The 144179-nt window shown below is 34.4% G+C and overlaps 1 protein-coding gene and 1 long non-coding RNA gene across 4 annotated transcripts; both read left to right on the forward strand.

The window, feature by feature from the left end:
* The first annotated feature begins 7805 nt into the window (after window positions 1–7805).
* fus (epithelial splicing regulatory protein fusilli) lies at window positions 7806–106756 on the forward strand. 3 transcript variants are annotated; one of them, XM_088237157.1, is made up of 14 exons: window positions 7806–7948; window positions 9144–9226; window positions 12847–12992; window positions 29824–29913; window positions 30862–30916; window positions 60430–60540; window positions 64358–64490; window positions 66850–66987; window positions 69344–69559; window positions 72064–72297; window positions 72918–73034; window positions 74028–74115; window positions 104955–105127; window positions 106150–106756. In XM_088237157.1, the coding sequence occupies exons 3-14, from the start codon at window positions 12917–12919 to the stop codon at window positions 106345–106347; spliced, it is 1629 nt and encodes a 542-aa protein (XP_088093283.1). In that variant the 5' UTR covers window positions 7806–7948; window positions 9144–9226; window positions 12847–12916; the 3' UTR covers window positions 106348–106756. The 3 variants fall into 3 exon arrangements, with proteins under 3 accessions (XP_088093283.1, XP_088093285.1, XP_088093284.1); XM_088237159.1 differs by lacking the exons at window positions 7806–7948; window positions 9144–9226; window positions 12847–12992; window positions 29824–29913; window positions 30862–30916 and adding an exon at window positions 42653–43015 and having other exon boundaries at window positions 104955–105172; XM_088237158.1 differs by lacking the exons at window positions 7806–7948; window positions 9144–9226; window positions 12847–12992; window positions 29824–29913; window positions 30862–30916 and adding an exon at window positions 42653–43015.
* Window positions 84647–86386, forward strand: LOC148274409 (uncharacterized). The gene is made up of 2 exons (XR_015824303.1): window positions 84647–85938; window positions 86238–86386. It is a non-coding gene; the product is annotated as an uncharacterized LOC148274409 (long non-coding RNA).
* Window positions 106757–144179: the final 37423 nt, after the last annotated feature.

Genomic DNA, 144179 nt, shown 5'->3' on the forward strand with positions numbered 1-144179 from the left:
ACCAGCAGCAAAAAAGTACTAATAAGAGTCACTAAATGTCAATAAAATGCACTTTTTTAGACAGCCGGTAAACCACGTGAAAACACGGGACCGGGACACAACGCATGGTTATAATTACGTGTTTACACGGCTCTGGGATACAAAGTGTTAAGTGTATAATAGTGTATAATAGTGATAAATAATGTTCGAATAAGTATAGATGTTAATATTGTGTTGTAAATATATATTAGACTATGATAATCATATAACTAAATAAAATAAATAAAAAAAATGCTAGAACCCTAATTAAAAATAATAATTATAATTTAATCTAAGTGTACCTACCTAATATTTTTTTTTGTACACTTTAATATCGTAAGTATTTTCTCTTACTCGTAAGAAGGGAGGACTGATAGCTCCGTATTACTCCGCATGGATCCGCCGGCGAAAGAATTTTTAAGTCCGAGTAAACAAAAAACTTTATTTTTTTATTATTTCATTATTATTGTAAAAAAATATTTATTTATTATATATATACGGCCTAAGCCAATAACAACAGTTACATGAAGAAACATAAATGCAAGAAACTGAACAAAAAGAACATAAAACTATTTAGCAAAGACAAACAAGGGCAAAACAATAATAGTATACAATATATTTAAAAAAACGAAAGATCAAAAACTTTGAGCTAAACCATGCCAATCCAACTTCATCCCACACTGTTTAGTCGCGAAGAGATCTACGAAAAGCCGGAAGATCTATCCCAAAAAACTCCAAGTCGTGTGATGAATTGACTAATCTACACATTCTGGACGTTGGGGCATAAAAACCAAAGTTGCTCTTAGAAGATTTTATAAATTGCAGATTTTGAGTTCTGGTGACACGGTTGGGAACATGAAAAGAAATTGATTGCAACAGAGATGGGACATCACTTAAAGCATTAAGTATTTTGAAAATGCATATAAGGTCCATCTCAGTTCTACGTCTCTCCAATGAAGACAGATTAAGAGATTGCTATTTATTATTTACGTGTGGAAAGATGCGGAGTGGCTATTTCAATGTACGCCTTTTTTCTTCCTTTTTGACATTGTATTCAGTAATGTATAGAAAACTATAATTGGCCTATAATTTTGGTTTATTTGTAAATATTTTTTTTTTGTTATGGCTGTTGTTTTCTTTTAATAAATAAAATAAATTAAAAAATTAAAAAGGAAAGTAGAACGACACAATGGTAAATAGTTGACCTGGTGGGAGTAGAAGCGGGAGAGAGGTGTTTATAATTGAATTAGATTCAGTGATCGTTTGTATGTTATGTATATAAACATGTATGGTTTTCTTACTTTTATCATACAACAGTATTTTAGGGTTAGATGTCAATGAAAGAAGTTTTCAACCAATTTGTATATGAGTGTATTAGAAGCTTACTTAAAAATTTCCTTTGAAGAAAAGATAAAAAATTGAGAAATTTGCGAAAAACTTCTGAAAAAAGAATTATGAGATTTTGAATTATTTTTCACCAACTCAATGGAGAACGCTTAGTTTGTAATTTCAAGTAATATAATTGAAATGTTTTCGCAAGATTTAGAAACGGTTTTCAATAACGCTATTATTGAGGTAGGTAGGTTTTCATGTAGTTTATTTTGGCATCAATTACTTACACAATTTTCCGTTTTTAGTCATTGAGGTATAAAACTTGAGTAAACATAAGCGTTAAAAATATGTTCCCTCAACCTGCGGCCTATTGGACTATGTTTGATGGAACGGATTTTAGTCTGTTGCGAGCGTTCGCCAGCTATTTTTCTCCTCGAAATTACTAAAATGCCTACGTGTACGCTAAGATACTGCCCAAATCGATCTGGAATGGCGATGGTATAACCTGTCACTGGCAAGTAATGTTCTTATCTAAATCAATACTTGTTTGAAATAGCTATTTTAATGTCAAAAAATGTCTTATTAATATGTTACAATTCGTGAGTTATCTCCTGTCTCCGTCCTGCTTAGTTAGTCGGGCGTAAAGCGAAACGACAAACAAAGGTGACGCGTATGCAAAAGGCAGCGACTTACTGAATAGAACTTACAGTTGACCGATGTAAACAGTCCGTGCTTTTTACTGAACTATTTGTTTTGTCAACATATTACAACACAGATGAAGAACATTTTAGAGAAGTAAATGTAGAAGTCTTGGCATCTACAAGGCTTATGACCTATCATTGGCTGGTTTAAGTGGCCACTTTACACACTGTGTAACATTCACCATTCTGCCCATATTTAAACATGTATATCCCTTCAAATCTTTCATCTGTTGATGTTTGTGAAGTTAAAAATCTGAAACCTTTATTTATGCGGGTGAGATTCGTGTAATTGAATTATTTTACCAAATACTAGGCAACGCCTGAAAATTTTATTTTGTCAATTTCCATACTTCTTCATGGACCAGATGGATTTATCGACAATATTTTTAGTTTGTCTATATTTTTGTAGACAAGGACTGGATTTGTTTTGCTTGTCGATGTCGACGTGATGGTACTTCCTATCTCCGCTGGTCAATGCCTGTCCTTCGGGGACAACTTTTTAGCTCGGGTTTGTACGGAGTGTTATCTCTATACAGGGTGTTCTTTAAACCCTGTCACATCCGAAACCACGATGATCAGCATGAGCAAGAAGACATATTGGCACATTTAAATTAATTTTTAGAACGACTAAAATCTTAAAAACTATAATATTTCTAAAAAACAAATGGTTGCTTCCTGGGAGTCTGGTACACCGCCAACCGCGCGACCGTGCTCCCCTCACTACTCCCTTGCAGAAAAAGCAACTATTTGTTTTTTTAAATATTTTATTTGAAAAAAAATTCGTTCTAATGATTTTTTTTAATATGCTAATATGTTCTCTTGCCCATACTTATCATCGTGGTTTCGGATGTGACAGGGTTCAAAGAACACCCTGTATATTATATCCCAATGTTTCTAGTAGAGATTTGTTCCCAATACCCTCAAGTAACGTAACACATTATTTTCTGATCATGTTTCTATCAGTTTTTGTATAGTAATACTCAATGTTGCCATTAAGCCTGCCTGCTGGCGAAATCATTGCACTTCGCTCTCAGACGAGAGCAGCGTCAATAACGAACCTTTAGTCTAACATCTAATGTCGAGTAGACCTTTGGAATCTGTTGACATGACATAAAAACCAACTTGTCTCGAGACGTACTTTTTACAGCCTGTGACCTTCATGTCGCTTATTATTGTGCCAGTGTAGTTTTTATGGATAGTGAACTTAAACCTCAGCTAGCATCTAGTAACACACGACTACTTAGATGCGGGCAAAATGGTTGCAGAGTGGCTGCCATTTTGAAAATCGTACTACTTGTTACATTATGGCAACAACATCAAGCTTGATTTGTCAATTTAAACATGAACATGTTACAACAGAGATGAAGAACATTCAAGATAAGGTAATATATAAGTCTTGGCATCTACAGGGCTTATGACCTGTCGTTAGGTGGATTAAGTGACCACTTACACTATATTTTTTTTGCACCACAACAGGCCAGGAGGCCTAATTACAGTGGTGAATTACATCACAGAGCACCCAGGCTTGAGAAAAATCACATTTTAATTTTGTTGTGTTCTCACCGGGAATCGAACCCGGAACCTTCCGTGCGTGAATCAAGCGTCATGACCACTACACCACGGAGGCCGACTTTACACACTGCGTAACATTCACCATTCTGCCCATATTTAAACATATATATTCCTTCATTTCTTTCATCTGTTGATGTTTGTGAAGTTAAAGAGCTGAAACCTTTATTTATGCGGGTGAGATTCATCTAATTTGATTATTTCACCTACATACTAGGCAACGCCTGAAAATCTTATTTTTTTAATTTCTATACTTCTTCATGGATCAGGTGAATTTATCAACAATATTTAATTAAAAATGTTATTTAAACATGATTGAATAGTTATTTTTGTACAAAGAGCTTTGCTCCAGAATATCTAGGGGAACTCTGCATTCCAGATGAACTAGCTGACAGACGTCTTACGCTTAGATCGGCAACATCTACGTCGATAGGAAAAGTTATTATACCTCTACGCAAACAGCGCACTAAATTCGGCGAACGCGCATTTGCGGTTGCAGGGCTCTCCCCGCAAGGGTGTGAAACTGTGAGAGTGAAGTGATGTTTCGGAAAAAACTTAAAACCCACTTGTTCTCTATTTGAATAAACCCTTAGCATGTGGTTACAAAGTACATTGTTTTTTTTAATTACAAATTAAAAAACTTGAAATTAAATTTATTTATTTATATAATCACTCGATTGAAATCCAATTACCGTCCTTCGGTTTACGCTTTTTACGTTACGAAATTTTAATATTCGTGTTAAAAAAACAACAACAACAACAAATCATCACGCCATTTCTCGCTTCCGCTACATTTATACATCTTCTCATGCACGCACGCCGTCGATTTTTCCTAATTTTGACATGTCCATCTTCAAGTATTCGATGGACTTGATCGTGCCATGTCTTTCTCGGTCTTCCTCGTTTTCTGCAACCATCAACATTCGCATCGTAGATCCTTTTAGCCGTTCTTTCGCTGATCATCCGACCGAGTTTCTCCAGGGTATGCTTGGCTACAACAGTTTAGAGACTAGAAGGAATGTGTATTTGACTACACATTTTTATCGATTGTTGCGCGGTATGATCGATAATTCTGAAATTATGATGAGCATTGGTTTGTATGTTCCTGATAATTACCTAAAGCTCGGGTTTCTTAGGACAGCGGTGCCCGTATTTTAACGGCCGTAGTGAACATTAATGGGGTTGACGGCTGTCGTAACGGTGACTAGAGAGTGGTTTCCTATAAAAATGGTGCTGATAACACCGTTAAAAAATAAAACCACTCTCTAGTCACCACTACGACGGCTGTCCACCGCATCACCGTTCACTACGGCCGTTAAGATACGGGCACCGCTGTCCTAGGAAACCCTAGCTTAAGACAGCGTCAGCATAGATTGTTTCATATTCCGATATTCAGGACCAACCTGCCTATGGTTATGCCTGTTGGAAGGGCTACCGCTATGCTGAACAACATTGCTCTGGATATTGATCTGTTCCATGTATCCGAAGGGGTTTTCCGGAGCAGGATTCTTCGACTACTTTGACATGAGTCTCTTTCGTGTATTTTTTTTTCTTTTTTATAATATGTACGTATTGAATATATTTTTGTAATGTATATGTTATATTTAAAATAAATAAATTGAATTGAATTGAATTGAATCATTCGCTCTACATGTCCAAACCAACTCAGCACCCTTTCTTGATTCTGTGGATAATGCATGTCTCGGCCTTACACAGTTCACGGATCTCGACATTTATGCACCTATCATACACCGTTTTATCATACATTCGCCTGAGAGATCGCATTTCGACAGCATTTAACCCACTTTCACCATAATTTTTCTAATTCCGTACTTCGCTCTCATACATTAGAGTTGGCACTAGAACTCCATTGTGAACTGCTTGTTTAGCCTCCTGCGATAAATTTCTGCATTTATGTCTGTTAAAAAACACACATAAATAGCCTAGCTAAGCATCTAATAAGACACCAGCCACAGGAACACAACTCGACTCTAAAGTCGCAGAGTGCTGCCATCTGCACTCTGGTTGCAGAGTGGCTGCCATTTTGAAAATCTTACTAAATGTTACATTATGGCAACATCATTAAGCTTAATTTGTCTATTTAAATATGATTAAATAGTGCAACGTCCTTCTGTGAGGAGTGTAAAAAATGACCAGATTTTCTTTTAAAATAAAATAATGTCAATACTCAATGTATTTCAAAGATTTACAAAAGGATAATAATTTAATTATACAGAAAATTGTGCCTTTATTGGTTGCCAGTTACGCTCTGTGCATTGTTGTGAGACAACGCAAAAAGTGAGCTGAACAAATAAATGCGGATCAAACTCCCCACAAAATATACGCCATTTACCAGTGTCGCTCAACCAGTAAAGATGAGAATCTCTTCAAAATGAGGACAATTATTATGTCCGACCTTCTCACCAGATGTGTGAAGATTCAATGTTATATTAAGATCTCGGAGAAAACATGTGGAGTTAATAAATTAATTATTTTTGTCATGTTGCTGTTGTACAAATGGAAACTGTAACGCGAGATGGATACGATATTTAAAACTAGACAGGAGTGGACTAAAGGAAATTTTGTTTATTTGATTATTAATTATTTTCTTCTTATTATGTATAGCTCTTTTAATATATAAGATTTCCAAGCTGTCTAATTTTAATATTTTATTTAACTTGAAGTACTTTTAATCCAATAACCACGAAGTTGGTGCTTCAAATATTAATGATATATTAATGTTTTTGTTGAATATTTTATTCTGATTTTTCAATTAATTTTTGTATGTTTTTCTTAAATTTCTTATACAACTTTCTCTTATGTAAATACTGATTACATACCTTTGACGTAACTTTTTTACACGCTGTTTTTGGGTTACTTAAAATATTGCTTTTCCTTGAAAACTACTTAGAGCATGTTTTTAATTTGGTGTTTTTAATGATTTTAATTTTAATTTAATCTTTAAACTACTTTCAGTTTTTTTTCCTCATAGTATTATTGTTTGTGAAATAATAAAATTTGTTAATTGCTAATCTTAGCATGTAATATGCCCCCATGGACAAAATAAGTTCGCACTTATAATAGATTTCTTAATTCGAAACTTTAAATTTTTAAATACATGTTTTGATAGATCTGATGAGTAAGGAATTATTCCGAGTAAAATACAAAAATGAAAGCTTAGGATAAAATATTAAGGAATAGGGTTTTTTTCCAGGTAGTAGCTTCTCTAGCATTGTTCTTGTACCGGACGCAATTGATTTATGGTAATGTGTCATTATTGGCCCTGGCAAATAATTACGTTTTCTTAATAATAAAAATAATAATTATGGATAACTTATATAGCGCCATGTTCGTAATGTAATACCTCAAGGGCGCTTTACGAAGTGATTATATAAAGATATAAATTTAATTTTAACTTTATAATTTAAGAAAAATAATGTACTCTGTCACCACATGCTAAGAATTTATTCAAATGATTTAGAGAACAAGTGGGTTTTAAGTTTCTTCCGAAACATCACTTCACTCTCACAGTTTTGGACTTCTGCTGGGAGAGCATTCCATGCCGTAGGGTCTGCGACCGCAAATGCATGTTCTCCGAATTTAGTGCGCTGTTTGCGTAGAGGTATAATAAATTTTCCTTTCGACGTAGATGTAGCTGATCTAAGCGTAAGACTAAACTTCTTAGATTTTCACGGCCGTTAAGATGCACAATAAGTTTTTCTGGGTTATTATGCCGTGTGTCGTTCGTACTCTCTACCGACGTTTCGGATCGCGTTACAGCGTCCATCATCAGGGTTGATGTTATTTGTGTATGAATATGTGTTACGTTAGGTACTTAGAATTTTTACCGTGTCGTAGTCGTTGTTGTGTGATGTTATGTATTTGGGACTTGTACCGTGTCGTAGTCGTTTAGATTAATGTGTACCATTATGTACTACAAATCAAATCACTCCTTAGACGTTACCACAAAGTTATGTCGCGTCACCTTTGCTGACAACTGTCATTCTAATCAAGCTATATTTTAAGGACTATAATTTAAAATATTCAATTTTATTGAACTTATTCAGGAGAAAAGAATGAACCCGTTTTAGCCGTGAAACCTTTTTTTATGTTTTTTTTTCACTTATTTGTTAATGTAGATTATGTTACTTTTCCTAATAAAAATAAAATATTATTTGCAGATAATTGGCGTGGAACAATATGTCATTCGGCCCCCCGAGGGGGAAGAGGGTCCCGCACTATTGGGGCCCGAGGTCCTGCAGGGCTCTGCCCTCACGGACGAACTCGTCAGGAGGGCGGGGCAACCCCTAGCCGCTGTCATCCTACAGGTAAATCATTCAATAATACTAATTATAATAGAACTTCCAACAGTTTGAAGACCAGAAGAAATGCGTATTCAACTACGCATTTCTTTCGATTGTTGCGTGGTATTATTGACAACCCTGAAATCACGCGGAGCATTAGCGTTTATGTTCCGGATATCCGGATAACTACTCCAACGTCTGTTCATAAGTACAAGAATTTCCAAATAAACAAACCAGACGCGCGATATTCAACGGATACCTCACATATCATATTTCGCTACACCAGCAAAGCAAAAACAAACAAACAAACCATCACGCCGTTTCCCCGTAAGGGTAAGCAGAGAGGATAGAACGCCTCAACACTCTATCTTTGCATACAGATCTCGCTTCCTCTACATTCATACATCTTCTCATGCACGCGCGCTGATTATTCCGACTTTTGATATATCCATCTTTAAGTATTTGTTGGATTTGGTCAAACATATTTCACAAATATCGTTTTTATCTAAACGGCACGGTTAAATTCTAGTGGATTGACATTTATTAGGTTCGTTTGTACCTGTTGAAACAGGTCATAAGCCCTGTAAATGCCTAGACTTCCGAATTCCCTTCTCAAAAATGTTTTCCCTCTCTGTTGCAACAAATTTAGATCCTAATAACTCCCTTGGGAGAAAATCCAGCCTGTGCACACATTTGAACATACTCAAAACATCTTAAAAATATATCAAAAATATTTTGAGTTTGTCCAATTTTTTGAAGACAAGGACTGGATTCGACTCCCTGGAGAGCTGTTTATATTAACATATTAAAACAGAGATGAAGAACATTTAAGAGAAGGTAATATAGAAGTCTAGGCATCTACAGGGCTTATGACCTGTCAATGCCTGGTTTATGTGGCCACTTTACACACTGTGTAACATTCACCATTCTGCCTATATTTGAACATCTATAGCCCTTCAATTCTTTCATCTGTTGATGTTTGTGAGTTCGTGTTTGTGATGTTTGTGTTTTCAGCTGTTTAACTTCTCTCTGTTGTAATATGTTAATCAAAAATATATATTTTGCGTCCGCCCTACCAGAAATCGAACCCAAAACCCAAAACCTCAAGAATGGTAGCCAAAAAAATCTCTTTAAAGACTTCCTCCTTCCATATTCATTCAAAAATAAAAAATTAATATATTTCTTAATTATTTTTCTAATATTTGTTTTTTTTTTGCAGTTCGACAGATATATCAGATCACTACAGATAGATCCGGATTCCCCACACTTTCACCTAGTCACAAATGGACAGCTGCCCTTTAGGTGAGTTTAGGTCAAACAGCACTGCAGCGTCGCTGCACGTCAGCAGCGCGACAAAATTTTGTGTGGAGTGCCGCAAGTGCGACGAATCTGTAGTGCGGTTTTTTTCAGGGTTATTATGCCGTTTGTCATTCGTAATATTTTTTTTGCACGTTGACTTTACGGGACAGTTTATTGAAATACGCTCTAAGAGATCTGTAGATCAATCACAAATAACTATCGACGTGCTAATAAGCGACGTAATATCAATTTCTCACTATGGTTGTTAATCGTATTCGCGATTACAATGGAATATCCGTGTACACCTAATATTAAATGTCGCGTCCACGTCGCGAACCCCGGGCAATTGGACCACAGTCATAACGATGTAATCACGGCAGATAACGAGAGGATGAAAGGCGAGTTTCGGGTGCCTCCAAACCAGAACCAACCAGTTAAGGGAAGCAAGCAAAATCCACTAGAAAAGGCAATGGGAAACTACTCTGTAGCTCAATCACAAAAAACTATCGACGTGCTAATAAGCGACGTGATAACAATTTCTCACCATGGTTGTTTATCGTATTCGCGATCACAATGCAACATCCGTGAATACCTAATATTAAATGTCAAAATATTTATGTTTCGCGACGTATAATCCAGCTGCGCAATCATATATTTGAATTTCACCGGTGAAAATATGCTATATTTATTTATTTATTATTTATCACGCTATTTATTGCATTTAGCCGGCGGCTGGCAAGCCAAATATCAAGAAAAGCAGCCGCCATAGTAATTGTAATTTAATTGTCACTTTTTTGTATAAGAGACTCCTTACTATTTTGCAAATGCAATATATTGTATTATTTTTAATAGTAAACGCCGAGTTTTCGCCAATGAACTGTATTTATTTGCGAGGAAAACAAAAAACAAACCGGCATGAGCGTTGTCTTAGAGATTACACACGCGTTGACTTATGACTGCGATAACCTAAGCATGCTCATTATTATTCATTAAGATCACTCAAATGCTTAGCATGTTTTTAAGCACGTCGATAGATATTTGTGATTGGGCTACAGGTCTAAGAGCCTTGGTTACTGTGTGGAAGGCAAGAGTTTACATTTTGTTTTTGCCTTGATTTGTAAAGTATCAGGCTATTAGGAAGTGGGCGGGCTCTTTAACATTCTCAGGTTTGACCAGTGGTCCCCCGAGGATGAGGCTCCTTGTATAATGTAAAGCATCACATTCACATAGAATGTGCATAGGTGTTTCCTCATCTGCACTGCAGAACCTACATCTAAAAGTTTCAGAAAGGTTCGTTCAATGTGCAATGCCCTGGGCGGGCTCTAGTGAAAACCCTAACTTGATTTCGGCTAAGCAGATTTTATTAGGTCAAAAGCAAAACTTTACGGGTACGCTTTTATGAGTTCCTCCGCTGGTACTGACAAGGTGCATACGGCGTTATCCTATATAAGTAAATACATCTTTATATATATATATATAATTCCTCTGTACGTACTCCTCCTACACGGCTTAATCGATTTACGTGGTTTTCAGAGAAATGTAAATCTTTGCGCTGCGCGTGTTCGTAGATATTAAAATCTTCGATCTATTATGTAAAAAAGAAGTTAGGAGCATAAATGTTTTATTCATAGATCTTCCAGGGTTACATTCGAGGAGAATGCATGTACAAAAAAATGGAAGGATGTTGTTTTTTTCTGTATGAAAAAGTTTGCTTTTGAATGTTTAAAAACAGCATTTATTTTTTTGCGAATCTCAACCAGTGTAAAGTGGCCACTTAAACCAGCCAATGACAGGTCATAAGCCCTGCAAATGCCTAGACTTCCGTATTCCCTTATTTAAGGTATTCTCCATCCCTGTTGTAATTTGTTAATCTTAATGAATCCCGAGGGGGTGAAATCAAGTCTTTTGTCTACGAACATTTGAAAAAACCCAAATATTGTAATGAAACAAACTGGTCCAAGAAGAAGTTTAAAAATTGAAAAATTGTTTTCAGGCTTTGCCTAGTATGTGAAATAATTCTGTCAGATGAATCTTTTGACAACAATGAAGGTTTCGGCTCTTTAACTTCACTAAAATCAACAAATGGAAGAATTGAAGAAATATGGATGTTTATACATAAGCAAAATGGTGAATGTTACACAGTGTGTAAAGTGGCCACTTAAACCAGCCAATGACAGGTCATAAGCCCTGTAAATGCCTAGACTTCCATATTCCCTTAATTAAGCTATTCTCCATCCCTGCTGTAATTTGTTAACCAGATTCTTTCCTTAAATTCCTCATAATTTCAACCCATTTATTTCATTTAACTGGATTTTTGGTAATACTAAATTAATATTTACTTTGACATTAAAAACATTTTAAATAATCGTATTCCTATATAAATGCATCCCTCTGTTGGTGAGAAGAACGAAGTTTGACATTTGCAAAAAGAATGACGTATTTGAAAAAATTAAATCTTATGTTTTGGAATTCTACCATTGACAAGTATCTCCTTAAATTCAATATTTGAATATTAACAATTTTTAGTTTTGGAATTCAATCACAAACAAGTACCTATGTACCTACTTATCAATGAAAAGTCTTTTTCCAAGCTAATAGCAGGCATGCCAACGTTTATTTATTTAATTTATTTTGTACATTGGCGGGCTTAATGTCAAATGGCAATTTCTTCCAACCAACCAATAAAATAAATGTTTTACTTTTATAATTCAAGTTACAGAACATATTCAATAGAAAAAAGACTAAAAAGCTAAAGATATATTAAAATAGAAATAAACGTAATAAATTACCTTAAATCAAAACTATTACTCAATGGGAAAAAGGAAAAAAAGAGGAAAGAGGAAAGGAGGAAAGGAGGAAAGATTAAGGAAGAGAAAGGAGATGTTTCTTCCGAAGTGATTTAAATTATTATCTCAATGTAGTCAACGTCTCAACATCTTTGATGGTGGATGGGAGATGATTCCACAGTCGAGCCGCATGGACACTATATGAGTTAGAGAAGCAAGAGGAATAGTGGATGGGTATTAAGAGAGTGCCTTGAGAATAAGAACGAAGAGGTAAACCATGAACTGATAAGCGTTGAAATTTTTCACGCAGGTATATAGGAGCGTTAGGACTACGAAGTACATCGAACAGAAGTGAGAGGGAGTGATAGTCTCTCCGCTGTCTAATTTTGAGCCATTTCAGTTGCCTACGATAACCAGAAATGTGGTCATATTTCCTAAGACCAAAAATGTACCTTATGCATGTACCTTACGTTCGGGCAGGACAACGTCTGTCGGGTCCGCTAGTATTATATATAATTTGTTGTTTCATAAAATACTAAACGAATAATATGTTATTATTTATATCACTACAGAGATGGGTAGAATTTTTTGTTTCAAGATTATGGATATTCGAGCGTTTACAGGGCTTATGACCTGTCATAGGTTGGGTTCAAGTGGCCACTTTTATGTAGAATTCTACAACATTCCCCATTCCGCTTATTAGCGAATATCCATATCGGTGGCATTTTTTTGGTTTTTGTATATATGTCATGAAACAAGGAAAGCTTTCGCTAGCGCGTTTTGGAGCGCCATCTATGTATTTGATATTGAGGTTGAGTAATATGTTTATTATTTCAGGCAAAGTCTTCATCCGCAAGCGTGCGCCTGTTCAATACCCCTCCCCGCTTACTACAGCCGATTTCATGACATGCAAAAGGACTTCCTGAGCACCTATTCGGACCCCCTACCCCAAGACGACCTCACGATCAAGGCCATCATTGATTGTATCCTTTTTAAAAATATATTTGACGTAACAGGGATCAGCATCGTCGTAAAACCTACCCTCGATGGTGCTTATTACTAGCGCCAAATGATGCGCGTCTCGGCCACCTGTCACCGTCAGGTAAGTTTTTGATCAGTCTCAACATTTAGATGCCTGTCAAGGAAAAATGAATTATTGCAGTGTAAAATCACTTTTGGAATTAATATTTCGATGGGAAGATAAAGACGTCATACCTTCTTAAATTCCTTCTAGCGATTACGAAGATAAACTATCGACGATTGTACAAGTACAATATTATACCATCTATCATGCGATCACTTGACGCCAATGAAATAAGGAAAATATGTACTAAAGGTATTATTAGAATCTCATTAATTGTTAGGTTATGATAACATTGCCACAGAGTTTATAAAGGCGGGTGGAGAAATAATTTTTGTATAACTACATAAGCTCTTTAACCTATGTTTAGAGGAGAAATACACTCCCCCTGATTGGAGGAGAGCTGTTGTTATGCCTCTATACAAGGGAAAAGGCTCTAGGGTGGACTGCGGAAACTATAAAGCTATCAGCCTTTTGAGCGCTGTTGGCAGAATACTGATTGAGAGAGTAAGAAAAGTGACTAAAGATAGAGTTTGGGATATACAAAGTGGATTTATGAATGGAAGAGGATGTATGGATCAAATATTTGCTCTGCGAAATATGACAGAAAAGTTCCTGGCTAAACATCAGAAACTTTTCTGCGCATTTGTCGATCTGCAAAAGGCATTTGATAGAGTTGACAGAGAGAAATTGTGGAAGGTTTTATCGGAGTATGGAGTAAATGGTAACCTGACAAGGGCTATTGCGTCACTGTCACTGTATAAGGACAGCACAGCATGTGTGAAGGTGAATGGGTCATTCACATCGTGGTTTAATATTCCGAAAGGAGTCAAACAGGGATGTGTAATGTCACCATGGTTGTTCAACATATACATCGATAACTGTATGAAAGAACTGAAAGATTTAAGAATGGGAGCAAAAATGAATGGTATAACTGTTAACTGTCTTCTGTATGCGGATGATGCCGTGCTTCTTGCTAGCAGCAAAGAAGACCTTCAATTCTTAGTAACAAAAGTCTACGAGGTATGCAAGAAAAGCGATTTGCTTATGAATGTTGATAAATCGAAAGTGATGGTTTTTGAAAGGGATGAAAATATAACTAAATGTGAGATCAGCGTGAACGGAGATATTCTGAATCAGGTAGAAGAATTTGTGTACCTGGGAAGTATGTTTACTAGGGACGGAAAGGCCGATAAAGATATTGAAAGGAGGGTGAGTGCGGGGAACAGGGTGAACGGTGCACTAAAATCTACTTTGGCAAACAAATGTTTATCGCAGGAGGCTAAACTAGCAGTTCACAACGGAGTTCTAGTTCCAACTCTAATGTATGGGAGCGAAGTATGGAATTGGAAAAATAATGATGAAAGTAGGTTGAATGCTGTCGAAATGCGATCCCTCAGGCGAATGTGTGGTAAAACGATGTATGATAGGTGCACAAATGTCGAGATCCGTGAAGTGTGTAAGGCTGAGACATGCATTATTGACAGAATTAAGAAAGGGGTGCTGCGTTGGTTTGGACATGTAGAGCGAATGGACAGCGGAAGAACGACTAAAAGGATCTACGAAGCAAATGTTGATGGATGCAGAAAACGAGGAAGACCGAGAAAGACATGGCACGATCAAGTCCATCAAATACTTGAAGATGGACATGTCAAAAGTAGGAATAATCGGCGTGCGTGCATAAGAAGATGTATGAATGTAGAGGAAGCGAGGTCTGTATGCCAAGATAGAGTGTTATGGCGTTCTATCCTCTCTGCCTTCCCCTACGGGGAAACGGCGTGATGGTTTGTTGTTTGTTCATTAATTGTTTTTCTAACCACAAGCAGGTATTTTTTTTAAAGTGTTGACTAATTTAATCTTACAGTAGCAGGGCCTCAATTATGATGGGAAGAAGACTTTCACCTCGACGGTATAGTACCGACCCTCCACCTTCAACTTTTGGGTAGGTACATCGCTATGAAACAAGGGGAAGCGTACGTCACGGTACACATATCTACGCTCTAAAATGACATAGCTTCAGTATGACGTCATAGTTGAAGATAAAAATGTCCCAACCGACTACAAAGATATAGTACCGACCCCCCCACCATCAAGTTTTGATGTAAGTGCATCGGTTTATACCGACGGATCTAGAACCCCTCGATACGTTTATCTACGCATTAAAAGTGTCAAAAATTTTGTTCCACCGAGCAATTTTTTTGTTTAATTATGATTGAAATAAATTTTCAAACGTTTTGAGATTGGCACATTTTTTCTTAAAAGCCGATCAAAAATATGAGGGAGAAATAAGTAAATTTAGAAGTCGAATTAAATTCCGACATAACTGTCAGTTTTATAAAACGAACGCCTAGATGTGAAAATAATGTCGCTAGGTTCCGTCCTATTAACATATAAGATTGTCTAGGCGTTAGAAAGTTACCACTGTAAAAAAAATAATTAGTTATTGTATTTTTTTCATCTGTTTTACTATCTTTCCGAGTGTATGGAGCGAGACGTTAAAGGAGCCGGCTTTGTAGTCGATCGGTAGATACATACAGACGATTGTTAAGCGTACCGTCTGGGTGATTTCCAAAAGTCGTACAAAATTCATGTTCAAGCGAGCATTTCTTTCTTGAATTGGGATTTATTGGAGTTTATAATAGCTTTGAAGTGAGCACTTTTTATTACAGAAGCCTATTTAAACTACAAATGAGAACTATTTTAAATGCTGATGACGTTGGGAACGCGGACTAATTTTTTGCGACCATTCATTGGCTTATTTCGATCATATGATGTCGATATTAAAAGTAGGTAGAACATACCGAGGTAAGATACAAATAATACAGAAGTTAAGTATACCGTCTCTTTTTTACTCTCTTCCTGAGTGTACGTATCGAGATTTTAAAGAAGCAGGCTTCTTAATTGCTCGGTAGATAAATACAGACGATCGTTAAGCATACCGTCTTGGTAATTGTCAAAAGTCATATAAAAAATCATGTTCAGAGCATATTTTGCTTGAATTGAGATTTATTGGAGTTTTTGAAAATATAAATTAGTTTTTTTTTTTATGTTAATGAAGTAAGAAACGCGGACTAAATTTTCGGGGTCATTCATTGGTTTGTTACGATCATATGATGTCGAGATGACAATAAGGTAGAACATACCGAAGTAGATACAGATAGTACAGAAGTTATGTGTATCGTCTCGATATATACAGATGAAGATAGCGTTCATAATCGCGACACAGAAATAGACGCGATCCTAAAATTACAATCAACATACTAACATTATTATATAAGGAAACATCAATTTCAGTCATTTCTTGACACGAAATTAAATGCCATTATTAAAACGAATAATTGCAATTTCAATCTCCTTTGAATTTGCTTGTTCAAGTAATACATTATTCAATTATATTCAAAAACTGACACGACAGTTGGTTATAAGGTCAACCATCTTAAGCATGATGTCTGACGGTGACATTGGCCGATGTAATTGGTATATTGAATAACTTTTTCTTTGTAATTACGGCGTAAATTAACTTTAATAAGCAATGTCATATTACTACCAGAGAACGTGAAAGATAATTAGTAATTAGTTAGTTTGCAATTGGCTGCTGCACATCAATAGGGACAAAGTTGTCAATCTTTTAAAATTTCGAGAAGAGCGAAAATTGACTAATCAGTTCATAGTTCAATCACAAGTAACTATCGACGTGCCAACAAGCGACGCGATAACAATTTCTCACCATGGTTGTGTATCGTATCCGCGATCACAACAACATCCGTGAAAACCCAATTATTAAATGTCAAAATATTTACGTTTCGCGACGTATAATCCTGCTGCGCAATCACATATTTGAATTTCCCCGGTGTAAATATGGAAAATATTCCAAAACTGCTATTTTATTTATTATTTATCATGCTATTTATTGCGTTTAGCCGGTGGTTGGCAAGCCAAATGTCAAGAAAAGCAGTCGCCATAGTGATTTTAATTTAATTGTCACTTTTTTGTGTTAGATACTCCTTACTATTTTGCAAATGCAATAATTTGGTTTTTTTATAGTAAACGCCGATTTTTCGTCAGTGAACTGTATTTATTTACGAGGAAAACAAAAAATAAACCGACACGAGCGTTGACTTAGAGATTACACACGCGTCGACTTATAACTGCGATAACTTAAGCATGTTCATTATTGTTCATTGTGATCGCTCTAATCCTTCGCATGTTTTTAAGCACGTCGATAGTTATTTGTGATTGAGCTACTGCTTTCCTTCCATTCTTTCATTTGCTTATTATGTATCTTGAAATTTTTTATTATTTATTTTTGTATTATTTAATTTAGTACTCACTGGCATTGGCATATTATTTATTACACTAACTTTTTAATATAGTAAAGAGCGAGTTTATAGAAACCATATATCAATTTTTATCATTTCAATTATGTTTTTTTTATTTTTTTCTATTGATTTAAATGAAACTATTTTTTGATTATGTATGTAACTAAATTTGTATAATTTATATTTTAACTAGCGGATCTGACAGACATAGTCCTGCCCGAACGTTGGCTTGCCTGCTATTACCTTGGAAAAAGACTTTTCATTGATAAGCCGGTACCAAGGTACTTGTTCATGATTGAATTCCAAAACTAAAAATTATGAATATTCAAATATTGAATTTTAGTAGGTACCTAGGTACTTGTTTATGGTTGAATTCCGTAACATAAAATAATTCATTTTCAAATATAGAATTGTTTTTGCAAATGTCAAACTCGGCTTTTCTCACCAACAGGGGTGCACTTTATTTATAAATGCGATTTCTAAAAAAAAATTAATGTCAGTTAATATTATTTTGATACCACCCAAAATCGAGTAAAAAGAAATAACTGGGAAAAAATTAAATGAATTAAACTTACGTTTTTTTTTTTTTTGTAAAAAGAAATATTTGCGTTCTTATGATTTACCCAAATATTTAATTTTGAGGGCCATTTTCAACGAGTTGTAAATAACTCACTATTAGAAAATGGGAATCAAGTTAGGGTAAAGTGGGATTCGAACCACAGACCTTTGGTCCGTGAGTCCGAGACACTAGCCACAGGACCACAACCCGATTCAAAGTTTGTAAACATTAAAAAACAATGTCAATTTATTGCAACAGAGGAAAAACATTATTAAGAAGGGAATATGGAAGTTTAGGCATTTACAGGGCTTATGACCTGTCTCTGGCTGGTTTAAGTGGCCACTTCACACACTGTGTAACATTCACCATTCTGCCCATGTTTAAACGTCCCGTTGACTTTTGTGAAGTAAAGGAGCTGAAACCTTTATTATGCGGGTTAGATTCATCCGGCTGAACCAAATCACCTACTAGGCAACGCCTGAAAACAATTTTCCAATTTTTTTATACTTCTTCTTTTACCGGGTAATTGAACAATGTTTGAGTATGTCGAAATGCTTGCAGACCGGCTGGATTTCCTCCCTAGGGAGGGAAAACATTATTTAGAAGGGAATATGGAAGTCTAGGCATTTACAGGGCTTATGACCTGTCATTGGCTGGTTTGAGTGGCCACTTTACAGACTGTGTAACATTCACCATTCTGCCCATGTTTAATATTATGCTGCCCTCGGTGGGGTCGTCCTCTATACTTCCAACTCTCTGGCGTTTCTTCGTAACAATAATGACTACGGAAAACGTGTTTAGCTTCGATTTATCGATTCATGATTTATTTCTAAGGTCTTTTCACTTGGGTGAACGATGATTTCACAAGGATCAGGTCTACCGGTCACTCGTCATAGTCAGCTGTCGAAACGTGGCCTTGTGTAGTCTTGGAAGCGTAGCAAACTTCACGGCTTTCAAATGTCATTATCACTATGACGTAGGCAATAAATCGATTTGTCCTACTTTCAAAAATAAACCCTTCAACAACTAAATCTCAAACACTCAAGTTTGTAAGTGAAAATTCTTGATGGAAGTTCATTGTAATTTATTATTTAAATCAAAAAACGAGTGATACTTTAATCCAAAAATTCGGAAAATAAAGTGACCAGTTTCATCGCTTTCGCGACATCTTCGAGACTGGTATCTTTATTAAGGAGTTCAATGTATTTATACAAAACAGAGGTAAGGATAGATATTTCAAAGTTATATGAAAGTAAATTAAATAAAGTTATTTTTATCTTAAGGATCATTATCAAAAAAATTTCTTCGGGTTAACTAATGAGTTTAATAAATAATGCTATTTTAATGAGTTTAAGTATTTTATTTTATTTTTAGTGCCCCATCCTTCGTGAGTGTGATTTTGTGAATTATGATTTCGGAAAAACAAAGGGTTAAAAGTCATTAGTAAAATTATATTACAATTTTTTACACAAGCAGAATAAATATATAAAAAAATGCTTTTAAGAATTAAAAAATGTAGTGAATCTACTAAGGGAGATAGGGTCATCAACATCTTACTTTGACGTTTGACGCTTTTAGACTTGCGTAGGGTTGCCAGATTTTGCTAGGGTCTTGTCGGGACGTTCTGAGACGAAGAGATGTAGTAGAAAAAATGCAGTTTTTTTTTTTAAAAGTGTTGCAATAGAGAGGAAAAACATTTTTGAGAAGGGAATATAGAAGTCTAGGCTTATGACCTGCCATTGGTTGGTTTAAGTACACAAAATGTCATTGATCAATCTGACGATGTCGTGAAAGCGATGAAGCCGGTCATTTTGTCTTACATACCAAATGGATTAATGCGTCAACCAAAAATGTCATTTGAGATTTTTTAATTTGACCATAAACTAGTTTAAAAATCGGGTAGCACCTTCCTTATTCCGGTTCTGGATTTCCTAACTATATGTTCTCGTGTCAAAGGTCTAAACTTCCTTTAAACTTTGAACGGTACAATGCTATGCACAATCGTAAGTTATGTTTCCAATGTGGAATTAATGCCGCCATTGTGTGATGCAAGCCGCGCCGCGTACAATGGGTGGCCGGCGTCAGGCGATGCGATGGTTTACTTAGATACAATTATTTTGCAATGTAAAACGAGGTTTTCTAAAGAAAATTCTATCTTATCTCATGCGGGAAAGATCGGATTTGAGTTAGAGATTTGACCTGCAGCACAATCACAAATGACTATCGACGTGCTAATTAGCGGCGTGTTTATCGTATGCGCGGTCACAATGAAACATCCGTGGAAGTTATCGATCGGGATTATTATATTTTTTTAATATTGTCATACCTCAACTTGATGCTTGGCAACACCTAATATTAAATGTCAAAATTCAAAATATTTACGTTTTGCAACGCATAATCAATCACATATTTGAATTTTACCCTTGTAAATATGGAGAATATTCCTAAACTGTAAGTATAATAATTTAGTTTAATTTTTTGGTCACAATTTATCATGCTATTTATTTGTTTTGAGTCAAATTGAGAAAGCTATTAAACTAAACAATTCTTGAAGGCGTTTGGCGTTTTGCAACGCGACCGCGATAACTTCAGCGTGTTCATAATTGTTCGTTGTGATCGCTCAAATACTTAGCACGTCGATAGTCATTTGTGATTGAGCCCCTGAAGTATCTTTGGAAAAACAATAATCCTTATTTATTTATTTATTTATTTATTTATTAACGGACATTGTCCATGTATACAATTTATAAGGTTTAAATATTACAAATAAAAGAGTAGTTTAAAACATTTAAAGAAAAAAGAAAGAAGCATTGACAAACATAAGGGACATCGAGACAAGATCTGGACTATTTATATATGTCGAAATCAAATCGGAATTACCAATATAAGAGACCAAACACAAAAACAAGTGAACTTTGACTAAATATTTAACGGCACCAGTAGCTCAATCACAAATAACTATCGACGTGCTTAAAAACATGTTAAGCATTTCGGCGATCACAATGAACAATAGTAAAAATGTTTGATTATGTCCAAATGCTTGCAGACCGGCTGGATTTCCTCCCTAGGGAGTTGTTCGTATTTAAATATATTTCAACAGAGAGGGAAAAAGCTTTTGAGAAGGGAATATGGAAGTCTAGGCATTTACAGGGCTTATGACCTGTCATCGGCTGGTTTAAGTGGCCACTTTACACACTGTGTAACATTCACCATTCTGCCCATGTTTGAACATCCACATATCCTCAACTCTTCCATCTGTTGACTTTTGTGAAGTAAAAGAGCTGAAACCTTTATCACGTGGGTGAGAAAATAGATTTAAATACGAACAACTCCCTAGGGAGGAAATCCAGCCGGTCTGCAAGCATTTGGACATAATCAAACATTGTTGAATTACTACCTGGTAAAAGAAGAAGTATACAAATTGGAAAAATTGTTTCCAGGCGTTGCCTAGTAGGTGATTTGGTTCACCTGGATGAATCTCACCCACGTGATAAAGGTTTCAGCTCTTTTACTTCACAAAAGTCAACAGATGGAAGAGTTGAGGAAATGTGGATGTTCAAACATGGGCAGAATGGTGAATGTTACACAGTGTGTAAAGTGGCCACTTAAACCAGCCGATGACAGGTCATAAGCCCTGTAAATGCCTAGACTTCCATATTCCCTTCTCAAAAGCTTTTTCCCTCTCTGTTGAAATAGATTTAAATAGTAAAAATACTTAAGTTATCGCAGTCATAAGTCAACGCGTGTGTAATCTCTAAGTCAACGCTCGTGTCGGTTTGTTTTTTGTTTCCCTCGTAAATAAATGCAGTTCACTGGAGAAAAATCGGCGTTTACTATAAAAATAAGACAATATATTGCATTTGTCAAATAGTAAGGAGTATCTAACACAAAAAGTGAAAATTAAATTACAATTACCATAACGACTGCTCTTTTTGACATTTGGCTTAGCGACTGTCGGCTAAATGCAATAAATAGCGTGATAAATAATAAATAAAAATAGTAGTTTTGGAATATTTTCCATATTTACACCGGTGAAATTAAATATGTGATTGCGCAGCAGGATTATACGTCGCAAAACGTAATTTTTTTGACATTTAATATTAGAATATTAGGTGTTCACGGATGTTCCACTGTGATCGCGAATACGATAAACAACCACGGTGAAAAAATGTTATTATGTCGCTTATTAGCACATCGATAGTTATTTGTGATCGAGCTACAGGGCTGGTATTCTTAACGGAATCGCGCGCGAAGAGATCGCTCTGTTTGCGTGTATTTAGTACGTAAATACGCGTTAAAAATGCGTTTTCTATGCGCGCTTTTGCGTTCAGAATACCACCCCAGGATCAAGATCTAGAGGAATACTATTTTTTTTTTATTTGGTCTTAAAATAGTACAAACATTATAATATAAGAATGTCCTAATATTAACTAATATCAAACTATAATATCTGGCTGATTTATATAGCGCCATTTTTGTGAAAAATCACACTGAACAATTGTATATTTAAACTTGCATTCTAACTAAGCTAAAGTGACATATTATATTTTCTGATTTAAAATTGAGGGTATGATAAACTAAAGAAGTGAGATTTTAGTTGGGATCTGAACTGACTGGGACTGTCGATGATTCGTAAGTTTGAAGGCAATTGGTTCCATGCAGAGGGGCCGGCAACGGCAAAAGCACGATCTCCGAATCTAGTGTCTAAAAATAGGTTAAATAGGCTTCTGTAATAGAAACTGCCCCCTTCAAAGCGATTATAAACTCCAATAAATCCCAATTCAAGCAAAAAATGCTCGCTTGAAAATGATTTTTAAATGACTTTTGACAATTACTATGACGGTATGCTTAACGATCATCTGTATTTATCTACTGAGCATTTACGAGTCCGACTCTCGATAGGTTATCCGAGAAAGATGTAAAAAATACCGAAGCAAGAAATACGATTACTAAATTATTTTTTTTACAGTGGCAACTTTCTAACGCCTAGATACTCTTTTATGTTAATAGGGCAAAATCTAGCGACATTATTTTTGCATCTTGTCTCTCGTTTTTAAAACTGACAGTCGTGTCAGAATTTTATTCGACTTCAAAATTTACTTTCTCTCTCATATTTTTGATAGGCTTTTAAGAAAAAAGCGCCAACCTCAAAACGATTAAAATTTTTATAAAATCATAATTAAAGGAAAAATTTATCGGTGAAACAAAATTTTTAACACTTTTAATGAGCAGATAAACGTATCGAGGGGTTCTAGACCCGTCGGTTGAAACCGATGTACTTACATCAAAACTTGACGGTGGGGGTATCGGTAGTATATCTAGACTTTTATCTTCAACTATGACGTCACACTGAAGATATGTCATTTAAGTGCGTTGATATGTGTACCGTGACGTACGCTTCCCCTTGTTTTGTATCGATGTACCTACTCAAAACTTGAAGGTGGGGGGTCGGTAGTGTATCTTCGTAATCGCTAGAGAGAATTTATCTTAACTATACAGTCAGAAGAAGGTATGACGTCATTTTCTTCCCATCATAATGGAGGCCCAGATCTTGTCTTCATTTTTCCAATGCGATAAAGATGAGTAATACACATATGCAGAGACAAAACTCAAGGTGAGGAAAGTACATTCTAATCTCATGTGCATAGAATAACCCGGAGGTGAAGACAATAGAATGTACCTACCTCACCTTAAGGTTTGTCTCTGCACACGGGTATAAGGTCTTAAACCTGTTGAACCTTTTTACTTTTCCCGAAAAGTTCCCCATTTGTGTTGTAATACCTATTCATATGTAAATTGTAATGACATTCACCGATTTGCTTCAAAATAAATTTCTCTTAAATTATTTCACACGAATGCGTTTTCTTCTTCTTGCGGCGCCTTGTCAGGTGCCCCGACGACGGTGTTCACTACGGCGAAAGAATCTCGGCCTTGCGCAACTCCTATATTCCGCGGCCAGAAAATCTGCTCATTGGATGCACTTGCCATAGTGATTCCTGTAGATCAATCACAAATAACTATCGACGTGCTAATAAACGACGTGAAAACAAATTCTCGCCATGTTTGTTTATCGTATTCGGGATCACAATGGAACATCCGTGAACACCTAATATGAAATGTCTAAATATTTACGTTTCGCGACGTATAATCCTGCTGGGCAATCACATATTTTAATTTTACCGGTGTAATTAAAGGGTGTTCTTTAAACCCTGTCACATCCGAAACCATGATGATCAGTATGATCAAGAAGACATATGGCACATTTAAATAAATTATTAGAACGAATAAAATTTTTAAAAAAATGGTTGCTTACTTCTGCAGGAGTGAAACGAGAAGTGGGAGGGGAGAGTCTGACACACCGTTATCCACGCGGCCGCGCTCCCCTCGCTTCTCCCCCGCAGAAGTAAGCAACCATTTGATATTTTTAACATTTTATTTTTACAAATTTTCTTCGTTCTAAATATTTTTTTAAATATGCTAATATGTTTTCTTGCCCATACTGATCATCGTGGTTTCGGATGTGACAGGGGTTAAATAACACCCTGTATAGAAAATATTCCAAAACTGCTATTTTCATTTATTTATTAATTACAACATTTGAGTTTGTCCAAATGTTTGTAGACAAAAGACTGGATTTCACCCCCTCGGGAGTCATTAGATTAACAAATTACAACAGGGATGGAGAATAACTGGCCACTTAAACCAGCCAAAGACAGGTCAGCCCTGTAAATTCCTAGACTTCCATATTCCTTCATTTAAGCTGTTCTCCATCCCTGTTGTAATTTGTTAATATTTATTAATTATTTATCATGCTATTCATTGGTTTAACCGGCGGTTGGCAAGCCAAATGTCAAGAAAAGCAGTCGGCATAGTAATTTTTATTTATTTTTTACTTTTTTGTATTAGATTCTCTTTACTATTTTGCAAATGCAATAATTTGTATTTATTTCGACCCTAGCGGCAGTTCGAACCCCGAATGCGTTTTGAAATATATATATTATTTTCAATTTTATTACACTAGAGTGTAAAATCCTGGTCTACAAACGTTCGGACCTCACAATATTGTTTTTGTGATGTATATTAATTTATCGGTGCTCTGCGTTTGTAAAATGGCGAATTATTTTAATGTTACCCGAACATTATAAAACCATGACCCGAATTCAATTAAATAAATTTGAAAAAAATGGTTACTGGATTAAGGTAGAGAAAAATCGGAAAACTTAATCAAAAACATTCAAAATAATAAATGGTTATTTAAATATTGAATACCTCTATAAAAAGATAACTAGTAGGTATTCATGTTATTGTTTATTTTTGCATAAGAATGTCTGCCTCAAAAGAGGTTTACCTAGTTAGGCAGACTAGACATGATCCAGAGAAATCTATTACCTAAGTATGTACGTAGTAGATAAACAAATTGTAATTTTTTGATATTTAACCATAATAATTATTATTTACGTGAATTAATTGCAAGCATTAATGCTTTTATTTAGATTTTTTAAAATTAATTTCTTGATGTGTTTGTACGCTATTGACATCCGTAGAAATGTCAGAAAAAACGACATCTATCGGCAAAATTATGCACTGATACAGTAAACTGTTTTACCGACCTTATAGTTTTATGTTTTATCCACAGGCTCGCTAGTCGTCGAGTAAATTTATTTTATTGTGTTGAAATGTTTTTAATTTTTATTAAAGTTAACAAATTCGACCTAATACCAACAAATATTTTTATTTTAATGTTTTTATGCGAACCATTTGCGTGGTTTTTTAACTAGATGTCAAAAATAAACTGTGAATCGAATTAGGGTTGTACCTACTCGAATCATTCGGTTATTCAAATCATCAATCCTTAGGTCGATTTTATATTAGATAAATATTTTAAACACCAATAATCAAATATTTAAATTCAATTTCAATTTATTTATTTAATACGTTTATGTACATTGCAAAAATATATTAATGGCACATAACACGAAAAAAAATTGCGGTACAATTTAAATGTGATAAAGTGGTAAAATAAGTGTAAAAGAAAGCTTTCAGGTTCAGTGGTGAAATACAGCGTCTATTGCCAAATAATAAAAAAATACATGCAATACAAAATAAAAACAAAAAAGTATTTGACAATGAATTGAATTGCATGAAAATAATCATTGAAGTATAGAAATTGAAAAAAATAAATTTTCAGGCGTTGCCTAGTATGTAGGTGAAATAATCGAATGAGATGAATCTCACCCGCATAAATAAAGGTTTCAGCTCTTTAACTTCACAAACATCAACAGATGAAAGAATTGAAGGAATATAGATGTTCAAATATGGTAAGGGCAGAATGGTGAATGTTACAGTGTGTAAAGTGGCCACTTAAACCACCCAATGGCAGGTCACAAGCCCTGTTCTTCATATCTGTTGTAATACTTAACTGTTTTAATTTTACTTGTCGGCTTCGTGGTGTAATGGTCAGCGCGTCTGCCTACCATGCAAAGGTCTTGGGTTCGATTTGCGACATGGTTGATAAGAAATATTCATTTAAAAAAGGGTGTTTTCACTCATAATATTTCCATAGTCCCCCCTGGACTGGTACCTGAAGCGTAAATCTGATCACCTTACCTTCATGTAACGTGGCTACTTAAACCAGCCAATGAGATGTATAGATGCCTAGACTTCTATAGTACCTTCTCTAAAATGTTCCTCATCTCTGTTGTAATATGTTAGCTTTACCATTTAGTTTTACTTTTGATGCTTATTTTCAATTTAAATTTGGAAAAAAACGGACACAATTTGTGTTGTTGACACCGAATACAACTACACATTTATTAGATTAAATTCCTTTGTTTAATAGCGACGAATTCGACAAATTTGTTATTTAATTATCTAATTACCAACGTAAAGATGGCGCCTATGTATTGCTTAATAATTAAGTAATGTAATTGTGTCTCTTTGCCAATGGCTACACTCATAGAAATAGTGAACGATATCCGATAATACTATTTCCCTAAAGGCTACAGCTGACATGTTGTTTACGGAATTGTTACTAAATTTCGACAGGTAAGAACACTAATTAAGCGCATCGAGGGATAGTAATTTGTTTCAAAACTATTGACGCATGTCATATTTAGCTGCATATTAATTACGCATTTCGTAAAACGCTTCTTTTGAACATTTAATTATAATTATACCCAAATTATACTTTGTTTTCTGAAATAATACTATGCTGAGTTTTGAGCTCTGGCGTATAATAAATAGACACGGCACTCCAACGACGTATAATGAAATAAATAAATAAACCTTTATAGTACACATATTTCATGTTGGTTTACGTTTTACAAACCTAACATAGAAAAGTCAATTATTTATTTTTAAACTTGTGAACAACTTCATGAATTGCTCTGTACTTACTAGTTTTTTTTAATATCTTGTTCCCAACTGGACAAAACTCCAAATTATAATACATTCAATATCCCGATTATTATTCTAATGGATAACTTATATAGCGCCATTTTTATAATATAATAACTCAAGGGCGCTTTACAAAGTATTTATATAAGGAAATAAATTTAATTACAACTTTAAAACAATTAACTTTGTTATGCTACGGTTTTATTCAAATGATTTAGAGAACAAGTGGGTTTTAAGTTTTTACCGAAACATCACTTTACTCTTACAGTTTCGCATTTCTGCTGGGAGAGCATTTCATGCCGTAGGGCCTGCGACCGCAAATGCGCGTTCACCGTACTTAGTGCGCTGTTTGCGTAGAGGTATTTTTTCTCGCCGTAGACGTAGCTGATCTAAGCGGAAGACGCCTGTCAGCTAGTTCATCTAGAATGCATAGTTCCCTTAGATATTCCGGAGCAGAGTTGTGCAGTGATTTATACATAAGCCATTAGAATTTGTATTTCACCCTCTGTGGAAAACTTGGCCAGTGTTATTCCCGAAGTAGTGGAGTGATATGACTGAACTTAGGGATTATGAAAATAAGTCTCGCTGTAGCATTTAATACAGACTGTAGGCGAGTCATTTTGTTCATTGGTAGACCTGCGTAGTTACTATTACAATAATCGACTCTATAGTCCTTAAAATATAGCTTAATTAGAATGACATTTGTCAGAAAAAGTGACGAAATAACTTTGTAGGAACGTCTAAGGAGTAAGGAGTCTGTATTGACACACGAAAAATCATTTGTATCTGGCGTGTTAATTTTTTTTAATACAATGCTTAAACACATAAATCAACATAAATATATAAAATCAGCTTTAAAACTAAAAAAAAAAACTAAAATAAACTTAATTATTAACGACGCTCTTACAAGGTTACACCATTTTGCAAAAACGTTAGAGATGGGACAAATTGATCTATGTAAATTGATCGAATAAAAAAATCATTCAATTGATGTTGTTCATGAAAAAAGTATAAATGTCTTATTTTTTCGTGAATAATTGTGTTAAACACACGGCTTGTTTTTGCGTTTTTGTATCAATTTTTGGAAACTTTCTAGTTTCATGATTGCATGAAATAACTGATAAAACCGATCTGATCAGTGATCGGTAATTTCCCATCACTAATGTCATTAGTTTGACAGCTGTCATTCTAATCAAGCTATATTTTAAGGACTATAGACACTACAAACGCATTTATTAATTGACGGGCGGCATGAACCGGCAAATTTTTAAGTATGTATTTACTTTTTCTCAGCTAGAAGCATGAACGTATCGTTCTACTAATTTGAGCGTTAAGAGAAATGTCAGAATTAAGTAAAGCTCTGGTTTCCTAGAAAAACGGTGCCGATATCTTAACGGCCGTATGAACGGTGATGCGGTGAACGGCCGCCGAAACGGTGACTAGAGAGTGGTTTCCTAGGAAAACGTTGTCATATCTGGCGGCCACGACAGCTTATCTGTCAAAAATATGCCCTAGAATGCGATCTGTCATATTTGTCATTATTTATGAATAGTTTGTCACAGTTTTATTTAATTTTAAACAATTTCGAAGGCACGCGACCTTCTCGTGCACGAAAATTGTATCAAAAAAGAGTTAACTCTTTTTATGATTGTTAAGACAATGAATTCAAGGAGAAAAACGATTTTCGAAGTAAAATATGAGGCGCATAATTACTCTAGTAAAAATCGATTTAGAAGGACACAAACGAGATGAGAAAATACCAGTAAAACTCCAGGGCCTAGCTGCTATTCGGTCTTGGGGTAGACTCACAGTAATTTAACGGTGGGTAAAGCGGTACTCCCTACATCGGGTAGTGCCGTATCCTGAATTGTGATATATAAATTGTATATCGCCCTTGAGGTGATTTTCACAAAAATGGCGCTATATAAATTATCCAACTATATATATATATATATCGAGGATTCCAAACAACAGAAGTAAACTCAAGATGGCTACGAACGTATGCATTTTATAGAATTTTGAGAGATGCGGTTGTTTTGAATGGTTGAGGTATGTTTATATATTATTAATACGAAATATTGGAAAATGATTACCTTAATTCTGGTGGTATATTTACGTATGTACGACTTTGTTCTAGGTGTCACATAAAGGATTAAATAGACACGTTACTAGGGCGAAGAATACAGTTCTGTGCAATGACGTAAAATAAAGTTATTTTTGTGAAATAGAACCAGAATCCAGGACGTGTGTTTTCGACTCGCCGACTACTCTCAGGTGAAAATCCTGGAAAAGGAAATCGGGTTGAGAAGTCCGCATCGTAGTGCTGTAGTTGGCGTTTTCGCCTACCGTTTTTGAGTTCCCGGGTTCGATTTCTGACCCGATCAACGTAATATATTTATGCTTAGTTTGTTTGTACGCATGATTTTGGCTGTTTTTTCCTTGACTCGATATTTTGCCAGATCTAGGAATACCAGCGTACGAAGGGAATGATTTCTACATGAAAGAAGCAAAAGACATGGCCAACGTGTTGCAGAGAATGATTTCTGACGGTAAGTCATTTTAGTATTATTTCAATTGGTGTAAAAAGTTTTTTAAATTTTTTAGACATCAAAGTGAAAGGGGTCTAAAAAATTACATTTTGGATCACATTGAACGTAAAAATTATTAAAAAGATATTCCATACTACTTTTGTCCCTCAACCGAGGTTTGAAGTTTATAACTGTCTGAACATTTCGTTAATTATCAATTTTGATAAAATTATTTTTGTTTGTAAAGATATAATTTAATCACATTACAAATTCGAACACGTTTTAAAACCATCGAAATGCAAAAAGTTTACATGCCGCGGAACTAAATGAAATAAAGGTTTCAGTTCTTTAACTTCACAAACATCAACAGATGGAAGAATTGAAGGAATATAGATGTTTAAATATAGGCAGAATGGTGAATGTTACACAGTGTGTAAAGTGGCCACTTAAATCAGCCATTGACAGGTGATAAGCCCTGTAGATGCCTAGACTTCTATATTACCTTCTCTTAAATGTTCTTCATCTCTGTTGTAATATGTAAATGAATTATTTATTTAAAAAGGGTGTTTTCACACAAGAATGTTTTATAGTCCCTGGGCTGGTACCTGAAGCGTAAGACTAATCATCTTAGCTTCATGTAACAAAAATATCAAGATACGCTGCGATTGGCGTACCAATGCAGTGCTCTATGCACCATTAGGTGCGGAAAGGGAATGATGAAGATTACAATGGAATATCGTTTTATGGGCTATATTGAAAGGTTGTTTGGTTATTGATCACAGGAACATTATTTTTTGAAGCTTTCCTAATGTGTCATATTTCCATATTATTTACTTTTAACCCTTTATTAAGTATGCATCTGTAAGATTTTGACTCCTGTATCTTAATTAAAGTCATGATTCAAATTGATTGATTTGAGAATTTGGAGAAATTGTTTTAAAATGATTTCTAATTCATTTTTTTTCATAGGTTTCCAATTTGGACTTCCAGAAACGGTTGACATGATTTTGGAGCCAGGAATATGGTGAGTGAACTGTTTTTTTAATATAAAAAAATATATGTTCCCCCAACATACGACACACTGAGATGGCGAGAGTGATGGTAAGACCGGAGAAGAACATGCAAGAAAGACTTGTTATGACAACGTTAGTGAAATCCTCAAATGAATTGATCAATGTTAAAAATGAAAAAATATTTTTTATGTAAGATTATTTAAAAATACATAAATTTTAGTCCTCATTCAAAATCAAACAAAAAGAACTAATCTAACAAATAACTTAACGTAGAAAATCGTTACAGCTATTTTAGTTCCATGTTAAAAGAAGACTAGTCCATTGACAAGTTCCATTTTAACATGGAATTACAATAAAGCATTTTGTTATAGTAGGGCCAATTTAATAGGTCACATTTGACACTTCATCAAAATTCAACAACATAACCTTGTAAAGGCGGTAGTAAAATATTATTTATTTTTTCAACCTTAGATCTGCACAATTGCTTAACTTTTTTCAATTACGATTACATATTTATTGTAATAATGACAAAAGAAGGTAATTTTATGATTTACTTTCACTAATAAACCATTCTAAACATAATAAACTTTTTCTGTTCTAAACGTCGTTACAATGTTGCATCAGTGAACCCTTTTTCTTTTTAAACACTAGGGATGTTACACAGAAAAATCGAATTGATTGATTTGGTGTTTATTTTGTAGAACTCCATATTTAAACTTATAATTAGAAATCAAACACTGATTTGAGTCTACTGAACAGTATTCAGTGTTCAGTAGACTCAAATCAGTGTTTGATTTCTAATTATAAGAAAAATCGAATGTTGATAGTTTTGTTAAATTATGTACATATCTTATTTTGTTCCTTAAATTTAAGATAGAAAATAATAATGGGACAGGGATTCGACTTATGATTTTGAAAATAAAATTACAGTACCCATAAGTACTTTTCATAGCAACTGAATTCAATTGACATATATTATGTTTGAAGTCCGAATCGATTCATTCACTTTAATCGATGTTTTTAAGCAGGTTACCTCACTATGAAGCTAAAACCGACAAATGTCAAATGTGACCTATTAAATTGGCCCTACTATAAGTGTCAGTAGTGGCAGAGTGTCCTGGCAACACGACAGCTGCCAGTTTAGTAGTCTTACTTTAAAAACCCAACGTGACATGCTGCAGGATATTTAAGCCATTTCAACATGGATAAAGCGGAGAATCCGACGAGAAAGCTGAAACAGACCGTCGAATGTGATCACGATGTTGACGAGATGGTAGAAAATAAATGAGAACTATAAATCATTCTAGAATATTTGTCATTATTTTTATATTGAATTCATTTGCGATTCACTGCAATCTATCGAATCTTATGAATCACTCAGCAATCATACTAATGATCAACCCTTCAAAATGTTATCTACACCAAATTAACCTAATAATTACGATTCAATTGGTAATGCCACTTTTGAGATAGAAGAGGTAACAAAATATTTGCTTAACATTAACTCAAACAAGGAAAGATGAAATGATGAGATTGCTCCTTTTTTTGCGCCCTCACTGTCATTACCCTTGTACTAGAAGTGGTAAATAAAATGGTAATTGCTGTTTTAAAACAGTTAGCCTTCCGAAACATTTAAAACAGTTTTACAAAAAAAATTGAATCGTTTAAAAAAAACGAAAACTATATCACCTTTCAGCTTTCATATATCAACTTTAAAATATCTAAATTTTGTAAACGGGGTCTAGAATTCCATTCGTCTATGCGCTTAGTAGCTGCAAGGCGTGTTGTAATCTTACTCCTTTTTATTATTCAAATTATTTTTTTTTTAATACACTAAATTTATTTGTCAATTTTTAAAATGTGTAAATGGGGGCTAAATTTCTAACTGTCTATGCGCTCTGCAGCTGCACGACGTCCTGTAATCTAGCTCCTATCTGTTATAATTTTTGATTGATCTTAATTGAAAACGAGGAACTAGAATCCCAACCGTCCATGCGCTCTGTAGCTGCAAGATGTGCTGGGATATTTATTAATTGTACAGCGCCCTTGAGGTGATTTTCACAAAAATGGCGCTGTATAAATTATCCAACTATATATACACCAAGCGCAGAAGTAAATACAAAAATACATTTTGCTTACCGCGCTTCGCCCTAATTTAAAATCTTTATCCATAATACCCACTATTCGTATTGTTATCTCCCAAGGAAGAAGAACATACACATTTACACATGAAATCTCCCCGGCTCATCTTCCCTCCGCCCTCACCCGCGCAGTCCCATGAACGTGTGCATCCTTTTTCTGTTTCTTAAAATATTCGAAATTTTAAACAGCACGAAGTCGTTAGTCGTTACCGTTAACAAACAACACCAAAAACTGAAGGTGTTTCCACAACGGAGAAGCATATAAAACTGAAACAGTATCATTCAATAGAATCTGTTCAAAAAAAGTTCTTAAAGTACCTTTTGTATAAGTTCCAAATTTCTTACCACGTTCAAATTCAAATTACGAGCAACTTCTAACTCTTTTTCATTTTAATTCTCTGATAAAACGCCGCGTTGTTTTCGATATAAAATTTCTGTATAAAATATTAAACTACAAAGTAGATACTAACCTTCTAAATAAAATACAAATAAATGCGGGATTGAGAACACTCAGACATCGGGAAATATTTAAACTGACTTTGTTTTCAAATAATGCTACATACCACACACCTATGGCCCGCATGTGTCGGGAATATAATATATACTGCCGAAACAATAAAATTGACATTTTTCATGATCAACACTCAGCTTTTGCGAATAATCTCTTAGGAATAAATCTTATTCAATAAGTACACACGTACAACTTATTTTTTATTGCATTGTATCCTGTATAAACAAAAATATTAAAAAATATGTATTACAACTTAACGTATAAATCTATTTTGTGTAATTCTGTAATTGAAGATATATATGCATGTTAAATTATTTCGACGAATGCTTTAACTTGTATGTTTTCTAGTATGTATCTTTGTTGAATTACCTAATAAAATAAAATAAAATAAATAAAATAACCATGGCGGCCTCCGTGGTGTAGTGGTCAAGACGTTTGACTCACGCGCGGAAGGTTCCGGGTTCGACTCCCGGTGAGAACACAAAAAATAAAATGTGAATTTCTCAGGCCTGGGTGTTCTGTGATATAATTCACCACTGTAATTGGGCATCTTGGCCTGTTGTGGTGCAAAAAATAATAAAAATAAATAACCAGTTGTAACCTTTGACATCAAAAAGAAAAACGGTAAAACTTTACCATTTTAAATAAACTGTGAGCTTCTTCACCATTTAAAAACAACTACGTTCCAAAAAAACTGTTTGAAAATATGAAAATATAACTAGTGTAATATTTTTTACGTTTTTGCGCCATTCATCCCAACTCCATACAATATAGCCGGAATTTCCATACAGTAATAAGCGAACAATTTCTTTTAAACAACGACTCTGCCATTTGTATAAAAGGAATGCCTAATTTAATGTGTGGCTCAATTTTAGTGTACGCTAGCATAAACAATGTAAGTATTTTTACTGTGCCGTGTAAAATGTATGCGTGCATCAAATAATTAGCGCTGACAATTTCTTTTATATATTAATATTTTAAACTTATAATTAGAAATCAAACACTGATTTGAGTCTACTGAACACTTTATTTTATTTTTACAAATATAAACTTCGTGACAATTGTTTCGCCTTATTAGGGCATTTTCAAACGAATGTGAAGATTATTTGGATTGAATGTCCTTATATAGTTATATAATTCAAGGTACTTAAGTAGAAAATAAAAATAATCTTATAAACTATAGCATGTACATTAATAATAATTGAGGGAAAAACCAATGGTTAAGGGTGAGGCTAAGTGTTTAATAGGTAATGGGGAATTTAGGTATTTATATTTTATTAATATTTTAACGTGGGTAATTTATTGGCGTATTAATATTTTAACATGGGTAATTTATTACAAATGTTAAATCAATAATTTAGTGCATATAATACGCATATAATCCAAATCGAAACATAATTATAGGTTTAAATTAAATGACATTTTGCGAATTTAAGAATCTCTATTTAGTCATGTTATTTTACTAAGTTTATCCCGATTCAATCGGTTATAGAAGTTTTTATCGATTTCATTGCGATTTTCTATTTAAGGATGATTTCCAACAAATAGTCTCTAGAATGTATGATGTATGTCTGGAGAGCGAATTGGCGAGGAACGAATGTAAGTCAAAAGTGATGGTATTTGAAAGGGATAGTGAGGTTACTGACTGCATAATAAATGTAAACAACGATTGTATCGAACAAGTAGAAGAATTTGTGCATCTGGAAAGCATGTTTTCAAGAGATGAAAGAGTTGAAAAAGATGTTGAAAGGAGAGCGAATGCGGGCAACAAAATAAACGGAGCACTAAGCACAGTAACTGCTAACAAAAATATGTCAATTGAAGCTTAACAGGCAGTGCACAAAGGAGTTTTAGTCCCAACACTTATTTTTGGAAGTGAAACATGGAACTGGCAGAGGAAGGATGAAAGCCGAGTGAACGCGGTTGAAATGCGATCTCTTAGACGAATGTGTGGGAAATCAATGTATGACAGGGTTACGAACGATGAAATCAGGCCAGAGTGTAAATCTGAGTCAAGTATAATGGATAAGATTAAGAAAGGGTCTCTGAGATCGTTTGGTCACGTAGAACGAATGGACGACGAAAGAATGGTAAAACAAGTATATATGGCAAATATACGGTAACGTGAGACGTGGACGACCAAGGAAGACGTGGCATGATCAAATAAACCAAAATCTTAGGTCTGGTCATGTCAAAAGCAGACAGAACCGAAGGGCATGTATGACAAGATGTATAAATGTGGTAGGAGCTAGGAATGTATGCCGGGATAGACGTATGTGGCGGTCCATTCTCTCTGCCTACCTCTACGGGGAAATGGCGTGATGGTAGTAGTAGTAATTGCGATTTACTTGTTCGAAACGTTTTTTGCGTTTTTCTCGAAAGTGGATTTTTGTGGCGGTTTGGGGATCGCTCGGCAGTACGAATATTTCATTACCTACACGTATTGAAACGTTCATCGAAAAAATCCTCGTGTTGACCCTGCGAAGGTCCCATAGAATATCAAGCTTCCGTTTGTGGGGGATCATCAGGCAGACATTTAGCGGGTCACAGGGCAAATCAAGATAATAAACAAAACGTTGAGTTCACAATAAGCAACGAACGTTCCGTGATGTTGAACACAGATAACATTATTTTGAAAATGAAACGGGAGCTCAAAATTACGCGTTGCGTAGATAAGGCTTTGAAATAAAAAATGCGGAGTTCCTTTTGTTGATATTTTTACGCGTTGCTTCTTTTAAACTGAAAAAATTAACAAATATTTTTTTCCCACATAGTTTTTCTGACATTCTCTGGCAGATAACTCTCGTAGCTGGTATGCCAAACGCTCTCGTGGCCGTATTATCTCGTGTATTTACGTACAAAATACACGAAAAGAACTGTTTCCTCGTGCCACGAGAGTAGTTCAGAATAGCACCCCGTGCCTCGATTATGAACGCTATCTTCATCTGTATATATCGAGACGGTATACTAAACTTCTGTACTATCTGTATCTTACATCGGTATGTTCTACCTACTTGTCATATCCACATCATATGAATGAAACAAGCCAATAAATGACCGCTAACAATTAGTCCGCGTTACTAACGTCAGTCATTACCATTTAAAATAGTTCTCATTTATATTTTAAATAGGATTCTGTGGTAGAAAGTGCCCACTTCAAAGCGATCATAAACTCCAATAAATCCCAATCCAAGCAAAAAAGCTCGCCTGAACAAGACTTGTGACATATGCTTAACGATCGTCTGTATTTATCTACCGAGCGACTACAAAGCCGGCTCCTTTAAAGTCTCGGTACGTACACTCCGGAAGAAAGTAAAACAAACGGAAAACACATAAAAACTTATTTATTTTTTACATTGGTAACCTTTTATGGCTAGATGCTCTTGTATGTTAATAGGGCAGCATCTAGCTAGTCTAGCCACTGCATCTAGCCACTCGTTTCCGAAACTGACAGTTATGTCAGAATTTAAATTCGACTTCAAAAATTTACTTATTTCACTTTCATTTTTTTAATAGGCTTTTAAGAAAAGTAAGAAAAGTGCCAACCTCAAAACGCTTAAAAATTTAAATAAATCATAATTAAAGGAAAAATTGCTCGGTGGAACAAAATTTTTGACACTGTTAATGCGTAGATAAACGTATCGAGGGGTTCTAGACCCGTCGATACAAACCGATGTACTCACATCAAAACTCGATGGTGGGGGGATCGGTAGCGTATCTTAGTAATCGGTCGAGAGAATTTTATCTTCAACTATGACGTCATACTGAAGCTATGTCACTTGAGTGCGTAGATATGTGTACCGAGACGTACGCTTCCCCTTGTAATATATCGATGAACTTACCCAGAACTTGAAGGTGGGGGGTCAGTAGTGTATCTTTGTAATCGCTCGGGAGAATTTATCTTCAACTTTACCGCCATGGTGAAAATGTTTCAAGTCTCGATTGGATGCCCCCCCCAATCGTTTCTCTTATTTTGCTAATAAATAAATAAGCACATCGTTGCAAAGAAAATATAAATAATGAATTTATTGCCGACTCAAACATATTTTATTAATTTATTGTTATAGCAGACCGTCAATGTTTGGCGTATAAATTCTTCAAATGTCACTTCGTCTTTTATTTTCAATGTCACATTTCTTTTCCATTATACATTTAAATATTTACGTAGCTCTATTTGCGTAGCAAAAATAATCATAACATAATTTATTTATTTACTTAAAGGCAGTTTATTACACTTTATTTGAGACATATGTCCCAACTCCATGTGACTAAAAGTCCTGTGTTGAGATGGGACGAGCAATTAGTTGACATAGACACATGAGTATATCATCACAAATATTTTATTTGATCAGAAACACAACAATATATGGCACAACAATATGGTAAACAGTAAACTCAAACATTCGGAAAAGTTTCCCACTCAAATCCCTCCCACTAAGGAAAATCCAGTCCTCAACTCCTCTCTTGAAATAGTTTTTGTCCTTGAGAGCTTAATACGCTCTTCCAAAATATTGGACACTCTCGGTGCGATAAAGAAGAGATGTCTCTGAACAAAAGTCGTTCGGGTTTTGGGTATGACATAATTCGTGTTCCGGGAAAACCTCGTACGAACATTCATCCACAAACCAAATTTTTAATACTTTTAATTAGCTTAGAACAAAAACGATTATTTTTTTCTGTTTTCAATGCCCGTCGCTCCATTTTGCTTACGCATATAATATTAAAAATTGCAAAAGATTTTAACGTGTTTTGAAAAATAACGTTTTGATACGGACCATCAATTTTATTTATCATAACAAGCGCCTTGGCGCAGTTGGTAAGACAGTTCACTATGTTCGATTCCCGCCGATTTCTTCTTTTTCAATGACGTTTAGGATGGCACGATCAGGTTAACGAAGTTAGTCGTAAACTTTATAGCAGCCTGAAATCAAGATAAAGACGTCATACCTTCACCTTGATGGTAAAGTTGAAGAAAAATTATCTTTAATATTTACGCAGATAAACTAACGACCCCCCACCTTCAAGTTTTGGGTAGGTACATCGATTTGAAACAAGGGGAAGCGTACGTTACGGTACACATATCTACGCACTAAAATGACATAGCTTCAGTATGACGTCATAGTTGAAGATAAAATTCTCCCGACCGATTACTAAGATACGCTATCGATCCGCCCCTATCAAGTTCTGATGTAAGTGCATCGGTTTACAACGACGAGTCTATAACCCCTCGATATGTTTATCTACGCATTAAAAGTGATAAAATTTTTGTTCCACCTAACTTTTTTTTTTAATTACGGTTTACTTAATTTTTTTACCGTTTTCAGGTTGGCACTTTTTTTCTTAAAAGCCTATAAAAATATGAGAGACATATAAGTAAATTTTGAATTCGAATTAAATTCTGACAAAACTGTCAGTTTCGGAAACGAGTGGTTAGATGTAAAAAATAATATCGCTAGATTCTGCACTATTAACATATAAGAGTATCAAGGCGAAAGAATGTTGCCAAAAAAATAATGTTATCATATTTTTTTATCTGTTTTACTATCTTCCTGAGTGTATGGAGCCGGCTTTGTAATCGCTCGGTAGATACAGACGATCTTTAAGCACACCAACTTGGTAATTGTCAAAAGTCGGATAAAAGTCATGTTCAAGCGAGCATTTTTTGCTTGAATTGGGAATAATGGGAGTTTATAATCGCATTGAAGTGAGCACTTTTTATCACAGAAGCCTATTTAAAATATAAATGAGAACTATTTAAAATGTTGATCACGTTAAGGAACGCGGACTAATTTGTTGCGGCCATTCATTGGTTTGTTTCGATCATATGATGTCGATATAGCAAGTAGGTAGAACATACCGCGGTAGATACAGATAGTACAGAAGTTAAGTATTCCGTCTCGATATATATAGATGAAGATAGGGTTCATAATTGAAGCCCTGGGCTGGTATTCTGAATAAATCCAAAATCCTACTTCAAAACCGAAACGAAAAGCGAACCAGACTAACCATAGATAAAGCAAGTCAATTACAGAACTTTAAATAATGAATTTCAAATTGATTATTTTTGACAGCCCACCTTACCGCCTACTCAGTTTTAAATAATGTTTCTCATTGTTGAAATATTGTTATTGATATACTACCGGTTTCGAGACGTGCCCGTCTCTTCGTCAGGACAACATGCAAAACCCACTATACACCTTTCATATAATCACCCTCAACCTATTAAACTCAAGCTCCTCCTTTCTTCCTCTCCCTTTTTTTCAACTATTTCTCAAACAACATTAAATATTTTCATTATCTAATCGGTGCATGTTTGTCCTAATCAGTGCATGTGCTCAATACAATGCATGTCGTGATGGTTTTATATTTTTGTGAAACAACGATGAAGGTGTATAGTGGGGTTTGCATGTTGGTTTAATTGGTGTCCCGACGAAGAGACGGGTACGTCACGAAACCGGTAGACAAAGAAAAGTCGGTAAGCGGTTATACACAAATATTAAATAACATTTATTACCCTATTTTACTTCTCACCTCTCTGGCTATCCCTATGCAAAAAATATGTCAATCGGTCGCTCTATTGAGACGTGAAGGAAACACAAATCAACAAACACACTTTCGCATTTATAATATTCGTATGAATATAATATTCTTCTTCTTCTTCTGCAGCCTTATTCTCTCCACTGCTGGATGGCGGCCTCTTCCAAACGTCTCCATTCCTTCCTATCACCCGCTTTCATCATCCACGTTTTACCGGCAATAGAGGCAATATCGTCGACCCATCTTTTCTGTGGCCTTCCAACACTTCTTTTGTTTGCCCACGGTCTCCACTTTATTATTCTGGGTGTCCACACGCCATCATTTTTTCTCGCCAAGTGCTCTACCCACTGCCATTTCAATTTCGCTGCACGATCCCTGATATCCACGACTCCGGTTCGGCGCCTTATTTCTTCATTTCTTATTCTGTCTCTTAGACATACACCGAGCATCTGTCTTTCCATGGATCGTTGCGTGCATTTTAATTTCTGGCTACTGACATGGTTTCTAGTCCATATGTTGTCACCGGCAATATGCACGATTAATATACTTACTATTAATAGACTTGTTATTTTATTCGATTAAAAAAATGAACATAGTACCTGATATTTATTAATAGAAATGTTCCTAGTCATTTTGAAAGTTTTTTCGCTAGGTAGGCACTAAAATAATTCATTGTTTAACATAATATTTTGGTTGCAATATTATTTAGCCTTAATAGCCTTTGTTGAAAAAAAACGCAAATCGACTGAAATCGGTGTAATAATGGTGATTTCAACGATTTTGAAACGGAATTTATTTTTTGCTGATTGCTGGATTTTAAAAATATGTAATATTCGAATATTATTTATAAACTGAATATATTTATGTCAGTATTATTTCTAGTTTCTATTGATAGAATTGTAACAAAACCATTCATATTACCCACCTACATTATTATTCGTCTAAAACACATCATCATCATCGTCATTCCTTTCCGCACCTTATGGGGCATAGGGCACTGCATTGGTACACCTATCGCAGTGTATCTTGACCATTTTTGTTACATAAAGGTAAGGTGATCAGTCTTACGCTTCTGGTACCCAGTCTAGGGACTATGAAATATTCTAGTGTAAAAACGCCCTCTCAAAACACCAAAAACACAAAAACACATGTGAATAGCGGTCACAGGGTGAAAAATATTATTATTAACTATCAAATGTCATTATTATGAAATCAAATTATTCACTGCAATCATAGAATTAAGACTATAATTCTATGATTGCAATGTTGCATTGTTTCTGGACTGGGTCCTAAAGGGTAAGATTGATCGCCTTACCTTCATCTAACAGATAATCGAAATACGCCGCATTTGGTTCATCAATGATGTGCACATAGAATTAAGAATAGTCCAGAAACCGCATAGAGCATAAAACAGAAGGCGACTAAACTACTCATAAATGAGTAGGTTTACGTTTTGACCCATTTGTCTCTTTGTAGACGTCGCTCAGTACGCAACTCCCGATTTTAATTCAACTATGCCGTGTTGTGTCCCTTTAAGGTGTAGAAATACTGCTAGGATCTTAAAGAAACATGATGGGATCACATTTCATGTGTAATTAGCAAATGAATGTGTATGTAGAAAATACATTACTTAAAAGTTGTTTTTATTTTCCATCTGTCAGATTGTCGAAGAAAACAAAATAGACATTTTGTCAGTGTTGCCAAGGTAGTAAATTGTTTTACCCTACTTTGATCATCTTATGAGAGAACTAATGAAAATTGGACCTCGGATTAAATAACTCTGTGGTGGACATTTGACAAACATTATCTTTAAAACATGAAATATCATTTAACATGATAAAAAAAAATCCGTTTTATGTAAAATAAAATCAGTTTTATATTTTAAGGTTAAAGTTGATTAATTCAATTCCTCTTATTAAATGACCTTTTACTAATCTACTCTGTTGTGTCAATCAATGTTTCCGAGTGCACAGTAAAATTTTAGAAAAATTAACAAATTGTTTTTTTTTACCTTACATTTGTGGTGTGATTATATTTTTCCCATCTAGCAACATTACGCGGCGACATCACGAATGCGCGCGGTGAAAGTGGGGCATAGTGGGGGTATTTTTGGACACAGTTGTATTCAAATATGATTCAAATCATACTTGAATACAATTCAAACATGATTCTGGACTATTCTTAATTCTATGGGTGTGCACTCTGCACAACTGGGTTTGGAAAAGGAAATGACTTTGATTACGAATGCCGCAATAGTCGATTATTAGTCAATCGAATTATTATTAGAATTTTGCCTTCGAATACATTCCTAAAATGTTAAAAGTAATAACATCTTTTCGTTTTTGTTGGATCACATTACTGAACGAAGTTATTTTAATGCATACACGTTGCTGAAAGTATTTTAATAAAAATGATAATAATATGCCATGTTTTGCATAAACGACAATAATTATTATTTTCATATTCGTCTGTCAAAAATAGTTAACAATTTGACCGCTGCAGTTCGTTGGCGCTAGTGTTGTTTTGTCGCAATAATACTTCTCAGTTTTCGACTTGTCAGAAAGTATAAGCGTTTGCCGCGGTAGCCTGCGTCGCATTTCATAACTGCATTATCAACACTTATTGTTTATAAAATAATTGTGAACGTCCATAAAACGAGTTTCTTTAACTCCGCTTTAGTGCTATTTCCATATCGCGAGCGATAAGTGACATTAAATAAGTTTTAGTGCGCAGATCTGGCATTGCAAGTTGCCAGTGGTCAGCGAGGAATTTAAAACCAAACGTATTTTGAACCTTTTAGTCGAAAGCGATCGCGTGTTTAATTTGCTTTTTTAAATCAAGATTTTGTAACAATTCGTTACAAGCGAGTGTTTCTTTCGCTTGACTAATTCCAGTGCAAACTTGATGCAAAATAAATCCAGGTAAGTGGTTTATTAACACAACTTTATTAGGATTCGACGTTCAATATTTTGATGGCACGCTTTGAGATTGTTGCAAACGTATTCCTGACAGTACTTGTATAATAACTTATGAACTCTGAGCCTAAGTTCATGTAAACAATTACGATTATCAATCTTTAAACTTACATATAGTGAGAGTTGTCTCGAAGAAAAGTAAATATAATAATTTGAATTGGATATAATAAAAAAAACCTGTTGAATAATATATTTTATATTTAAATGTTTTAATCCATAGAATCATAATAAACCAGAAGACGCGCAGAATCAAGTTATCACACGTCGCACTGTGTCCAAAAATTGCCAAATGTCCCCCCCTCCCCCTGCACGACATCCCACCTGCGCGCATGCGTGAAGTGGCCGCGTAATGTTGCCAAACCGCGAACAATATAATATCATAACTTCTACTACCATCACGCCATTTCCCCGTAGGGGTAAGCAGGGAGAATGGACCGCCACACACGTCTATCCTGCCATACATTCCTAGCTTCTTCAACGTTCATACATCTTGTCATACATGCCCTTCGGTTCTGTCTACTTTTGACATGACCAGACTTAAGATTTTGGTTTATCTGATCATGCCACGTCTTGCTTGGTCGTCCTCGTCTCGCGTTACCGTTCATTTTCGCCATATATACATTTTTTACCATTCTTTCATTGTCCATTCGTTCCACATGACCAAACCAGATAATTAATCGTTCTTAATTAAACTTGACTCAGATTTACACTCATAACACAATTATATAATATATGTTATACCACAAAAAAATATTTTACTGACGGGACAAAAAAAATGAACAGGTACTGTACGGCATACTAAAAAAATAATTAAATAATCATTTAGTAATAAAGTAAAATTAATTCATTCCCATTCCGCACCTAATGGTGCATAGGGCACTGAATTGGTACACCTATTGCAGCGTATCTTGATCATTTTTTGATACATGAAGGTAAGGCGATGAGTCTTACGCTTCATTACCAGTCCAGGGGGGACTATGAAAATATTCTGTGTGAAAACACCCTTTTTTAAATTAATATTTCTAATCGACCATGTCGCAAATCGAACCCAAGACCTCTACATGGTAGGCAGACGCGCTGACCATTACACCACGAGGCCGACAAGTAAAATTAAAACAGTTTCGAGAATCAATATAGACGTCTAGGCATCTACAGTCATTGGCTGGTTTAAGTGGCCACTTTACACACTGTGTAACATTCGCCATTCTGCCCTTAGCATATTTGAACATCTGTACTCCTTCAATTCTTTCATATGTTGATGTTTGTGAAGTTAAAATGCTGAAAACTTTATTTATCATGGCCGCTCAAAATTGTTAACATGCGGCGTCACCTATATTTAAGTATGTATAATATATAAACATAACGTTTTTAATTTTTTACATTTGACTGGATTTTTCATCTGTTATATCCAAAGTTCGTTACCAACTCTCCTACCGTGAACAAATCTCTCAAACTTCTCGGTTTTATCAATAGAATGACGACGGACTTCAAAAGTATTAATACCATCAAAACTCTTTATTGCTCACTCTAGTCCTTAAAATATAGCTTGATTAGAATGACAGCTATCAAACTAATTCCATTAGTGATGGGAAATTACTGATCACTATATGATTTATTGTTTCAGCATTTACTTTGTGGAAAATCATTTTGAATTCATTTAAAATAAAACACTTTGTAAATTTACCACACAAGAGTTTAATACATTAAAACACGACTAGTTTCGGGTAATCAGTATTACCCATCCTCAGGTGTAAATATAAACTAAACGAGTCATGCGTTAAACATATTCTTGGCACATTTTGTTGTCCTGTCAGAAATTGTATTATATTTAAGTTGTGTACGTAATTTTTTAAATTTATTTTTTTAAAAGTTTTATTCATTTTAACAAATAAGTAACATACAAAATTGTATTTTTGTTCCCGCAAAGCCGAAGCTTGTCTGCGGCTTACATTACATTAAAAAATATATATAAGTAAGTACATAGTTTAATAATAATTAAAGAATATCATATATTTATACACTTAAGTTTCACTTGCTATTAAATAATTTTTTGACTATTTTTTTAAATGAAATTAGGTTTTTTTCTTCACGATTTTTAGTTGGTATTAAATTGAACAGTTTTGGTACTACACTACCCATTGTTCTGTCACCATAGTAGTTTTTCTGTCGTGGTACCATCACCTGCTGTGCCGATACTTGTCATGATCTGGTGGTTTATTTTGGATTTAAATTTGCAATCGAGGAAATGATCTTTCACTATCTTATACTGACACTGTTTGTTAATTGGCAAAACGTTAACAAAATCAAATAATATTTTAGTGTTGTCTTTTGCCTCATTCTTTATTTTTACAGGTACGATATTTTTTAAAATTTGTACCTGTAAGTTCAAGACTCTATCCGTATAAGATTTAAAACTTAGTCCCCATATTCTTAATCCATATTGAATAATTGGGTCAACTAGCCCCAAGTAAACTAGTCTCAGCACTGGGTATGGTATGTATGGTTTTAAATGGTACATGTTAAGTAGGCAAACTCTTAGCTTATTACAAACTGTTTTTATCTGTTCTTCCCAATTGAAAGTGGAATCTATAATAATACCTAAATACTTATATATTGATACGTGATCTATTTTTGTGCATTTGCAGTCTTGTAGATTGATATGCAAGCATCCGTGAGTGTGTGCTGTGCGTTGGTGTAAATTTATGTGCCGTGAGTTGGTGCTGTGCTAGGTTTATGTTTTTGTAATAACAATGTAATTATACTGATATAGCACTGTGTGCACAAAAAACTAAAATAAAATAAAAGAGTAAAATTGGAACAATACTTAAATACTTGAATTCTCAAAACAGGGATTTGAGAGTATACCTACGATCATAGAATTAAGAACAGTCCAGAAACCGCATACGCACATCAAACAGAACGTGACTCAACTACTCATAAATTAGTAGGTTTACGTTTTGACCCATTAGTTTCTTTGTAGACGTTGCTCAGTACGCAACTCCTGATTCGAATTCAACTATGCCGTGTTGTGTCCTTTTAAAGTGTAGATACACTGCTACGATCTTAAAGAAACAGGATGGTATCACATTTTATGTGCAATTAGCAAACGAATGTTTAAGTAGCCAATGCATTACTTTAAAATTGAATTATTTTTCCGCCTGCCAGATTGTCGAAGAAACAAAATGGAAATTTCGTTAGTGTTGCCAAGGTAGTAAATTTTTAACCCTTCTTTGCGTGGTAGTCATTTGACCGACATTATCTTTAAAACATCAAATATTCTAACAAATCAAATATAAAAATATCATTACAACATTTGAGTTTGTCCAAATTTTCGTAGACAAAAGACTGGATTTCACCCCCTCGGGGGTCATTAAGATTAACAAATTACAACAGGGATGGAGAATACCTTAAATAAGGCAATATGGAAGTCAAGGCATTAACAGGGCTTATGACCTGTCATTTGTTTTCAGGCGTTGCCTAGTATGTGAAATAATTCAGTCAGATGAATCTCTTCACAACAATAAAGGTTTCAGCTCTTTAACTTCACTAAAATCAACAAATGGAAGAATTGAAGAAATATGGATGTTCAAACATAGGTAAAATGGTGAATGTTACACAGTGTGTAAAGTGGCCACTTAAACCGGCCAATGACAGGTCATAAGCCCTGTAAATGCCTTGATTTCCATATTCCCTTATTTAAGGTATTCTCCATCCCTGTTGTAATTTGTTAATAAAAATATCAGTTTTATGTAAAATAAAATTTGTTTTATATTTTAAGCTCAAAGTTCATTAATTCAATTACTCTTATTTAATGACCCTAGACTCATCTACTCTGTTGTGTAAATCAATGTTTCTGAGTGCACAATACAAATTTACAAACTGTTTTTTTTTTACCTTACATTTGTGGTATGATTATACTTTTTCCCATCTAGCAACATTACGCGGCGACTTCACGAATGCGCGCGGCGAAAGTGTGTCCAAGTGGGGGAATTATTGGACACAGTCCGATGTATTCAAATATGATTCTACGCTCCTTCTGGAGCTCAATCACAGATGGCTATCGACATGCTAAAAAACGTGCTAAGTATTTGAGCGATCACCACGAACAATCATGAACACGCTGAAGTTAAAGCGGTCGCGTTGCAAAACGCCATAGATAAGTTCCTGTGCGAGATTCAACCAATCCTCTTGAACTGACCGAAGTTGAATTTCGTTTTGCAACGCGACCGCTTTAACTTCAGCCTGTTCATGATTGTTCGTGGTGATCGCTCAAATACTTAGCACGTTTTTTAGCATGTCGATAGTTATCTGTGATTGAGCTCCTGGTCTATACTTAATTCTATGCTCACGATATAATCTTTTGAAAACATACGTATGACCATATATTTGACTGCGATTTCATTTTCAGGCTGCAATGTAATAAAATATGTTGTTTGTTACCTTTAAGTTGGAGATTGTGTTATCGGTACGTTTTATAGCTGTTGTGAGGCCGTCAGTATTTTATTCGCTAAATTATGTATATTGTTTTGCAACCATTCTTAACACGCCCGTTCCCGTGATGTAACTGGCGCGGCGATATCTCTGCAACTACTACGAATATTACCACGTTTTGTTGTAATCTTCGAGTCAACCGTAACATGGAATCATTCTTTCTTTTTTCCGGAGTACCGCAGGGGTCAAACCTTGGTCCACTCCTCTTTACCGTCTTTATTTATTTATTTATTTTATTTGGGAAATCAACAGTTCTACATACATATTTATAGTAAACAAACATATATAGTTTATAAACTCAGAACTAATAACAGATTTCCTCATATTATACAAAGTTAGTAAAGAAAATATATTACATATCAAATAAATACATATAATTTGTACATATAAATTTTTTATTTTCATGTACTCGTAAATATTTTTCAATAATCAAAGATTTTAAAAATATTTATTTTAAGAACATTAAGTTACTGTAAATTGGGCGGGATTAGGTTAGGTTAGGTGTTATCGGTGCGTTTTATAGCTGTTGTAAGGCCGTTAGTATTTTATTCGCTAAATTATGTATATTGTTTAGCAACCATTCTTAACACGCCCGTTCCCGTGATGTAACTGGCGCGGTGATATCTCTGCAACTACTACGAATATTACCACGTTTTGTTGTAATCTTCGAGTCAACCGTAACACGGAATCATTCTTTCTTTTTTCCGGAGTACCGCAGGGGTCAAACCTTGGTCCACTCCTCTTTACCGTCTTTATTTATTTATTTTATTTGGGAAATCAACAGTTCTGCATACATATTTATAGTAAAACATTTAAGTTTGTAAGTGAAAATTCTTGATGGAAGTTCATTGTAATTTATTATATAAATAAAACACGAGTGATACTTTAATCCACAAACTTGAAATATCCATTGACCGGTTTCATCGCTTTCGCGACATCTTCGAGACTGGTATCTTTATTAAAGAGTTAAATGTATTTATACAAAACAGAGGTAAGGATAGATAATTCAAAGTTATATGTAAGTAAATTAAATAAAGTTATTTTTATCTTAAGGATCATTATCAAAAAATTTTCTTTGGGTGAACTAATGAGTTGATATAATGCTATTTTAATGAGTTTAAGTTTTTCGCATTCCATGCCATAGGGCCTGCGGCCGCAAATGCGCGTTCACTAAATTTAGTGCGCTGTTTGCGTAGAGGTAAACATTTTTTTTTGCACCACAACAGGCCAGGAGGCCTAATTACAGTGGTGAATTACATCACAGAGCACCTAGGCTTGAGAAAAATCACATTTTTTGTGTTCTCACCGGGAATCGAACCCGGAACCTTCCGTGCGTGAGTCAAGCGTCTTGACCACTACACCACGGACGCCGCCAATATAATAACTTTTCCTCTCGCTGTAGACGCAGCTGATCTAAGCGTGAAACGCCTGTCAGCTAGTTCATCTGGAATGCATAGTTCCCTTAGATATTTCGGAGCAGAGTTGTGCAGTGACTTATACATAAGCCAACAGAGTTTGTATTCGACCCTCTGTGGAAAACGTAGCCAGTGTAGTTCCCGAAGTAGTGGAGTGATATGACTGAACTTAGAGATTCCGAAAATAAGTCTCGCTGCGGCATTCAATACAGAATGTAGGCGAGTCATTTTGTACATATAAGGGCGGGCATATTGCCTTAAGTCAATTTCTTCCAACCTACCCAAACCGTTCAGTTTGAGAAAATTATAAATACATGGACATATTGAATCTTACAATTTAAAACAAAAATTGAAAACAAAGATTTACAAAATAAAAATATATGTAAAAAAAAAAAATAACACTATACTATGAAGAGAGGAATGGAGATGGGAAGGAAAGAAGAAGGATAAAGGAACAATTTAAACATTTAGATAGTGACATTTTCATCTTGAGTTAAATGTAAATAAAGAAGGGGCATCTCTAACATTAATGGGTAGATTATTCCACATTAGAAAGAGGACGCAAGAAAATTAGAGCGATTACAGGGTATTAGAAGGGTTCTCTCATATACGTGATTTAATTCTCTTCATAGGGCACTGCATTGGTACACCAATCGCACCCTGATCATTTTTGTTATGTAAAGGCAAGATGATCAGTCTCGCGCTTCGGGAACCAGTCTAGGGACTATGAAATATTCTAGTGTAAAAACACCCTTTTTAAAACTTTATCAACCATGTTGGAAATAGAACCCGAGACCTCTTGCATGGTGGACAAATGACAGGTTATTAGCTCTGTAAATGCCTAGACTTCCATATTCCCTTCGCAAAAATGTTTTCCCTCTGTTGCGACCAATACATTTCGAATGAATTAATAAAGAACGCGTCCGACGCCAATGTGGCGATTTTAATCTGCGTTCGCAAAGTCTGCGTTGCCGATGTTATTGTTCGCAGTTTGTAAACCGACACTTTATCGAGAATTGTGCGTTGTTGGTATCGAGTGACGACTGCAATTCAATGCATTCTTGGGCTCAACCTGTACCGCCGACCAGCGCTATACCAACTTCTCGGCAGCGGAGGTACAGCCAAGTCGTAATAGAAACATCGAATTACCCCTCAGAGTAATAATGCGTAACCTAGAGAGGAGCCCAGACGTAGGAAAACCATTCTATGAATTTTTGGTATTGAGTAAGCTACAGTTCGCAGCAAAACAATGGGCCGTACTCAGGTCGAGAATTGCCAAATGGATATTAATTTGCATCGTAAATACTTATACATATGTACCTGTGTATTTATCGCAAAACTCCCAAAAAAGAACTGTTTAGCAAACTAGTTGTAAACATTTATGTTTTCTGTCCCCTGTTGAAATAATTATTTGATCTTATCTCCAAAATATGTAAAGAATAGTATCAAAGCTGTAAACAATTCACCAGTCTTGAAGATGCCTACTTAAGCGAAAGCGCTTGTTGGTCAAAATAATAAAAAGTAAAACTTAACCAAGAAGTTTCATTGATAAGTTTATTTATAATTTTATCGTAATCATTAATAATGAACATGCTTATGTTATCGCAGTCAAAAGTCAACGCGTGTGTAATCTCTAAGTCAACGCTCGTGTCGGTTTGTTTTTTGTTGTCCTCGTTGATAAATACAATTCATTGGCCAAAAATCGGCGTTACTAAAAAAAATAATACAATATATTGCATTTGCAAAATAGTAAGGAGCATCTAATACAAAAAAGTGATTTTTTAAATATATTTTTTAAAATTTAATTTTCATTGATAAACCCTTACGGGTTACATACATTTAACAAAATATTTTCACTTTTAAAATTCACATTCTACTGTTAATAATAATATTTTTAACATCTTTTGTAAAGGTTGTCTGAGTCTTTTGTTTAGTTTTGTCTGGTAGTTTATCGTATAATTTCAGTCCGTGGTTTATTAATCTCGATTGTCCTTTTCTCGTTTTAAAAGATTGTATATGATATTTTTCTGATATTCTCGTATTGTGTTCATGTTTACTACAGTTTTTTTTAAAGTTTTAATTCTTCGTCTACAATTACATCAGTGGCTAATTTATGAATACATTTTAAAGATTCTAGTTAAAAGAGTTCAGTTACATTTAATTGTTTAGTTTGTTCAAAAAGTTCTTTAGTTGCTGTTAGATAGGGTAGGTCATATACTAACTTTAATATTTTATTTTGCTGTCTTTGTAGTCTGTTTATGTCATTTTGATTTCCTGTTCCCTATAGTAGTTGCATATAACATATTTTAGTTTTTACATAGGCTTCATACATGATTTTTTTTTCCTTTATTGGAACAATTTTTTTTCCTTTATTAAATTACAATTACTATGGCGACTGCTTTTCTTGACATTTGGTTCGCCAACCGCCGGCTAAATGCAATGAATAGCGTGATAAATAATAAATAATAAAAAAAATGCAGTTTTGGAATATTTTCTATATTTACACCGGTGAAATCCAAATATATGATTGCGCAGCAGGATTATACGTCGCGAAACGTAAATATTTTGACATTTAATATTAGGTGTTCGCGGATGTTCCATTGCGATCGCGAACACGATAAACAACCATGGTGAGAAATTATCACGTCTAACGGTCTTTGTGATTGAGCTACAGAAGGCATTTTCATTACATGGCCAAGCCAACCGTATCGCCTCCGCTTGATGACAGTTGTCACCGGAGTTTGCTGCGTCCGTTCTCTTATTACTTCATTCCGCACAAATTCAAATCGCAGACACCTAACTCGGAATTTTGCCGTGTTGTGCCCTAGTAAGGTTCCACGATTCGCACCCGTAGAGAAGAATAGGTGGTATGCAGGCGTTGCATAGGCGGCATTTGGTTTTCACTGAATAAATACCCGATCTGCAGACAGCCTTCATACTGTTGAATGTAGCGCCTGCTACTCCTAACCGCAGTCCCAGTTATTTTTGAAAGCTGCCATTTGCGACATCTTAGACATAGTAAACTTTAAAAAATATCTCAATTTGTTGCTACAGAGAGGGAAAACATTCTGAGAATTGAATATGGAAGTCTAGGCATTTACAAGGCTTATGACCTGTCATTGCCTGGTATAATTGGCCACTTTACACACTGTTTCCTCACCCACATGATAAAGGTTTCAGCTCTTTTACTTCACAAGAGTCATCAGATGGAAGAGTTGATGAAATGTGGATGTTTAAACATGGGCAGAATGGTGAACAGTCCATAGGGCACTGTTTAATGTTTAAAGACGCCGTACTGTCACGAAACATGAGATTATTTATTAATAAGCTACTTAGCAGACGGCAACGGGCTCAAAATAAAACATGAATAAAAAAAATATAGTTTAAAAAAAAAATTTAATATTTAATATTTTTTACCTTAAAAACAAACTACCAAATTACATATATGATATATGTTTGGATAATTTACATAGCGCCATTTTTTGTGAAAATCACCTTAAGGGTGCTGTACAATAAATAAATATCCCAGCACGTCCTGCAGCTACAGAGCGCATGGATGGTTGGGATTCTAGTTCCTCGTCTCCAATAGGAGCTAGATTACAGCACGTCTTGCAGCTACAGAGCGCATGGACTGTAAGAAATGTAGCCCCTATTTACATTTTTTCAAATATTTTATTTGACAGTGAAGTTAAGAGTTTAATTGTTATTAAAAAAAACGAAATAAAAAAACAAATTTATAAAAATAGAAGTTAGATTACAACAAGTCTTGCAGCTACATAACGCATGGACGGTTGAAATTCTAGACCCCATTTAGTAAATTTAGATATTTGATAGTTGATAACATTTACATAATATGATTTACTCGTATATAATATGAAAGCTCACATCACAGAAAGTCTTGCAGCTACAAAGCGCATCGACGAGTGGAGTTTCAGCAACATAAGAATTATTTGAAAAAGTTTACAATAAATAAATAAAAAAAACGCAATAATAATAAATCGAGCAAAGAACTAGTAAGTATGGCAATTAAGTGAACATGTAACAGCACAAAAACTAAACCTGTATACTACTGAGCGATTTGGTCGACTTCGGTATTTTTACAACTCTAAACTTTAGGGACGATTTAAACTATAGTCCCTAAAATTTAGCTTGATTAAAATGACAGCTGTCAAACTCATGTCAATAGTGATGGAAAATTACTGATGTACCGATCAAATCGATTTTATCAGTTTTTTTATACAAACATTAAACTCTGTTTCGGAAAATTGATATAAAAACTCAAAAATAAACCTATTATAGTGTGTTGAATACAATTATTCACAAAAAATAAGACATTTTACTTTTTTAGACGGATTGATTCAAATTACAAATTACATAGATTGATTGATTCCAAACTTTCAAAATTTTCCTTCCTTTAAAAAACATGCTCTATCCTGGATTCAAACTAAAGATATGAACTCTTTTTTTTCTATGATTTATTTTGTTACCCTTTAATAATAAGGAATATTTTTGTGTTTTTTTAAAAAATATTTTTTATTTCCTTTTTTAATTACTATAAAAAAATACCATATTATCTTTTACAGAATATTTTATTTTTTCTTTCTTATGTTATACAAAAATATTATAACTGTCCATTATTTACCATAGGAGCGAAAATTAATTAACATTTATTGTATACCAACGAGCAGGCATGCCTTTGTGGGATTTTTTTGTTTACTATTTTTCTATTAATATGTGTTTCATTGATCTGTAATTATGCTTTATTCTTTTAATACTCTGTATTATTATTATGTTTATTTTAAAAAAACAAAAAAATTAAATACATAAAAAAAAATATCAATATGTCCATCTCTAACGTTTTTGCAAAATGATGCAACCTTGTAAGAACGTCGTTAATAATTAGTTTTATTTTAGTTTTTTTTAGTTTTAAAGCTGATTATATATAATTTTTGTAGATTTATATGTCAAGCAATGTATTAAAAAAATAGATCGGGTTGTGGTCCCGTGGCTAGTGTCTCGGACTCATGGACCAAAGGTCCGTGGTTCGAATCCCACTCTACCCCAACTTGTTTCGATTTTCTAATAGTGAGTTATTTACAACTCGTTGAAAATGGCCCTCAAAATTAAATATTTGGGTAAATCATAAGAACGCAAATATTTATTTCTTAAAAAGAAAAAAAAACATACCAAATACGAATGATTTTTCGTGTGTCAATATAAATAACTCCTTTGACGTCACTACAAAGTTATGTCGTCACTTTTTCTAACAACTGTCATTCTAATCATGTTACATTTTAAGGACTATAGATTTTTTTTATTAAAAAAAAAAAAAAAAATATTTGCGTTCTTATGATTTACCCAAATATTTAATTTTTCAGGGCCATTTTCAACAAGTTGTAAATAACTCAGTATTAGAAAATAGGAATCAAGTTGTGGTAGAGTGGGATTCGAACAACAGACCTTTGGTCCGTGAGTCCGAGACACTAGCCACAGGACCACAACCCGATTCAACTTACTATTTTTTTTTGTGAAATCGATTTTTCAACTCAAATGCGATTTATCAGGACATATAAGCTAATCAGGTTTTACAAGAAGATAGTGAGATACCCCCTCAGACTGTTAGATATCCCCGCTAAATTTGTTAGTCTTTAACCACTCGTGAGCTGATAACTCATCAAACGCATAGATTTCAAAACATTTCTAAAATGCCCTTTAATAAGCTGATTAGAATCGAAGCACGGCATAGGGGACCAAGTTTGTAACAACGTCACGATAAACACTAAATTTAAATGTTTATCTTATGTAATGTAAAGCCATCCCGGGTCATGGTCTCAAGATAATAGTATCATATTAAGTACACATGACTTTTGTTTGTTAAGTCGATAGAGATGAGCCAAACCGATCAAATAGAAATTATCGAATAACTCCATCGATTTAAGTTCGCCGGTTTCCCTTCGGATACTTATGTTTCAATTCGGATTGTGACTTAGATCGATTTTATTTTCACCAATGGTTGAGTATGTCCAAATGCTTGCAAACTGGCTGGATCCCCCCCCCAGGGAGTTATTTATATTTAAATTTATTGCAACAGAGAGGGAAAACATTATTGAGAAGGGAATATGGAAGTCTAAACTGCAAAATTCCAGTTTTTAAGTTATCGACCTAATATCATTCACCGATGTTCGAGCGATGGCGGGATACATTATTTTATTTTATTTTATTTATTTATTTAGTTGTATGTAACATAGTCTAATATATATTTACAATACAATATTTACATCTATACTTATTCTAACATTATTTATCACTATTATACACTTAGTATCCTAATTTATAATATTAACTGTTTCATACGTACATTTTCATTAATTATATTCACTATTTACACTATTTACTACCTAATATTTTTTACATATATACTTTTTACATTTAATTTTAAATATATTTACATTAATTTAATTTTTTATGCTTTCTGGCATTTCTTCAAATAGTTGTATTCCCTTGTACATGCGGCAGTTCTGGGACATTGCTTTTGATTTGTTTTCCAGTCTTATATTTTTAGATCCTCTTGTTGCATAGTTTCTATGAAAGAACTCATTATTTTTTAGTTTATTTTGAAAATATCTCGGAACTATTCCTTTAATAATTTTGTTTATTTCATTGGCCACATTGAATTTGATTCTTTGATCAATTGTCATGATATCTAGAAGTTGGATCATTTTCTTAACATTTGTTCGTCTCCCACATCTTAATATTATCCTCATCGCTTTGTTTTGTATTATTTGGAGTCTTTTTAGATCTCCTTCATTACTTAAATATAAAATACTGGAGCAATAATCAATGTGGGGAACGATAATACTTTTAAATATCAGCAGAGAGGTTTTAATGTCTAATTTATTCCTTATCCTTCCTAACAGAGATACCTTCTTTGCGATTTTCTTACTCGTATAATCTGCATTTCTTGAAAAAGATAATTTAGAGTCAATCCAAACTCCTAGATATTTTATGCTTATGGCGAGACCACCATAAGTGCTGCAAATATAGAAATTTGTTTTATGTTTATATGGTATAATTGGCTCTGCACTATGTAGCCATTTTACTGGAATATTTTTTTTTTTTAATGTATAAAAATAAAAATAAAAATATTTAAGTGTCAAAGAAATTTTGGTGTTTTTTTTTTTAAATCTGGCTGATCACGCAACCTAAAGTATGCATTTTGCAGAAGAAACCTAGATCTAATATTGAATGCCTCATTCAAACTTTGAATATTTGAGGTGACATTCTGTATTAAATCATATATTTTAATTATAGATATTTTTGAATTAATGAATGCATAAAATTAAAATACCTATGTATTTATCCACATTGATTCATTTAAGAGAACTAGATTTCTGGACGCATTAATCTTCCCATCATACCATATTTTTTTTTAGTTCTGTGGGTGTTTTCTGCAAATTGAGAAATGTCGTTTTTGCGATCAACACTATTTTCAGAAGGTGATTAAATCAGTTTTTTTTTATGAAAGCGACCTGGCTGTTTTTAGCAGGAATTGACCTCACTGCACCCGATAACACCAATGTCTGATTTTTCCAATATTGTGGATTATTTATTTAATTAATTGCGGATATTATATTAAACGTTTTAGATTCAATGTGTACTGGGTACCACCGGGAAGAGAGAGTTAAGACTTTCTATTCGATTTGTGTAGTAATACATTGTTTCAATAAATTACAATAATAATGACCAAAAATATTTACGCATGTGTATTCTGCACTCAACATACTTCAGGGGCGAACCGTGTATAGAAGCGATTATGCACAGCTTACCATTATATTTGACTAACCATAATAATGTTTTATTGTAGCTTTATTTACAGAAAAACATAAATAATTACCATTTATTTTAAATCATTTCCACCGTTTGTATTTTTATCCTAATGTAAATACAAATTTTAATAAAGCGCGCCCAGCGACTGCGGCGAGCCAAGAAACTAGCCGATTATTCCAGCTTATTTTTTCATACAAATAAGTATACTATATTTTGAATGTACTAACCCCAGTGCGGGTTTTTTCTCCCAGATTAAACTTGCAGATTACACAAATTATTTGAAGATTCTTGATTTGGAAAACAGTATTTCAAACATTGTTTCTTAAGGACTATTTTTCTTTGAGATGGTACTTTTGACATAAGACGATAATTACTTTCATGCGTCATATTGCAGGACATATAGCACTCCACGCGGCCGTTTTTAGCACTATTAATTACTAGAACAATGCTGCCAGTTAAAATTTCAATTGAATACCTAATATCGACTGAATTTATAGTGGAATTTTTTATTTATTTTTGAATGAATTATGTATTTAAGTAATGGATTATATATCTATATAACATACTATATCACGAAGTTACATCGTTTGAGTTGATTTCATGGATGAGAGTTGTTGTATAACACAGAACCACAAAAAAATATCAATTTATAGTATATATTACTTACATTATATTATGTACCTCCTATGTAGGTACAAATATATATTATATTTTTTATAGCTTACCTGTAAATAAAATCACCATTCGCCACTGACATATTTAGTTGAGTTTTCCAATGCCATAAATGAACTTACCGGAACGATTTCCAGGAAATTGCAAGTATAATCAATTTTGCCCTCATTAACGATTCTGTTACTGATCGAACAATATTGCAAACTAATTCCATCTTACCTTGGTTATCAAAATATTTTAGAAAACTAGTCGAACTTATCAAAGCCCTCACCTCAAGTAGCGAATGTCGAATCAGAATCAACGACGTTGTCACAGATTGGTTTGAGGTGACCACCGGAGTTCGTCAAGGTTGCGTCCTTGCACCGTTCCTTTTTATAATCCTCATGGACTTATTTTATTTATTTCGAATACAAACAAATGTACAGGTTAAATGAATATTTAAAAAAAAAACTATAAAATGTATACATAGTAGGGCCGGGCCTGCCATCCAATTATATGTATTCACTAAATAATACTGTAATAAAGCGACGACGGCTTGAAGTTTAAACTATATAAATAGTAAATATACTATATATTAAAATAAGATAAATATGGACAAAACAAGGAGATAGTGGAAAGGAAAAGAAGGAACTTGATAAGGAGCGGTAAAGGACGATTGAAGGAAAGTGAGAGTGGAAAATTGCATTTGATTTAATGATTAAATGAATTATGAATGAAGAGCATGAATCAAGCCTTCATCCTAAGGGAGTCAATTCCACTAGATCGAGGATCTCCTCTATCCATCTCCTCCTCCATCCATCTCCTCCTCCCAAAAACTCTGCGACCTGGAGTATGCCGATGATGCGGTCATAATTGACGATTCAGTCACGGGTCTTCAGGTCACTGTAGATAGCCTAAATAGGTACTCCGCATGCATGGGTTTAAAAATCAATATTGCAAAACCCCACGTACTGTGTAACACTTTGTCTTGGTATTTTTACAGGACCTCGACTCACATGTTTTATACGTGTATGATTCATATAATTAATTGCAGTGCTTTCACACTTATAGATTACGCAGACAGGGTATAGTCTAAGCTTATAACCGAGTTGCACAGTTTGAACCCGCGCTGTGCCAGCGGGTACCCTGCAAGACATCGGACCCTCTTCGGACACTTCATGACTTGATGCCCAAAATCCCCTGACTCTGTCAAACCAAGTTATCGAAAGTTTCAAATACCTGTAGCTCAATCACAAATAACTATCAACGTGTTTAAAAACATGCTAAGCGTTTGAGCGATCACAATGAACAATAATGAAGATGTTTAAGTTATCGCAGTCATAAGTCAACGCGTGTGTAATCTCTAAGTCAACGGTCGTGTCGGTTTGTTTTTTGTTTTCCTCTTAAATAAATACAGTTCACTGGCGAAAATTCAGCGTATACTATAAAAAATAAAACAATATATTGCATTTTTAAAATAGCAAGGAGTATCGAATACAAAAAACGTAAAAATTAAATTACAATTACTATGGCGACTGCTTTTCTTGACATTTGGCATACCAACAGCCGGCTAAATGCAATGAATAGTATGATAATAATAAATAAATAAATAAAAATAGCAGTTTTGGAATATTTTCCATACACCGGTGAAATTCAAATATGTGATTGCGCAGCAGGATTATACGTCGCGAAACGTAAATATTTTCACATTCAATATTAGGTGTTCGCGGATGTTCTATCGTGATCGCGAATACGATAAACAACCATGGTGCGAAATTTTTATCACGTCGCTTATAAGCACGTCGATAGTTATTTGTGATTGAACTACTGGGGTGATATTCCAAACGCTCTAGCGGCCGTAGAAAACACTTTTATTTTATTGTGAAATATTTCCTTATTATTTACAAAACAATGGGCCGTACTCAGGTCGAGAATTGCCAAATGGATATTAATTTGCATTGTAATTACTTTTAAATATGTACCTGTGTATTTATCATTGCAGGGTTATTCCATATTCCAATCTATTTTTCTATAATTCGCCTATATTTTTTTTTTTTATAAAACGTCTTTATTTTTTTTATTCACAATATATTTATGTTATATTTATTGAGACATTAATCCCAACTCCATGGAACCAAAGTCCTGTGTTGAGTTTGTTTGTTTGTCCGTCACATATCCGAAATGGCGAGTCGTAGCGGACTGAAATTTGGACACGTCATTTTAGATGCGATTTTAAGGTTAACATTGCTATTTTCGAGTAAAATTTGAATCGACCTCTACTCGATAAAAAACTCAAACTTTATATATACTATATGCCTAGTGCGGCCCCGACATATTGCCCGTAATCAACTGTCATTATCAACAGTAAACATACTTTAATTCACAAATTTATCTCCCAAATTGAGAAAAAATAGTATCTGAAGTAAATATGTTGATATAAGGAAAGTTTTTAAGCAACGTAATACACGTGTCGGAACAATAAATGCCAAAAATCAATGTAAATCATGGGAAAATATTCTGAATCAATTACCTGTGAAAACTGACTCCTTTAACGCCTTTGACGCTCCTACTGCTGCAACCAAACATACTGCAATTCACCATAGTCGATTTTTATTTATTATAACGTAAATATCCAAGTTATTTACAAACAAAGCCAAGCACAGCTACAAAAACATCCGATCGAACCGTTATGTTTATGTTGTCAAATAAAACAAAATGGCCACCAATTGGTTGCTAGCCAACAAACCAACATCGCTTGCGTTCTATGAAACATAGTGATAGGGCTTCTCTCTAGGTTACGCATTATTACTCAGAGGATATTTCCCCTTTTCAATTTCCTTATTTAGAATAGTAATCACTATGCAGTTTGAAGTTATAACCTATTTATGTATATTTTTCAAACTGTTAAAGTCCGCCAGGGCGTTAAAAATAAATAAAAACCAAGAATTGCATTAAATATTTACTGTATTGTTCCAGCTCCAAGGATGATGAGATAGACGGAAGCTGCATCGTCCGAGCTCGGGGCCTTCCCTGGCAGTCGTCAGATCAGGACATCGCCAAGTTCTTCCGAGGGTTGAATGTTGCAAAGTAAGTCAGCCACTTCAAACGCACACATTCCGTGAAAAGTCATAAGGGTTGCAGAAAGGAGTGGAAACATTGAAAAGAAACTATAGTCCTTAAAATATAGCTTGATTAGAATCACAGTTGTCAGCAAAAGTGACGACATAACTTTGTAGTAACGTCTAAGGAGTGATTTATATTGACACACGAAAAATCATTCGTATCTGGCATGTTAATTTATTTTTTTAATACAATGCTTGACATATAAATCAACATAAATATATAAAATCAACTTTAAAACTAAAGAAAAAGTCAAATAATCCTAATTATTAATGACGTTCTTCAAGGTCACATCATTTTGCAAAAAGTTAGAGATGGACAAATTGATCAATGTAAATTGATCGAATAAAAAAATTATTCATTTAATGTTGTTCATGAAAAAAGTATAAATGTCTTATTTTTTGGTGAATAATTGTCTTGAACACACTATAATAGGCTTGTATTTGCGTTTTTATATCAATTTTCGGAAACGGAGTTTCATGTTTGCATGAAAAAACTAATTAAATCGCTTTAATCGGTACATGATCAGTGATCAGTAATTTCCCATCACTATTGATATAAGTTTGGCAGTTGTCATTTTAATCATGCTAAATTTTAAGGACTATAATAATTTTAACAACAAGGCAAAACAAAAAGAACATTAAACTAAGTAGCCAAGATAAACAACGGCAATATAATAACGGTATACAATATATTTATAAACACGATCAACATGTAAGTCTTCGAGCTAACCCATGCCAATTCATCTTCATCCCACACAGTGTTAATGGCGAAGAGGTCTACGAAAATCCGGAAGATCTATCCCAAAGAATTCCAAGTTGTCTGGTGAATTGACTAATCTACACATTTTGGACGTCGGGGCACAAAAACACGAGTGGCTCTTAGGCTAAGTGTCCACTTGAGATAAAATCTCGAGATCGGTCTCAGGGTGTCGTCCATTTGAGATCACTTGCGGTCTCGATATTGGCATGTGAGGCTCGACACTGACTTAAGTCTCTAGACCGAGACAATGAGGAATTCCACTGTTTTCTAATCTATTTATTTGCTATTAGCGTACTATTTAACTAAGCAAAAATATTTTTTTTTTGTGCGTTATTTACAAAGATATGATTTTTTAGCCAAATGACTGTAATCAGTGTGTCACTTTTCAGTAGTGACGTCATGAAACGGTTGGCGTTCTTACTTTCACTGACCGCGGTAAGTTGTATTTCTTCAGCCAACAACAAAACTGATAAGAATCCATGGAATATTGCTTTGATTACTTCATTTAGTTGATCGTAATTTGCTCATTTCTATGTTATGGTTGTTTTTACGAACGTTTCGATTTAGAAAAACTTAGAAAGTTGGCATAATCTCTGGTTGAAAAAAAGAGTATAATAAAAATTATTCTATTTTTTTTTTCTATGGTCAAAACGTTCCTTACAAGGTGCGGGGGCTTCAAAGCGGAAACCGGAAATACTACACGTACACGTACTCCAAAATTTTTAAATATTCACGTGTACCCGAAAACATTTTTAAAATTTAATTCCGGGTTGGGCTGTAATTCCTCATTCCGTGTCGACTAGAGAGTCAACGCGCAGTCTGCTGTGTGACTTGACCGCGAGTATATGTGTTATTATTTTTCAAAATGGATTCGCGTCAGGCCCTAGCTTTTTCAATGCTATAAATTTCTTTTCATGTTCCCAACCGTGTCACTAGATGTCAAAAATCTGTTATTTATCAAATCTTCTAAGGGTAAGTGTCCACTTGAAACAAAATATTCTCGAGACCAGACTCACAAATATATATGGGCCTGAGAGCACTCTCAAAGACAAGTCGTTACTGTAGTCAATCAATCACAAATAACTATCGACGTGCTAATAAGCGACGTGATAACAATTTCTCACCGTGGTTGTTTATCGTATTCGCGATCAAAATGCAACATCCGTGAACATCTAATATTAAATGCCAAAATATTTACGTTTTGCGACGTAAAATCCTACTGCGCAATCACATATTTTAATTTCATCGGTGTAAATATGGAAAATATTCCAAAACTGCTATTTTTATGTATTGATTTATTATTTATCACGCTATTTATTGCATTTAGCCGGCAGTTTGCAAGCCAAATGCCAAGAAAAGCAGTCGCCGTAGTAATTGTAATTTAATTTTCACTTTTTTTTATTAGATACTCCTTACTTTTTTGCAAATGCAGTATATTGTATTATTTTTTATAGTAAACGCCGATTTTTCGCCAATGAACTGTATTTATTTACGAGGAAAACAAAAAAACAAACCGACACGAGCGTCGACTTAGAGATTACACACGCGTTGACTTATGACTGCGATAACTTAAGCATGTTCATTATTGTTCATTATGGGCGCTCAAATGCTTAGCATGTTTTTAAGCACGTCGATGGTTAATTGTGATTGAGCTACTGGTCGATGAGACTACACGTGTCGCAAGTGGACATGTTCATTCTTGCACTCGAGGTACAGTCTCCAGTCTTCTGCCAATATCAGAAGAGCTGAAAGCACTCTCAAACAGCGCATTGCATTTTTTGTGTTAATTAATTTGATAAAATGAGCGTACTACAATGGATAGATAAGGAAATTTTTCAATTAATAAATCTTTATGAGGAAAAGGATTTTTTATGGAATGTTAACCACAAGTTGTACGTTTGGTATCTTGCTTGACAATCTGATGTTTTACTAATTCTAAAAGCACTGCAAACATCTGAATAAAATTTGGCGAGAGACGTGCGGGCGCGCATTGTCGTGGTGCAGTCTAACGCCTTTCGTCAGTCTTCCTCTCCGGTGATTTTGAATGGCTCTTCTGAGTTTTTTCAAGGTCTCGCAATAATTCGCACAACTGCCTATGAATATCGACCGGTGGTAACATTTTAGCATGCAAAAATCGGATTACTGTACGAACTTCGCACCTGGCGGTGACGGCGATCAGGGGTTCCATCGCGGATGGCTGTCAGGCCGGCACCGAACGTCGCAGCGAGTTTTACTAAGGCGGAATCTAGAGTGGGGGAACCAGCGCACACAGCGGTGTTGCCGGATTTCGTCTAGCATTTCGCGCGGCGAGCAGCGTTGGGAACCCTATTTTTTACACAACCCTCGTACATATATTCATCTACCATTTCGAGGTTTTTATTGTTAATTACAATCTTATACGCAGTTAAAAACCCAGGGCCTGACGCGAATTCATTTTGAAAAATAAAAACACATAAACGTGCGATCAAGTCACACAGCAGACTGGGTTTCGACTCTCGCCGACACGAAATTGCCTCGGTCTCGAGACTAAAGTCAGTGTCGAGTCTCCCATACCTATCTCGAGACCGCCAGTGACCTCAAATGGACGACACCCGAAGACCGATTTCGAGACTTTCTCTCGAGATTTTATCAAGTGGACACTTAGCCTAAGAGCTGCTTGTGTTTTTATGCCCCAACGTCCAGAAAGTGTAGATTAGTCAATTCATCAGAAAACTTGGAATTCTTTGGGATAGATCTTCCAGCTTTTCGTAGATCTCTTCGCCATCAACACAGTGTGGGATGAAGATAGATTGGCATGGGTTAGCTCGAAGACTTATGTGTTGATAGTGTTTAAGTGGACACTTAGCCCAAAGTGGCCACTTAAACCAGCTAATGGCAGGTCATTAGCCCTGTAAATGCCTAGACTTCCATATTCCCTTCTCAAAAATGTTTTTTCTCTTTGTCCCAACAAATTTAGACATTACTTATAGCATTAAGTATGATGTTGATTGATGATTATAATATTGTGATTTTTTGTTCACAGGGGAGGCGTAGCACTGTGTCTGTCCCCACAAGGTAGAAGGAACGGAGAGGCGTTAGTCCGCTTCGTGTCGATGGAGCACCGCGACATGGCGCTCAAGCGTCATAAGCACCACATTGGCAGGCGCTACATAGAGGTGCGTTTTACTATAAAAATGTTGAATAAGCGACGCGTTCCCTCTTTTATTTACCGTAAAACCACTTTTTACAATCCCTAATTTTACGTTTTCCCGCTTTTTACGCCGAAATGTTTAGGTCCCATTTTTTCCATACATTCTTGTTCAAATATCCCCCAATCAACGTTTTTTACATTTTTCATAACCCCGGTTTTACGTTAAAAAAAAATCACAACTCATTCGATGCGTCAAAAGACGCCGAGCCGCGCGCCGCCGCGTTGGCCCAAAATGGTGAGTAAAACCAAGGTAAATAAAAAAATGTGTAAATTGTTGCCTCAAACTAAATTCAAAGAAGTTTCAGTGCAATTAAACATTTTGTTTATGTGTCCAATTTTGACATTTTACTAAATTGTGACATGCGGTTAACACACGAGGAGTAAAGTCTTTACATCAATAAATTACGATGCAGAAAGTTAAAAATTTGGCAATAGAAATATTATTTGAAGTTATAAACATAATTTGGAAAGAAAATTGTTTGAACAGTTATCGTAAAAGTGTGAAACAGTTCTGCCGCGATGTAAATGACAGTTGAAATTCTGTGGTGCCATACTAAAAAAAGTGATACCATATAAATAAAATTTATTTCCCAATATTTAGGGAAAAAATCATTGTATGCATTTTATGCAAATTCAAATTCTTATTTTCGTGTTTTTAAGGTTAAGTACCTACATAAAAATTTTTGAACAAGTTTTTTTTTAATTTAATAAAAAAAATACACTGTGGTATTGATTGAAAAATACAAATCTTTTTAATGGAATCATAGGTAAATATGAATAATCCCCAATTATGACAGTTTTTACAATTTTTCTGCAGTTTTTCATTTCCTCACTTTAGCATTTTCCTCAGTTTAACACATTTTTTTGTTGCTCCCTTGTAAAACGTAAAACAGGAGTTTTACATAGTTATTATTTAAAACTTCAAGTAAAAGAATTTGACAGGCTTATCACTCGCAGCAATATTTTCTGGCTAATCAAAAAACAGACAGGTCATGAGAAAAATTTGTGAAAATTTGTACATTTAGAAAAAATAAATAAATTTATTTATTTATTAACGGACATTGTCCATGTATACAATTTATAAGGTTTAAATATTACAATAAAAGAATAGTTTAAAACATAAAAAAAAAAGAAAGAAAAGAAGCATTGACAAACATAAGGGACATCGAGACAAGATCTGGACTATTTATTTAGTGCTCGTTTAAATCGTTGTAAACTTAAACCAAAAAAGTCCAGATCTTGTCTTGAGTTAACAATACGACAAAGGCGGGTCATTGGAGAATTTAGGCCGTAGTTTGTTCTATGCTGATCGATGAACAATACTTCATTGTTTCTAAATCTACGAGTCGGAATATTGAATTTTACTTGTCCCAGTAATGATGGAACATCGATTATACCATTTAGTATGCCGAACATATATATGCAGTCAATATTAGTTCTACGTTTTTGTAGACTAGAAATATTTAACATTGACTCTATTTCAGCATAAGAATAATTATCTCTCTCTAGTCTGAGCATCCATGCTATTTTTCGAAGCAAGCGATATTGGACTGATTCAATGTGATTTATGCGATTGACATAGAATGGAGACCAGATCACTATTCTAGGAGGCATATTCTAGAAGAGGGCGAACAGTTGAGCAATAAAGAGTTTTGATCGTACGGACATTAGTAAAATCAGAGGATATTCTGTTAATGAAGCCAAGTAATTTCAGTGATTTATTTACTGTATTATCTGACAGAGAAGACACGAGATTGCTGTTTGATGTTAATTTATTACATGGCGAATAAATAATGAATTATGTCGGGCGAGTGTTACGGCGACGAGGAGTTGAAGTAACTGCACTTGAACTACATGCTGGAACTGTGTGACGTCGTCGAACTGGTCTGACTGACTAAATTGAACTTGTTGGGCCGACTGACTGAACGGGCTGACTGCCCGGCGTTGCATCCTATGGTCTCTTTATAGACGACGTTCCTTTGTAGTTCATTTCTTCATGGTAGGGGCGATGTGAATGTACTGCATAACAATGCTCCAGGTTTAACGTGCAATACTATAAGAGTTGCATTATATGAATGTATTGGATTCGATAGAAAATGATGACATTGCTTCGTCGGTCATTAGTCTACTTCAGGTGAACTAATTTAACACGTGTGTGTCATCCAATATGGACTATGTACCCTCCAGATAAAATAAAATAAAACATAATTACAAAATATTAAGGCAGTTTTAAGTGCTGCGTGTTTATATTTGTATTTAATTTCTATATTCTAATCCGGGTGATATGCCACTCAGTAATAATATATTGTAATATTTGTCTTCAGGTGTACCGAGCAACGGGCGAAGATTTCTTGGGAGTAGCTGGGGGCGCTACCAATGAGGCCGCTGCTTTCCTTTCCCGAGGGGGAGAGGTCATAGTGCGAATGCGAGGACTCCCCTACGACTGCTCACCTGCGCAAGTGGTAAGCCAAAAACAGCAAAATAAATTATTTTGGCTCAGTTAACAACAATAATATTCAGGAACCTCGGTTTGCGCGCGATTCAAAAGAATGCGATCCGAAAATTGAACTGATAAAACTTTTGAACGTTAATTTAACAATGTTTTGATTGTGTCCAAGTGTTTGCGGACAGGCTGGATTACCTCCCTAGGGAGTTATTCTGATCTCAAATTTTTGCAACAGAGGGAAACATTTTTGAGAAGGGAATATGGAAGTCTAGGCATTTACAGTGCTTATTACCTGTCGTTGGCTGGTTTAAGTGGTCACTTTACACACTGTCTAACATTCACCATTCTGCCCATGTTTTAACATCCACATTTCCTCAACTCTTCCATCTGTTGACTTCTATTTATTTATTTATTTATTAACGGACATTGTCCTTTTATACAATTTATAGGGTTTAAGCATTGACAAACATAAGGGACATTGAGACAAGATCTGGACTATTTATTTAGTGCTTGTTTAAATCGCTGTAAACTTAAACCAAAATAGTCCAGATCTTGTCTTGAGTTAACAATACGACAAATTAATAAACGAATTAAGGCCATCGTTTATTCTACACTGATCGATGAACAGCACTTCATTGGTACTTAACCTGCGAGTCGGAATATGGAATTTTACTTGTCCCAGTAATGATGGCCCATCGATTATACCATTTAACATGGCGAACATATATATGGAATCAATATTAGTTCTACGTTTTTGTAGACTAGAAATATTTAACGTGGACTCTATATCAGCATAAGAATAATTACCTCTCTACTCTCTAGTCCAAGCATCCTTGTTTGTCCAAGCATTTGTTATAAGAGTAGTCAACTTGTTGGATATGCGGATGATATTTACATTGTCGGGAGATCAATAACAATTAAAGTAGTAAACTTTAGACAGGCGCCGTGGCACAGTTGGTAAGACGGCCAACCGTGAAACTGACGTCGCGGGTTCGATTCCCGCCAGTTGCAAGAAAAAGATTCAAGAAGGAATTTTTTCTCAATTGGTCTGGGTGTTGTGGTGTATTTTTCATTACCTTCTTTCATATCCCCTCTATCCCACCTGCTGACAAGCCTCTAAATAGAGGTTTACTTGGTTATTCCTTTAAAAAAAAGAAAAAAAAAGAGGTCTTTGATCCCGTGGAAGCAGCTGCAAATCAATGTTGATAAAACAAAAATGATGACACAGAGCAGAAACCCATCGCACAGAGCAAGAGGCTGTGTCCAATACAAAGATAACTACTCCTTCGAAGTGGTCGAGCAATTCACCTACCTGGGCTCCAGTAAAACTGAGAACAACGGGGATCCAGCAGAAATCAGCCAGCTAAACATACTTTTCTTTGCTGCCAGTGTTTAAACCACATAACGTCCACAGAAAAACCAAAATTGCCATACACAAAACAATTATACATACTGTATTAGAATATGGGTGTGAGGCGCTAACACCAACATTAAAGATGGCTGAAATGCTGGACACAAAAGTGCTCGGAAGAATCTGCGGACCAGTGAGAGAGAATAATCAGTGGCGCATTCGGTATGACGAAGAACTGTACCAGGCCCCGAGCATCTCGGCACATATGAAGTTGCTTAGATCAAGGTGGGCCGGACATGCAAAGCGAGTGCCTGACTCACGTGTCCCTAAAATAATAATGAGCGGACACCCGGGAGGAAAGAGATTAGTGGGAAGACCCAGGCTGAGATGGCAGGATGAAGTGAGAAAGGATGCAGCGCAGCTCCTCCAGGTGGCAAATTGGAAGACGGCGGCTGAGGACCGACAGAGTTGGAGGCGAAAGTTGCAAGCGGCCAAAGCTCGATATGGGCTGTAGCGCCATCGGAGAGAAAGAGAGTTCAAGCATCCACGCTACTTTTCGAAGCGAGCGATGTTGGACTGATTGAATGTGATTTATGCGATTCACGTAGAATGGAGACCAGACCACGGAGGCATATTCTGTAAAGTAAAGGAGCTGAAACTTTTGTCATGCGGGTGAGCTTCATCCGGCTGAACCAATTCACCTACTAGGCAACGTCTGAAAACAATTTTCCAATTTTTATACTTCTTCTTTTACGAGTTAGTAGATGCAACATGTGTTGAGTATGTCCAAATGCTTGCAGACTGGCTGGATTTCACTTCTTAAGAATGTTTTCCCTCTCTGTTGCAACAAATTTAGATTGATTTAACTTTTTATTCCTTCATTTCTTCACGCGAAGAGGAGGTGGTGTTGAATATTCTCACTTTGAAGGATTATAATCAAACAAAATAATATATGTAACGCTATCTCTAAAAATACAGTAGAATGGTTGTTTAATCCGACTATTTTCTTTTTTACTTTCAGTTGGAATTTTTCTCAACGGGAGCCAACCCTTGTACCGTGCTCGACGGGGCGGATGGCGTGCTGTTTGTCAAACGCGCCGATGGCCGAGCGACGGGCGATGCGTTTGTCTTGTTCTCGCGAGAAGAGGACGCCCCGAAGGCGCTCGCCAAGCACCGGGAACTCATCGGGACGCGGTACATCGAGCTCTTCCGGTCAACCACTGCGGAAGTCCAGCAGGTTAGCCTTCCCTTACTGTGCTGACAAAAATCCACGCGTTCCAGTGGAGCGTAGTCAATACACAACAGCAAAAATGAGAGACTATCAATCTGCAAAATGGAGTATTCACAGGCAATTGTTTTAATCAACTCTATTTGATGTCAAAACTGACAATATTTTTATTTATAATAATAAAAAAATATATATTTATTCCACTTTTATTTATAAATTTTTACCAGTGACCGGGTTTCGTCGTGACCGACATCGTCAGACTGGTGAGACTAAACAAATTTCTATGTTTCTATCATGATTTTATATAATTATGGAAATAAAAGAGTTTAAATTAAAATCATTAAAGTTTAAGGGAAAAACAATTATATGAATATAAGTTTTGTTTGAATGTATATGATAAAAACTGGTGTAAATTATATAATTTAAGACAAACCCGGTCGCTGGTAAAAATTTATAAATAGAAGTGGAATAAAAATACATACGTATTTTTATTATTATAATTAAAAATGCAGTTCCACCAAGAAATGTCCGTAGAAAACCTCAATATATTAATATTTTTAATATCGCTGAAAATATGAAAAAAAAATATTCACTAACGTTCACAAAGCGAGCGAGTGGACCACCTCTTACGAAGCCCTGAGAGCTACTGGCAGTAGTACGGCTACTTGGCTACTTACCTGCAAAATGTTTCTATCGCTCACTAATATACCTACAGTAACTAGTGTTTTAGACATTTGTACGAGGTGTGTTTAGAAAATAATTTTTTGAATTTCGCTGATTTGGAGAATTTGATTGTCAATTTCTTTATATTAATATGTTGGTATACATGCCCCCAAAGTATGCTACAATTTTCAGCTGTATTCGTGGTTTACTTTGGTCTGTGGCAGCCGCTAAGGTTAGATTGGCGATTTTCATTTGTTTAAAAAAAATGGATCAAAGAATTGGTATCAAATTATGTGTAAAAAATTAAATAAAGTTTTACAAAGTTTTTGAAATGTTAACAAAGGCCTAGGGTGAGTCTGCTATGAGTGAAACAAGAGTTTACGAGTGGTATTGTAAAGTAATATTAAATTTTCGTTTGATCAGTCTAAAAAACAATATTAGTGAATATGCAAAAATGAAGAAAGACACGTCTTTACGAACAGTTTCGGGAAAGCGGTGGGTGTTTTAGCTGTAATCTTTTACTTTATACGCTCCGACAATGCGACTCAATGGTAAATGCTAGACATGGCTTTATTCCACCCCTAGGGGAATAAATTAATTAAAGTAATAAATAAATTAATCAGCTTTTCGGGCCATTAATGCCTACCAAATCTGGAGTCTCTATTTAAAAAAAGACATAGAGGTGTTGGAGAAAGCCCAGAGAAGAGCAACCAAAATGGTAGTTTCTTTAAGAAATAAATCATACGAGGACCGCCTAAGGAAGCTCGGGTTAAGTTCACTGGGGGCGCAGGCAGCGTGGTGACTTGATCTTAACTGAGCAATATAATGTACCCAAGTTGAAATCAATGTTCACTATGAATGAAAACCGCCATCTCAGAGGTCATCCATTGAAACTAAACACTGCCTCCTTCTCATCCAACCGCGGGAAGAACTTCCCGACAAACCGAGTCGTGGAGAAATGGAATGGCCTTCCCAAGAAAGTGATTGGTGCTAGTTCAGTCAATGTCAACTAGACGCACACAGCAATGTATAATGTTTAATAACCGTGTACACTTGATATACACGCATCAGCTTAATAGCTGCTACTGTATTATCGATAATAATAATAAATATTTTAGAACGACCCCATTGGTTGGTTTAATCGATCACTGTTTAACGTTCATCATTCTGCCTATATTTGACTTTAATATTGCCGATATATCAGTAACAGCATCAGATGCATCTCTATAAACAACGTACATGCTACGTTTACTATTTTGACATTACATATCTTATTTAAATCTTTTTTCGTTTAGCGCTCATTTCTGGGAACTTCTTGGTAAGTGTGTTAAGACTTATTTTCAAGATCTTTTATAAACTAAATAATGGGCTCCGAATTCAAGGCTCTGCGCCATAACCTGAGTTTTTTTTATAAATTTTATTTTAATATCTGATGATGATACACATTCTTCTTATCAGCCTGTTTCTCTCCACTGCTGGATCTCCACTCTTCCAAATGGCGGTGATGGCAGTTTCGCTCTGAAGTAAGAAGTCAGATTAAGGAAAGAGGAAGAGTCATCATACGAATGGAACGTTGGACGTGGAACGTATACGTGCTTTACGGTTGAGAACTTTCATGAATTTATTCTGGATATTTGATCAAACTCGTATATCTAGAATCAATCTTCTCATTTTCAAGTGCACGTACAATTACCCAGGTTTCCACATACTGCAGGCTCTTATTACAAATGACGTTCGATACAAGTTTAGAGAACATTTAGAATTAATGATTGGTCTGAGACTCTAAAATTAATAAGTGAAGCTTTGGATAGTCTACCAAATTATTTTTAATTTTGTTGGTTTTTGTCTAGGTACTAAACCGTTCTCTGGACCCCAAGACATACGAGCCCGCAGCCCCCCTCATGGGTGTTCTGCCCCCCGCGCCCCTCATCCCCCAGCACGTGATCACCTCGGGCACGCTGAAGGACTGCGTGCGGCTGCGCGGTCTGCCCTACGAAGCGCAGGTTGAACACATCCTCACCTTCCTGGACGACTTCGCTAACAATATAGTCTACCAGGGGGTGCATATGGTGTATAATGCTCAGGTATGTTCGAAGATTGATTCTGTCGGCATCAGATTATCCCGATTTAATGCAGTTAATAATGTTTGCAGTTCTTTAGAATCATTAAATGATACGTTTTTGTGTTGACCCGTCGAATGCAAAACTCGCTGAACGCAAAATGTACCCCACCCTTTAGTTGTACGAGATCATTCTCTTCTTATTCTTAGTGGTGGGGGTCGGTGCTATGCAAGCTCCTGACGTCACTGCGACCTGTGAACATCTATTGTGACGGGTTCCCGTGAATAGTTCTCGGTCTCCAAGCCCAGGCCTATAAAGAGCCTGGCCACTGTGTGGAAGGCGAGAGCGTTAATGAATTAAGGAACGCGGACTAAATCATTAAGATCATTAATGTTGGTTTCGACCATATGACGTTGAGATGGCAAGTAGGTAGAACATACCAAGGAAGATACAGATAGTACAGAAGTTGGGTCACGATGTGGCCTGGGGTTGAGTGGCCTTGATTTAGAACATACCGACATTAATGAAAGACTTACGAGAACTTAAATTGGATGGGACTCATTTTTCTTCTTCTGGGATTTAATTACTTTTTACTGTTAGTCTTCGTGTTTGTAATGGTTTTAATTATTAATGATCTTTTCCAGGGGCAGCCGAGTGGAGAAGCCTTTATACAAATGGACAGCGAAACCAGCGCGTTCCTCTCTGCTCAGCAGAAGCATAACCGCTACATGACTTTCGGCAAAAAGCAGAGATATATCGAGGTGAGTGACGCTGTTATGTTCTATTTATTTATTTGACGGACTTATACAATTTATTATAATAAATACAGGCACTAATCAAATAAAATTAAAGCTAGGATAAAAAAAAAAAATTACTACCTCAAGACAAGATCCGGTCTATCTTAGTGATTTTTCAAATCTACAAAGACTTACACCAAAAAAGTCAAGATCTGGTCTCGAGTTTACAATACGACACAATCGGGACATTGGTGCATGCAAGCCATAGTTTGTGCTGTGCTGATCGAGGAACAGCACATTATTATTTCGCAACCGGCGGATTGGAAAATTGAATGCCACTTGTTCCAGTAACGATGGTACATCAATTAAGCCATTCGGCAAATTAAACATAAATATGGAGTCAATGTTATTTCTACGTTTTTGTAGACTTGAGATTTTTAACATTGAGTCCATTTCTCCGTAAGTGTTGTCTCCCCTTTCGAGCATGGATGATTGACCATGCTACTTTTCTTAGCAAACGATGTTGTACCGATTCGATATGATTTATCCGGCCTACATAGAAGGGAGACCAGATCACGGATGCATATTCTAAAAGAGGACGAACAAGTGAGCAATATAGTGTTTTAACCGTGAAAATATTAGTAAAGTCACTAGATGTCCCGCTAACAAAACTCAAGAGTTTTAGTGACTTGTTAATCATAGTATCAATATGTTCATTAAAGCCAAGTCTACAGTCCATGATAACTCCGAGGTCCTTAATAGATTTAGTCCTATTATCAATGTCAGTGGTTTGATGGCTACTGAAGAAAGCGATGCGTGCTGTGGAGATCTATTTTAATTTTTGAGAGGATGCGCAGCCTTACGATCAGCCTGACGTTAATCAATAACGCTTTTTGTTTACTAGTTTTTCGGAAGAAATTTCCATTTGGAAAATATGTACAAATATGTATTTACAAAAATTCGACTATTTAGGACTAGTGTGCATGCGTCCATTAAGTCTCTCTTCCCTCTCGGCAGGTGTTCCAGTGCAGCGGAGAAGACATGAACCTGGTGCTGACGGGCGGCATGGCGTCCCCCTCCGCGGGCGGCAAGGCCCTCTCCCCGGGTAGGTCTCCGGGCACGTCCCCTCCCCCCGCCGCGTCCCTGCCCGCCCTGCCCCCGGCCCCCCTGCCCGCCCTTCCCCCCGCGCCCCTCCCCCCGCCGGCCCACCTGCAGGCGCAGCTCATGGCGCAGCACGCGCTGCTGGCGCGCCAGGGCGCCGCCGAGCGCGAGCAGCTCCAGTACCTGCAGTACTTGCAGTCGCCGTACTTGGCCCAGCAGCAGTACGCGCAGCTGCTGGCGCCGCAGCTGCAGCAGTACGCGCAGCAAATGCCCAACTTCCAATACCTGCAACAGCTCAAGCAGATCGTGCCGCCGAACTCGCCGTACCTCGCGCAGAACCCGTACCTCATCTGCGCGCCGCGGTACCTGCCGCCGCCGCAGGTCCGCCAGCAGGTCGGGCCCGCGCCGGCCGCGCGCCCGCCGCCGGCGTACATCTCGCAGGCCGCGCTCGTGGCCGCCGCGAACCACTTCGCGGTCAAGCGGTCGTACGAGAACGCGTTCGCCTCAACCGCCGTGGCCGCGAACGAAACGCACGCCGCGAAAAAGCCGTTCCCCGGGTACAGCCCCGCTGCGGTCAACGGCGCTGCTATGGGGGGATTGGCGCACCTCCCCCCGGGCTCCTACCAACCGTATTTCTAATAAACCGAGTACGTAAACCACGGTCGGAGAACTAGTAGATCGTCTAAGTAACCTAAAAATCGAAATGAAAAAAACAACTTTTACACGTTGACATTCCAATGAAATATGAACTTAAAGCATACTTAAAAATTAAAATAACGCGTGTCAGGAGGTAATCTGTAAAAATGAACTTGTTCAAAAAAATTTTTAAGCATTGCTTTTGCTTCAAATGTATCTAAATATGCACAAAAATAAAATGTTTTTAAATTGCTAAATTTTAAATTTGGTCAAGTCCCTCGCTGTTCTTCTACTATATAATCTTCAGAGACTAAAAGTCACAATTACTTAAATTCAATAAGAGTGGACATGACCATTTTTTAAGATCACCTCCTGATGTACCTTTCATACAAACGAATTAAACATTCCAAAAGTGTTTTTTTACATTGAAAAATGTAACATAACTTCGCGTTGATTATACAATTAAGCAGATTGAACCAGTTTTAGGTCAACTGTCAAATTTATTAACGTATAGTATTAACAAATACAATTTTCATTTATAAATGTAAATATGAACTATTGAATAATGATTTAGCGTATGTAAATTTAAAAAATAGATTACAATGTTTTTTGCAACAATACTTTAAATTTATTAATTTTATTAATTGTAATTATATGATCAGATAATTAGGTTAGGTTTTGATGCATTAACTCGTAGAAGTGCCTTGGTTAGTAAGCAACCAAATAATATTATTTTATTTCTAATAACGTTAGTTTAAAATGTACTGCGAAAAAAATGGCAGCAAAAAGTTATTTTTTCCCTTTTTTTATTAGAATTATGATACAAAGACAAATTTGTTCTTGTTACACATTTGTCAAAAAAAAAACATTAGTTTCGGTCTTAAATTCGCCTGCCTATTGGCCATACTGAAATTTATCGGGTGACCTACATTAATTTTAGATATGAATTAAGCATATTTCTTATGAAATTAAATAATAATCGCTCAATATTTTATGCCCTATATAATCAAACACACAAACAAATCAATACAAAAAACAGTCAACTAAAATAAACTTAATTGGATAACGTTCATTCCATTATTGCCAAGACTTGAACTAAAATAAAAGACTTTGAAAAAAATAAATAACATTCCACTATGTTACAACAGTTACTTTAAAGAAAGACAAGCAAAAATCATTCCATTATTGTCAAGACTGTCAATTTGATACAAATTAAAATACAAAATAAAAGACAGTCAAAAATTATTCCATTATTGTCAAGACTCTTAATTTGATACAACTTAAAATACAAAATAAAAGACAGTAAAAAATTATTCCATTATTGTCAAGACTCTTAATTTGATACAACTCAAAATACAAAATAAAAGACAGTCAAAAATCATTCCATTATTGCCAAGACTCGCAATTTGTTACAACTCAAAATAAAAGACCGTCAACTTAAAACATAGAGCAACTAATTTAAAACAAAAGACAATCAACTTAAAACAATTTTACTTAATAGCTATCGTTCTATTGTCGTTTTGATAGGATTATATTTTCATTTTGTTATTTTGTTCTAGTTTTGAATTATTTACAAATAATTCGCTATGTTTTATTTGTCTAGTACTTAATATAGATATTGAAAATAATTACAGATATTTGTGAAGCGTGATGTTTTTATTCACTCAGTTCATTTGATTTTATAAATAGTGATAATTTTTTTAAGTACGTTTTTTTTTTTAAATCACTGTTTTTGTATAATCACGGTTTATCAAAGTACGATATTATTAATCATTAGCGTAAGGATCACTTTACAGTCTGTAAAAAGGCAAGACCAACAAGTGATAAAGGTTTGCCGCAACATTCAATTACACTAGCCGAAATTCGTCTCATTTAGTATTTTCTGTCGATATTTTTTTCTATTTTCTGTGTTATCTTCACCGTGCATGGACTCAAACTGCACTCGAATGGCAGGACATAAAAAATGCAATTTGTTTAAGAGCCCTCTATGTGAAAATTAATTAAAATCATTCTGTCGTATAAATTTGTTTAAAAATCGTATTTAGATGTTTTGATTAACAAAAAATTGGTTGTGTTTACAATACGCGGATTGGTTGTGTTAAAAAAATGGCGGCTATTACTCTTAAAATACAGTAATTTATTTTCTTAACTGAAATCAGGGGACCGTGTGATATTATATTAATCAGAAATTTATACAATTCCGATAAAATCTTTAAAACATCATTCCCGGTTTGGGAAAATAACTAAAAAGGGAATTGACTGAACTGAGAAAAATGTTTAAGCTTGTTTTAACCTCTAAGAGAGCTAGTTTTTGAGGTACAAAAGTGTTCGCCATAGAATTATAATTAAATTTAATTATGCCGTGTTTTGTCATTTTTAAGTGTCAAAATACTGCTGGGATTAAATGGGAATACGGTAGGATCACATTTCACGTGTAAAAAGCGAATCCACAAAAATAAATAATATAATTTAAGAATTCGATTATTTTACCGTCCGTCAGATTGTGAAATAAAACAAGATGGACTTTTTTTAGTATTGCCAGGGTAGTCAAATTGTTTTACCCGTCTTTCTATTAATAAGTCTCAGTATAATATTAAACGGTATTAATTTACTTAGTTACAAAATTATTATTTAATGTATTTTTTACGTTTGCCTTATAAAAGTACCTGTTTTTTTATACAGTCCAGTCAGTAAAATATTTTTTGTTGTAAAACTTAACATAACATACCACAAAATTAACTTAATGCGTTAAGTGGCCACGTAATGCTGCCAGACCGCAAACAATTATTATCATAGCTCAAATAAAGTGAATTTTGTGCCATGTTAAGTTTTACCTCGTAGTGTAATAGTCAGCGCGTTAGTCTGCGATGCAAGAGGTCTTGGGTTCGATTCCCGACATGGTTGATATGAAATATTTATTTTAATGGGTGTTTTCACACTGGAATATTTCATAGTCCCTGGACTGGTTGGTACCTGAAGCGCAAGACTAATCATCATCTTAACTTTATGTAACAAATAAAAATATCAAGATACGCTGCGATTGGTGTACCAATGCAGTGCCCTATGCACCATTAGGTGCGGAAAGGGAATTACGTTATTATATATATTAATTTTACAAAACAAACAAAGGCAGATGTAAAATTTAGGCAAATGTAAAATTAAACATTAAATAATAATTTTACTTAACAGAAAGCTGGGTAAAAAGTTTACTACTACTCTACCCCGGCAATATAAAAAAAATGTCCATCTTGTTTTATTCAACAATATGACAGACGGTAAAATAATCGATTTCTTAAATAATATTATCTGTGAATTTGCTACTTGCACGTGAAATGTGATCCCACCCAATTCCCATTTAATCCCAGCAGTATTCTGACACTTACAAACGACTCAGCACGGCATTTATGAGTAGTTTTGTCGGCTTCAGTTTGATGCGCGCACGCGGTTTCTGGACTATTATGATTCTGTGCGCATACGGTACAGTCGTACTCGCTTAGAGGTCAATTAATTTCAAATTCCAAACCAGAAAAATAGCAAAACTTGCAATTTTTTACGTCTTGTATCGCTTTGACAAAATATGTTTATGTGACGTATTGTAGTTTTTTAATGATATTTAACGGATATTTAATTGATGACATTAAAAATCAATTAACTCCTTTATGATACTTAAAATCCATCCCGTTATATTAATTTTTAATTTAGTAATTAAACGCATAGTGCAATTTTTATACGTAAGTGGTTTGACAATACTTTAAAAATCACTACCTTTAAGATTGTTGATAGATTGATATTGAAAAACATAATTGTGTTTTTAAATGAGTTTAATCGTGTTTTTAATACAATAAACGGTTGTATTTTGTGTAGGTTTAACGTAATTTTGTTAACGTCTCTTTGATTAATTGTAGAAAGTTTGAGTATGTAATTTTTTACTGTTTTTGTAATATAAAGACATAGTTTTATGCGGAGAATATTTCCTTAAGTGCCTTGAAGTGATGGGTGTTTAATATTCCATCAAATTAGTGACTTATATTCCTTAAAATTTAGCTTGATTAAAATGACAGCTGTCAAACTCATGTCAACAGTAATAAGAAATTACTGATCACTGATCATGTACCGATCAAATAGTTTTTATCAGTTTTTTCATGCAAACATGAAACTCAGTTTCCGAAAATTGATATAAAAACGCAAAAACAAGCCTATTATAGTGTGTTTAAGACAATTATTCACCAAAAAATAAGACATTTATACTTTTTTCATGAACATTATCAAACCAATTATTTTTTCATTCGATCAAATTACATTGATCATTTGTCCCATCTCTAACGTTTTTGCAAAATGATGTAACCTTGTAAGAACGTCGTTAATAATTAGGTTTATTTTAGTTTTTTTTTTAGTTTTAAAGCTGATTTTATATATTTATGTTGATTTATATGCCAAGCGTTATATTAAAAAAATAAATTAACATACCAAATACGAATAATTTTTCGTGTGTCAATATAAATCACTCCTTAGATGTTACTACAAAGTTATGTCGTCAGTTTTTCTGACAACTGTCATTCTAATCATGCTATATTTTAAGGACTATAGTTCGATATTATATGAATATTAATTGTTATGAAAATAAAACACAAGAACACTACTACGGTTTCAGGAGAGCACTCCTCCCATCCTGTAGTAGTGTTCTTGTAAAATACATAATAAAATTGCGTGACTCTAATATCAAAGTTGTATTTTCATAATAACTTATAATGAAGTGTTACGAAGTAAATGCCGATTCAATTAATAATATATGAATATATTTAATAATAAAATTACTATCTTTTGTTTTTACATTGTTTGGATGCTAATTGCTTAGTACTTTTTTTTTGGAGGTATATCCAGAAAAAAGTTCAATTTTTTTTTTTTTTTTGACAGGTTGAGTATCGTTTACACGTGGACGATAGATTGAACAATGCTGGGGCAATACGAACATTCGGTAGATTTCATTAAAAATATTATTTATTTTATACCAAGATGTATTGGAAATGTTCAAGCACGAACTGAATACTAAAAATGATTTTGTTCTGCCTCTAATGCTCTGAAAGCTCGCTGTTGTCATAGGTAGTCATTGTTTCGAAACAATGTCCTGTCCTGGGGAATTTCTATACATTCAGTTTTCTTTAAAAAAAAATCCACTGATTTTATTGATATGCCCTCAAGTTTTGTAGTACAAATATTCCTTTACTAAGGCACGCAAACAAACTAAAGAAATTTCAAAACTCTTTTGAATCTATTTATGTAATATGTCCAGAATTCAGCTTACAAACCATGAAAGTTTCTGAAGGGGATCATTTTCAAATTGAGGGACATTTCAGTTTCTCTGTTTTAAAAACAGTTACATGGTTGCTTAATATCTGTGGCTTAATTGATAATTTTCATAATCATTTTACAATGCCATGAAGCGGGTGAGAGATCCTTTAAACGGTTTTAAAAAAAATCATGATTCGGTCGTAAAGACACCCAAAATGATTGGAAAATCTGTGGAGCGGTTGCAAAGTTTATGGAGCGGTTGTATAAGTCCACAAAATTGTTTGGAGCGGTTCGTAAAACAAAAAAATTGTTTGATGATCTGTAAAGCTGTTGCAGAGTTCAATGAGGCGATTGTAAAGTAGGCAAAATTGTTTCGAAAAATTTGGGGAGCGGTTGTAAAAGTCCATAAAATTGTGGAGCGGTTGTAAAAATCCACAAAATTTTTTGGAGCGGTTCGTAAAACAAAAAATTGTTTGATAATCTGTAGAGCTGTTGCTAAGTTCAATGAGGCGATTGTAAAGTACGTAAAATGGTTTCGAAAAAATTGTAGAGCGGTTGTAAAAATCCACAAATATTTTTGGAGCTGTTCGTAAAACAAAAAATGTTCGATAATCTGTAGAGCTGTTGCTAAGTTCAATGAGGCGCTTGTAAAGTACGCAAAATTGTTTTGAAAAATTTGTGGAGCGGTTGTAAAAATCCACAAAATTGTTTCGAAAAATTTGTGGAGCGGTTCATAAAACAAAACAATTGTTTGATAATCTGTTAAGCTGTTGCTAAGTTCAATGAGGCGATTGCAAAGTACGCAAAACTGTTTCGAAAAATTTGTGGAGTGGTTGAAAAAGTCCACAAAATTGCTGTGAAAATCCATGAAGCGGTTGAAAAATTTATGGGGCAGCTGGAAAATTCCGTTCCTACTCATTTCTTCCTCCCATTCCTCCACTTACACATCCACGTTACTTTTATTGTATATGTATTGTAATAATAATAATGTTAAGATGTACATTCCACATTTAATTGATTTAAAACATGGTGAATAGAAGGAGGCATATATATATATATTTCATATATCATATTTTATACTTTATTTTTATGGTGAAAACCCCCTTTTACAATGTTTTCCTTCTCTTGTTTGTCTAATTTTAGTTCCTTTTCTAGATATAGTTTGGATTAATTGCATTCCATAATTAATATTAGAATATTGTTTAAGTTATGTATTTGACTGTCGCTAATCATTGGGTGGTTTTTTTGTGGTGTTTTCGGTTTTGCAAGTTTTGTTTTAATATGAATTTTCATCGCTTAGCTTACATAATTAATATATCCTCTAACACAAGTTGTATAGATTTATAAACTGGTATTTTTCTAATAAAACATCACGGTACTTTGAACAATAATAATTTGAAATCAGTGCGCTTTGGGAATACATTACACTGTTTGTTCGATCAATGAGCGCTTTTTCCGGATACGCATCTTCAGACACCCGGAATTGGAGGTATCGCAAGGAAAACGACAAATAACACATTTTGTAAGATTAGTTGAATGGAATTTTTATTATTTGAAATCAAGTTTTATGAAAAAATGTGCTCTTTTGATCGTTGTCTGTGCTATATCTTAACTGGTTATTTTCCAAGTTAACTGGTTATTTTTCAAGTTAATTGGTTAGCCCTGTTTCCATTTTGTTGATTCTAATTACCAGCTTGCAAATCCGTAGACTCCTATAAACATCATGTGTTTGTACCTGATTTTGACGGATTAGTAAGTGTTTTAGCCAATGCAAAATATTTACTTCAAAACCATCTGTCATAAGGTTATTTTTACATGACTGATCTTTGGGAATTTTAGCAAACAGAAACAAAATTATATTCAGGAAAATCCACGCATTATGCATTTAGTACTGTAAGATGTTCAAATCAGAGGAATATAGGCTAAAAATGAAGCCAGAACAATCAAAATATGGGCCCTGTTTTGCAATGGAAAGTTGGCAGTTATTTCAAATTACCTATAAACAAAAATGAAATTTCCAGTACTAAAAATTTAATTTTCATGTTCAATTGTTTTTAAAATATGTTCAATTACATTCCATTGTTACTGAGATGTTTGCAAAAATGTTGAAAAAATAATTGTGAGATTTCTAATTTTGCTAAGAATGCTAAGTTTGCGGTGTAATTAGTATAATTGAAATCTGTTTTTGCAAGATTTAGAGACGGTTTTGAATTACGCCATTATTTATGTAAGCAAAATGCTTAAATGCTGTATTCCTATGATTCAAACATCTTTAATAAAATGTCAATTTAAAATGACCACATCGTAAAAAAATCATTCTCAATCCTTTGAATGTCTGGTATGGTTTTGGGATTATATAATTTTTTGCTTTCTGTTCCTCCGATCCATGGATCGAGCGGCAATTTGTTATGTAGCTAAGTAAGTATGACTCACACAGGCTTCGTAGGTGGTCAAACTGTCACTCTTTGGCAGCAAATATTAGGCGTACGTCCACCATTTTAACATGACAAGATTTTTCTAGTTAATGCTAAGAATTACATATATTTTTAAGTGTAATTTAGAATTTCGTGGCCCCAAATTTTAACTGGGCATTCTTACTGAGACCTTTCTTTCATATCCAAACTTAAGGTTTTAACCACGTTTTATATGGGACAGAAAACTTATCAAGAACTTAAGTTTTTTTTTTTCATCCACCCAATTTGAATATCACACGACACAATATTTTTAGTCAATCAATTTTCTGTTCCGTTTAAAACATTTATTTAAATATTGGGGTCTCAAAACAGGGTAAATATTATTCAAAATCTGCTGTATAAAATTGCGAATTAATTTAAAATATATAGAAACTGACATGTTACAACCGAGATGAAGAGCATTTTAGAGAAGGGATATGGAAGTCAAGGCATTTACAGGGCTTATGTCCTGCCATTGTCATTTTTTAGTGATACACACTGTGTGACGTGCACCATTTTGTCTATGTTTTAATGTTGTATTTCTTCAATTCGTCCAACTGAACTAAATAGGATTTTTTCAATTTATTTAATTTTTAAAACAAGCAAAATACACATTTAAAAAAAAGCTGCTATCGGAGTACCAACGCAATGCCCTATGTACCACTAGATAGGGTAGATGATGACGATTTCAATTGATGTTATTACTCAAACCAGCCGATGACAGGTCGTACGCCCTGCAAATGCCTCGAGTTCTACGCTCTCTTGTAATATATGTCCTTATATGAAGATATTCAAGAACAGGTAAACTATTCCAAAACAAATGATAAAATATTTTACATTTATAAAAAAATATTTTTATTCATTTTTAAAAATATATTTATCATGTAAGTTAAAAATCAATAATATATTTAATAATTTACTGAGGCTAAAAATTTAGCTTTAAGTTTTTTTAATTATTTTTGTCATTTTTCTAAGTTGTTATATTTTCTTATATTTGTATTCATATCATATGAAAAATTTACAGTTTGATAAATTTATGGTGTGTTACAAGTGTTTAAAAAATATTTTTCGCTGCACATTTTCCTTCATTGTGTATGCATTTTAATAATTGGGAATGCGAATGCAACTATAGATGTTCAAATCAATGATGGCGAGTAGAGCACCCGAGACCTCAAGCATGGCAGGCGAACGCGCCAACCGCTACTTACCCGAGAATACCTATCGAAAACACTCTTCCCAGATGTTTTATTTTCATTCCTTACTGGCGAAAAAATAAGCCTCACTAGTAGGTAAGAATAGTGGATACTGAATTTCAAGGTCACATTGAAATTCAACCTTGAAATTCAGTATCCGCTATTCTTATCTACTATCACATCGTTGATTCGAACATGAATGGTTTTTATAACTAATATATGATTTGCGCACAATGACATATATTTAAATAGACACGTTACTAGCCCCAATAAAATGGCATTTAAATTTGTTGGTAATTACCTTCCGTGCCTTCATTCTCTGTCAGATTTTCATAATGATCAGACATGACACTACTCAGAAATATTCCGTCGCCTGTGATGAAATGCTTTGATTGCTCTGCAACTGTGAAAAACAAAACAGATAAATGGTTTCATTTGTAAATATAATTCTTAAATACGAAATGACAGCCGGTTTAGTGCAAAAAATTAACTTTTTCAAAAACTTCAAGCTCTGGTCGAGGGCCAAAAGTAGTATCGAATATTTTTTTGCATTCCGAGTAATTTAAAAGGCAACTTTTTAGACGCCTTTATTTCAAAATTGTGAAAAAAAAATATCGGCCCACCCTAATGTATATCTCTTTCTAACATTAATGATTGTATGGGTATCGTGATACACTATTTATTTATTTTTAAAATTGTTGAGGGAAACATAATATTTGCTATATTTTATATGTAGTATCAGAGTAACGGGTCTATTTATTATACGTCAGAGTACGCGCATATTTAAAATTTCGAACATTCCGAGCATTTCGTTTCCAACAAAACAGTTGTCTTTTGAAAATAAGATTTTCGTAATAAGATACAGTAAAAAACATATCTAAATTCAAATTAAAACCTGTATATTTTTCATAATTAATTCGGTAGGCATTCTTGTGTTGGGTTTACATTATAATTAAGTATCACACAGCCCATTTACATTTTATTTTCACCATAATTGTTTTCATCTCTTGTATAATGTGTAAAGGAAGACATTTTGTTTTGCGTTTGACGCGCGGTGTTGCCGCCGCGAAAGCAATTGAGTAACAACTGTCAAAATATAAAAAAATGTCTTCCTTTTTTATGGAGTGGATTTCGGCTTTATTCGAAGCTGTTTGTAAAATCTATAACGATAAAATGTATAATTTATCTTGGAATTTAAGGGGCATGCAAAAATGGATTTTTAAATGGTTGCGGTCCCATTTTTGGATGGTTTTAAACACTGTTGCTTATAATATAGTTGGGAAGTCTTTTTTTGTGTTTTAACTTATGAAAAAACAATTTGGAAATTCTGGTTTTCAACGATTAATTTTGCACTGTTATTATTTTTCACAAGGCTTTTAAACGTAGATGTATCTTATAAAAAGGGCTTCTGTATTTAACAGACGTTGGTGTGGCGTTGTATCCATTGTTTCTTTATGACTTTCCAGCTCAACAGGTAAGGTTATCTTCCCTTGTCCCGGGTATCGCTTCTCCGTTTCAAATCCATTTTTGCATGTCGTGTATGGAGGGCGTCGGACTTATTCATATGATGGTCTACTTAATTCTCTAAATAATACCACATTTTTAAATGTCACAGCTAATCGCTTCCGCTAAACGATGTACATTTATTTTCTTTTCACTCGGACCCCGGCGCAATCATCGGCACAGAGAGAGAAATAAGCGAATTTCAAATTCGTGTTGCACAGTTCATTTTCTGACAAAATCTGTGTGCGCGTATGCGCAATGAGTTATACGCAATTGATGCAACAATATTGGACATACACACGCGCAGATTTTGAATCATAAAGCTAATTAAATGGATGAATTCTCACTAGATTTCTAATCATAAAAAATTAATTCCGTTTTTTACCGTTTGCATACAGGATTTTAAACAATATGTATCGTCGTTTTTAGTTAATCCTGTGTAGGTTGGATTCGTTCTGACGTTTCGGGTAGCAGGGGTGATATTCTGGATCTTATCTACCCCTTAGAGAGTGATTAATTTAAAGATTTATTTATTTTTTTGCTTCATATAATGGCCACATTGATGATTAAATGTCAAATGGCATATAAAACTGCTTCAAAAACGGATAAAAACTAATTCGTTTTGGTCAATCCAACTTAATTAACTGTTTTACGTAATGCTTCAGGTCGCAATGGTCTAAATGAAAATTTACATCAATGTTTTGAGTATGTCCAAATGCTTGCAGACTGGCTGGATTTTCTTCCTAGGGAGTTGTTCATATTTAAATTTGTCGCAACAGAGAGGGAAAACATTTTTGAGAAGGGAATATGGGAGTGTAGGCATTTGCAGGGCTTATGAACTGTCATTGGCTGGTTTAAGTGGCCACTTATCGGTTCAGCCGGATGAATCTCACCCACATGATAAATTTTTTAGCTCTTCACAAAAGTCAACAGATGGAAGAGTTGAGGAAATAGGGATGTTAAAACATAGGCCGAATGGTGAATGTTACACAGTGTGTAAAGTGGCCACTTAGACCAGCCAATGACAGATCATAAGCCCTGTAAATGCCCAGACTCCCATATTCCCTTCTCAATAAATGTTTTTCCGCTCTGTCGCAACAAATTTGAAAATTTTAATATTTAGTTTCACGTGTTTGTATTTTTTTGACGTTCAACCATCAGTGTGTCCGTATGTAGTTTAGGTGCGTGCAAAAAATAAAAATCCCCAAATTACCCACTCTCTATGCGACAGAGAAGATTCAGAACACCACCACTGAAACGGTATCCGAAACGTTGAACGAATTCAACCTGTATGGGATCACCCAAAAAAGACGACTCATTTCGATAGCGGTGACTTATTTCAACCAACTTTTGTTTTACTCGATCACTCGGCAATTTTGTCTAGCAATGCTTGCGCCGGAGGCTCCCTCTCTGTGTCCCGTATATACTTAACAAGCTGAATAACAACTGTCTCACGTGGTCGGTGGAGATACGCTTGTCACGAGAGTTGATGATGACTCTGGCTTTGCGGACGGTTGGAACTCATTAGTTTGTGTCTAGACTAGATATTTTGTGTCACACATTTTCTGTAAACTTAACCTGGGAAGTTGTTACACTGCCGCAAATTAGGCTTGGTCGCACACGTAGGTACGCGAGGATTAATACTTGTTTTGTTACTGTCCTATATATCCCATACAGACGTTCAACTATATCTCTAGACTAACATTAATTATAAACATATTATATTAACATATTCACAATTCAAACGGATTTCTGTTACTTTTCGGTAAAATTTCATTTAAAATAGTTTAAATAATCATTCATTTTTTATGTAAAATTATCTCTTCATTAACTTTTATAATTTATATCATTTCAACTACATTAATATCCATGAAAATATCACTTTCAAGTACAGACTTATAACTTTCTATCATGGAAATATCATTTTCACGTACAGACTTATCACTTTCAGTAAACATCATTTTCAATCACAATATACCCTTTGAACTACAAGCTTATGCTTTTTAACCATGGAACTATCTTTCAATTACAAACTTATGCCTTTCATCTACAGGCTTGTAATGTTTAACCATGGAAATATCACTTTCAAGTACAGCCTTATAACTTTCTATCATGGAAACATCATTTTCACATGCAGACTTATCACTTTCAGTAAATATCATTTTCAATCACAACATACCCTTTCAACTACAGGTTTTTGATTTTTAACCATGGAAATATCACTTTCAAGCACAAAATTATGCCTTTCATCTTAAGGCTTGTAATGTTTAACCTTGGAAATATCACTTTCAAGTAAAGACTTATCACTTTCAGTAATTATAATTTTCAATTACAATATACCCTTTCAACTGCAGGCTTATGCTTTTCAACCGGGTCTGTAATGGTCTGACGGGGGTTTTTCAAATCGGTCTGTGGTTCTGTGGCCAGCGTTCAGACTCGTGGATCAAAGGTCCGTGGTTCGAATCCCAAACCACCCCAATGGTCCAAAATAAAATATAAAAAAAAAAATAACATGGAAATATTAATTTCAATCACAAACTCATCCTTTTCAACGTCTTGTAATGTTTAACCATGGAAATATTACTTTCAAGTACAGACTTATAACTTTCTATCATAGAGATATCACGTTCAAGTACAGACTTATCACTTTCTATCATAAAGATATCACGTTCAAGTACAGACTTATCACTTTCCATCATAGAGATATCACGTTCAAGTACAGACTTATCACTTTCTATCATAAAGATATCACGTTCAAGTACAGACTTATCACTTTCCATCATAGAGATATCACGTTCAAGTACAGACTTATCACTTTCTATCATAGAGATATCACGTTCAAGTACAGACTTATCACTTTCTATCGTGGAAATATCACTTTCAATTTCAAACTTAACCCTTTCAATTTGTTTAACTGTATAATTACCATAAATATATTCATTTTCTGACATGTAACCATGGACATATTCCTTTTAAGTACAGACTCATCACAATTGCCCACGTAAACTTATTTAATTTCTTTATCAATTAGACTTAACACTTCATAACTATCAATCATAAACTCGTCACTTTCTACCATACAAAGTACAAACTTGTCAGTTTCGACCGGACTCACCACTTTCAACCCTTTACACATCTTTTAATCAATTACTCACCCACAAAATATTTTTTTACTGTTACGGTGTCGATGGCTTTATTTTTGAAAGATTGCTACATCTTATAGTTCCAGCAGAATTTCATAAAGATAAAAAACAGTTACAAATGAAAAATGATTTTTTTAATATCCGGAAGAAACTTGACTAGAAAATATCATACACGATTCAAGTTGTGTTAGCAATCGACGTGTTCGTAAATGAGGTGCTAGTGTTTTTATTCAAATTGTAGTGATTTTAAGTAATTTGAGAAAACTTTGAGAATAGTGTTTGCATGTTGTTTTTAAATAAAAAAACTGTGTAATTGAGACGATAGTGATTTTTCATCTTTGGACATCTGGTGAGTAAAAATCCTATACATAATTTGTTTGCCTTGACTTCTGGGACTGGAATTTCTGCTTTTTTACTTTACATAAATTGTATGAAACATTCGTGCATTATAAAAAAAACTCCTTTAAATTACTATTAGAAAAATATTACTAACAATTTTACGGTCTTTTTAAATTTATTTTTAAAAACAAAAGTGGGTTATTTAAATATATTTTGTTGCTCCCAAATTGATCGTTTATAAGATGCTCGTGAAGGTAAGATGATCAATCTTACGCTTCAGGTGCCAATGGTGCAATTCTCAGGGATCGAACCCGGGACTTCGAGTACGGTTGGCGAACGCGCCAACCGCGGATGGTTGGCGCAGCAATGCGGTTTGGTTTTTCATCAAAAAGAGGCGTGAGCGTTCGTCCGTCATTTTCGCTTTGGATTAATCTTGAAAATTCCCCGATCGCACCAAAATGTGTCTTACTACTTTCTGTCAAAAGTCAATTGCGTGTCCAATATGGCTGAAAATTTACGGAAATCTTCGAGTAATAAACTCAATGAAATAGGAGAAAGGCTATTCTATGATTATTGACCACGAAGTTACCTACAAATTACTGCAATACAACAGGCCGTAGGTACTTTGGCTGAGAATTGCAAGCGTAAACCGAAACCGTCCATTACAGGTTTGTTGTTAAGGTGATTCTAAACGAAAATATGAAACTAATAACTTATAAACATGTATATCTAGGAAAAAAAATGGCAATTGAAATATTCCATGTATTTTTTTTTATCAAAACATAGAAGTTATGAATGGTTATAGGATGATGACGAAAATGAAAGACGTGGAATGATCAGACAAACCAAAATCTCAAATGAGGGGTCCTATTTGCAAACCCGGCAGAATCCACTTTATTTTGTTAGTTTAAAATTTTAGTTTAATAATTTATAATATGTAACTACTGTCGAAATAATAGGGTCTCTTCACATTTAATTTTTTTTTACGATGTTCATTATTAATATTTTTTTCATGTGACATCTGATAACTTTTCTACAAAGATTTAAAATACGCATGTTTTGGGTCACCCCAAACGAGACGTTTCACGCCCTACGGGACAAACGGCACGTATGAAGTTTTGGTGTCAAATTTTTACGCAACGTTTGTTAGAAGCGCAGTCGGCGGTCATAATGCGTGCCATCAAAATGACGCAATGCCAACTGCGAGCCATTTTGAAACCCGAAAATTATAAATGAAACTTGTTTCGAATACATTGTTAGTTATATGAGCAGAAACATAAAAATCCGCTCTAAATATACATGATATATTTAACGTTATTCCCGACTTGTGAAAATACCCTATTACGATGTCAAGAAACAATAGTGAAATAATTTACTTCATTTTGGAGATTGCTGCCATTTTCGCAACAAACCTGATAATTTGAATGTCACATTCTCACAAATAAAGCCGTATTTTGAGTGTCAAATTCTCACAAATAAAGCCGTATTTTGAGTGTCACATTCTCACAAATAAAGCCGTATTTTGAGTGTCACATTCTCACAAATAAAGCCATATTTTGAACTGATAATGTTTATTGGTATATATGTATTAACTTGATGCATCACACTAAGCAGTGTTCCATTCAACTTCGGTTCCGGAACTTAACTTTTAGGCGGTAAATGTGAAGCAGCGAAAAAAAAACACTTTGAATTCGCACTAAACTAGCAAAGACAGTGAGTCTTTTTTACTCTATTGCGCATTTTGCGCGGCAATGTCGACACGACAACGCTAATTTTTCAAAACATAATTTCAAACTATCGTTCTATGAAGCATCATCTCTATTTCATTATGCCTCTGAAAATATTATAATTTATTTTTTATTTTTTTGTATACAATAGGAAATTACCACTTATTATTTACAATTTAAATTAATAAAGGTCTATGAAATACATTGCTATTCCCTTTCCGCACCTAATGGTGCATAAGCCACTGCATTGGTACACCAATCTCAGTGTATCTTGATCATTTTTGTTAGATGATCAGTCTTACACTTCAGGTACTAGTCCAGGGACAATAAAATATTCTGGTGTGAAAACACCCTTTTTAATAAATATTTCAAATCAACCATGTCGGGAATCGAACCCGAGACCTCTTGAATGGTAGGCAAACACGCTGACCATTACACCACGAGATCGACAATAAAAGACTGTCAAGTAAAAAATAATTATTAGCAGCGTAAAAAAAAATTTAAATGTATAATTTTGATTCGGATGAAATTTGAACTTTGTGGCTGTTTAAATTTAAATAGAACATCGACACTAATATTCACGTGACAATTATCAAGGCTGAACATGTCGCCTTTTTGTAGGGACATGTCTCCACAATATCCATATTGCTTTTGAAAATAAAATCAATTATTTTAAATCCATTTCATATATTTTTATCGGTATTCGTAGTATGTGATATTCTCCTATTGTATTCTGAATAAGTTTCAATTCGAATCTCACTTTTTTAAGATTTTGGATTCTGACAAGTTTGCAAGTAATACCCTCAAGTCTGGTCGTAGACACACCCGAAGGGCATGTATGACTCGATGTATGAATTAACGTGAAGCTAGAAATGTACGTTAGGATAGACGTGTGTGGCGGTCCATTCTCTCTGCCTAACTCTACGGAAACGGCTAGATGGTAGCAGTAGTAATTTTCTACACTTCCCAACCGTCAAAGAAAATCGTGTGATATAAAAATTATGTAGTCTATGTAGATTAAATTTTCGACCTTAGCTTGTCTATAAAAGTGACATCATTAAAAATTGAAAACACGTCGACATGAGCGTAAATATACTGTTTTTAGACCGTAAACTTTCAATATACTGAGTGTATCGCGAGAGAAAAGGTTAGATTTAACACCCATTTTGACAAAAATGTAACAATTGAGTACTTCAATATCATAAGGAACTTAACTACCATTTTACATTCATTGTAGATTTTGATACAAATTTGTTCTTTTAGATCATTGCCATAATTAAAAACACTAAATCTGTAGTTATTCCTTGCCGAAAATCAGCTTTAGTTCAGACCGTACTTAACGCTTAGCAAGATGTTTTTTTTTTTTTTAACATATGATGGTTGAAGGCTTCAAAATCCCAAACAAAAATGGATTACTTTGACATATTACAACAGAGATGAAGAACATTTTAGAGAAGGTAATATCGAAGTCTAGGCATCTACAGGGCTTATGACCTGTCATTGGCTGGTTTAAGTGGCCGCTTTACACACTGTGTAACATACACCATTCTGCCCATACCATATTTGAACATCTATATTCCTTCAATTCTTTCACCTGCTGATGTTTGTGAAGTTGAAGAGCTTGAAAAAATAAAAAAAATTCAGACAATGCCTAGTGTGTAGGTGAAATAATTCAATTAGATGAATCTCACCCGCATAAATAAAGGTTTCAGCTCTTTAACTTCACAAACATCAACAGATGAAAGAATTGAAGGAATACAGATGTTCAAATATGGGCAGAATGGTGAATGTTACATGGTGTGTAAAGTGGCCACTTAAACCAGCCAATGACAGGTCATAAGCCCAGATGCCTAGACTTCTATACTACCTTCTATAAAATGTTCTTCATCTCTGTTGTAATATGTTAATGTTAACAGCTTACCAGGGAGTTGAATCCAGTCCTTGTCTACAAAAATTTGGACAAACTCAAAATATTGTAGATTATTTTGTTTTTATCAAAATGTATCATTTATTAAAACTTTCAAAAATGTACTATTTTAAAAATCATAATTAAGATTTGACATACAGTCCTTTCGCACAAAGCCAGCACACCATCAAAAAGTAGCAGAAAAACAATTTAGAGAACGAATAAAGGTGTTATTTTATCAGCAATTGTACTGGTGTTCAAAACTTTAACCCAAATATCATTGCTTTTTGTTTTTGTCACATAACTCCTTTATCAATTCGTGTCTTCAATTGTTATAATGTAGTTAATAATGAACATGAGAAAAAATGAGATCATAACATTGCCAAGAAAGGGGTTGAATCCAAAATTGATATATTTTAAAATATACTTTTATCGATTATTGAGACTGCAGTCTGATAAAAAATAAGGAAATCATACGATTTGGCCATTTTAAAATGCCGGTCTTTCAAAATCATACCGTTAAAAAAATTAAAAAAACATACAGATAAAATCAATAATTTTTGCTAAGGTGCCTACATCAAATAACTAATAATATCTGTATGTCTCAAATAAATAATGCTTCAGAATCTTCCGATATTAATTCCTACTCACATTACTATTTATTTGATATTATTTTAACATAACAGTTTGTCAAATTTACCAATAAAAATATTTTTGAAGTTAGGTTCCTTTTGATTTTATAGTACTCAACCGTTAACTTAAGCTTTATCCAATCTTTTTTCGACGTGATTGCCCTTTTTGTGAATTGAAACATGATGTTTTAATGTTTGTAGTTTACGGTTAATTTTTACAATATCTCGTTCTGACACCATCGCAATATGAATATATCCGATCCAAACATGTTCACAATATATCCAAACATGTTCACAATATATCCAAACATGTTCACAATATCAAAGTTTTACTCTCAATGTTAATTATACTATATCTACTATGTAAACTGAGACATTCTATGGATTTGTGCTTCATTAAACTAAATATTTCTCTTTAAAAACGGAGCAGTGTAATAATGTCCTCAGGCACAAAATTTTATCTGGTTTTGCCGTCACAAAGCGATGTTTTTTTTTTCTTTAAATACTTTTAATACACATGTTACGAAAATACTAAAACCTCTTGTGTTTTAACCTGCCCTTCCTCTAGAATCTAGATCTCCAAAAGTCTAGATCATAATCCTTACGCCCGTACTTTACGAATGAGAAAACTAAACACGAAATTGCCGAGGATTCTGACCGAGAAATCTTACAGCTAAATCTGCTGTCGTAAGAACGAAGGACGCATCTAACATTTTTTTCCAAAATGAGTTAAGTACATATTCGGAATCAGGAAAAAAAATACGCATCTACTGGTACATGAATTTTCTTCCTAAAATAAGCACAACCCTATTATTTTCACTAATAAATGAGACTAAACTGTAAAAAGTTTCGAAGATTACTAAATATAAAAGGCTGTTCTGACTTTTATACTTATAGATTATACACGGGGCCGGGACACAACGCGTGGTTATATAATCACGTGTTTACACGGCTCCAGGATACAAAGTGTTAATAAGGTTCATGATCCACGTTATTTTGAAACCAAATGTTGATTGCTGATCGCAGAATAATATAAATACTGTTAGTTGTCAGTAGTCGCGTCGCCGCAAGATAGCTCGTTTTGCCAACTGAGAAACTGCCCATTGTCTGTCATGGCGCCGAAAAAAACTACGTACTAAGTAAATCGGAATATTGTGTGTTTTTAATGAACATCCGCCACTCGGTCAGAAAGGGTCAAAAGGAAAAATACTGCTTGGTGACTATAGTCCTTAAAATATAGCTTGATTGAAATGACAGCTGTCAAACTAATGTTTAATAGTGATGGGAAAATACTGATCACTGATCATGTACCGATCAAATCGATTTTATCAGTTTTTTCATGCAAACATGAAACTCTGTTTCTGAAAATTGATATAAAAACGCAAAAACAAGAAGCAGTAGTGTGTTTAAGACAATTAGTCACCGAAAAATTTATACTTTTTTTTTAAGACATTTATACTTTTTTCATGAACCACATCGAATGAATTATTTTTTAACATATTACAACAGAGATGAAGAACATTTAAGAGAAGGTAATATAGAAGTATAGGCGTCTACAGGGCTTGTGACCTGTCAATGGCTGGTTTAAGTGGCCACTTTACACACTGTGTAACATTCACCATTCTGCCTATATTTGAACATCTATATTTCTTCAATTCTCTCGTCTGTTGATGTTTGTGAAGTTAAAGAGCTGAAACCTTTATTGTTGATAAATTACCCGGTCCATGAAGAAGTATAGAAATTGAAAAAATAACATTTTCAGGCGTTGCCTAGTATGTAGGTGAAATAATTCAATTAGATGAATCTCACCCGCATAAATACAGGTTTCAGCTCTTTAACTTCACAAACATCAACAGATGAAAGAATTTAAGGAATATAGATGTTCAAATATAGGCAGAATGGTGAATGTTACACAGTGTGTAAAGTGGCCACTTAAACCAGCCATTGACAGGTCACAAGCCCTGTAGATGCCTATACTTCTATATTACCTTCTCTTAAATGTTCTTCATCTCTGTTGTAATATGTTAATATAAACAGCTCCCCAGGGAGTTGAATCCAGTCCTTGTCTACAAAAATTTGGACAAACTCAAATTATTATTGAATTATTTTTTATTCCATCAATTTATCCATCTCTAAAGTTTTTGAAAAATGATGTAACCTTGTGAGAACGTCGTTAATAATTAGGTTTATAGCTGATTTCATATATTTAGGTTGATTTATATGTCAAGCATTGTATTAAAAAAATAAATTAACATGCCAGATATTAATGATTTTTCGTGTGTCTTAGACGTTACTAGAAAGTTATGTTGTCACTTTTGCTGCAACTGTCATTCTAATCAAGCTATATTTTAAGGACTATAGTCTTAGTCAAACACACTCTTGTTGGATGCAGAATTTACATATCACACCTTCAATCACTGGTTTTGGACAAAGTGCCGGACTTGCTTGGGTTAAAAGTCGCAAAGGTAAGTTTTCCTCATATTACATATAATTCATTGTTATATTTAGTATTTCTGCGGAGAAAATATAATTTTCTGGGTCACAAAGCCGCATGTTGTTCGTCCTTTTTGCTAACGCCCGATATCTGAGCTGATATAATTTTTAATGTGCCCTTCTAAATGAGAAAGTTTATAAAAAAAAATATAAAAAATGTTAGACTATCATTTTTTTTATTTGATAGTAGACTATCGAACAAGCCGCGAAATTTATTTGTTTATTTTTTATGTATCGTATTTTTTTGTTATTATCATATTATATACATTAAATTACACATTTATACAACGTTGCTGTTACTATCTAACTAGGGTTATTTTTTGCCCTGTTGTAAGCCAGTCAAAATGATATATAAGAAACAGTAATCAACACATAGAAAAATAAAGAAAGGTCTAATAAGACATACTGAAAAACATAGTAAAACACATAGTTATAAAAATAGCAAAAAAACATAGTAAAACATGTAAAACAACATAGTAAAAAATGCAGTAAAAAATATAGTAAAAACGTATTTAAAAACCCAGTAAAATACATAGTAAAAAGAGAATACATTGTAAAAAACATAGTAAAATACATAATAAAAAGAAAAACCATAAAAAACACACAGTAAAAGATGTGATAAATAAAAAAAATGTGTATTACCTTCGCTGTTTTTTTTTAAAGTTTAGTAATTTTGAAAATGCTCCGCCCGTGGCTTAGTTAAATAGTCTATTAACAAACAAAAAACCCCTAAACTTCCTCATTTCATAGCACATAAATAAAAACCCTGAAGCCCAGTGTGGTAACTAGAGATGTGAGGCCGGTAGTATACCATTGGTAGTTTATAGTAAGAAACGTATTCTACTGTAGGATACGGTCGTTTTCGGTAGTTTTGGTAGAAAACATTTTTCTCAATAAAATGGCTGTACAATCACTTGATTAGTAATATTTGATTATAAGGCCTGTATTACCATTGATATTTATCTGTGTAAGAAACCGTATAATACGTCAGAATACGGTATTTTTCTGTAGTTTTCATAGGAAACATTTAATTTTTAAAAATGGCCGTTTAATCACTTTATAAGTAGTAATTCATTATTTTCGTCCATAGTGCACTGCCTCGTTTGAGTCCATAGGGCACTGTTTGATATTTTGATTTTCTCACCCTTCTCACGTAAATTTTCAATAAAGAAGCCGTACTGTCACGAAACATGAAATTATTCATTGATAAACTACTTCAGTAAGGGGCTCAAAATTTTAAAAAAAAAAAATATTAGCGTTCTTTAAATTTACCCAAATATTTCCATTTTGGTAGCCATTTTCAACGAGTTGTAAATAACTCACTATTAGAAAATGGAAATCAAGTTGGGGTAGAGTGGGGTTCGAACCTCGGACCTCTGATCCGTGAGTCCGCAACACTAGCCACGAGACCACAACCCGATTAAATTAAAACAAGAATAGTAAAATTATAGTAAAAAAGTATTTATTTTTCATATTTTTTACCAAAACTACGATAGGAAACGGTGGATTACCCCGGTAAACTACCGAGCGATTTGGTAGACTACGGTATTTTTACAACTCGAGACATAGCATAGTAAGGAGTTACGCAGAAATACGAACTAAGACAATATGGAGATCTCTTTCTCACACAGATGTTTGCATGCGTATTGTTATTTGCTATCTCTTCATTTCAAATTGTTTGGGGCAACGCAATATCTTTGCTAAATATATCGCTCATCCGGTGCAAGAACGACACAACTAACATTTTTTCAAAATCGTGATAAGTATGCCACAAGTCTTATAAATACGTGTTTTATCTGGTGCAAATCCGCCTGATTGGTCAGTTGCGCGCGGGGACCTGCCGAAAGCGCTTGTGTCTGTGCCTGCGTAGACATAGAGGCAATCGTGACAAACTATTTGTAAATTTTTCAGTGCAACAACGACGCAACTGTGGTTTTTAAGCACCACAAAACACTGATCGCACTAAACAATATAACAAGATTATCCGAATTAAAGTTGGTTCTCTTTACAAAAACAAACCCTGGCGTTTTTGAGTAAAAGACTAATATGATGAAGACTGGACTGAAGCAGATTGCATAAAAAGAAGATACAGGAGTTCAGTTATTATGAATGATATAATTTTGAAACCGGCGTACACTTCAAAGATCAGTATTGCTGAACGAAAAAAGGGATTTAATGTATTTGCTCTAAACTAACATTGTTCCTAACTACGACGAAGGATTTTATAATAATTAATTAATTAATTAATTATGATAACTTATATAGCGCCATTTTCGTAATAAAATACCTCAAGGGCGCTTTACATGGTGATTCTATTGTTAAGTTAATTTAATTGAAGCTTTTAAATTTGTAATTTAATTAAAATAATTTATTTTGTTGTCACGTGCTACGGATTTATTCAAATGATTTAGAGAACAAGTGGGTTTTAAGTTTTTTCCGAAACATCACTTCACTTTCACAGCCTCGCACCTCTGCTGAGAGAGCATTCCATGCCATAGGGCCTGCGACCGCAAATGCGCGTTCACCAAATTTAGTGCGCTGTTTGCGTAGAGGTATAATAACTTTTCCTCTCGCCGTAGACGTAGCTGATCTAAGCGTGAGACACCTGTCAGGTAGTTCATCTGGAATGTCTTTAGATAAGTCAATTTAAATAATAAATATTGGCAGTTGATCTTATTTTCACCCATAGGTAATGCAATAATGCACAAAAATTGGCTTGCTTACAATAAAGCGACAAATTAAATGTGACGTAGCAATTTTTTTACATAAAATAATTATGGGGATGAATAAAATAAAAACAATAGTAAAATTTAACCAACAATGTCATACATATGAAACAAGGGGTAAAAAAAAAGATAAAATTACCAATGAGGAGAAAAACAGAATCTCAAAACTCATTGTACAAGGGATTGAAGCTGTACAATGAGTTACCTGAAGGAATAAAGGAAATAGAAAAAATCTAAATATTTCAAATTAATTTTAAAAAATGTGATTGAGAAATTTTGATAAAAAAAATGTAATATTATTAAAAATTCATATTGTTTCTTAAGATGTTATAAACTAAATTAATAAAGCATTAATATATAAATAAATAATAACTTGACACAATAGTCTAAAAAGGTATTATCCTAGTACAACAACAACGTAAATATAAGTAGTGATATTTTTATTGGTATATATTTAGAGATCATTTAAAGTAATTTTCGAAACTTTTTGCAATAAGTTAACAAGTTAGTAGTCCAAACCAACAAAATATTCAACAAAATCAATGAAAATATATAAAATAAAGTAATTTGTGACAATTACAATCTTTAATTGCCTCCCCTGCAAAATCATGTTCACTGCAGTTATGTCGTTATTGCACCGGATGAGCGATATGTTGCGGTAAGTAACGGAATAACGTGTCTATTTGTTATACATCGGTGCTTCAAATTAATAATTTCAGTACGTAGGGCGCTTACATCAAATATGTAGGACTTCGTTTATCCGAACTCCATCAAGTTACGAGTATAGTAAATTTAGTACTAAGCAACATCTAGACCCTGATTTAATTTATTTATGATTATTTTTTATTTATTCATATAAAGATACAAATTACAAAAAACATTATAAACGTATCCCTAACTCTATGAGGCCAAGAGCCCTGTGCTGAGTTGGGATACAACAAAATAGAAAGTGAAAGCAGCATATTATTAAAGAATACTACAAATAAAAATTATTACATAAACATCAATTTTAATAAACACCTGTAGCTCAATCGCAAATAACTATCGATGTGCTGAAAAACATGCTAAGCATTTGAGCGATCACAATGAACAATAATGAACATGCTTAAGTTATTGCAGTCATAAGTTAACGCGTGTGTAATCTCTAAGTCAACACTCGTGTCGGTTTGTTTTTTGTTTTCCTCGTAATGAAATACAGTTCACTGGCGAAAAATCGGCGTTTACTATAAAAAAATAATACAATTTATTGCATTTGCCAGATAATAAGGAGTATCTAATACAAAAAAGTGAAAATTAAATTACAATTATTATGGCGACTGCTTTTCTTGACATTTGGCTTGCGAACCGCCGGCTAAATGCAATGAATAGCATGATAAATAATTAGTAAATAAATAAAAATAGCAGTTTTGGAATATTTTCCATATTTACACCGGTGAAATTCAAATATGTGATTGCGCAGCAGGATTATACGTCGCGAAATGTAAATATTTTGACAATTAATATTAGGTGTTCACGGATGTTGCTTTGTGATCGCGAATACGATAAACAACCTCGGTGAGAAATTGTTATCACGTCGCTTATTAGCACGTCGATAGTTATTTGTGATTGAGCTACTGAACAACAAGCTTAATAGTACTATAATTTATAAATCTATGCAATGTTTCTCAGTAGTCTCCTGCAAAGGTCTCTTCCCTTAGACAAAATCCAAATTTGTACACTTCTCCTGAAAATGGCTTTCATTTCCTCGAAACCTCAATATGTTCATCGGGGCAACACTCTTGGGACCACAAAAGATAAATGTCTAATTTGAAGAATTAGAATTTAAAAATACTTATTTGGTAAAAAATTGACACACCTTATGTTGAATCCAGCAAAAAGTTTTTTTTTGTACAGAGAAGTTTCTTGAAAACGTACAAAAAAAAATAATTTGAACTACGTCCCAAGTTCTTAAAAATCAACCAACTGTAGAGTGTTGTTATCGGTTTCTGGTTCCCCGAAGCCAATTCACCAATCAGCAAAATGAAAAAGTTGACTTACATGTTTGTAAGTTGACTTACGCCCATAGATTTATCATTGGTTCGCGTTTATCTAGGGTTGAATGGGTTATGTCTAACTGGAACTATTTATCAATAATAATGTTTTATATGTCTGCATTCTATATATATTTATGTACTGTATGTAATCAGCCTTAACTAGGGTGGTGATTGGTGGACTATTGTTTGGTGTTACTGGTATTGGTGACCTATGGGCGTATGGGACGGACCTGTTTATCTGTGTGTTGGAATCCCAGGTGAGTTAACACTTTACATTTTTACACAATAGAAGAGGTTATTGGCTTCAAAATTACTGGGTAATTAAGTGGGTTATTTGAGGGGAAAAGATGCAAATTCAGAAATCTCCACTGAACAACGGCGGCCTTTACGCATCGGGGTATTCCAAACGCTCTCGTGGCCGTATTGTCTCGCGTATTTACACACAAAATACACGAGAAAAACTGTTTTCTCGTGGCGCGAGAGCGGTTCAGAATACCACTCCGGGGGTGCAATTGAACGTAGTTGTACAGAAAGCAGCCAGTCCACAATTTTGAAAAAATGATATATTATTTATTTATAAATTTATTGCAAAAAAATAATATACATACTTAATAACAAGGAATCTATATAAAACTAATTAATGTAAAATGAAAACGGAGTGTTCTCTGTTTATGATAGTCTCCATCTAACATGGCACAGCCTGTTCTAAGATGGAGATTTTCTATCTTTAGAGCATAAGTAGTCCTATACTAATAAAACAATAGCATAAAAAAGAAAAACTAAAACTACTTAATTAAAAATGCCTAGTTAATCAAATGTAAGAAACAAAAAATCATTATAAAGTATATATACGTGCCAAGAATACATGTTACTTAAACATAAATAATATAGTATAATTTAAAAAATATTAAGCAATGAAATACATAATATGCATATGTATTTCATTCATTATATATACTCATCTTCTTTTTTTACACCAACTTTACTTCTTAACACTGTTCTATCTTTTATTGCTTTATATTGTATTTTCAAAATTTTATGTTGTTTACATACTCATGTTTTATATAACTTCCATGGGCGTGAAAAATTAATAAAATAAATATTGATGTTATCGGGTGCAGTAAGGTCAATGTTTTGTTCTGCTAAAATCAGCCAGACCACTTTCATATAAAAAGAACTGTATTAATCACCTTCTGAAAATAGTTTTGTCGCAAAAACGGCATTTCTCAATTTGCAGAAAACACCCACAGCACTAGGAGAATCTTACGGTTCTTAATGTAACATTAAAACTGGTCTAATACATAATTTGATTCTTGTTTTGAATGTAAAGAAAACTAGTGTATTCATTGTTTATCACATTCATTTGTTGAAGTCGAAAACATTCCAACTGCTGTGTAGATTTTATTATTCACTCTTTTCACAAAAGTGTTATTATTATCTCAGTTTCACTTTTCTATGGATGGCTGCTTTCTGCATAACTACGTTCAATTACGAATCTTCTCTACCTCTTACAGAGTGGTTAATTTAAGGATTTATATTTTTGCATGCAACTACACTTTGCTTCATATACGGCCTTGTTGATGATTAAACGTGAAATTATGTATGAATAAAATACTACTATGGGGAACAGGAAATCAAAATGACAAACAGACTACGAAGACAGAAAAATAAAATATTGAAGTTAGTATATGACCTCCCTTTTCTAAAAGCAACTAAAAAAAATGGGAAATCGTTTTCAAGCGTTGCCTAGTATATTAAATAATTTGATCGGTTGAAAAACAGATGGAAGAATTTAAGAAATATGGATGTGTTCAAACATAGACAAAATAGTGAATGGTACACAATGTCAGGCCACTTAAACCAGCCAATGACAGGTCCTCCAAAATGTTCTCCATCTCTGTTGTAATTTGTTAATAACTAAAGAACTCTTTAACCAAACTAAACAATTCAATATAACTGAACTCTTTAAACTAGAATCCTTAAAATTTATTCATAAATTAGCCACTGATGTAATTGTAGACGAAGAATTTAACTTGAAAAAAAATTGTAGTAAACATGGACACAATACGAGAATATCAGAACAATATCAAATAAAACATTCTAAAGCGAGACAAGGACAGTCGAGAACTACCAGACAAAACTAAACAAAAGACTCAGACAACCTTTACAAAAGATGTTAAAAATATTATCATTAACAATAGAATATTAATTTAAAAATGAAAAAATATTCTGGTAAATGAATGTAATGTAAGGTCTATAAATAAATTTCAAATAAAAATAACTGTTAAAAAATACAAAAAAAACTTTGGTGCCAAGAAGGAGTTTCTTACTGAGATATTTTTATTAAACTGATAACTAAAACACGTAATATTTGTAATTACATAAGTAAAATAAATGATTCAATGTCTGTTGAAAACGAACATTGCTAGTTATGTAACAAAATATGGATTTATCTAGTTTTGCGTATTAAAAAGGGGACATTTCTAAATTGGATTCTTATAAAATTGGAGATGTCTAAATTTGCTAATTACAAAATTGAAATATCACATTTTTTCTGATTAAATAAATACTGCGTGTGATTGGCTGATTTTGAGAATTTATTTATAATAATATGCTTTGCAAACTCGATGGAGATTGTTAGGTTTTCATTATGCTAAATCAATTTCGGGACAGTTATTTAGGATTTTTTTTATGTAAATATTATTTTGACTTCAATAATTCATTGATCAGTTTTAGTGGAGATTTCTAAATTCGCTTCTAGTACCTTCATTTCTAAGGATATTTTTACCAACAAAATACGGTGTATTGAGTTCTGACCTACAAAAATCATCATCGTACCCTGATGTGCATTCAATGGTGCACAAGCCACTACTTTGATAAACCTACGTTGCATTGTGATGTACTGGTGACTGCATTTTTCTACCATGTCTGATGACTCCAGCTCGAGTTGACGTAAAGTATTTGCTTAGCAGTCGTCTTTTTAACTGTCTTTAGACTGGCCCCTGGAGCGAAAGACTGCTCATAGTATCATGATGTAAGATGATTGAAATACACAAAAATTAATGCACCAATGCAATGTTCTATGGTTATATGATGATTTTTAGTATCTAAGAGTCAAAGAGAACAGTCTCTAAATATTTTTACGAACCACATTTTCGAACAATGAGATTTATACTTAAATGTATTTTTAAAAATGAAATATTTACGTTTTTATGATTTACTGAAGTTTTCAGATTTTTTATACAATTCACTATTATAAAATGAGAACGTATATTGCACTGATAGCTTAAGGAGCTTTAGAGACATCAGTTTAGTTCGAGTATGTAGTTAGATGTAAAAAAATCTATGTTTTTAGCCGCACTACTCAAGCTACAATATTAAAGCTAGAAGCTAAATTTGAAAAAAATCTGTATGGCCAAATTGACAAAAAAAATTATGCCAGAGTAATATAACTGCCAAATTTGCTTGAGCTGTCAGTTTGTCGTCATTTTATATTAAAGCAGATGGAATTTTACCCAAAACTGTTTAAATGTCGCATTCAGTTGAAAAGTTCAACTGGGGTGGTATTCTGGATCTTCTCTACCCCTTGAGAGTTATTAATTTGAAGATTTTTTTTTCAAAGCAACGAGACTTTGCTTCACACAATGGCCACACTGATGACTAATCGTCAAATGGTGTATAAAACTGCTGCAAAAACGGAAATAAAAAGTTTGGTCGATTCCATCTAATTGAGTGTTTTGGGTACTTAGGTCGCAATAATGTTCTAAATGAAAATCATCATGTTTGATTTTACGTGTTCATATTTTTTGACGTTTGAACATCAGTGTGGCCATTATGTGAAGCAGTCTCGTCACTTTAAAAAAATTAAATTCTTCAAATTAATCACTCTGTAGAAGTAGAGAAGATCCCGGATACCACCCCTGGCTCGCAGCACGTCAAATTGGCGATAGAGCAGAGTTCAAACCTTGGACCTTTGATCCTTGACTACTTGACGCGACTGTGCGTCAAAAGCGCGGCTCGAATTTTGCATGTTCGTAATGACACCACATATCATGTTGATAAAAATATCCTCAGTTTTCATTTTTGCTCAAATATGTTATCTTTATCTCATAACTACTAATGTTCATCGATTCACGGAACTAACCGGTTCTTTTGGCATAGTACGAGTATCTGACTGGCAGTCAGAGACGTCCAGAAGTTCTGGCACAAATCGTCTGAATTAGCTGTCTCGGACTAGACAACCTAATGCTGGGGACCAACAGTTTGCAACTTAGAAGCGATCGGTTCGCACTGACCCAATTTTTCAGGCTAATAGGTTATTTAGAGAAATTGGCCATTTTGGAGAGTATTAATTTGTATGTTCCCAATGGATATCTCTGACAGCGTCAGCACATACTGTTTTACCTCCCGGCTTCCAGAACTAACCTGCCTCCGGTTATGCCAATCGAAAGAGCAGCCCGGCAGCTAAACATGATCACTTTCGAGATCAAAATCTTTCACATCAGTGAAACTATGTTTAAGAGGCAAATGAATACTCGCTGGGTTTTTACAATTTTACAAAATATTAAAATTTTGTGGCCATTTTGTCGTAAATAACCGTATAAAAAAATGGTAACAAGTTGTGGTAGAGCGGGGTTCGAACCTTCGACCTCCTGATCCGAAGTCCACGACACACGACGCTACCACTGGTCCACAACCTGATTTTACGGACTTGGCATCCGGTGCCAGGGAAAGACTCCAAATTCTAAATACTTATTTCTGATTGTGTAGTTCCAGGTCACGGCGGCTTGTTACCAGGGGCGGTGTATCCGGCCCCCGGGTCTCCGTTTGCTGGAGGCGTGCGGGCGTTCTATCCTCCGCCGATGGCGCCCCTGTTCTACTGGGGCTACCCGAGCCCGCCTGTCTCCCCGACTCACATCTACCAGCCCGCTCCTGCCCACATGGTATGCCGAGACATTTTCAAAAATTGATATTATATCACAATGCAGGTACATGGAAGTTGTTATTACAGGTTAATTACCTGCTATTTGATGGTTTTTTATTCTTCATCATCGTCATCATTCTCCTTTCCACACCCATTGGTGCATAGGGCACTACAATGGGAAAGTGATCAGTCCACCCATCAGAGGCCTTTTGGGGAACGGATTTTTTTTTTTACGGTTTAAACAACCATCAAAATTAATATTTTACGTCCACCATGCCAGGAATCGAACCTAGGACCCCATGAATGGTAGGCAAATGTGCCAACCACTTCATAATAGGACGGACTTATTTGCACTCAATTTGTTTATTTTTTACCTGAGATTTGAGAACCATTGTGTCGTAAGCACTCGTCCAGGATTATGATTCTATTTCACACACAGAACTGTATTCTTCGTTTGCCTGGACACAGAGTCTACAACTACAGAGACTACAATTTTTACATTAATTTATAAAAAATGCAAACAGCATATTTTTAGTGTCAAAATGAGATGACGCTCACGGTCAACAGCAAGACGCTTGACTTACACACGGAAGGTTCCGGGTTCGATTCCCGGTGAGAATACAAAAACTAAATGTGATTTCCCTCAAGCCTGGGTGTTTTGTGATGTAATTCACCTCTGTAATTGGGCCTCCGATCTGTTGTGGTGCAAAAAATATATAAATATACATATATGTAAAAAAAAAAACATATTTCAATGTCAAAATGAGGTAATGCATTAGCATTACCATTAGGTCAACATCATATTTTTATGTTAAAATGAGGTGACGCTCATGGTCAACAGCATATTTTTAGCATCTATATGAGATGACGCTCGCGAACAACAGTTTATTTTTTGTGTCAAAATGAGGTGACGATCACGGTCAACAGCATACTTTTAGCATCAATCTGAGATGACGCTCGCGGTCAACAGCATATTTTTATCTCCAAAAAGGGATGACATTCGCAAGCAAGGAGTTAAAAGTGCTTTTTTTATATTTTTAGGTGCCTGAAGTGATTCCTATGGCGGGGAGCCCCCTTGCGGTACAGTTCGACCCCCTCTCTGCGCCTCTGCCCCCTCCACACGCCCCCATCCCCTCCGCCACCCTGCCGGCGCCCCCCTCCCACCACCACCACGCTATCTCTACACACACACAGCCACCGATGCCTAGCCGATACTTGGAGCTGTTTATGGTCAACTGATTCAAAGCAAAAAATGGACCGGAATGGGTGAAAATAAAACTATTTAGCATAGTGTATGTATTCACATCGTAGGTTGAAATCAAACACAAATTTCTTGCCCGCAATTCATTATGTTTTTTGTCGCACCTAACTATTCCCTTGGCCACATTTAATGGCGCATAGGGCACTGCATTGTACACTAATCACAGTGTATCTCGAGCGAAGGTAAGGTGTTTATACTTACGCATCCGGCGCCAGTCCAGGGTCTATGAAATATTGCAATTTAAAAACAATTATTACTGATATTAATTTATTATTAAGGCATCCAAATGGCACAATTTATCGTTTGAAATGAGAAATAAGATATTTTTGTAATTATTTGAAAATGTCCATCAGAGAAAAAACTTTTTTGAGAAGAAAACGGCAAAAATTGACAAGAAATTTGTGATTGATTTTACAATTTTAAAATAATTATTCAAAACAATTTTATCTATGAACGTTCTATAGAAATAGTTGACAACAATTTGAGAGATATATTAAAGTAATCTGTTTGTAAGATTTTATACTAAATTATGATATTAATTTATTACTTAGGGTCCCTACACAAGTAAAGATATATCATAGCTATTTTAAATCTCCCTTCCCGGTTTGTGTAGCTAGTACACATTGCATCTAATAACTTTAATATCTCCATAAATATAATAAAGTATGGGTTTAAATTTTCGGCATTTCTCCGTTATACATTTACGAATCGATTAATTAAAAAAAAAAAAAAAATAATGCTTCTTGGGAACAAAAAGAGCATTTTATCAAGAATCAGAGATTGCCAATACAATAGAATTGCGGACATACGTAGTAAAAGAGAAGCCTCATTTATAATTGTCTCACACACTCTTTACGTCTCACTCTCGATAATAAAGGTGTATTCGGAAGCGAGAGAGAGAATTCAACAGCAAATTTTTTAGTACTTCTCCCAGACGCCGGTCAGTAGCCATCCGACTTTCGTCGTAGTTTCGCTCAAATAACGATCGTTCCCGAGTAGAAGGGTCCTGCTTCTAGTTTTCGAGTCCCGTAAGCCAAAGGAGGGCAAGGAGAATTAAACAACTCCAAAAGATCCTAGGGCGATATGGCAGCAGAACCTCAATCACAAATGACTATCGACGTGCTAATAAGTGATGTGATAACCATTTCTCATCATGGTTGTTTATCGTATTCGCGATCACAATGTAACATCCGCGAACAGCTAATATTAAATGTCTAAATATTTACATTTCGCGATGTATAATCCTGCTGCGCATCACATATTTGAATTTCACCGGTGTAAATATGGAAAACATTCCTAAACTGCTATTTTTATTTATTTATTTATTATTTATCACGCAATTCATTGCATTTAGCCGGCGCGGCGGTTGGCAAACCAAATGTCAAGAAAAGCAGTCGCCATAGTAATAGTAATTTAAATTAGATTTTTTTGTATTAGATACTCCTTACTATTTTGCAAATGCATTATATTGTATTATTTTTTATAGTAAACGCTGATTTTTATTTACAAAGAAAAACAAACCGACACGACCGTTGACTTAGAGATTACACACGCGTTGACTTATGATTGCGATAACTTAAGCACGTTCATCATTGTTCACTGTGATCGCTCAAATGCTTAGCATGTTTTTAAGCGCGTCGATAGTTATTTGAGATTGAGCTACTGGATCATACAAAACTAACTCTAGACACGTGTGGATGGGAAATGGCTGTGAAGAAGACAACAGGAAACCATTGCACTATCCCTCCCAAGACAATTATTACCAATGATATATCTCGCTGGATCCGCTACGATATATCGTTACTTGCATAGGGACCTTTATATCTATGTTCTTTTTTTGTTAAGTTTTGAAAAATCTTCTGCAATATTCATTTGGCAGATATTATTGCAAAAATTTACCAGCTAATATGTCGATTAAACTAGTTGAAGCTACCGTACTCTAAAAATAATTATTATCTGCGTAATAATAATAAAGGATCTCTTTATAGCCGCACATATCAAAGAGGGTTTAATTTTAATAAGGTATATTTTATATGAATACATAGTGTAAATATTATCATTGCGCGAGTTGATTCGACCACTTCAATTGTATTTTTTTTTAGATATTGATAAATATTTATTAGAGTCTCATAATTTAAAATAAGTAACAGAGGCGCACATTTGCTAAAATTATGACTCAATTTAAATTTTTTAGATTTTCATGGCCGTTCAGATGCACGTTTTCTGGGTAATTATGCCGTGTGTCTTTCGCACTATTATCCATTATAACTTCCACAATACGTCATCTCAGACCCTGAAAAAGTCATTGTTAATTTAAAATTAACAGTTCGTTCAATATTAAAATACAAACAGTAAAATAACTTAATAATTACACTTTATTTTACTGAAAATTAGAGCTTTTAAATTGTAACATGATTTGCGATGCGCGCTACGTTTTATATTTTTCTAATTTTTATCTTGTTGTTACTTTTAGTTTTAATATATAATATCATTAAGTTTTACATGTTATTATTTTATTTAGATTAACGTTTAAAATTTGTTGTAATTGAGAAGCATGTACTTATTTCAATGTTAAAATACTTTATTTAAAAATAAGTATTTTGGGATCTTTGTTTAGCTAAAATAGTGGTAATGCATATGACTGATATTTGAGAAAAAATCTTGCCATGAATGAAAAAAAATTTTGAAATTAATCTTCTTTTTTTTAAAATGTAGAATTTGTTCAGCAGCCAAATCTGTTTTTAATATTTTCAATGTGCAACTTACAATCTAATGTCTGGTGTCTTGGACAGACAAGGAAAAGGAAAATATCATGTTTTTTATTTTTTATTATACCATAAAAATAAAAAAAAATCTACGAAAACGGTTCATTGCATTGACCATGCCCCTAATACGTCACGATTCTGTTAAATTTTGAACTTTGTGATCTAAATTTGTTGCAATTCGAAAACATTTTTGAGACCTGAATATGGATGTCTGGGCATTCACAGGGATTATGACCTGCCATTGGCTGGTTCGCTGGTTTAAGTGGCCACTTTACACTCTGTAATATTCATAATTTTGCCCATGTTTAAACATTCATATTTCTTCAACTCTTCCATCTGTTGACTTTTGTGAAGTGATTGAGCTGAAACCAGAACATACCGAATGGAGTTTTTCGCTACAATCCGTAGCAGATCTAGTGGCTTCCAAAAAAAATTTCAAGGCTTTTATTTTGCATCATTATCATTCAATGTCCGTTCTCTAGTTAGAGCCTATGGTGGCCACAAAGAGCCTCCATGCATCTCTATCGGCTGCTGGCTCCTGTGTGTCCTTCCAAGTCGAGTTCGCGTCCTGTAGTTTCGATATAAACTGCCGACGAACAGTCGGCAGCGGACGTCCGGGACGTCGAGAACCTGATGCCTCGCAAAGTAGGCGAACATGGTCAAGGCTCACAGGAGAAATCCGCAGTATATACTGCCCACAGTGGACTGCGTCCGTTCTCTTATTACTTCATTCCTTACAAAGGCAAATCACTGCTCACCCAAGATTCTTCCGAGACACCCATTCTTAAAACTCAGAATTTTGCTGTTTTCGGCCCTAGTGAGGTGCCACGATTTGCATCCGTAGAGAAGAATCGCTGATATGCAGGCGTTATATAGGCGGCATTCCGTTTTCACTGAGTAAATATCAACAAACCAGTCAATAATTCAAAGCATCTTCACCGTACATTGCGTAAATATCGCGAGCGGCTTTGGCAGCCTTATTCCCTCGATTGAATGCGAACAGAAACAGGTGTCGTAAATGCTCGCTTTCGCCTACTTGACATTCCATCTTGAAGGCTTGTAATCAAATAAAATAATAAATGTAATGTAAAAGCAAATACAATATCTCGTAGAGCACAAAATGTTCATTCGAATGATGTTTAACCTTAACCATGTTGTTTTTGAGCTCATTTTTAATTGGGAAAAAAATGGACTCAACTTATGTCAACCTAATATTAGGTTGAGGAATAAGTTCAATACATTTTTAATTCCCTAGAATTTTTTTCCTACTAAAAAACAGACACATTACCAATTTTTTATGTAATTATTATTTGATTTAAATATAAGTGATTTAGTGTTAACTACAATAAGATGAAAGTACTCTAAGGGCGTGTTTTCATTATGAGATTATTAATTTTAAAGGGGTAATATTGACATAAATATTCTAAAATAAAATTTCAACATTAAAACATCATAATTACTGATAAGCCATAAACTTAATTCTGGAATAACCAAAGATTTTTTAAAACGAAAAATAAGGGCTATTTTTTATATTTTTAATTAATTCCAAAACAATGTTGATAGACCGATGTAAAGTAAAACTTTTAGGGTAATCTATATTTATAAAAGGCAATGTTTGAATGGTTCTCCTCGATGGACTCGATAACTACCGGACCGATTTACGTGCGGTTTTCAGATAAATGTACGTCTTTGTCGGGAGAAGGTTTATAGCTCATAAAATCTTTAATTTATTTAGCACAAAAAAAGTTAGGTGCGTAAATGTTTTTTTTATCCATCACCAGGGTTGCATTCGCCGAGAATGCAGATAAAAAAAAAACGGATGGAGGTTATTTTTGTGTTGAAAAAAAGTATGTTTTTGAATGTTTACAGATAACATTCGTTTTTATGGATCCCAATCAGATTATTTCATTGAATTCCTTATAATTTCTACCCATTTATTTCTTTTTACTGGATTTTTGGTTATACTAAAATAATATTAACTAACATTCAATACATTTAGCAAGAACTCAAATCTAGCAATAGCAAAGCATTCCTGGTTTCAGCTCATGTAGGATAAAAACCAAAATAAGATTTATTGCATCTTCTCATGCACGCGCGCCGATTTTTCCGACTTTCGACATGTCCATCTTCAAGTATTCGTCAGATTCTGTCTTGCCATGTCTTTCTCGGTCTTCCTTCCACTATTTCGGCGTCCATCAACATTCGCATAGTGAATATTTTCAGCCGTTCTTTCGCTGTCCATTCGCTCTTCATGTCCAAACAACGCCGAGCTCCTTTCTTGATTTTTTCAACAATGCCTATCTCAGCCTCACATAATGTATGGATCTCGACATTTGTGCATCTATCGTACATAGTTTTACCACACATTCGCCTGAGAGATCGCATTTCGACAGCATTCAGCCTACTTTCATCCCTGTTTTTCCAAGTCTATACTTCGCTCTTGATATTTCTTAACTTGATATATCCAGACTAGACATATCTAGACTAATATATTTAAACTGGATATATCTAGACTGATATATCTGTATTTCATAAATCTCTCTTATTTATTTAAATTATGAAGTTGTATTCTTTTTAATTTTCGAATTGTCATTTTCATACCGGATTCTAGCCTCCAATTATCCAGCCTATCTGTCAACATTAGGACATACTCAAAAGATTGTTTAATTGATTTTGGCATAACATGCCTAAATTATATATTTTATTTGATAAAATAATGGAATAGAAATTGTTGAACCGTCTTTAGCTTGATGTAACAGAAATATTTTTTTGCAAAGAGTTAAATATAAAATATGAAAACCTCAATAGAACTGCGATAATTTGTTTAAACATGCCTGAAAAATTGTTTCTTTATGAAAACATACTCTTTCATCGTTTTAAAACGTATAACTGCAGTGTTGACAGTATTAATGACAGTAAACATAAATTGATGATCATTACGACAACTCCCACGCATGAATTAGATAGATTTTATCGAATTTCAATGTTATTTATTTTTTATAATAATCTTATATGAAAACACGTCTTGAGGCAAATTAAAACAGCAAAGATTACAAAGTCTTCCATATCGTCATATTTAATAAATAAAAAATGATTTATTACTAAATTAATGATATGATATATTTAATATTAATTAAGTATTATTCATGTTAATTTCTTATAAGTTCTTCTATTGAAGCTATTTGTAAAATGTAGCTATTTTGAAATATTTATGAAACCAAGAGAGTTTTATTTATAAGTGGAACTACCAGTGACCGGTTTTATCGCTCTTGCGACATCTTCGAGACTGAGATCTTTATCATAAAATTCAATATATTGATACGAAACATAGTAATATATTATTAATATTTAAGAAAGGTTTGAAATTTCAAAAAAAAATCTCGTCAAATGCAACTAAATCTCGTCAAATGGTACTATTCTAAATTGCTGTCAAGGCCGTAGAAAACACTTTATCTCTGGTATTTGTATGTAAATACGCGAGATAAATGATTTTTCTACAGCCGCTTGGATCGTTTGGAATACCAGCCCTGTAATCAATGCTCAATCACAAATAACTATCGACGTGTTAATAAGCGACGTAATAACAATTTCTCACCATGGTTGTTCATCGTATTCGCGATCACAATGCGACATCCGTAAATATCTAATATTAAATGTCAAAATATCTACGTTTTGCGACATATAATCCTGCTGTGCAATCACATATTTGAAATTCACCGGTGTAAATATAGAAAATATTCCAAATCTGCCATTTTGATTTATTATTTATTTATTTATTATTTATTGCATTTAGCCGGCGGTTGGCAAGCCAAATATCAAGAAAAGCAGTTGCCATAGTAAATGTAATTTAATTTTCACTTTTTTGTATTAGATACTCCTTGCTGTTTTGCAAATGCAATATATTGTATTATTTTTTAAAGTAAACGCCGATTTTTCGCCAGTGAACTGTATTTATTTACAAGAAAAAGAATCCGACACAAGAGTTGAGTTATGACTGCGATAACTTAAGCATGTTCATTATTGTTCATTGTGATCGCTCAAATGATTAGCATGTTTTCAAGCACGTCAATAGTTATTTGTGATTGAGCTCTGAGCATTTTTAAAAGGTGGTTCTTCCGCGATATTGATCTCACATACACAATTTATTATCCCTTTTATAATAAAGATACCAATCTTAAAGATGTCGCAAAGCTGATACAACCAGTCGCTGATTATTCCAAATCTGTGGATCTAAGTATCGCTCGTCTTTTATATCCATAATAAAATAGTTTTACTAATATATAGTTCTGCAATATTGTTGTTACATTTTAATTATTCTATTTTCTTTGACAAAAACAAATGAAAATACAGGCCAACTACTGTGAAAATATGAATAATTTATTATGACGCATCTGTCAAAATTTCTTTTGTAAAATTACATCAAGACGAAAAGCAATATTGTTCCTTAAATGTATAAAAACATAAAATATTACTTTAAATACATTATTTATTAATAAAGAATGACTTAGAGAATCTTCTTCTTGCGGTGCCTTGTCGGGACAGACGCAATCAATTCTAGAGTATTCATATTATAGATTTCGGTTGAGTAAAAATGAATTTGAATTCGAACTTGACCTATATATTGTATCCGCCTCGTGGTCAAATAGTCAGCGCGTTTGCCTAGCATGCGAGAGGTCTCGGGTTCAATTCCCGACATGGTTGAACGAACGAATGACGAAAGAATGGTAAAACAGATACAACTCATTGAAAATGGCCACCAAAATTGAAATATTTGGGTAAATTCTTCATCTTGCGGTGCCTTGTCCCCACGTTGGCAATCACTACAGCGAAAGCATCTCGGTCCTGCGGTACTCTTGTATTCCGCAGCCAGGACACCCGCTTATTGGATGTACTCGCCATAGTGATTCCTGGGAAAAGATGACCAGGGCGGTTTCCCGTTGCCTTCTCTGGCGGATTTTTCTGTCGGGGTTACAAAGGTAAGCCTTAGCTGTATGGTTCTGGTTTTGAGGCGCCAGAAACTCGCCTTTCATCCTCTCGTTATCCGCTGTGATCACACCGTTGTGCATGTGATCCCATTGCCTGGGGTTCGTGACGCGGACGCTAACGAGTTGGACTAGTCAGTAGTGTTGCCGGTGGAATGCAACTGGGCGTTCGTAGCATTTTATAGAATCCCACCCTCCAGCAAGATGTGACTCACTGCGACCCTACTGACAGTTTGAACCCCTTAAGAATAATAGGTAATAATTATACTAATGTTTACATCATAGATATTATTATTGTTGTTTTTAGTTTGCACTTTATTGATATTAATATTATTTTTACTATGTTTACCAGCATAATTTTTTGGCGCATGATCTAAAAGATGTTTAAGCCTGAGTTGTGTTTTAGAAAAATATATCTATTTGTTTTTTAATGAAGATTCAATCCTGTTATCACGATATTTGCAATTTCCAAAGTATATTATTGTATAAGTATCGTCAACGATGCGGTTAATTGTAATTTGTACTTCCCACCGACCTATAAATACAGATAGACGTGCCCTGAGTCCATTCTAAACCGCCAGGTTGACGTTTAGAATGTAGATGGGCGTTTCGGTTATTTAAAAGGATTGCCAGTAACGTTACAGTTCCACAAATTAAATTGTTTAGAGCAGTGTGGGTTGAAAATCTGGTAGAACCAGCTGCTGAAACAGTTTCACAAAAATAAATTAATCTGTTTCTGTAACGAAAAACTAGTCAATATATCATTAATTCATAAATTAATCGGCTTCGTGAAACTGTTAAGCAAACCCGTGGCCATCCCCTCCCAGAATCATTTTTTTTTTCGCTTGAGTCACAAACAACCATTCTGGGTCGTCAAAGTGTGTTTAATAATATTCAAATACAAATATCATTATTTATTTATTTTACGGACTTATGCAGTCCATTCTAACGATGGTAAATACAATTTCTCATAATAAATACAGGCACTAATCAAATAAAATACAACTAAATAAAATTAAAGCTAGGACAAAAAAAAATAAATTACTACCTCAAAACAAGATCCGGTCTATCTTAGTGATTTTTTAAATCCAAAAAGACTCGCACCAAAAAAGTCTAGATCTTGTCTCGAGTTAACAATACGACACAATCGGGACATTGATGCTTGCGAGCCATAGTTTGTGCTGTGTTGATCGAGGAACAGCGCATTATTGTTTCGCAACCGGCGGATCGGAACATTGAATGCCACTTGTTCCAGTAACGATGGCACATCAATTGAGCCATTCAGCAAATTAAACATAAATATGGAATCAATGTTATTTCTACGCTTTTGTAGACTTAAGATTTTTTAACATTGACTCCATTTCTCCATAAGTAAATAAAAAAACATATATATTTATTTATATTTGAAGCACTAACTTTATACTAAATTTTATTAAATATTTGTATGTAACCACTTACCGACTTTTCTATGTCTACCGGTTTCGAGGCGTACCCGTCTCTTCGTCAGGACACCAATTGAACCAAGATGCAAAACGCACTATACACTTTCACCAAAGTTGTTGCACAAAAATATAAAACCTACACGACATGCATTTTAATAAACACATGCACTGATTAGGACAAACATGCACTGATTAAATTATGAAAATATGTAAAATATGTTATTTGAGAAATAGTTTAAAAAGGTAGAGGGGATGGAGGGAGGGGGTGAGCTTAATAGGTTTAATAGGGTGACCATTACAGTGGGACATCGTATAAAGGACTATATTGAAAGGATGTTTGACTATTTTCTAAACGTGTTTAATTACTGATTACCGACGAACGTACTTGAAATTTTCATCCAAATATATACATTTTCGTACATAATATCGTGCTGTCTCGATATGTACCGATGACGATAGCGTTTGCAATGGCCGGCCTGGTATAAATAAACATACTCGCAACAACGGGTACATTTTGGTGTCACTACTTTTTTCACTCTGCGCGTCTATGTATATTAATATGTCGATGGTTCTTACACAATTGTATCGGTGGTTTGATGATAGATTTATGTATATTTAAGAAATAATAATATAAAAATGTCGAGTTTATTACTTAGAAACTTATGACTATTTAAATGTGCTCAATAATTCAATACAGATATCTAGAAAAATATTTTACTAATATTCATTATACTATCCTAAAAATAGTTTTTGTTTTACAATGTTAATTGTATGCAATCAAAGAAAAATATGTGTAAGTTTGTTAAAATCTTTTCTGTAAGGAACAAAGAAATAAAATACTTGTTAATTTTACCGTAATTTATTGATTTATTGTGAAAATAATATGTGTGATGTTAGTATAGTAAAAGATGTTACATATTTTTAATGTTTTTATTAAAGTTTCATATATAATTAGCTGTTTAAGATTTGTGACTATTTTATATTAGGTATTTTTAAATAATAATGACATACTGTATTCAAAACAATGACACGTAATGAATATGTTATTGTCTTACTAGCTACATCTCAAATTTTTCTATGAGGAAGTTCATGCTACGTGAAATTTAACATAAAAAATGATTTCTTACGCACAGTAAAAATTAGAACACTAATTTCCCCCGCGAAGTTTCTTGAAAATATGTGAAAAAAAATATTTTAACAAAAACGAACCACTTTCGACGACGTCATTAGTTCTCCCGAATCAATCAATGATAGATTTCCGGTTTACGGGAATCCAATTCACCAACCAGCAAGACTCACCAAAGAGAGTGAGTTCAGTGTATTTTTAAAATTACTCGGCGCGTAACGTCAATTGACTATTTGGTGAATTGTTCTGATTAGTGGGTTGGCTTACTGAAAGCCAAAATTCTATCGTTGGTATTTTAAAGAACCCATGACGTCATTTAAAAAAGTTCGTTTTCATACGTTTTAGAGAAATTTCGCCGAACAATCAAATGATCTAATTTTTACCTTGTCTAAGAAAACATTTCGTGTATCCAATTTATATGTCATTATTATTTTAAAAGCAGGCGAAGTTACAATTAAATATTATATTTAAAATTATTTATGCAAGATTTCAGTCACTAAGCAGAGAAAAAAAAACATTAACTTTTTAAGTAAAATAATTATTAATTTAAGTATTGTTACATTCTTGCGTTTTCCTTTTTTATATTGCCATTAAAATAAGTTAATATTAAATTATTTTTAACTACATATCTCATTAATTTGACAATTTTTTGGTTGTGTTATGAAAAATTTATTATTGAGTTGTATATTATTTATAGGCAGCTTTATAATTAATTTAATGATCTAAAAAATAATTTGTCCGGACAAATTAAAAGAAGTGTATTATCGCAATTTTATTCGCTAAAAAAATAGTGCTTTTTAATATTTATTCGTCTTAAAAAAAGATAAGTTCAATACATATTTAATGAGTAGTCATTTTCAAAGAATCTTTTAGTGTTTTTGTTATTATTTTTGAAACAATTGATATGTTTTATTATACTTCAAATGTTTTTGTCAAGACTTGAAAATATCAATGGAATAAGTGCAATCAATCACGAATTAATAAAAATATACTTTAATAAATTAACAAGTCACAAAAAGTGATGTTCTATATATTTTAATTAAATATTTATTTTTGTATCCACTGACATATAATAAGTAGACACGTTATTTTACCTATATATTGTGTTGCTATCAACAATTCAAAATAAATATATAGATAATCACCATTATATGCAAACATCTGTGTGAGAAAAAGATAATTTTATAATTTTCTTTTTAGGTAGTTACCATTTCTAAAACATTAACGGTGTGTATTATTTATTGAATTATTATTACCTACTCTGTAGACGTAGCTTAGTACGCAACTGCCGATTTAAATTCAATTATGCCGTGTTGTGTCGTTTGCAAGTGTCAAAATACTACTGGGATTAAAAAGGAATACGGTAGGATCACATTGCATGTGTAAAAAGCGAATTCACAAGTAATATTTTTTAAGAATTTGAATATTTTACTGTCTGTCAGATTGTTAAATAAAACAAGGTGGACGTTTACCCTGGCAATACGTTTTTTTGTATTGCCAGAGTAGTCGAATTTTTTTACCCAGTTTTTTGTTAACCTTCCTGGCGCGGCGGTCTTGTAATATCTCACCAAACCATTCCCGCGGCCACTTTTGATTGAATATTATTTTTTATGTGAAATTTATTAAATGGATTATTACATTCATTTTACAAAAATTATAAATATTTTTTTTATTTTTACGCTGTTGTTGATAATTATATTTTTTTCGCCTTTTGAAAATTTTATCATACTTCATTATTTTTTTAATTTTGCTATTTTTATGATTGAATTAAATGGGAATAGGGTAGGATCACATTTCATGTGTAAGAAGCGAATTCACAAGTAATATTATTTAAGAATTCGAATATTTTACCGTCTGTCCGATTGTTAAATGAAAAAAGGTGGACGTTTACCCTCGCTATACGTTTTTTTGTATTTTTGAAAAATATTTTCAAACCTGCTAAATGTGTAGGTAATGCAAGCTTTTTCTCATCACACAGGTCTGTATTTTTCTGTATAGTGTCATGTCTGATCACGACAAGAGTTCGTTGAAGAATGAAAGCGGGGGACGCAATTACCCACCAATAATACCATTGACTACGCGTTTTAATGTGTCTATTTTATTATACGTCATTGTTTATATCTACTTAACGTTTTAGTAAAATTGTTATATATTAAAATTAGTTACGTTAAACATTAATTTAAATCTTAAATGTTAAAAATATATTGTTTGAATGTGCAATTTAAAAATATTAGTAGTTTTTATAATTTTGTACTTTTTCACGTCTTTTTTTGTTGAAACACGTATGTATAGTGTGTTTTTGAATAAATGTATAAGTTTAAATTAAAACGCTAGATTTGAGATCTGTCAAAAGTTAACAACAGTGGCCATCTTTGAATTTTGAATTTCACATCTTAACTGTCATCTAATTCAAATTTCCAATAAAAAAAACTATTGTTTCTGTAAGAATTTTGAGTTGCAACATTTATAAAAGGTGAATGAAACGTTTTACAGACTAATTTGTTATAACTGCAGGTTAGCAAAAATGAAATTCAAAATTATTTTAATGTTTACAAAACCGCCATTTTGAATCCCGAGATCTTAGGTACCTTTTGTTTTTGGTACTTAAGATTGCTTAGGTACCTTTTTGCATGGTATTTTAGTTTAATTTTCGTTTATCGGGGTAGATTGTAATAAAATATCCCAATAAACTCGAAAAAAAAAGTTTTTTTTACATTTACGTCAAATTCATTAATTTGTTTTTGCAATGACGACTGAATTTATATATTGGTGCTGTCATTTTTATAGATTTACTTATTCGATTTTTTTATATCACATTTAAAAATAGCTGAATATCAAAAGTTATTTATTAAATTATTATGTATTCAGCTGTAATGTTTTATTTGACAAATTTATTTTCAGTAAGGTATGCGTAATAAGATTTGATTCTTTTTTCATACCGAATATATATAATTGCAAAGTTCTCTTCAACTTGAAACTTTTAACAAATGCAAAAATAACAAAAGTATGGGGTATTTTAAAACAATTATTTAATTCTTTTAAAAAAAAATTGATAGCGGTTTTTTGTTTCCTTCATATCAAAATAAAAGCTGTAAATATGAAACGAACGAATCACTATTAAACAATTGATTAAAAATTGTATGACAAACTGTACTACGTTTCTCTTTTTTACAGGAAACACTTTTAATTAATAATATAAGTAATTATGTTTTTTTTATATCGAAAACCAGAGGAAATATAATATATTAGAATTGAGGCGTTAGTAATTATTTTTACTGTGTTTTTATATTAACTTCAAATAAAATTTATTGTAAAAAAAATCACAAATAAAAACAGTCCTAATTTACTTCGTAATATAAAAAAAGACCATTCATATATATTTGTTTGAACATAATATATAAATTAGGAAAATAAAAATATTGTTTAAAAAATACATAAGCACATCTGAATATTAATAATATTTAATGGAAGTAGAAAAAACATTACATTGCACTCAGCATCATTTTACGTAAGCGTCGGCCTCGTAGTGTAGTGGTCAGCGCGTTTGCCTACCATGCAAGAGGTCTCGGGTTCGATTCCCGACATGGTCGACATGAAATATTTATTTAAAAAGGTGTTGTTACACTAGAATATTTCATAGTCCCTAGACTGGTACCTGAAGCGTAAGACTGATCATCTTACTTTCATGTAACAAAAATGATCAAGATACACCGCGATTGGTGTATCAATGCACCATTAGGTGTGGAAAGGGAATGATGATGATGAATTGTTTGTCCCAAAGATGGGCCGGCCACCCAAGTAGATAATTATTGCGGATACTAGCATATTCATGCTTGAAGACTCAGCTGTATTTGAAGGTCATCTAACGGCTCGCATGTCATTATGTACAAGTCTCAAATATATCAAGGTCATTGTGTCCTTGCGATCATTGATCCCAGTAGTTGTCAAGTTGTGCTATAAGCTGATCAGTCTTACGCTCCGGGTGTCAATCATGGAAAGTCATCTCATCTACGTCATTCCTCTCACTGCTGAGGGTCGTGACCATCCCCCCTATTTGTCTTGTCGTCTTCCACCTCTCCCGATACGCCGCAGTCTGCAACCCTCGAACCGCTGATGTTCCTGTGGCAGCCTTAATTGGTCATTCCATCTAGTGGGATCTTCATCTCTACTTCCTTCGACCAGTCATTTTTCAAGACTGCTTTCGTCTCTTCTGGTGATGTGTCCCAAAATTGTAGCGCACTGTCTGTCATCTACGTTCAGTTTTTTTAAGGTGGAAATATTTCCTTCTTGCAGTCCAGGGGACTCCAGCACCACATTTCAAAGGCATCTCACATCTGCCTTTTCCAGGTCCTAATGGTCCATGACTCTCTATACAGTAATGTAAAAAGAGTTCCTTTAAATAAACATTTCATGTCGAAAATCTGGAAGAAACCACCACGTAAATCACGAAATTAAAAACGAACTTGATTTACAAATATTATTTCTGTTCACGTGTGCTTATGGCTATTTTTAGTTATTGCTGAAGTCACAAATGATTTTTTTAACACGTGTAATTTTTATGTGTAGATTTATGTGTTACTTCTGAATATTTATTCATAATTTATTTTAATATATTATTTTTAATTATTGTTTTGTTAAGTTGCATTGTGAACACCTCGTGTTTTGCCTTCAATTTTGTAATTTATATTAGTCACAATATATTGTTTTATAATTTAAAACACGTTTTTTATTTCCCCCTTTCAATTTCTATTGTTTTCCCCTAATACATAGGTACGACATCATATACATAATTCTCTCTGCCCTCCCTTACGGGGAAACGGCGTGATGTCTTGTTTGTTTTTTTGTATAACTGGAAGCTCTATCGTCCCCAATTCCATCTCAATCCCAAGAAAAATTCGTTTCAGCAGGGGGTGGTTTCAGACTGAAATAAATTACCAAGCCTAGTCGTTTATTCCATTTCGGTCTACCAGCTCAAAAATAGTTTGGATGCTTTTTTGAAGGAAGAAGAAGGCAGACAAAAAGCTGTACACGAGATACAGCGCACCAAATTATACTAATTAAATAAAATATAATGTGGACCGTAAATGAATACATGCACAAGGTACATTTTTGGTCTTAGGAAATATGACCACATTTCTGACTATCGTAGGCAACTGAAATGGCTCAAAATTAGACAGCGGAGAGACTATCACTCCCTCTCACTTCTGTTTAATGTACTTCATAGTCCCAACGCTCCTATATACCTGCGTGAAAAATTTCAACGCTTATCAGTTCATGGTTTACCTCTTCGTTCTCATTCTCAAGGCACTCTCTTAAGATATCATCCACAATTCCTCTTTCTTCTCTAACTCATATAGTGTCCACGCGGCTCGACTGTGGAATCATCTCCCATCCACCATCAAAGATGTTACTACATTATCTCTGTTTAAATCACGTCTGCAGAAACATCTCCTTTCTCTTCCTTAATCTCTCCTCCTTTCCTTTTTTCTCTTTTTTCCCTTTTCCCATTGAGTACTAGTTTTGATTTAAGGTAATTTATAAACAAATACGTTTGTTTCTATTTTAATATATCTTTCGCTTTTTAATCTTTATTTTCCATTGAATATGTTCTGTAACTTGAATTATAAAAATAAAACTATTATTTTGTTGGTTGGTTGGAAGAAATGGCCATTTGGCATTATTGCCGCCAATGCCCGGCCAATGTACAAATAACATTTTGTACAAAAAATTAAACAAATATATGAACAGAACATGGAGCTGGGACAAGACAATATTGTCCTCGTGTGAAACCCAGATAAAAAATGTGCCCACTGGCCGACGTAAAAGCCGCGACCGCCTTCACCGTCCCCTAATTAAACAACTGACAGTAAATCATATAAATTAATTAAAAATAAATCGGACACCCACTGATTTTCGACCCCCGGTTGATTAGGGTCACCTCCCTTGCTATCATATTCTAACGGACTTTCGTTGCGACCAGGCTTTACCCTACGCAGAAATATGGCGTCATGTGTGATGAAAAATTATTCAATTACACTACCACCATAAAAAAATAAAACAGGGGCCTTATGCTGGATTCATTCGTCTTTAGAATCGTATGCGACTTCCGTAATTCGACGAGTTGATTAGGGTCACACCCGAATTAGGGCATTCTTGAACCACCCATACGAATGCAGACGATCGAAAACCAATCGAGTTTATCTTGAGTGCCCCAAACATAGAATTAAGAATAATCCAGAAACCGCATACGCACAATTAACAGAAGGCGACTCATAAATGAGTAGGTTTACGTTTTGCCCCATTAGTTTATTTGTAAACGTCGCTCACTACGCAGCTCCTGATTTGAATTTAACTATGCCGTGTTGTGTCCTTTTAAAGTGTAGAAATACTGCTAGAAACAGGATGGCATCACATTTCATGTGTAATTAACAAACGAATGTTTAAGTAGCAAATGAATTACTTAAAAATTGAATTATTTTTCCGCCTGTCAGATTGTCGAAGAAACAAAATGGAAATTTTGTTAGTGTTGCCTGGATAGATTTTTTTTACCCTACTTTGCTCATTGAATAAAATAACTAATGAAAATTAGACCTCGGATTAAACAACGCCGTGGGGTACATCTGAACGACGTTATCTTTAAAACATCAAATATTATTTGGCATGATATAAAAATATCCATTTTGTGTCAAATAAAATTTGTTTTATATTTTAAGTTCAAAGTTCATAAATTCAATTACTCTTATTAAACGACCCTTTATTTATCTAATCTGTTGTGTCAATCAATGTTTCCGCGGGCACAATAAAATTTTAGTGAAATTAACAGATTACTTATTTTTTTACCTTACATTTGTGTTATGATTTTTTTTTCCTATCAAGCAACATTACCCGGCGACTTAACGTATGCGCGCGGTGAAAGTGTGTCTAAAGTGGGAGAATTATTGGACACAGTCCTATGTATTCAAATATGATTCTACGCTCCTTCTGGACTATTCTGAATTTTATGGCCCCAAAGCACTCGACACTGACAATCGAATGCGACATCGTAATTTCAGCTGTCAAACTTCCTTCTTGTAAAACGCTCGGCATTCATGTTTGAATGACGAGTGGGTATTTTTGTTGTATTTTAACTTAAAATTTACAACACTGATCAATGTTATGACGACGGCGTATCAACAAATGTAACTGTACTCATTGTCAATCCATTATCAAATGAAGTTTCACTAGAAACATGATTTCAAAATTATTTTATCGCTCGTCAATGTCAAAATACGTATTTGAGATATATATTATGTACAATATGTTGTTAAAATCCATTAAATAAATTCGAAATATTTCTAATAACATGTAGATTTGTATTATGTCAAAGGCAAATAATAATTATCAATGTTGCAGTGTCTCAGTAAAACATTTTGTTATATTTTGTTTATAATATTCCATACAAAAAATATTCAACGGAAGAAGTCTGACAACAAACAATAAAGGTTTACGTTTGGCAGGAGAGCCATAGATAAATACGGATTTGTTATTGTTGCCACTTTTTTATTTGTCTTTGTAATTGAATTGTCGGGGGGTTTTCAAGATTAGCATTATGACAAAGCAATCGAGATGCCCAATCGACTATTGTCGAGTGGGTGACAAAATGTCACATATTTCCAGCATAAGGCTCCAGATTCAAAAGAGGCGTAGTTTCATTAGTAAATATAATCTAATTTTACGGGCACGCGAAAATGCTTGTAGACACGGCTGGTTCCCACCCCCTAACATTAAAATTTATCGCAACAAAAGAGTTTCAGCGACAAAAGTATTTCACAAAAGCCTTACAGTGAAAGTCCTTCCCTTTCTATCGGTTTCACTCATACTACATAGCAACCGTCGGCCTAACTTCTCATAAGTCCCAAACTTACTTCTGTTCAGCGGAGATTAAAAACAGTCTTCACGTCAGTAGCGAATCAAAGCGAAGTTATTTCAATACGTTTTTTAAAGTAATGCATGTCATTACGAATATATACACACATATATATTTCTTTAAGTCCGAACAGAAAACGCCAAATTTAATTTTTGACCATTTGTGGGCTTACAAAGCCTTATACGTTAGGGCGACGCCATGTTTTTCTGTCAATAAACGCGATTAACGAGAGAATTGCGATTTTAATTGAATTTAACTTCTGCTTTCATTGCCTCTTTAACTGTGAGTTTGACAAATTATACGTGGGGCGAATGTCAATCTTCAATTTTCTTCTAATCATTCGGATAAAAATTCCAGAAATTTTAGAAGGACAAACCACCCTGCTGGCACCAATCAGCCTTTATCTGCTGATGAAAAGCGTTGATATTTGCGCCTTCTAACGAAAACAAGAAGGTTGACTATCTGGTTGAAGTATCTGACGTAGTATGGTGAAGTTCGATAATCTGACTTCTCTCACTAAACGAAGAACTGAAGGCATTAAAAGCAAACTCAGAAATCTCCACCGAAAACGGAAAATTGGTTGGATAAGCATAATTACAAATCTCACAATTCTTCTTTCCAAGTTTTTCGCAAATATCTCAGTAACTCCTTCAATGGCGATTTCAAAGTTTGCTCCTAATAGAGTTAGAGAGTTCTTATTATTTACGATTCAAATTTTTCAGACCATTTCCTAAAAGTCGTAAATAACTTGTGCTGGATAAATGGAAATCGAGTTGTGGTACTGGGATTTGAACCTGGGACCTTTGGACCGTGAGTCCACAATACTACCTCGAGACCACGACCCGATTCAATATGATTAAATATTTAACACACATAAAAAAAAGTTTTAATCTCTCTCTTCTAAGGGCCAGTTGCATCAAAAAGGTAAGTTAATAAAGTTTATAGTTAAATAATTGTCGCGGTTTTGTCAAAATGGACAAAAGAGTTTGCATGAAAAAGTCAAATGCAACAACTAATTTTTGCATATTTTAACAAAAATGTAAAACCATTTACATTAATTTTCATTTAACTTAACTTTTTTTTTATGCAACTCGCCCTAAAGTGGTCATATTTGAGTAACACGGTGATGGATTGCCGTCGACGATATGTAGAAAAGCTTTACTTTTGTCATTTAATATACTCTAATACTGTCCACTATTTTTTTTTTTTTTTTATATATTTGGACCCCTGTATTTAGTAGCCTTACGTGTCATGTACAAGGCTAAGGTACTCGGAAAAAAAAAAGTTTTTGTTTGTCTTGGAAATGGGATGTTCGATCACTGATTTTGGTTTATTGCCTTTATGGGTCCAATCACCATTGTTGCAAAGTTCAAGAACAATGGCGCATGATAACTACTTTTTACTACAGTGTGGATATCTGTTAAGGATATTCCATCTTTCCTGCATTCTGCTTCAAGATTATGGCGTTGCAAACTGAAAAATGGGCACTGAAATAACAGATGTTCTATACTCTGTGAAGAAATATTATCGCATGGGCAATAGTCATCGTTTCTTAATTTAAATCTATATAGATAACTTCTCATAGCTCCGTGTCCGGTAAAAATTTGGGTCGTTTCGAAAGTACTTTGGTGATGATGACGGAATTTTGCTGCATCAGCCAGCGTTGGGAAAAACATTTTAGTGATTTTACCTGCAGAAGAAGCACTGTCAAATATTTCAGACATGTATACGGTGACTTTTTTTTTTTTTTTTTACAGATTTTACACTTTTAATTGAGCTCACGGCGACTAACAAGGCGGCAGCGGGTGAAATGGTATCATTTGACGCGGGGGTGTTGCAGGTTTTTTAAGGACGAAAGCGCCCCGCGCTTTTGCGGTTGAGGCGTACTTCGCGAACAATAGTACGATCAATGTGGTGAGACGTCGGTTTTGTCCTACGATTAAAGTATGGCCCCTTCAAACCAATTGATATAAGCATGGATACAGAAGTTTACAAAAACTAGATCAGTCTGAAATGAGCCTCGGCTTGGACCTTCAACGTCTGTTACTACTCCTGAAAACGTAGAACTTGCGAGAAGGGAAATTTCGCAAAATCCACGTACGTCTATCCGAAAGATAGCAGCATCAACGCGTGTGAAAAAGACGTCAGTTCACAAAATAGTTAAAAAACAATTAAAGCTCCATCCATACAAGTTCCAAATCATCCAACATTTGAATGAAAATGACAAGACAAAAAGGCAGAATTGTGCTAGAGTCGTTCTCGAACGATTTTCTACGCCTTCTCGTTTATGTAACATATTTTTTAGTGACGAAGCGCATATTTACATTGGGGGATACGTTAATAAAGAGAATATGCATTTTTGGAGTGCAAGCAATCCAAAAGAAGTCCATGAAAAGCCTCTCCGCAGCCCAAAGACCAAAGACCAAAGTTTGGAGAGCCATTTCTAGAAATGGCATGATTGGACCCTAGGTTTTCGGCAGAGGTAAAACTGCCAACGCATAAAAATACCGCCCGGTGCTGGATATTTTTTTGTCGTTAAGCTGCATTGTCATGTTGGCTACAATGACATACCCCATTTTCAGCAGGATGGGGTCACGGCACACACCGCTAGGGACTCACTAACTAAAGAGAGAGAGCTTTTTCCTGGAAAATTGGTAAGTCACTTCGGTGACATAGCCTGGCCCCCTAGATCACCAGATCTGACCCCTTGCAACTTCTTCCTATGGAGATATCTCAATTCTCGCGTATACAGCAATTTGCCATAAAAAATAAGGGGTATAAGGCATAAGCCCTGTAAATGCCTAGACTTCCATATTCCCTTCTCAAAAATGTTTTTCTTTCTCTGTTGAAATAAATTTGAAAATGAATAACCCCCTAGGGAGGAAATCCAGCCAGTCTGCAAGCATTTGGACATACTCAAACATTGTTGAATCAACTACTTGGTAAAAGAAGATGTATAAAAATTGGAAAATTGTTTTCAAGCGTTGCCTAGTAGGTGATTTGGTTCAGCCGGATGAATCTCACCCACGTGATAAAGGTTTTAGCTCTCTTACTTCACAAAAGTCAAGAGATGGAAGAGTTGAGGAAATGTGGATGTTCAAACATGGGCAGAATGGTGAATGTTACACAGTGTGTAAAGTGGCCACTTAAACCAGCCAACGATAGATCATAAACCCTGTAAATGCCTAGACTTCCATAATTCCCTTCTCGAAAATGTTTTCCCTCTCTGTTGCAATAAATTTAAAAATAAGGGGCCCTACAAGAAAATATCCGACGCGAGATTGCAGCTATTCGGACATTATATAGCACATTCGAGCATTATATAGCACATTCGGACAATTCACAGTAGAAAATTTTATAGCGCTTTTTGGTCCGTTGTAATGTTATACATATTTATATATATAAAAGGCAATGTTCGAATGATTCTCCTCGATGGAATCGATAACTACCGGACTGATTTACGTGCGGTTTTCAAATAAATGTACATCTTTGCCGCGAGAAGGTTTATAGCTCATAAAATCTTTAATTTATTTACTACGAAAAAGTTAGGAGCGTAAATGTTTTTTTTTATCTATCACCAGGGTTGCATTCGCCGAGAATGCGTATACAAAAAAAATGGATGGATGTTATTTTTTTGTGTGCAAAAAAGTTTGTTTCTGAACAACATGGTTTTTTTTATGGATCCCAATCAGGTTATTTCATTGAATTCCTGATAATTTTTACTAATTTATATCTTTTTACTGGTTTTTTGGTAATACTAAAATAATATCAACTGACATTCCATACATTTTTGAAAATCGCATTCCTGACTAGAGTGCATCCCCGAGCAGAGTTTGACATTTGCTAAAATAATTCTTTATTTGAAAATAATTGATTATTTTAAATTTTGAAATTCAAACATAAACAGTACTTAGGTACCTACTTAAATTAAATATTTTAATATCTATTATTTTTAGATTTGGAATTCAATCATAAACAAGTCCCTATGTACTTACCAATGAAAAGTTGCAACATCTTTTTTACGTTTATCCGAACCGTTTTTACTATTTTTTTAGTTAAGTTTTGTAAGTATACTCAATTATGTTTAACCTTAAGAGGAAATGCGGTCTGACTTTACTTCATACAAACGTATTCACGTATTTTCTCTCTGAATTGTGGCATTAGAGAAATGTTTTTTTTTTCAAAAACAAAAACAACAACAACAACAAACTAAAGGTAGGCAGAGAGGATAGAACACCACATAACTCTATCTTTGAATTCAGATCTCGCTTCCTCTACATTCATAGATCTTCTCATTCACGCGCGCCGATTAATCCGACTTTTGCCATATCCATCTTCAAGTATTTGTTGGGTTTGGTCATGCCATGTCTTTCACGGTCTTCCTCTATTTCTGGATCCATGAACATTCGCATTGTAAATACTTTTAGCCGTTCTTTCGTTGTCCATTCGCTCTTCATGTCCAAACTAGCGCAGAGCTCTTTTTTACACATTATAGATATTTTCCACTGGCGTGTCCCTATACTGTTTAGTTTTTTTTTTTAAATAGTTTATTATGGGAGCTAGAACCATCAAACCCGTAAAAAGCACAGTTTTATCTGCTGTCTTCGGGCGCACGGCGCACGGTATACAAATATAACTATTTTTGAAAAACGAAAAACATACCGACACAGAAAATTGTGTTCTGATACTCTGTCTAAAAAAATAACAAAATCCGTTCTGTTTTGAGGTGCGGAAAACGGTAGAGCGAAGCGTCGATTTTGTATATTCCAACAAAAGGTCTGACATGCAGTTGTATTTTTCGCCCAGTATTGGGGAGGCATCTGCGAGACAGTGACAGGAAAACAATGTTCGAATAACTATTTGTCGAAAATTTTCTGTCCTCATAATTTATGTAAACCGAAAAACAAAACAAAAAAATGTATAAGTACATATTATCTAATCTGGAATAAATGCAACAATTGATAAAAAAAATAAACAAAACAAACCATCACGCCGTTTCCCCGTAAGGGTAAGCAGAGAGGCTAGAACGCCACATTACTCTATCTTAGCATACATATCTCGCTTCCTCTACATTCCTAAAAAAATATATAAATAAAAAAATGTCAAATATATTTATAAATGTACGACTAGATATTTGTTTTTTAGTTTTCAAAATTAAAATTTTTACATATTAAAAAAAAAAAGTTTTAATAATAATTTTTTTAAAAGGTTTATTATTTTGTTTATTTTTATATTTTATTTTTTAAAACGGTTGAGAACCCCTGAGCTCTTATCAGGAGAAAGTTAGTATTATTCCTAGGGCATTCAATATACATTGCAACAATACCAACAAATCAATGATTGATGATTTTTGCTATTTCGAATATACCGCGTTATCTTTATTTTTATTATTTTTCTACCTAAGTCTGTTAAGTATTAAAATCCCGGAGTTATTATTTAGAACATTTATAAAACAACTGTGTAATATGTATGGAAATATTGTTATTATATTATTTCATAATTTTGTAATAGAACACTGTATGTTAATTGTATTTATGATTATGTTTATAAAAAGCATTTGTGCCGTGTATACACTAATAAATAAATTTAAAAAATCCTACATCTTCTCACGCACGCGCGCTGACGATTCCGATTTTCAACATGTCCATCTTCATGCATTTGTTAGATTTGGTCATGCCATGTCTTTCTTGGTCTTCCTCGATTTCTGCATCCATCAACATTCGCATCGTGGACCCTTTTAGCCGTTCTTTCGCTGTCCGTTCGCTCTACATGTCCAAACGAACGCAGAGCTCCTTTCTTGATTTTGTCGATAATGCTTATAACACATCTCAACATTTGTGCATCTATTGTACATATTTTTACCACATATTCGCCTGCGAGATCGTATTTCGACAGCATTCGATTTTGTTAGTTTAATCTATATACGAGTATGAACACAAATCTAGCAATAGCAAAGCATTGCCGGGTTCAGCTAGTAACTTATGAGTCACAGTTCCTTGATGTACGCTATGGGGACCTTAACTTATTACCTCTAAAGGAATTACAAAAATATTAATATTAAATTAGTGGTTACGCACATAAATAGAGACATTTACCCAAGCGTCAACCACAACTATAATACAAGATACTCTAATAGGGATCTGATACTAAGTGAAGGGGTCAACACTGTTCTGGCATCTTTTGCCAGAATCGTGGAAAGACGGGAGGGTTGTCAAGTTGCGGAAGGTGTTGACCTCGCTCTTTCGTGACATTGGTCGTAGGGAGTCAGAAAAGTTGATGCATGCCACGGATTGGAGATTCTTACTGGATGTCGAAAATAAAATATAAAAAATAAGGAACAATTTTAAAAATATATATTTTTAGATGGCAACCATGAAGTTTCCCATAAATAAATTGTCCATGTTTTTTATGAATGTATGTGTATTCGCATGGGTGTATGTACGTGTGTGTATTTGTACATGTGTATATATGTGTATATTGTATATATACAAATACATATATGTGTGCATATATGTGTATGTCTGTATGTATATGTATCAAAATGTGTATTCGAATAAGTTTATATTTTGTTAGTCTGTGCTCTCTATTAATTTGTTAACTATTATAATATATTAAAATGTAATTGCCTAGCTTGGAACGGGGTATGTACCCTTGTTAGCTGGGCAAAGTGAACATGGAATTGTATTTTGATAAAGAGTGTAAATAAATAAATAAATAAAAATATTAAAGATCTAAGAACTACTAATTATAGTCAACAAACCACAAAATCAGTCCTGGTTTTATTTTTTATGTTAGACAATGGCAATACTAAATATTTTAATAGACAACAATCCAATATCTCTTATTGTACTAATTTCCCGCCCGAGTACAGCCGACCGTTATCCAATACGTCTCGGACGCAGGTTTCGCGGCCGAGCCGAAGTTTCGGTCGATTCGAGCCGAATCCGAAACAGCGCAGCGGTCGAAATCGAAATATCGATTGACTACTTAAAAATTTGGCGTAGTTGTGAAAAACTTTAATTGGACTCATAAATTATTATTATTATTTAAATTGTTTATACTTTTCTGTAGTTTTTTAAATAAATAAAGTATCTAAATTTGTTGCAACAGAGATGGAAAACATTTTCAAAAAGGGGATATGGAAGTCTAGGCATTTACTGGGCTTCTGACCTGTCGTTGGCTGGTTTAAGTGGCCACTTTACACAATGTGTAACATCCACCATTCTGCCTATATTTGAACATCTACATTCCTTCGATTCTTCCATCTGTTGACGTTTGTGAACTCAATTGAAAAATACTTTCAGGCGTTGCCTACCTAGTATGTAGGTGAAATAATTCAATCATATGAATCTCACCCGCAACAATAAAGGTTTCAGAGCTCTTTAACTTCACAAACCTCAACAGATGGAAGAATCGAAGGAATGTAGGTGTTCAAATATAGGCAGAATGGTCAATCAACAATATTTTGAATATGTCCAAATTTTTGTAGACAAGGACTGGATTCAACTCCCTGGGGAACTGTTAATATTAACATATTACAACAGAGATGAAAAACACTTGAGAGAAGATAATATAGAAGTCTAGGCATCTACAGGGCCACTTTACATACTGTGTAACATTCACCATTCTACCCATATTTGAACATCTACATATATTCCTTCAATTCTTTTATCTGTTGATGTTTGTGAAGTTAAAGAACATAAACCTTTATTTATGCGGGTGAGATTCGTCTGATTGAATTATTTCACCTACATACTAGTCAACGCCAGAAAATTGTTTTCAATTTCTGTACTTCTTCATGGACCAGGTGGATTTATCAACAATAATTTTAATTTGTTCAAATTTTTGGAGACAAGGACTGGATTCAAATCCCTACGGAGTTGTTAAAATCAATATATTACAACAGATATGAAGAACAATTTAGAAAAAGTAGAAGTCTAGGCATCTACAAGGCTTATGACCTGTCATTGGCAAGTTTAAGTGGCCATTATGCACTGTGTAACAACATCAACGGATGAAAGAATTGAAGGAATAAAGATGTTCCAATATAGGCAGAATGGTGAATGTTGCACAGTGTGAAAAGTGGCCACTTAAACCAGCCAATGACAGGTCATAAGCCCTGTGGATACCTAGATTTGCATATTCCTTTTTATAAAACGCTCTTCATCTCTGTTGTTATATGTCAATATTAACAGCTTCCTAGGGGGTTGAATTTAGTCGTCCACAAAAATTTTGAAAAACTCAAAACATTTTTTGTATAATTTAGGGTTGCATTTTTCTTCCTTCTGGCGGATAGGCACTCGGGTTGCGTGTTGTGGGCCGAAGCCAGCCCCGTAGAGCCTATAGTGGGAGCGGGGGTGACAGCTTGATGCCTTTACTGCGCATGTCCGGATGTTTCACGAAAGGTTTTTGGGGTAGGTGCTAGGCGCTTCTCAAACAAAGATGTTTAAATCTAGGGATACGGTGCTAACACGTGTTTCCGTCATATAAACATGGAGTTGTCTGACCACAAGCGTCTGCTAAACAAAAATACAGACATTGCATTTTTAACTTCACGTAATTATCATAATAATAAAATGTCCGCTCTATAAAGGCACATGTTATCGGCAAAAAGCCTCCTGGCCCCTCTGACGGCTGCCAGATCCTCTGTATCTTCTCTTCTCCCAAGTCAGGTTCGCGTCCCGTAGTTCTGACACGAACTTATATTACGAATGTTAGAGACGCCGCTTCTTTATTTACATTTAAGTCAAGATTGAAATGTCACTATCTAAATATTTAAATTGTTCCTTTATCCTTCTTCTTTCCTTCCCACCCCCTCTCCTCTCTTCATAGTATAGTGTTATTTTTTTGGATATATTTATTTTTGTTAATCTTTGCTTTTAATTTTTGTATAAAATTGTAAGATTCAATATGTCCATGTATTTATTATTTTCTCAAACTGAACGGTTTGGGTAGGTAGGAAGAAATTGCCTTAAGGCAATATGCCCGCCCTTATATGTATATTTGTTGTATATGTATATAAAGTGTCAAATAAATAAATAAATAAAAAATCATCTCTACCCCCTAACGAGTGATTAATTTGGGGATTTATATTTATTGTTTTGTTTCAGTGTATGTACTTATTTTCAGCTAACTTTCAGACTACACGATGATTTTCAAACTCTACGCGTACTGAAAGAGAGAGACCATTTTCAGTATATTTTCAATTTTTCAGTGTATTTAGTGATTTTCAGTCAACGTTCAGTGTGTTTAATAATTTTCAGACAACTTTCAGTCGATTTGATGATTTTCAGACAACTTCCTGTTGATGAGAAATTTGATGATTTTAAAATTTTAAGCTTATTTAATGTTTTTTAGACCTCTTTCAGTCTATTTGACTATTTTCAGACTTTCAGTGTATTTAATCAAGTTCAGACAACTTTCAGTCTATCTGATGATTTTAAAGCTTTTAACGTATATATTTTTTTTACTTTAGTCTGTTTTTAAACTTTTGGTGTTTTAAATGATTTTCAGACAAATTTAAGTACATTTTACTACTTTCGGACTTCAGCGTATTAAATAATTTTTAGACAACATAGGTATATTTGATGGTTTTCAAACGTTAAGGGTCCTTAGAAATTTTCAGAACAGTTTTTGTCTATTTTCAACTTTTATCGAAGTCAATAACTTTCAGACTTTTAGTGTAATTAATGTTTTTCAGTAATTTTTCAGCGTGTTAAATAATTTTCAGAAAACTTTTAGTCTATTTAACGATTTTCAGACAACTTTCAGTCAACTTGACGATTTTCAGAAACTCTGGGTTAAATGATTAAAGACAACTGTCAGTCTATTTGACAATTTTTAATATTTTAGTGTATTTGAAAAATTGGGCTTTTTTTAACTGATTTAGACGGAGATGTCATACCTGACATGTTGCGACGCCAAGTAACAAGGCGATCCCTCCGTTTCAGGACCGCTGTGTTTCCCCAGGTCTGACCAGCCGAGCCGTAGGTGGCTGGAGGCTTCAGGCTATGGGCTAGTGCCGGCTCCCCCGACCAGCCTCCCGCGCTGTAGAGATGCGCACTGTGCGATGTGAGCGATCGAACCGTTTAAAATCGGATTTGAACATATCCGATTGATCAGCTGATATTCGATTGGGACCGTGTTGGTTTTATATTTTTGTAAAACAACTACGGTGAAGGTGTATAGTGGGTTTTGCATGTTGGTTTGATTGGTGTCCTGACGAAGAGACGGGTACGTCTCGAAACCGGTAGACATAGAAAAGTCGGTATGCGGTCATACAGAAATGTTTAATAACATTTAGAATCTAGCTATGTGTAGCTGGAAGGCGTATTGGGATACTTATTGTACAGCGCCCTTGAGGAGATTTTCACAATAGGGCACTGCATTATCACATAAATCGCATCGTATTTGATCATTTTTGTTACATGAAGGTGAGGTGATTAGTCTTACGCTTCTGGGGTGCTATTCTGAACCGCTCTCGCGGCACGTATAGTTTGTATGCAAACGCGAGATAATACGGCCGCGAGGGCGTTTGGAATACCACTTCTGGTACCAGTCTAGGGACTAATTAATATTCTAGTGTAAAAACACCCTTTTAAATTATATTTCATATCAACCATGTTTGGAGTCGAACCCGAAACCTCTTGGCAAGTAAGCAAATGCGCCGATGTATTCAATTATACTATTGATTATTGAAGAGTGTTTTTTAGCTAATTTTCCAATTTTTCTCTACCTCCCAGTAACCAATTTTTTACAAATTTATTTAATTGAATCCGGGTCATGGTTTTTCAATGTTCTTCTTCTCTCAGTGCCCTGTCAGGTATCCCCAACGTTGGCAATCACTCTGGCAAAAGTCTCCCTGTCCTGTGGTGCACGGAAAATCTGCTCCACAGTCCTGAAGCCAGTCCAGTCTCGTATATTTCGCAGCCAGGACATCTGTCTTCTTCCAGCCCCTCTGAGACCCTCAATCTTGCCCTTCAACATTAAATGAAGCAAGTGGTACTTTTCTCCACGCATTATATACCCCAGATATGAAATTTTACGAACTTTTATGGTGGTTAAGAGTTCTCTTTTCGTTCTAGCTCGACTTAAGACTTCTGATTTCGTTATTAGGTTTGTCCAAGATATCTTTAGCATTCTGCGATGCAACCACATCTCAATGTTCAAGTGACATATTTAATATTTTGTGGCGCTGAAGACTGAAATTTCTTCGCCCGAATTCAGAGTCTGTGGCAATTCGTGAATCGATCGAACTATTCGATTGCGACGATAACAGGTTACTAGCACCTCCGGGCTACAGCCAGACCGAGACGGCAGACTGTTGGGCTCCGTCCGCCAGTAGTACCCCGACCGTGTTCGCGCGCGGAGCGCTGCGGAGCGCCTGAGCCCGAGAACTTGTGACGGAACGAGTCACGATCTCGTCTACCTGTTGAACTGTGGCCGATTACCGCAAACGAACAAAGTGAATAACAATTAAAAAATATAATGCTTTTTAGATTTATATATTACGACAGAGATGAAGTAAATTTTAAAGAAAAGTCTAGGCATTTACGTGCCTTATGACCTGTCATTCTCTGATTTTTAAGGGGCCACTTCACATACTGTCTAACATTCACCGTTCTGCCTATGTTTTTAACATTTAAATTCATTCAATCCATCTGTTGATATTTTTTATATAAGTTAAGCTGAATCCTTTATTGATACGGGTGAGATTCTGACAGAATTATTTCTCGTGCATACTAGACAACGCCTGATTTTTTAAGTTTTTGTACTTCTTCTTGAACCAGCTGTATTTTGAGTCTATCCGAATTTTTGTAGACATGAACTCAATTTAACTCGCTCTGGAGTTATTAATATGACCATATTTCAATAAAGGTGAAGAACATTTTAAAGAACGGAATAGAAATCTAGGCGTTTACAGGCTGGTTTAAGTGACCACTTTAAATGCTGTGTTATATTCACCATTCTGTCGGTGTTTGGACATCTTTTAATATTTTTTAGGTTTAGATGTATTTTTGAAGTTGAAGGTTAAAAGACCTAATAAATGCGTAGACTTCTGTATTCCCTTCTTTAAAATGTTCTTCATCTCTGTTGTAATGTATTAATATTATTAACTCTCAAGGGGGTTGAATCCAGTCCTTATCTACAAAAATTTGGACTAACTCGAAAATTATTTCATCTGTTGATCTTGCGAAGGTGACAGGTCATACGCACTGTAAATGAATAGACTTCTTTAATCCCTTCTATAAAATGTTCTTCATCTCTGTGGCAACATATTATTTTATAGGGAGGTTGAATCGATTTCATGTTTACAAAAATTTGGACAAACTCAAAATATTGTTGACTCACTATTCTGCGTATGTTTGAATATCCACATTTCTACATCCATAAATTATTTGGGGATGATGAATCTCACCCATGTCAATTAAGGTTTCAGCTCTTTTAAATCACAAAAGTCAACAGATGGGAGAGTTGAGGAAATGTAGATGTTTAAAGACGAGCAGAATGGTAAATGTTAAACAGTGTAAAAAAAAAAGCAATTTTAACCAGCCAGTGACAGGTCATACGCCCTGTAAATGCCTCGATTTCCATATCCCTTCTCAAAAATGTTTTCCTTTCCGCTGCAACAAATGTTGATCATCTCGCCATTTCCCCGTAGGAGTAGACAGAGAGGATGCACCGCCACACACGTCTATCCTGGCATACATTTCTAGCTTCTTCCCCATTCATACATCTTGTCATACATGCCCTTCGGTTCTGCCTGCTTTTGACATGACCAGACTTAAGATTTTGGTTTATCTGATCATGCCACGTCTTCCTTGGTCGTCCTCGTCTCACGTTACCGTTTATTTTTGCCATACATACTTGTTCTACCATTTTTTCACCGTCCATTCGTTCTACATGACCAAACCATCTCCGAGACCCTTTCTTAATCTTATCAGTTATACTTGACTCAAATTTACACTTTCACCCGATTTCATCGTTCGTAACCCTGTCATGCATTGATTTCCCACACATTCGTCTAAGAGATCGCATTTCAACCGCGTCCCTCTCTGTTGCAACAAATTTAGGTCTAAATAACTCCCAAGGGGGGAAATCTAGCCAATCAATGTTTTGAGTATGTCCAAATGTTTGTAGGCAAGCTGGATTTCCTCCCTAGGGAGTCATCTAGATTTAAATTTGTTGCAACAGAGAGGGAAAACATTTTCGAGAAGGTAATTTGGAAATCTGGGCATTTACTCAAACTGCTAATATATATATGATAAATATATATATATTTTTTAATGTGATTTGATTTAGTGAAAAATAGATTAGATGAAACATTATTTAAATTGGTGCTACACACATCATTAATCTTAAACATTAAAATTATAAAATTTAATAATTTTACCAAGTGAAGGAGTTTTTTGCGTCATCTAAAGGTACGTAGAGTATTTTTACTTAATTATTTTTATTATTATTTACATACGCATATTTACTCAGCGAACAATATTAAAGTTAGTATATGACCTTCCCTATTTAACTGCAACTAGAGAACTTTTTAAACAAACTAAGCAATTAAATATAACTGAACTCTTTCAACTAGAATCATTGAAATTTATCCATAAATTAGCCACTAATGTAATTGTAGACGAAGAACTAAAACTAGTAAAAAATTGTAGTCAACATGGACATAATACGAGAATATCAGACAAATACCATTTACAACTATCTAAAACAAGACAAGGGCAATCAAGACTAATGAACCAGGGACTGAAATTATACAATAAACTACCAGACAAAACTAAACAAAAGACTCAGACAAACTTTTCAAAAGATGTAAAAAATATTATTTTGAACAACAGAGTATAAATGAAAAATGTGTATATTATTTTATGTAATATGAATGTAATAATCCGTAAGGGTTTATAAATAAATTTTCAAATAAAAAAAAAACCAAATGCTTCCTATATAACGCCTGCATATCACCTATTCTCCACTATGGCTGCGAATCGTGGCACCTCACTAGGGCAAAACAGCAAAATACTGAGTTTTGAGAAGAAGTGTCTCAGAAGAATCTTGGGTGTGCGGTGGTTTGACTTTCTGCGGAATGAAGTAATAAGAGAACGGAAGCAGCAAACTCCGGTGACAGCTGTCATCAAGCGGAGGCGATACGGTTGGCTTGGCCATGTACTGCGGATGCCTCCTGAGGGCCTTAACCACGCTGGCCTACTTTACGAGGCCATCAGGTTCTCGACGTCCTGTATGCCCTCTGCTGATTATTCTACGGCAGTTCTTGTCATAACTACGGGACGCGAACCTGACTTGTGGTGAGGTGATTAGTCTTACGCTTCTGGGGTGCTATTCTGAACCGCTCTCGCGGCACGTATAGTTTGTATGCAAACGCGAGATAATACGGCCGCGAGGGCGTTTGGAATACCCTCTTCTGGTACCAGTCTAGGGACTGTTAAATATTCTAGTGTAAAAACACCCTTTTAAATTATATTTCATATCAAATATATTTGGAGTCGAACCCGAGACCTCTTGCACGGTAAGCAAATGCGCCGATATATTCAATTATACTATTGAGGAGTGTTTTTTAGCAAATTTTCCAATTTTTCTCTACCTCCCAGTAACCAATTTTTTACAAATTTATTTAATTGAATCCGGGTCATGGTTTTTCAATGTTCTTCTTCTCTCAGTGCCCTGTCAGGTATCCCCAACGTTGGCAATCACTCTGGCAAAAGTCTCCCTGTCCTGAGTAAATGCCAATAAATATTCAAATAAAAAAAAAAATGTATGCCCTCTGCTGATTATTCTACGGCAGTTCTTGTCATAACTACGGGACGCGAACCTGACTTGTGAGGATGCGCAGGAGCTGGCTGCCGACATAGATGCCTGGAGGATCTTTGTGGACACCATATGCTCCAACTAGGAAGCGGACATGGAATGATAATTATGTTTGCGTGAAATCATAATTGATTATTATTATTAAAATAAATAGGTATTTAGTTGTTAAAGGTACCTTCTTTATATAGCCTACCTTTCAAAACGTTAAAATACATATATACCTCGCTCATTGAATCCATTATATCTTACGGAGTGCGTGTCTGGGCCCGGGGCCCACCTTCCAGTCTCATCTGGGTAAAATTTATGATATTCAGGTGAGACTGTTGAGGGGGATTGTACCGGATAGCATAATCCGGGAGGCGAAACATATGGGCGAAGGTGTATATTTTAAAGTCTGTAATGTCCTGCCGGTAAAACAACTTTTTGAGTACAAATTGATTGTAGATCACTTTGTTGATCCGGAATATAAAAAAAGAGTTTCCCACACTCACAACACTAGATTAAAAACTAAGGGCTCCCTGTTTGTTCCCCGAATTACAAATTACTTCGGAGAGCGAACATTAAATTGCGTTGTTCCAAGATTGTTCAATGATCTCCCACAAACCATCATTAACATGAAAAATCTTCAAATGAAAAAAAAGAGCCGAAGAAATATCTTCTAGATACTTTATAGTGCCCGTTTATAAATAAATCTGTAAAATATAAATAAAATAAATGTAATATAAACCTGTCATAAAAAAAAAAATGTGTCACCGAAAAGTCTTTAGACTTAGTTGGTAACAAATTCTTATATGTATTTTTAATTATAAAATAAACGCTGCTCTGCAGCACTGAAACTGATATTTAATTCTTCTGTACGTGTAATATTACTGAATTCCTTTTAAACGACTTAACCGATTTACGTGCGGTTTTCAGCAAAATGTAGATCTTTGCGCTGCGCGTGTTTGTAGATATTAAAAAAAGTTAGGAGCATAAATCTTTTTTTCATCGACTAACCAGGGTTGCATTCGACGAGAAGGCATAGATGGAGTGATGATGAACGCATACGAAGTAGAGATGGGTTTTTCTGTTTTTTGATATGAGCAGGAGTAACATTTACATTGTTACAAATTAAACTGGTTCGTTAAACTGTCTATGAAAAAAAGTTTGGACAACTGCACCCTCCTTGTAAAGCAAGGGATGAAAACCCGGCATCCTGCGAGAGGGGGTAAGCGACAGACCTTTTAAGATCTGGCACTACCCCCCTCTCCCAAAGCGTTGATATTTTATTTAACCTTTGCCTTGCTGTTTAGTTTTTGTTAACAGAAACGGTTTAGTAAAAAAAAATAAAAAAACAACTTTGACAATGTTTGAGTATGTCTAAATGCTTGCAGACTGGCTGGATTTCCTCCCTAGGGAGTTATTCATATTTAACTTGACCTTCATGTACCCGATAACATAATATCTCATTTTTTCAAAATTGTGGACTGGCTGCTTTATGCATAACTACGTTCAATTACACATTTACTTGACAATTTTACTAGAGTTATTTACCCCGTTCTAAGCCAGTCAAAAATATATAAAATAAACTTAAAGTAAATCTAAAATAAACTTAAGTAAGGCTACATTAAATTTTAATTAGGACGAATGTATTATTGTTATATGTTTTTTCTTTATATTTCCTATGTTTTAATTTTTTTCTCGTTTACTCGTATTTAAAATTATATAAACTCTTATAATAAACAATAAACAACTACAACAGTGTAAGTCACTCTCCAAGCACAAGAGTTTGTCTCTTTTTTGGAGAGTTTCAGTAATAACATTTACTACATGTATAAAAGTAGATACTCGTATGTAGAATTTTTAAAAAACATGTACCTTTTATGAAATTGATTAATAAAAAAAACAGTAACCAATGCATAGAAAAAATTAACAAAGGTAGTAGATGTCGTGAAAAACATAGTAAAATACATAGGAATAAAAATAAACAAATTTTTGTGTTCCTCGTGGCATGAGAGTGGTTCAAGATACCACCCCAGAGAGATATCTCCGACAGCGTCAGCACATATTGTTTTACCTCCCCGGCTTCCAGAACCATCCTGCCTCTGGTTATGCCGATTGAAAGAGCAATCCGGCGGCTGAACATTATCACTTCGGAGATCGACATATTTCACATCAGCGAAACTATGTTTAAGAGACAAATACTCTTACTATTAGAGAGTATTATATCTTAATAATGTCGAACCCATAGAATTAAGAATAGTCCAGAAACCGCATACGAGCATCAAACAGAAGGCAACTTAACTACTCATAAATGGGTGGTTTTAAGTTTTGACCCATTAGTTTCTTTGTAGACGTCGCTCAGTACGCAACTCCTGATTTGAATTCAACTATGTCGTGTTGCGTCCTTTTAAAGTGTAGTAATACTGCTAGAATCTTAAAGAAACAGGATGGGATCACTATCATTTTTATTTATTTATTGACACTTTATATACATATACAATAAATATACATATAAGGGCGGGCATATTGCCTTAAGGCAATTTCTTCCTACCTACCCAAACCGTTAAGTTTGAGAAAATTATGAATACATGGACATATTGAATCTTACAATTTTATACAAAAATTAAAAGCAAAGATTAACAAAAATAAATATATGTATAAAAAAAAATAACACTTTACTATGAAGAGAGGAGAGGGTATGGGAAGGAAAGAAGAAGGATAAAGGAACAATTTAAATATTTAGATAGTGACATTTCAATCTTGACTTAAATGTAAATAAAGAAGGGGCGTCTCTAACATTAGTGGGTAGATTATTCCACAATCGAGCGGCTACTACTGTGAAAGAGGAGGCAAAAAAATTAGAGCGATGACAGGGTATTAAAAGGGTTCTCTCGTTTCTAGAACGAAGAGATAGTCCGTGTTGTGTGTAATTAGCAAATAAAAGTGTAAGTAGCAAATACATTACTTAAAAATTGAATTATTTTTCCATCTGTCAGATTGTCGAAGAAATCAAAATGGACATTTCGTTAGTGTTGCCAGGGTAGTAAATTTGTTTACCCTACTTTGCTCATCTAATGAGAGAACTAATGAAAATTGGACCTCGTATTAAACAACTCTGTGGTGGATATTTGACCGACGTTATCTTTAAAATATCAAATATTATTTAACATGATATAAAAATATCCGTTTTATGTAAAATATAATTTGTTTTGTATTTTAAGTTAAAAGTTCATTAATTCAATTACTCTTATTAAGTGACCCTTTACTTATCTACTCTGTTGTGCCAATCAATATTTCCGCGTGCACAATTAAATTTTAGAGAAATTGACAGATTGCTTTTTGTTACCTTACATTTGTGTTATGATAATGTTTTTTCCTATCGTGAAACATTACGCGGTGACATCACGAATTCGCGCGGCGAAAGTGGGGCATAGTAGGGGGATTTTCGGACACAGTCCGATGTATTCAAATATGATTCTACGCTCCTTCTGGACTATTCTTAATTCTATGGTCGAACCATTGTTCAAGCGTTCCTGGTTTAATATTTTGTAAGCGTTAAATATTTTTTTATTCGTAGTTTTATTTTGATAAAATAATTTAACAACATAATGGGGGGGGGGGGGGGGTTACGACTATCAGGTTCAAAAACACTGACATAGATTAATCAATTTCATTTTCTTTGCACTTGTCAAGCGTGTATTTAATTTTTCATCAATGACATTCAAGCGATTAATTTATAAATAATAAAATAAAATGTAAATACCACTTTTGTGGTTTGCATTGATCGATCCGAAGTTTCACTGAAGGCTTGTCAGACCGAGATTAGTGAAGAGTGCCAGTAGAACTGCCAACCCCAGGACTTAAATTCGTCAATAATTGAAGGGTGGAGAATTATTTCGGGTTGTTGGAATTAAACAGGTAAAAACTACCCTAATACGTAAAAGCTTCATTAATTATTTATAAAATGGTCCGTAAGCTTTGCAAATAAACTTATAGTATATTTCTTATTTAATCGCTCGATTCCTTAATAAACATAAAAGTATTTCTAACCAGTCTTTTCTGTTCAAAGTTTTATTTCCATGTTTGAAATGAATTTTAAAAACCCTTGCGGATTGTTACAATCATTTAACTAAATGTTTTTTTAATTTTTAGTTTATGCTCAATGATAATACTTTTCATATTTTTCACAAGTCAACGCTCGCGTCGGTTTGTTTTTTGTTTTCCTCGTAAATAAATATAGTTCACTGTCGAAAAATCGCCGTTTACTATAAAAAAATAATACAATATATTGCACTTGCAAAAAAGTAAGGAGTATCTAATAAAATTTATGATATTCAGGTGAGACTGTTGAGGGGGATTGTACCGGATAGCATAATCCGTGAGGCGAAACATATGGGCGAAGGTGTATATTTTAAATTCTGTAATGTCCTGCCGGTAAAACAACTTTGTGACTACAAATTGATTGTAGATCACTTTGTTGATCCGGAATATTAAAAAAAGAGTTTCCCACACTCACAACACTAGATTCAAAACTAAGGGCTCCCTGTCTGTTCCCCGAATTACAAATTACTTCGGAGAGCGAACATTAAATTGCGTTGTTCCAAGATTGTTCAATGATCTCCCTCAAACCATCATTAACATGAAAAAAATTTCAAATGGAAAAAAAAAGAACTGAAGAAATATCTTCTAGATACTTTATAGTGCCTGTTTATAAATAAATCTGTAAAATATAAATAAAATAAATGTAATATAAACCTGTGATAAAAAAAAAAAAT

The sequence above is a fragment of the Micrasema longulum genome, unplaced genomic scaffold (assembly GCF_059751315.1).
Source record: "Micrasema longulum isolate JH-2025_06_02 unplaced genomic scaffold, ASM5975131v1 h1tg001659l, whole genome shotgun sequence".
Taxonomy (NCBI): Eukaryota; Metazoa; Arthropoda; class Insecta; order Trichoptera; family Brachycentridae; genus Micrasema; species Micrasema longulum.

Excerpts from the sequence above, each read along its gene's own strand:
- fus (XM_088237157.1), top strand. The coding sequence starts at position 12,917 with ATGCAAAAGGACTTCCTGAGCACCTATTCGGACCCCCTACCCCAAGAC. Across the intron at positions 60,541-64,357 it reads CGAGGGTTGAATGTTGCAAA|GGGAGGCGTAGCACTGTGTC; the intron begins GTAAGTCAGCCA and ends TTTTGTTCACAG. Across the intron at positions 66,988-69,343 it reads ACTGCTCACCTGCGCAAGTG|TTGGAATTTTTCTCAACGGG; the intron begins GTAAGCCAAAAA and ends TTTTACTTTCAG.